Below are 144,179 nucleotides of genomic sequence, written 5' to 3'. Positions count from 1 at the left end.
TAGTTGTGTGACAAGATGGATAAAACAGAAAGCATACTTTCTTACGTAAAAGTTATTGCTATTATAGTACTTCTAATATTTTGACGGGAATTGCAAAAGTAACTCGTAACACAAGTCTGAGTGGCAATACATTAAACGCTGGGAAACAAAAAACAAATGAGGCTGAAACACAAGAATGATCCTTTTGAAGGGTCCAATAGAAGTGTTTGGATAACTGTGGGTAATGTTTCAGAGGTAGCAGAAGTCAAGATGGATTAATGTAAAGCAATATTTAGAGCATCTCCTTCCTCATAAATTAAGTTTGAATTACAAAGAAAGATAAACTTGTACATTATGAATTCTAACCTTAGAATGATCTAGTTCTGGTACAGAATATCTTCCACCAAGACAGTATAGTACAATATTCTTCAGCAAGTAACAAGTACCACTGGAGAGCTCTGACTACACCTTGTTATGTAAATACTATACTCTGATTCTGGTAGGCCATCAAAGCAAGGATGGCGAACAGCTGGGCCTAGCTTTGGAGTAATGAGCAAAGAACAAATCCACACAACCGTACCTCAATTGTAGGTCTTGATGGAATAAGCAGCCTGCTGACCTTCAGTGGTGAATTAAATTCATGGCATAAGAAAGGCAGTCTTGAGGGTAGGATGCCCACTAAAGGGTTCATTCATATTCTCAAAACCTTTGTAAAATTAGGTTATCCATAATGTTTTCTTGAAGTTCTAAAATAGAGTGGTTATTAGTGCCTTGTCTTCTTTGTCTGGTTAAATCCAGAAGTCCAAACAAGGTCTCTTACTCCCCTAACACCTTACCACCCTTACAGGCTCCCTTTGAGCAAAGGGTCATGGTGGAGCAAGGCCAGATTAATCTAAACCAACCACAACCCATTCATCTTGATGGCAAACAAGATGAGTTGAGAAATCCCACCTATTACAGTACAGTATGTGACCCGCTTTCCTGGCAGATTTCTATAATACTAAACTTATCAAAGGCTTGCAATAGCATGTCCCCATACTTTTATCGTGAACTGTACAGACTCTTTGAGGTTTGTAATTGTGTGGACTCACATTCATAGTGTCAAACAGATATGTTTAAAGCAGACAACTTACCTTCACATGCAATACCCTTACTTTCCTGGTGTCTTTTCCAGCATCATATTGCATCTGTCTTCAGTTTCTTCATTACAACTCTTAATGCTCTGAAAAAGAAATACAAAGTTCTTAGTGGCTAATATTTCATCAAGGACGTGTCTGGACTGACTTGTTAATCATTTTATGTCAAGTAATCAGCCCTGATTTAAGTAACTCTGAACACATTCATTTACCAAAAATTTAATTTAAATATCTGAAAGTTGCTACGAGATTTAATGAACCCATTTAGCTGAAAATGGTTAAGCTTGTTGTTTAGTATACTACAAGCACTTGAAAACAAACAGTTAAAACTGATTTAAAAGCTATTACCCCAGTGTAAAAGCAAATGCTCATTAGATACTGATAAAAAAACTACAAACTTTATTCTTATATCAATGAATTGACAATGCAATTTGACTCAACTTCCTAGTGCATACCAATTCCGGATATGTACCTGAAGGAGATTCAACATAGATTGAACTGCAACTCAAAACAGCAACTGATGTTCCCATAAGGTATCACTAACAAGAGCTAAAGGTAAACTGACAGAGGAGGAAGACCATATTGTGGTGAGAGAACTGACCTCGGAGGAGGTTAAATTACTGTTATGTTAGCAATGCACAGGACTGAGCAACTGCAATGAGAGGACAGTAATTAAATATTAGCATCCCGGATGAAGTAGTAAGAATCTGCAAAGAAAATGGAGGAGATTTGAAAAGGTATTTTAGACCCTAAAATAAGAACTTCTAATGACCATGCCTTGCAAAAAATTATACCACTGATAAGCAGAGATAGGGTTCCTAAGTTCCTGGTGTTTCGGAAAGCAAGTATTGAGTTGATCTTCAAAAGGCATATATGTGACAAATAAAAGAAACACGAGGAAGACTGATGGAAATATAGCGGCTACTCTTCTCGGGAAAATTTTTTAAAAGGTGTCCATATACGAAGGAATACATACCAGAGTTTAAGATATAGTACAGAAGTAAACAGAAAAATTTAGATATAAGTTTGTCAGACTGGAATGGGTTATGCTAGCTCATCAAAAGCCTTGTCCATTTTCAGAAAAAAAAAAAAATGTGAACTTGCACACACAAATGGACAATGGACTAAAACAGTATGAGAAGGCATAGGGTTAATAAGAGGCTTACCGATGGGGTGGAAAACAACAGGACATTAGGAAAGGTGAGTTACATCACAATTCTACAATTTTCATGTTTCCCGTTTTTATCTCTCTCTCTCTCTCTCTCTCTCTCTCTCTCTCTCTCTCTCTCACTCTCTCTCTCTCTCTCTCTCTCTCTCTCTCTCTCTCTCTCTCTCTCACATACATACTCTCTCTCTCTCTCTCTCTCTCTCTCTCATACTCACTCTCTCTCTCTCTCTCTCTCTCTCTCTCTCTCTCTCTCTCTCTCTCTCTCTCTCACACACACACACAATATTTTATTATTCCTACTGATCTACATTTCTCGAACATATGAGCTTTCCGTACCCAAGGTCTAACCGTTAGATCTTGCCCGTACCCACAACTTGACCCATACATTTCGTCGTCAAAACGAGCATTATGGGGCCTTAATACCGTAAGCTTTTCCTAATGAAAATCACTATTCATTCAGTCACATAAACAAGACCTTTCAAGAAAAAAAGCAAAACGATCGAGAAAACGCAATGTATGTGAGCAGCCACGGCACGAAGATCCCCGTTTGCGCATGCGCTAGGCGGCTCGACAAAGCCAGGGGAACAATCTGCAACCCGACCCAGAAGCAGACTTTTCGAAGCAGTCAGCAGACGCGTTTCGACGGAGTGCTCAAGATTAATCGAACGGCGATTTCTGTTAATTAGGAAGACAAGTTCGTCGCCGTGACGGGATGCTGTTTAACGTCGTTAGACTGGTAAGGTGAAAAACATACAAGTGATCCTTAAAATAACAAATATCACGTCGGTATCATTTTGTGTTTAACACTACGTGCATTAGACCAGATGCTCTCTCTCTCTCTCTCTCTCTCTCTCTCTCTCTCTCTCTCTCTCTCTCAACTATTTAAGTGAAATGAAAAATTCCTGGGAGTAATTCAATGTAAATTTTGCCCAACGAACCAATGCTATTTTAAAATGCTATTGAATGTAACGGAGGATTTCATAGTGACTTCATAAATGAACAAGGACTACGGCAAATGTGTACTGTGCATATATACACGCGTACACATATATATGTATAATATATATATATATATATATATATATATATATATATATATATATATATATATATATATATATATATATATATATGTATATATATATAATATATATATATATACATATATATATATATATATATATATATATATATATATATATATATATATATATATATATATATATAATATATATATATATACAAATAAATATACATATATATTATATATATATATCATATAAATATATATAAATTGCAATATATATTTTTATAAAGATATATATATATATATATATATATATATATATATATATATATATTTTTATATACAGTTGTTTTTATATAATATATATATATATATATAATATATATAGAATATATAATAATATAAGATAGATAATATATAATATATAGGTATAAAGTATAATATAGATGAGAAAATGATATATATATATATATATATATATATATATATATATATACGGTATATATATGCACACACACACATTCAGCAAATAAAGACATACAGTTCGAAAAGGTCAGCAACGTGATCAAATTTTTTTAGAGATCCCACCAGCAAAGATTTTTGGACAGTTTTTTTTTTATACAACGAGAACATAAGTCCAAGAAAAGAAATAAGACGAAGGTGCAAAGTTATGAGATGAGAAAATGAGTCGAGAATGTAACGTGAAACGGTTGATGCTTGCAAGTGATACAGTTCTGAGAAAGAAAAGAAACAGAAGGAGGTGGAGAGAGAGAGAGAGAGAGAGAGAAGTGTTTGCAGAAATCAGAGAGATGGAGAGAGTTTGAAAATGTTTGCAGAAACAGAGAATGGAGCAGTGAGTGTCAATATGCGTGATGCAAAGGAGTACGCATAAAATCATGCGCATCTGTGCACTTTAAAATATTTTCATATATTTTCATGCGCATTTTGCAACGTCTATAAAATTAAACTAAAATCTAATCCTTGGTTGATTTACTCATATTATAAATTGAAGTCTTTCTCTTCTACTTTAATAATGAACAGATTAAAAATTATCTAAACAATACCAACTTACGTTTTTCATTTGAAGTTCTCGTTTTTCACCAACAGAAAAATTAACACACGGCTATTTTAAATTAATTTACAGTCAAAAAATTACAGGTTCCTATGCGCAAGGACTGCCAAGTCGTTAATAAAATGATCCTCCCCTAAGTGTTTTAAAATTATGATGGTTGTGAAAAAAAAAAAGAATATATCTTGCAGAAATTTCTCTTCAGACTATTTTCACGAGATAAACATGCTCAGCTGAAAAAAAAGGGATACTTTAATTTCCATTTTAAGAAATGGGATATTTATGTCAAAATACATCAAACCTTAGTTTATAATAAAAACAAAGATACTAAAATCGAATTATAAACAATTCTCTCAACTGATACCAACCGTGTCTTTGCAGGTCCTAATACTAGTTGCAAAAGAGGCCTCGACAGAACCAGCAAATGGCTATCCCGGATATGACTACTCTGCATACAACCCGTATTATCCATCTTACTCCTGGCCTGCCACACAGACTCCTGCTTATAATCCGTACGGCTACCAAACGTATTATCCTTCTACTTATCCCTCTCAGGCAACGCAAACTGGGCAGCCCGCTTACACGTACAGTTCAGCATATCCCTCTTACCCTTCTTATCCTACCTATGGTTCTTATCCTTTCTATTATCCTTATCCTACCTATCCATACTATCCGTTCTATCCTACCCAGCAACCATCAGTAGAGCCCCAGACCTCTCCTCCCCCAGCGGGCCCTGTCGTCTGGCCCACAGGCAAGCCTAAAACGACGCCCAGGCCCGCTGTTTGGCCGACTGGAAGCCCTACTCGACCCCCATCTATTCCCGTGTGGCCCACGAAGAAGGCACCACAGACGACAACAACAACGGCGCCCTCATGGCCTACTGTCAAGGCAGAAACCACGAGTTCACCGAAGAAACTCACATGGCCGACTGAAAAATCGGCTTCGCCACCGACAACCCCGAGCACAGAAACACCAGAAAAAATGCCGAATTTGCCGGAAGGGCCACCAAAGACGGGAGTCACTTCTGTCACTTTGAAATGGCCAACGGAATCCCCTAGACTTAGAGGAACCACTACGCCCACCGGGGCAACCCAAACCCCAGCAGCGCAAACGACGAGAACCCTAGTTTGGCCCACGAGGTCTCCGAAATTGCCTCAACCGTCGCGAAGAATTTCGGGTGTTACACCCTCTCCTGGGTCACAGGTTCCAGTTTCCAGAACGGGTGCGACAAAGAGACCGAAGGTGCCTCGAGGAAAGGACCGGGGAGAAAAGCCCCAAAGACCGACGACCTCCTCCAGGCGAAAGCAGAAGCCCAAAGGGCGGAAACCACCAACAAAGCCAACGAGGATTCCGACAATCAGTCCAGTCACAACTCCAATACCCTTCTTGCCGGATGAGGACGCGGAAATAATACTGGGCATTCCGACGTACGTGCCCTTGGTAAAAGTCCCTGGGCTCCCCTCGAACTCAACTGACCTCGAGCCAAAACTGCCACCAGTGGATCAAGATGGACCTTTGGCGTCTCACAACTCTAGCGAAACGTCAAATGCAGCTGGAGGGACGATGACAAACATTTCATTTGTCAATTCAACGGAACCAGCCATTACTTCCGTTACTTCCGCAACACACGCCAGTACTCAGTAAGTACAGTACTTCAATCCTTGCCTACAGAAATTTAATGAAATACGATTACAATGACATTAAGCTTCGTGTTAATTACAGCAATAAACTAAGTCCCTCTCTCTCTCTCTTTTTATTTTGTTCAGCTGTAAGAGGCTGTGCCTGGATGCAAGGGGGAAGCGATTCTGCTGTGAACACGGTAAGTACACTGAGTTAAGTGACACTGAAATAATAATAATAATAATAAATTATTAATAATAATAATTATTAAATTATTATTATTATTATTATTATTATTATTATTCAGAAGATGAACCTTATTCATACGGGACAAGCCCGCAGGGACCACTGAAAAGGAATGAAAGGGGTTGCAGCTAGGGGCCGAAAACGCTTCAAAGAACCGAATGAGATGCACGGACAGCACTACCGCACCCCCTACGGGGTTCACGGAGGAATGAATCCTCATTATCACAAAATATCACATTTACTCCAAGCAAACACACTGCTCAACCGCAGCTTCATGAAGCATAATTTTCCCTTTTCCAGGAACCGGGAGATGTCCACCCAAACCGGAGTCGTGCTATGTTCCTCTGTCAGACCCGATCCCAAGACACAGGTCGAAGGTAAATCGATTGCAGTCACACGATTGTTTTCTGAACCCGAATTTTTTTATAGCATCCGATCTGACATACTTGAAAAGTCAGTTTTAATGAATCTTTTACGGAGGTCATATCCTGGAAAAAGTATGGCATTAATATCTTTATCTCGGTTGCTTTGAAGGTAAATGTATTGACAATATTCAGGGTTGCTACGAAAAAAGTTTTCTTCAATGAAATGTCAAGTTTACAAAACAATCACTATTATCATTGTCTTTTAACAATCTTTAGTAAATCAGATATATCCAAATATAGCCTGATAAAATTCCACAACATAAATAATAAATTACCAAAAAATAATAAATACATAAATAATAATCAAACGAATGACGAAACAACCCAATCATAAATCTGCTAAAATTCCCACATTATAAAAGATAAAATCACACATTACAAACATAAGAAACCGATTAAAGTGTAAACATATTCTCCCCCTCAGGGCCAGTGCCTCGTAGACACCCAGTGCGCTGAGAACTTCAAATGTTGTTTAGATTACTGCGAAGAGGAGTACTACTGCACCAGAGTCCAGTACGAACTTTAGAGAGGATTTCAGTGACACCTTTTGTACAGATCTGAAGCAAGAGAGTGTCGAGAATCAAAGGAGAATGTTGTAGTTGTTGGGAGTAACTGAAAGTGGAAAGTTGTTTCCCGTAGAGTTGTACATTCACGTTCATGTATTTTATGCAATAAACGTTGAAGATCTCTGGTGGTTAAGTTACTTTAAACCTGTTTAGTAACAAACTCCATTACGATTTAATAATAATAATAATAATAATAATAATAATAATAATAATAATAATAATAATAATAAGACGAATGCTCACAAAACTGAGGATCACAGAAAAACGTAAAATTCCCTGTTATGAAAAACTGGGTTTGGTTCCTTTGTATTCAATATAGCATTCATCTTGATCAATGTGCAACACAAGCATTGCCAAGCTATCTTGCACTGAAGGTCTATAAGATAAAATACACTGAAATAAAGTTAGTGACAGCAAGCATTCACTGGGAGCTGATAATACATTGAAAATGCCTACCTCTTGTCTTGCAATAGTCTTACCAGTGTCTCGTTTCTAAAGTATTTTGTGAAAATAAAAATGGTAGCAATTGGTACTTCTAAACAATCCCCTCAAGATCAGTATATATACTGATTTCAGCCAACACGTACAAAATCCATATTGGATCGACAGGCAATGTCAAACTTGCTTACATTCTAACTTAGAAAATCCATGTGATGTCCCTGTTTTTCTTGAATGATATTCCACACAAAATCTTTAAAAAAATGTATACCTAGGTGTCATTATATGACGCCCGTGCGTATTCAAAGAGGTTACGCCAACGGTTGATGATTGAAGAACAAGCAAAGCGTAATTCCCATCCATTTCAGTAATAAAAAATCTTACGTTGCTGTCAGAGAACTGAAGAAAAATCACTAGAATCCTACGGACAGTTCCAAATCAATGGATGAGTCCCATATCAAAATATTGACAAATTATTTGTGTTCCCATTCAACAATGAGCAGCTAAAAGCAGGAAGAAAATAATACATACGACCTAGTTCCCACAGAAAGTGTCATATCTAAGAAGGGAAGCCTTGATTATTGTCCAAACTGTGTATAGTTCTTTGTATTTCTTTCTCTAGGTGTTTATCACATCACCGCCCACACCATAGCTGTGCTCCTTCGTAACATGAAATGGGAAGTTTATGCAACATCACGGAACTCAATCGCGAGTTCTTAATTTTTTTTTATTGCAATGTAGAGTACTATACCTGGTTCTTTGGGAACTCGTTCAAACTACTACCATCCCACAACACTGGTAATTAGTTTACTTTCTCTCTCTCTCTCTCTCTCTGGCATACAATCATCTTTTAGTAAGCATAGCTGACCAGTATATGTATGCATATGTATGATATAGTATGTATATGTGTATCTATCTATCTATCTATATAATATATATGCATATATATACAGTATGTATGCATATATATATGTATGCATGCATGTGTTAACCATCACCAATTCCATTAATATTCCGGCATACGCTCCCCAGGAAAACATGGCTAAAGCCACGCAGTACCATTTACCACAAAAAACATAATTGAGGCCTCAAATTTTCAAGAAGCTCAAAGACTTCGAGAGACAGTAAATAATCCACAATAGGAGTTTAGTCTGCGATCGACCATGATGACAAGGACAACGGGAGAGTCGAAGGATTTGCTTATCATCTCTTCTAAACATTACCAGCTGCCTAAGACAGTCCAGGACAGCCATAATACACAACTGGTTATTATATTACATGGCGAAAGCTCTGAGAAACTCTCTCTCTCTCTCTCTCTCTCTCTCTCTCTCTCTCTCTCTCTCTCTCTCTCTCTCTCTCTCTCTCTCTCTCTCTCTCTCGATGCAACGATTATTACTGAAAATATACATATACATCCTACTGGGTTTTGTGTTCCCTCGTTCGTGTGAATTTAAGATGAAGGAAATTGGACATTAATCCTATCTCCCCTTTCGTTTTCCCAGCCGTTACCATCCGTACAAGTAGTATGAGGTACCATGCATTGCCTAGGTTACTATTATAAATAGTCTGGTACTCTGTAATGACAGGCAAATTCATATATGAGCTTAACTGCATTGTTGTGTAGGTATCTAAATCTACCAGCGAAGGTTATGTTTTTAATGGTTTGTGTGTGTGTGTGTGTGTGTGTGTGTGTGTGTGTGTGTGTGTGTGTGTGTGTGTGTGTAGTACAGTACAAGTGTGGGTGTGTTTCAGGATATATAAAATACGAAGGACGATTCTACATGAAACTTGGCATTCAAATTAGGGGACCTTTTCAAAACGACTGATTCTGGGAAAAATCAGTTCGGAGATAATGAACTGTTACCATGGCAACCACCTCCCCCATTGTAAAAGATCGGGATTTTCCGTGATTTAAAATATGACCCATACCTGGATAAGTATCTGTAGGGATATCTATTACTGCAAGCTTATTGCTCATGCAATAACAGTGCTGAGTAGTGTAATTCTGAAATACTTTTGAATACTTTGTCTCAATGGAGAACATGACTGATGTTAAAGTAAAATTCAAGCGTATACAAAACTATTTTGGATTAAAAAATTTAATTTGAATAACATCAACTTCCTATTGTGCCTCAGTCTTACTCACGTATACAGAAATTGTCAGTTAAAAATGCTCAACATCACAAAGTATGAAAACAATCCTTGAAATCATACTGAACGCTTTTACTTTTATAAACTAAGTAAGACGAAATTATAAAACTGACTTTGGAAAACTCATAGCTCTGACAAGCAGACACCGTACAAATATTCACAATTTTCTCGCCCACTTAAAGGGCTATAAAATGGAACACTGAAACTACCCACATCAAATATATACACGTTCTATATATCAGTAACTGTCTTATCCCTCAGTACGAAAAAGGTTTACAGTATTTCGAAACTTATGACAATATCAATTCTGAATTGGACTGACTTGAATACAGAATTTAGGCCAAAGGCCAAGCACTTGGACCTATGAGGTCATTCAGCGATGAAACGGAAGCTGACAGCAAAAGTCTGAAAGGTTTAACAGGAGGAAAACATCAAAGCAGTTGCACTATGAATCAATTGTTAGAAGGTGGAAAGCAGGATGGAAGGGAATATGAACGGAGGCACAGTAAAAGGAACGAAAGGGGTTGCAGCTAAGGGCCGAAGGCACGCTGCAAAGAACCTTAAGTAATGCTTACAGAGCACCGCATGAGGTGCACTGACGGCACTAGCCATCTACGGGAAATATATCAATTCTGATTCCGTGAAGGAGAGCATCTCAAACTGATACTAAAGCGTCTTATTGGATACATAGATTAATAATAATAATAATAATAATAATAATAATAATAATATTATTATTATTATTATTATTATTATTATTATTATTATTCTTATTATTATTATTCAGAAAATGAACCCTATTCGCAACGAACAAGCCCACAGGGGACACTGACTTGAAATTCAAGCTTCCAAAGAATTTGGTGTTCAGTACAATTAACAAAAGAACCACTCGACAACAAATTCAGCAACGACGGTTTTATATCTCGGCAAAATGAATCGGTAAACCGGACATCGTTTGAAAATGCAGCCACGCTAACGGGGCTTACGCATGCGCGGTGGATAGGAGAGCCACGCATGCTCAATATGCACGCCGCATCAATGCCAAACAAGAAGAGCGCACTGGCACGGTAACTTCGACCCCCATCTGGAGTGACTGCCATGGAGCTTCTAGTGAGTACCTTAAGTTATTTATTTATTCATTCATTTTTGTGCTTTTGTGATGCGATCCACGAGGGAAAACGTAACCTATCAGTTGGTCATGTGGACAGACCAGCTGAAGGATTTTTTTTTTCTCAAACACTTAGGCTATGACAATTTACTGCAAGTATCGTACTGTGATTTAATCATAATTTTAAAAGGTTAAGGATGCCAGTATGATTAATGTATTACGTAGTGTAAGTGAATTCAAAAGAAAGAAAGCAAATGTTTAATATATCTCACGAAATATGATGACAGTCCCTTGCGCGATAAAAATTATATTTTCTGTACCATCGCGATATCACACGAGAGGAAAATGAATGAACAAATACACAAGTTATTGCGTCACTTCGTACCGAAGGCGAGAACGATATGAAAATGTGCTCTGCCTTTCACTTTTATCTGCGTTTTCTGAATTCAGGTTTACTCTCATTTTTCTTGGAGGGACGAAGAGCACACGCAGTTGCGTTCGACTCTTAAAAACAGTTTATTTTAGGTAAAGTTTTTTAAGTTACCGAGACATTATCGTGAGTCTTATCCAACCATATTCACGATATTTCTCTCGCATTTTGTTTCCCTCTCGACAGGCGTAACCAAAAGCAATTTTCAAGGGGGCCTCGTAACGATGATCAAATTATTGGCTAAACTGACCCTGAGTCTGATAAAACACAAGCTACGTGGCTTGGCACTTTCTTTCATTTACTCTAGCTCTGAAATTCTATTAAGCTTCCTTGTGGCCTAAGCCTGACTGTTTTCCCGCTACCTTTCATTTTTTCACTGACCTGGGCTAGATTAGGGCCAAAGGAGGCCTGGGATTTTGAGGGTGAAATTCCGTTGTGCCATTTAATCGTGACGTAAGGTGAATGATAGGTTTTTAAAAATCTAGATACAGTAATTGCACTGCTTTGTACATCAATGTCCAAGCTTTCCATTTTTCCTTTATACTAAATTTCTGTTCCTTTTCAGAAAACGATCATCCCTCCTGGTGCTTCCTCAGTTCATTCTTTCGTCCGCAAGCTTTGACCCTGTCATCGGTGACGTCTTAGAAGAAACTCCACTGACCAGAAGCAAGAGGTGCTACCCAGTAGACTGGGCCAGTCAGGGTTCTTACCAAAGTTACAGGAATTGGTGTCAACCATACTATCCTTGTTACCCCTATCCTTACAACCCGTGCTGGGGTTATTATTCCTACGGCTCAACATCACAACCTCCCAATGTCACAACCCAACAGCCTCGACCTACACACGCCCCAACCTCTCCATGGCCTACGTATATAGTGCCCCCTGCTACCACAAGGCCACCGTATATACCTGTAGGGCCAACGACTAGGCCGCCATATATACCAGTAGGACCAACAACCAGGCCACCATACATTCCAGTAGGACCAACGACTAGGCCACCATATATACCTGTAGGGCCAACAACCAGGCCACCATACATTCCAGTAGGACCAACAACCAGGCCACCATACATACCAGTAGGGCCAACAACCAGGCCACCATACATACCAGTAGGGCCAACAACCAGGCCACCATACATTCCAGTAGGACCAACGACTAGGCCACCATACATACCAGTAGGGCCAACAACCAGGCCACCATACATTCCAGTAGGACCAACGACTAGGCCACCATACATACCAGTAGGACCAATCACTAGGCCACCATTCATACCAGTAGGGCCAACAACCAGGCCACCATACATACCAGTAGGACCAATCACTAGGCTACCATTCATACCCATTACCAGACCACCATACATACCAGTGGGACCAACTACAAGGGCCCCATTTAAGCCAATAACTAGACCACCATACATTCCAGTGGGACCCACGAGAGTTCCTTACGTTCTGGATCCTACTGACAAAACAGGAGAGGACGAAATCGAGGACACGACTGAAGAGTTGGGGCTGGTCACTGAATCACCGTCGTCAGCGGACAACGAGACAGACACGGTGGCAGTGATTTTCCCGACCGATTTACCGATTATTGTCGATACCATTCCGATACCCGAAAACGATATCGTGCCCGATGTCTTCCCGACGCTACCAACTCGACCTCTTCCACCGACGAAGCCGCCTAAAGATAAGAGAGTGAGGTACAATGCGACTTGGATCATCAGTGACGACCCAGATTCGGGTTCTGGTTCGTCTCATCGAGGGTAAGGTCAGAATAGGTTAAAGCTTGTTAATGGAGAAATACGTAATACTATTCCACGCAATTAACTACTGATTACAGATAACTGTTCACCTTAACATGATCCCTTGAATTACGTTGCTACACAAATTCACTTGTAAGTCGACTTACTTTTAAGTAGTGACTGAATAATGAATTAATGGAAGGTCCATTTTCCCTCATTAGGTGTAAGACGATCTGCGTCGACGGGGAAACACAGGCTACCTACTGCTGTGACAACAGTAAGACATGATTTTGTTTTTATCTATGCGCTGTGAGTGTGTGTGTGCTGTTATTTTTAAGTTTAATTCCAAACTAGCATTTCCCTCGTATAAACACAGGTCACTCATTATCAAGAGCTATTGCATATAGTGGAGAAATCTTTTCTGAGCAACATTTACCTATCTCAATCCATTGGCGTTCCTCGCTGGGTGAGCGGGTTCCGTTCTCAGCTACCACTCTGATGGTCGCGAGTTCGAATCTCCGACCGGCCAGCGAAGAACAAGAGGAATTTGTTTCTGTTTATTGTGGTTCGGATACCACAATAAGCTGTAGGTCCCGTTGCTAGGTAACCAATTGCTTCTTAGCCACGTAAAAATATATCTAATCCTTCGGGCCAGCCCTTTCTAGAGAGCTGTTAATCAGCTCAGTGGTCTGGTTAAACTAAGATATACTTAACTTCAATCCATTGGCTGACCTTAACGCCGCGAGCATTAACACAGCGAGCGCTTACAACGCGCGATTGCTAGCGTTGAAGCAGCTCTGGAAAATAGCTCACTTGAAGGCGGCTAGTATTCCTGCCAAAAGCGCTTACATTCTGCAACCACCATTTGCAACGAATATTGTTTTGAGTCTCAACAGAAGTCTCCTATTAGCTCCAAGTACTCTGATGGTAGAATTGCTTTCTTATGACCTTAAATTGCTTTAACCCAAGGAGGAGCTTCATGTATAATATCTGAAAATTCTGAATTATCTTCCAGAAAAGAGAGAATGTCCTGTCTACGAATTATCCACATGCAGTAAACACCTGTCAAGCGGTTACCACTTGGCGGTAAGTACTATACGGTATACAAGAATATATAAGCAAGATATAATATGTACTGAATGAATAACAGTATGCATATATTTATATGCTAAATAATACAGCATAAACACCTACAGGGAATTTTATATTATTTTGCACACATCTACGTATGCCTAAAAATGCAAATTTTAAATACTCCAGATACGCGCCTTTTAATATTTTGCTGAATGTATTTACAAGCTTCATTAACCAGTATCGACTTGCTGTGCAACTGTCATTCCATTAATACACACGTACATACACAATATATATACATACATAATATATACATAATTATATACATACATATATATTCATGCTTACATACACACATATACAATAGGGCCGTAATATACTGTACATAAATTTCGGCAACACGATTACCATGTACTCAAATACGTGTGCAAGCACACACGCACATACATAACATATGCTGCTTTTAAACATGGACATACCAAAGCACCCATTTGTCCCTGACAAGCTTAAACGCCATACAAGGTGTAAATCTGGAATTACAGCGCATGGAGCAGCACCCCTTTGCATGAAGTAGCATTCAAAATCTCAGGTACTTTCTCTCTCCCAGAAATGGTGCATATTTGACAGCCAGTGTCCCGAGGATTCCAAGTGCTGTTACAACGACTGCAGAGGAGACTACCAGTGCGAGACCGTGGGCAAGGAGAACGACAAAGTACTCCTCGATGCCTCTGATATATATCACAACGATCGGCCACACAGACACACACAGGAACAGCAGACGGCAAAGGTAAAAGGAAAATAAGTGTAGGTACGAGAGATGGAAGCACAGGGTGAAATACTGAAAGGTAAAATGATGTTGCTTAACAGTGCACGGGGCCGAGAAGAGGTGGGACTATTCATGGGTGAATTTGGAGTAAAACTAAATCAGTCAGACAAAATTAACGAGCTAATTGGTCTTGGAGTAAAATTAAAGAGTGGAGATGTGCTGTCTGAAGAGGATACAATCCTGTTTCAATGGATATAGTATTTTAAGATAAGGGGATTTAAGACGATCGAAGCGAGGCAGAGATCTGACTGATACTGAAGAAGAGTCAGTAATGGTAAAATGCACAGGTTTTAATCTATGACCACCATTACTACTCTTAATAATAACAAAAGCACAAGTAATATTCATTGGCTGAAACTTGCATTTTAACTAAATACTAAAAAAAAATTTAAATTACCACCACATATTTATCAAATAACGAATGTACGAATTTTCCCATTTATCCCAAGCACATCTGAGTGGTAAAAAAGGCAAATACAATGTTCCACAAAATCAACTTTATTTCTGAATACTGGCAATAAGTCAACACTGACAATCTGACCACTAGATAATGAACACAAAAACAGTTTAGTATTAAGACAAATGTTTCAGATAAGGCCACCCACTCTCTCACACATTAGCCACATAATTATAATTATCTTCAACAAAGAAGCCTAGTACTGACTTTCCAATAAAAAAATGAAACGTTATCTCTCTCTCTCTCTCTCTCTTGCAAGGAGCACCTGGGGTTGACGGCAGTGTTTCCCGTCCGGGGCAACAGATCGAGAACTGTTCTAGACCAATACATCGAACCTGTCGCCGGGGCCTTCGAGAACTATCTCAGAGTCACCCTTCTTCCCATTGTAGCACAGGTGAGGTCAGCTTTCCTCTTAAAACTTTTATTAAATTTGCTTTTGTTCATACATGCGTACTCAAAATGAAAGACTAAAGCTTTATTACATTTGTTTTTGTTAATGTGTGCAGACTTGAAAGACAATATTTATTCAATTTGATTTCGTTAATATATGCGCACAAGAAATGTAATGCTAAATTTTTATCAAATTTGCTTTTTGTTAATATATGCGTGCTCAAGATGAAAGACTAAATTTCTATTAAATCTGCTTTTGCTAATATACACGTACTCAAAATGTAATAATCAAATCATGTAAGAGCATAAAATGTAATGTCAACGTAAGCTCATTATTCATGATCGGGAAAAAAAATTAATATTTCGAACGGTTATTGGTTATTCTAAACTCTCACACAAGTTATTCGCCATCCTACTATCCTCTAGACAGGCGACGCCGAAGAACAGGTCATCGCCGATGCCCTGGGTCAGGTCATTCAGTGCGCGTCGAAATATTATTCGGACCAGAGAGCCATCGTGACCTTGGCAACCTGTCTCATGAAATCGCCGTTTACGGAGCTCAGAGTTAAACCAACGGACGCCATTGGAGCTACGAGGAAGGTGAATCAATAGTTTAAAAAAATGGAAAACTTATACTGTACTGTAGAATTGCCGTAAAGAACGTAGCCAAATGTCCCAGTGGCATTTACTGCCTCAAAGCCGGTTTAATACAAACCAGTCAGTCAATCATTTCATTAATTTACAAGCATTAATACCTCTGAAAATGTCTCGAATAAATGCAGGTAGTATGATACCATTAATCACTGTATGTGCTTGCTATTCAACTTAAAAAAAAAAAAAGCTGGCTATCTTCGACTATTTCACAGACATGCAAAAGGCTCATGCACTATCTGGCTTTATATGTTTAGATCAAACAAAACTAGCTGGTAAATCACGAGTAGGTTTTTGATTCTCTAGAGAAGAAATTCATTGTGGAAAAAGACAGAAATCAATTTGGATCACTTAGACAAACAATGCAAACGAAGTGAATCCCATGCATGAACACCCTGTAAGCATAAAAGGAGTGCGTAAAACTGCAACTGAACGCAAGAATAAATTTGTGTGCAAGCATGCATGTAGCCTATGGTGTACACTTAATAATTCTTGTACGTGTATGCTTCCTTATTCAAAATCATGGACTCACAATATTTGAAGAAACAACTAAATGCTTTTGCCTAGGGCACCTTTAGCAATTATCTGAGGATCTGGTAAAACTGGGTTAGATAAAAATAAGCAAAGTTGGATTAGGTTGGCATTAACCCCGAATAAGCAGTGTCCCCTTGTCTCTAATCTGCATTTCATTCCTGCATACATTAACGCATTTACGGCTAATAATCTCAAAATTCCCCTTAGTCTTATAAAGTATTGCTCAACGTTCGATATTTTCAAAATATGACGGATTACAGCAGAGATTTTACACTTAAACTGACTCAACCCCATAAGAATCTCTGCTTTACACGAAGAAATATAACCATTTGTACTAATGTCTCTCTTTCTATTTCTTTTTCCACAGTGTGATCGAATGGCAGGCCAACGATGGAAACTGGTATTTAAATGTATTACGGAGGGCGAAGGACAGCATCTCTTTGCTACAGCAAGGGCGAGCCACCGGCAAACATTAGATAGCCTGCAGCACGCTCTCTCGTCGACCGCTGTTTTAGACGTGCCAATTTTAGTTCTCAATGAGGTGAGTCGTTAGAATGAAGAGGCGATTATCGTGTAAAGTACGCAAGCATTTGCTACAATGTACTATAGTGTAACTCGTAATATTAGGCCTACGCTAAATAAGCCTTTCTGATAACGCCATTCATTAATGTTGCAGAACTGACCAAGTGTAAATACTTATATATCCAGAACGTTTACAGTACGTTAAATTCATGCACTTTAAATGATCTCACATATATAAGAAAATAACCACATTTTAAAACTTGTTCATTGACTATTATTTGAAGCAAATCTGATGAAAAATTTGGTGATTTCAGACTGTTCTAGACACCTACTGGGTCATATCTTCCCAAGACTGGCTACCACGAAAGATCTGCCAGCAGCTCCTGAACAAGAACGAGGAACATCCAGTGTGTGATAAACTAACTGGATAGAAAAGCTAAATTAACTATAACTGGGTTTCAGAATGTGAGGCATTTTCGACAAGCTGATTCATAGCCCCAGGAAAAGAAGAGGAAATTCGCCTTCGTAAGGAGAGAGAGAGAGAGAGAGAGAGAGAGAGAGAGAGAGAGAGAGAGAGAGAGAGAGAGAGAGAGAGAGAGAATGTGTTTTATGACAAAAATGTGGCTGCAATTTGGTTTAATTTAAGGAACCCAGAAATCCTGTCCTATTTTGTGTTAAAACTCACTGTTGTAAGCTTATTCGAAATGTACTGTTAAAAAATAACAGGGAATTAAACTTCAAAACCGTATTTTTATTTGGATACCCAACAGAAAGTTTTCCATCTTATTTATGATAAATCATCTCCTTTTTTTTAGAATAAATAAAAAAAATTAATGGCATTTAAAACCAAGAGACTGGCAATAAAATATTTTAAAAATATTAAAAAAAGGAACGATATTTCCTTAAAGTTTAAATTACGCCAGCCTTAAGTGAGAAAAGCAAGGTGAGGAAGTGGGGAAGGGAAAAAGGCCTGGTGAGGACCTTTGGATTCTACCAAACCAACAGGGGCGGCCATCAAGCTAAAATACTCACAAGGAACGATTTGATCAAACTGAAAATCAAAAGTAGGGCTAACCCAACTGCAAGGGTACAAGTTCTCTCGAGGAGTAAGCCAAACTAATTAAATCTGAAAGGCCTTTCATATTTCCTGACTCCGTTGGCAAGAAGTGACGGGTGCAATATCCTTCCCCCCACCCCCCTACCTCCCACCAAAGCACAGACAAACACACGCACACATCCCACACGCAATATATTGCTTTTTCACACGCTTGGCTTCTCTGCAAAACGTATATTTTCAGTTTACTTCCCAATCACATTATTACTACAGGCTTTTCAACTGACTACCGGAAATTTTTACGAGTTCGGGACGATTAGACCGTATTATTTACGGCCGCGAACCTGTTAGGCCGTCACAACTTTAGGCCATATGAAGTTTGGGCTCTAAGACATGGCGGAAGCTACTAGCCCCTCGAGGATCAAAAACTAGTAAGGACAGATCGGTCTAACTGAACGGGAAAACGGACGTTTTATGCCAATTGAACACCATCTCATGTCAGTATAAAAAGAACAATTTGTCAACATTATAAAATACTTGAAATATGGTTTGTCATCACTTCTTGGTGGCAAGGGCTCATATAGTACATGAGAACTACCGTGGTGATATGTTTAAATGGGGTGAGGAGGTAGACTAAATGGTTGTCCGGTACATTAAAAGCTAGAGCAACACAATCACGCGTAATTTCACAATTGTAAACAATTTAAAATACTCAAAAAAGGAACTATATTTCCTTAAGTTTCACTGAAAAACAAAAATCTACTCGGCATAGGTTACTGAATAAAAAAAATCCACTAGGCTCAGGTAACTTTTTTATACTGAAATACTTTATGTAAAATGCAGAGCCCCTTACGGGTATACGAAAAGCTTATGGAACAAAATACTACACTTACAAAGAGTATGAAGACAAGCTTCTCTCAGCTAAAATATACTGCAACGTCTTGACATACGAACAACTGATTTCGATCACAAACCGGTTACGCAGGCTGAGACTCCATCGTAAAACTTACGACTTTTGACTTAAATGTTATAATGAACAAATGTTTTTACTCAAGTATGTTAATTATGGATTTTGTTTACAGTTATTTGCCTAAATTAAAAACGAAATACTGCGGAACAAGGATTCTGTCACGAAAACCTATGCTGCCACGATAACATGAATCTAAATAAGGATTTTGTCCTCTCCAACAACAATGGCTAATAGACTTCGTCCTACAGAACTAGGCCTAGTGTCACGAATAGTTAAATTTACAATACATTAGTGCAGAAAGTTCACTAATTGAGACATTGCAATATACTAGACCCACGACTAACTAAAAAGCAGCATCAAATCGCCATTTTAGGTCCTAACCTTACCAGCAATGATGGTATATGGGTGTCCATGAAACAAGTTAGCCTATCATGCGGGATAAGCTACAAAGTTTATTTAGGAATTAAATTGAGTAAACAAGAGCCTAGACCATTGGTTATTTCATGAAATTCCATAGAATTACATACGAATTTATTCAAAATGCTAATAAATCTCTCGTGTGGGTACATTTACAGATTGGTTTTGATGACCCAGAGGGCAGCCATCTTGGACAGTCATAGTCGGCCCTGCTTATTCATACATTTGTTACAATATATTTCGGTATTTCTATATATTTCAAAAAGAAGACTCACGTAACGTTCTTACCTTTAAAATCAAGGTGAACTTACACAATTTTTCGTAACAAATCACTATTCACTCACTAAGATATCAGTAACTCTTCATTCTAGTAGATCACTGTAAAGAAAACGTTTGACAGATGACTCACCTCAGGTGATGGGTTGCAAACGTTAGCTATCATAAGTGTCAAAACATATTTTTGTATTGTTTCCCATATGACACGACGACACTAATGCAATTTTCAAGTAATTTTCCGGCATATATTTCTTGTTTATGAAATAGATTTTATAATTTTGAAGCACAATGCATTTTATTAATATTGTACTTCATTAATACTTCAATTATAGGATCGACATAAAATTTTATACACTGTTTTAATAAGACTCATGACATAATTCACTTAGGCATGAATCAAATCTATTTATCTCTCGATCTATCCATCTATAATATACATCAATATATGTATGCACACACACACACACACACACACACACACACACACACACATATATATATATATATATATATATATATATATATATATATATATATATATATATATATATATATATATATATATATATATATATATGCCTATACAAATGAGCATACGTTCCACTTTTTACTCTCGGCATGTATGATAAAAAAAAATAGTATATAAGAATAACGTTCGCATTTATTGAATGAGAGGACAACTCAGTGATTCCAACCTCCAGGAAATTAAAAGCAACTATCAGTATGCACATCTTTATTCGCATTTATGGAATAAACCTCACAAAAGAAATTCAAATTAAAAGAGAGGGAGTAAATTTCGAATTAAGTCAAATCAACTGCTATCGTCTAAACGCACACGCCATAACCATAGGCCTAAGAAGATCGCAGATTACCGTCAGACAAATAATCTATCCTTGGCTACGGGAGGAGATTACCCTCTGGCACAAGGAACTGGCTTCGGAATTACCTTTGAGCCTCTCACAGAGCAACGATGGGAAGTAGGCTAGGTCAGACACTCGCTGGATCACGACGACCTGTCAATAAAACGGTGGGATTTCAAGTCTAAAGGATTCGTGAGATAATTCAGTAGCATAAAAACTGTCATGTGATTACTGATATTTCAAAATAAAATCCTCCTATTACATTCAGCGTAAGTGAAGAGGATGAATTATTCAATTGATAAAATTATTTTTTTCGACAGAAATCGAAGACATCTATTTCATTCAGATATAAAACAATGGAGCAGAAAATAATTATTAAAACAACACCAGACAACTCTACGCACCCATTTAGACTAGCGACATTTTATTTATAAACCACAGCTCTTAGTTTTAACTTACGCCGTCGAATGCCACGGTGGGCACTTGAGTTAGGGTTCTGGTCAGCTGATACTGCCTGGCGCCTGCCCTGAGGAACAAGTCGCGCCCTTCCGTGCCGACTCCGCAGGTGTGCATCCGGCGGTAACTACGAGGGTAGTTCCTGACGCACTGTGGAAAAAAAATGAAAGGAAATGTAATTTAAGCATTTAAAAACGTTCCCCTCATATGGTACGGCTAAATATAATCAGCATTTGATGAAATATTGGCATGTTTGACATAGATGTTGATGAAGTGGCTCCCTCATGCTTACTTGCAAACCTAAGTTGCTGATGCTGGAAAAGTTGCCGTGAAGGATGACCCAAGGGTTGCTCATCAAGCACATGGAGAAAGAAAGCGCTGCTTCTTGGCTGGGAAGGTGTTGAGAGGCACAAGCGATTTGCCAGTTGCCCAGACAGTCTCCGTAGCCATGTTGACATTCGCCATTCTGTGGAAATGACGGCTTGTTTATAAACCAGAGCGAGCGGTTAGTTGGGTATTAAAAGGACGCCTTGAACTTCCCTTTGTCGCTCAAGATAAATATTTGTATTTTCCAAGTTGTATCAACGTGGCATTTTAATAATCTCCGCATATCAGTAGAAATTTTTTTAGGAAACAGATTATGAACGTATAATCACGATGAAAAAAAAGCTAATATTTTTACCTGGCTTAGTGTAATTTCTTTATCAAACATACTATTTACTTAATACATCTTATATTATTTCTTACCACTTTCACAAGACCGTAGGGAACTAATTCAACATTCATATACTGTTTCAGATAGTGAAACAGTGGGTAGAGATGATTCTTGAAGAATGTCAGGGCATCTTCACAGCCAGATGTAAATATGACAGTGATGTTGACCTGTGAATATTAAAATAAATTATCATAATTCACTAATAGATGAACAAGGAAGCGCAATACTTTACATTCTGGTCCATCAAATCATTCAGTCTGAATTAACACAAAGCTATCAAAAGTTATTTAAAGCTGTCAAACAATGTCGAACTAAAATATCGGTCTAAGGCTTCAAACGTGATGCGTGAGGAAGCATACCTTCGGAGGCTGATAAGTGACTGTTGCATTGGGATAGGCTGTCCTTTTGCAGACTTTGTTCGTGGCGCAGCCGTCGTAGCAACACGAAGAGTCAGAAGGGCAGTGCCCGTCAATATGGCAAGGACGCTGGAGAAACAAATGGTACGTTTTACCTGCTAAACACTCGAGCCAAATAGACTTACAGATTTTTAAGCATCGGGTTTTTTTTACATTTTTCCCCTTATTGTACATAATTCTTGGTTCATCTACATAACAATAATAATAATAATAATAATAATAATAATAATAATAATAATAATAATAATAATAATAATAATAATAATAATAATAATAATAATACTGTTATTTTCTCATAAAGAAAATTTCTGAGGATTTTTTTTTTTTTCAAAATGGAATCGACTCAGTTTCTTACCTCTGCACGTCTGATAGACCTTCTGCCTCTGGCAGCAGCGGCTGCTGCTGCAGCTGCTGCTGCGGCATAAGGACAGACAGTAGGCTGTGGAGGACACATGTAGTTGTAGTTGCAACACCTGCAGAAGTCACAGAAGAACGTTTATTAAGGAGAGATACGCCAAGTGGCAAGTATATACATTATATATTTGAGACAGATGAAGACAATTTAGTCACTTTCGATCTCCTTCTCTTAAGAGACATTATGTCCATAGACGCAGCACTTACGGCTGAGGCTGAGGCTGGGGAGGAGGTACGGGAATGTACGTCGGCATGGGAGCTGGAGGTAGTGTTGGGGGGGCCAGTGTTGGAGGTTCTGTTGGCTGAGTCGGTGGTGGTGTGGGCTGGGTTGGTGGGGGCGTTGGTGGTGATGTGGGAGCTTGAGTTGGAGGTGCAGTCGGCTGAGGGGTTGGTGGCTGTGTTGGAGAAGGTGTAGGGGCAGGCTGATAGCAGCAAGGGTTATAATGGTAGTAGGGTGAGGCACAGTTCGGCTGCACAGGGCATGGGCCAGGCATAGGAGCTGGGGGTAACGTTGGAGCAGGTGGTGGAGGAGGAACAGGGGGCATAGGCTGCGGCTGGACGCAGCAAGGGGACTGGTTATACGGATACGGACAGTTGATCTGACGGGGACACTTGACCGTCCTCCGAAGGGAATCATATCCGATGTAACGGGCCAAGTTGCCGTATCCTCCAATGGCGAAAGTCCTGTCACTGGCAGAAACCATAGCTGTGGCCAAATAGAAGGCCCACACCAGCTGCGTTATCTGCTGAAATAAAAAAAAAAATAAAAAAAGACAAGGGAGAACTGCATTATCTGCTAAAGTAAAAAAAAAAGGGGGGGGGAATTAGCAGTTTCGTCTGAAACTTAGAAACTGAAGTTTACTGAATGATAATATCTTTTTCGTGAGAATTATTATTGAAGGATGTAAACTGAAGAAAGATTTAAGAAGAAAATGGAATTTATTTTATCACAATGTTCAAAACTCACTAGGAAAACTTGACGCACAGTTAACATGAAGCAAAATGCATCTATGGTTTTCGTAAATTTTGCTGTATTTCGTAAATTTTGTAGTTATATTAAATCGAGAAATCACTGTATATGCAAACAACTACAGTACTGCATTATAACTACGGTACACCATCTATTAACAAACTACGGTACATGACGGAAGGTAAATAAACTACAGGTTTAATTACAGTAGACGCCACTTTAGATGCCCGTACATAGGCCTAATGTAAACTGTTATGCACTGTTATGTCGTAAAAAATAACGAAGAAAGAGAGAGAGAGAGAGAGAGAGAGAGAGAGAGAGAGATTACTCACGCGAAACATCTTTGTAGTTCTGGTGTTGTCAACAGCGATTCGAAACACACGACCAACCATCAAACTGATTCTCCCTAGGTTGTTCCTCTGCACATGGCGACAGCAGCTCATCGAATGCACGGTTGCAAGATCCCCTCCTTTATATCACTTGCATATATGACTACCGAGGGGTCCTTTGCTGCCCCCTATTTTATTGACGCGCATGCGTGACTATAAGTCTCCCCACCCCCCCAACCACAATTTGCATGTTCCCAAAAATGGTCATCCCGGTTTTTCGTGTTGTTTCGTGTTCATAGCAGATATCGAATTCAGTGCTCTGTGTATATATAAGACATAGTTGTTTGTGTTGGATAACCGTCTAGACACTCAGACATAAATCTTCCGTTGCAAGACTTATAGGCAAGGACAATAAACGCTAAGCCAAACATCTGTACAGCCAGCATGGTACATGATTCTCTTTTTAAGGCTACCAAAGACGGTTGCATAACGATAGTCAATTTTACAGAATTTTCACATATGATTTGCTTAATCAAAATTCGCTCTAGTATTGTTTCTCAGGATAATTACTTTAGATTCGTTGAATTCAACTGGTCTAGTTAGGCATATACGTTCTGTTTCAAGTTAGTCCTTTTTCTCAGTGGTCTGTTACAAAACTTTGTACTATTTAAAAAAAATTGATCCCTATAGTATTTCTGCCATGCTAAAAAGATACTGAACATCGTAATCTTAAGTGTTCCATATTTCGGTGAATTTTTTTTTTTCAGAGATTAAAAAACATATAATGCGTCCTCGGGTAACTTACATAGTGCTTCTTTTCTAAGTATAGAAAGTGGAACTGAGTTAGTTCAACATTATTTCCCAATCTCCTTCGAATACAATGTACGATTTCCTTCAAGTTATTCGCGGTTTGGCCCGTAAAGCTTCAGTCAACCATCACTCGGGAGATAATCATTTCAAGGCGGCGTTTACAAATGTAAACAGGCGACCGACGCAGACATATCCGTCATCCTGTCTCGAGGTAAACGCTTTTCTTGCCCTCTCTTAGTTGTCTTTGTGTGTGCGTGTGTGTGTTTTATTTTCACATGTTCCATTAATCTCTCTCTCTCTCCCTCTCTTAGCTGTCCAACTTCTCCCCAGAGCGAATTATGTGACAGTCCATATATGTAACTTACTAATAAGACAGTAATTATAGAAAAGAATCAGTATAACTATATATTATTATTATTATTATTATTATTATTATTATTATTATTATTATTATTATTATTATTATTATTATTATGAACACACCTGCTGTTGTGGAAAAACTTTTCAACTCAAACGGAAGAAATAGCGCTTGCAAAGTGGGACACAATGCCTCTCACATAAAAAAAATCGGAAAAAAAAGTCACTGTTGAATTAGGCTTATGTCAACTGACAAGTGTTATGCCAGGGTCCAAATATTGGTAAACATTCAAAGTGAAGGATAAACAGGCGGTTCACTTTTCCTCATTTTATGGGACCACGATGTGCGAGACGTTTATTAGAGTCTCCTCTCCTGCTATGTGGGAAATGTCTTTTTTGCTTCTACTGTACAGAGTTGTTGTATGAAGCACCGAACAAATTGATAAGTATATTTAGCATAAGATATATACTGTGTATATATGTATATGTATATATATATATATATATATATATATATATATATATATATATATATATATACACACAGTATATGTATGCGTGTTGATCTATATGTGCATATGTATGTTTGTATCCTATATTCAGTATCAAAAAATTCTGGATGCCTCTGAACTTTATAAAACAATTTACATTAAGTGATTAATATATATAGTATATATATATACACACACATATTATATATATACTGTACATGTGTGTGTATACACTGTATACTGGATATAAAATTCAATAATTGAGAAACAATATTTTCTCGTCTCATAAGCATCAGCCACTAATTGCCAGAACTGTGAAATTGTGTACAGTAGTTAACTAAAACCTCTTCCACAGCAAGATCCCACAGAACTGTGAAATCGTGTACGTCTCACCATCGCAAATGTCAACTAACGTCACTTCCATTACAGGGATCGTTCTTCAGGCGAGCCTTACCTTGTCGTTTGTTGAGTGTGCTTGTGCATGTGATGTTGGTGAAGTATATTCGTTTGAATTTGGAAGTTTAAAGACAAACAGTTAAAATATTATAGGACGAGGAATATTAGAACTAGAGACATTAATGAAGACTGATTGCTTGTTACGTCGGCTCTTCAAGGGGTGTCGTCCAGGTAAGATTTAATTTTGTAATTTTGGACATAAATTCCTTTTACAGGCATGGGCTAGGCAGGGCTTGAAGGATTTAAAGCCAAGGTTAGTGTATGTCTTGAGTAAACCATTAATACTGGCCTGACAGCGAGGAGCTTCTGTTAAATTTACTTTTCTTTGGCATAGGCTACAGGGGGTCCATTTAAAGGATACCTCCCAATTGGTTACCACCTGTACCATTCATTGTGGACAGTACTAAAGGTTCTTTGCATCGTTTTAAAATGTCGCTTCTCATTTAACAAAATTCTGTTGAACTTCATGAAAGTTGGATAGTGACCTTCATGAAGGTCATCAGAATTTTGTTAAACGACTTTGATAATGACAGTACAGTACAGGAAATAATCTGGGTAAAACTGCAGACTACTACTTTGACCCGATTCCCATCAGCCACCGAGTGGAATATTTACCAACCACAGTCTGTTTATGCTGGTGTCTTATATATGGTTGTGATATTTGCTGTCTTTTGTATATGTTTTTACATTCATCCCCAAGGGGGTAGTACTTGAAAAAAAAGTGTCCATTTTACGTGTAAGCTGGTACAGCAGTTACTGAACTAGAGGGACGCAGGCATAGTCTACAGTTTTACCGCATCCTGATAAAGTCGAGCATCTCAGTTTTGCAAGTGAATTTTTGGTTTGCAGGAACTGATGTGCCACATATTAGAGTAGCCTAGCATGGTGGATTAGCCCATATGGAATAGAGTAGAAATGAAAAACCCTTGATTATAGTTTGATATATTTATTATTATTATTTCAAGCATACAACCCAGTTTCATTAAGAATAGGATTCACATAAGTAAATCTGCTTCAAAACTTAACAAACAACTTAAATATAACCGTTAGCTTCCATCCTGTAATAGAAATCACAAAAATTATAAAAATATTAAATTCTTAAAATGGACAACTGAAAAGTTAATGCTAATAAGTTTGTAAAATATGTTAATTATCTATACATGAAACGTGAAGAACTTGCAGAAAGTGCCACAACCTTCTTTTCACTTACGTGTGACTCTGAAGATGGAATATTGTAGCATGGCTGTGCTGTTGTTGCTGCTCCTTTGAGTTATTGAATAAAGTATTGGTCATCAATTACAAATGCACAAATTCCAGTGCAAAGTAATGTACATTTGGTATAATAATCCTAATCTAATGGAATGTAGAAGCAAAAGCTACTTCGATTAAACAACAAAGATGTAAACTACACAAATCTCATCTTTGGTGACAAACAAGATTTTATAACCAGTAAGTTTAAAGAGTCTTAAAATTTATTATTCTAAATCTTTTTAATTTTGCATTAATGATAGCACAGTACAAAAAATAATTCGTTTGTTATAGAAATATGATGATAATAGCACATAAGTCTAAGGTAAAAGACTGAAAACTGCAGTAGTATTTAAGGTAATCTACATAATAATTGCAATATAAAAATGTAATTTTAAAGTACTTTAGCAGTTGAATACAGCATGAATCACAAAAAAGTATCTAGTGAACCCAAACCTAAGCAATTCCAAATTACCTATTGCATTTATGTGATTTTAATTTGACTAGTAAACACCTCCTTTCGAACCAAATTAGAGATAAGTATTTTGTGAAAGCAATACTGTATTGTGATGTAGATTGCATTAAGTAGTTGTGTATTTAGAAAGCAGTCTAAATCTATGGCACTATTCACACTGTCTGTGAAAGATCAATTCAGTATGAAACATTATGTATGACGAGTGATAGGTATAAGTGGAATGTATTTTCTATAATGATCATTCATTGCAGTGATTTCAGCCCTTTTTCATGGCGTGGGCATATTAATGCTACTGAATTCACCTGTAGACAGATTCAAAGGAAATGTAAAATAAATGGAGGATCACCTCAGCATTTGAGAAGTGGAAAAAATACCACTTCACTGGTTTGCATTGAAATCAGCACCAAATCTTTACATACTGGTACTTTCATCACAGCAGAAAGAGAAACATGCTGAATGTTCTGTCAGAGAAACGGAAAATTAAGTACTGTAAAGCTGACTCCAAATAGTATTTAAGTAGTATATAGCCTAAATATCCTGACATTAGCCTGCACCATCAGTATGTTCGATATACAAAAAGTCAAAGATCATTTCCTCGTGTAAACAGCACATGAAATAGTTTCTCAAGTCATCTGTGCTACTAAGTTGGTCCAGTCATATTCTGCTTTAAGCGTTTTTCTGGTAAAGTTGTGTTACAAAGTGTGGACTTGATGTCCAGCAGTCTGTGCTGAAAGCAAGAGCAGTCCATTGTATTGCAAAACTAGGAAACTTTAGCTTTTTTTTTTTTCCCTAGATTACCAAAAAATACTAAAAATAATATATGTATTATTTTCCTTTGTAAAAATAGTCAGATAAATCTGTGATATCATTGTGATCATAAAAGTATTGAAGTGTAAGCTACTGTGCCAGAATAAGCTGTAGTCTATTTTTAACAAATACATGTACAGTACATTTCTATACTGTACTGTACGTAAACACAACCTTTAATTTAAAAAAAAAAACTGATCATTCTCATTCATTCTCACTAAACACATAATATATTGGTACAAAAGTGATCTTGACCCAGTTTTTTTTACTCTCTACAAAAAGAAAAAATTCCTCAATTCTCATTTTCTAACCAACTTAGTCATCATAGATATTACCCAGTTACAGCAGCATTACCACATAAATTAATACACAGTACATATATGTTATATACATGTTTATCACTTCAAAACCCATTCATTCTGACATAGTCATTAGTAAAAAAAAAAATATGAACAGGGGTTCTTTTTAAATTTGAAGTATCTATACATTAACCTCTTGCGGTGTCTCTTCATTTGAGATCCCAACGTATCCAATCTTCCTGGTAATGAAATCCCAGTAAGGCATAATTATACCTTTCATCTTTTTCCTCTGGAAGTATGCTACAGCTAATAGCATTGATGTTGTAAACACTAAGAAAAATGCCAGAACCCCAATAGTGACTGATGAGTGTCGAGCAATGTGCTCGCTGCTCTCCTTGCTGTATTGGTACGAACTGCCCAGGTCTGGAACGTGTTTCTTGACACTGTTCGGAGTCTTGCTTTCTGGGCAGCGAAGATCATGGACCTTTGGGTAGAAATTTACAAGGTTGAGTGGTTTTGTATAAAAGTTATGCATTTGAATTGAAGTGATTATGAAATTTGACTTGTTTAACTTGTTACTTAGCAGTTAAAAGCATGTATAGAAATAAAAAGTGTTAATCTGCTTATCTATAATAGAATTATCAAAATCAAAATTAGCTTCAAGTGTTATGGTTTAATTGCAATGAAGTCCATAGAAATTGTTCATCATGGCCAATATTTTGCTGTATTTTTCTGTAATATGAGAATCAAACATGAATCAGCCTAAAGCTACTTCCTTGCAGGCTACAGGACTGGCTGGTTCAGGAAATGCATTCATATACAGTAATAATAGGACTCACCTAAGTAAAAGCTTGGTGATGCATGCAACTATTCGAACTAGTTTAGTTTGAGGAAGCTAATATAAAACAGCTGTGACTTCTTCTTACACTTCAACAGCTAACAGCATATCTATGTTTTGCATAACCACAAAGGCAGAAGGTCATCTGTCATTCCCAACCTTTTTAGGACAAATCATTTTACTTTGATACTATCTGTTTTTGAGAGAATCCCACTTATTGGATAGCTGTGCAACTTCTGTCACAACTCAGCTTCCCATTATACTACAGTACGCATTAGAAATAAGCAAACTTTGTTACATAGCCCTTTGTCCGTTTTATTCCTGCCACTGTTAAATGCTGGAATTCTTTCTGCATCGATTTTTCCTTTACACTTGTAGTCCTCTGGCCTTTAGGAGATGGATCTCTTATTTTCTATAGGGTTAAGCACTCTTGCTTGTTTCTGCTGGGCCTGGACAATGCTTTTGGCTATCTAATCCAAGTACCATGCATGTGTCATATTGTCATGAATAGTTTTAGTGTCTAGAGGGTGTACACAAAATACCTTTCTACCAAAGGGACTTTTCCAAGGTTCATCAGTGACTTACCTGGCCATTTTCAAGTTTCCTCACATAAAACGCAAACTGCAAATGGCGAAATTTAGATATAACCATAATTCTTAGTTTAGTTCAGTCAATAATGGGGAATTATCAAAGAAATTATGACAATACAAACTAAGTAACCGTGAGAAACAAACTATGTTAAGATAATTATTTGGTACCTTTTTAGGTTTTGCTGTGCCCTGTTAAGAAAATTATAAATAGGTTAAAATTATTTTTGGAAAGCAAAAGCTCCGAATAATGAAACACATTTATAATGACTGGTATGGTTTAAGACCAATCCTAAGTATGTAATTTTTGAAGAGATTTTTTAAAAGGTAGCAGTACCATCATATCTGTTACAGTTAATAGCTGGTACTTGAATATACTGTACTGTATATTTAACCTACACAACTAAATGTTACGTAGTTCTTACTAATTGGACAATTGTGACAATTTCATAAGTGTTGAAAGATTTTACTAAAGAAATTTTGTAACTGAAAAAGGTAATTAAAAAACCACACCCCAAGTTCATACATGGAAAATGGAATTTGATTTTTTAAGTCTTTTAATCTGTGGTTGCACAATTTGTGACTGACACCATGGACTTTACTGTGTCAAATATACAGTATACTGTACTTAGAATTACTGTAGATATTTTATAGTACTGTAGTTACACTACTGAAGAAATAGCTCTGATTCTTTTTTCATTAATAATAGAGCTGAAAGTATACCATTTCAAAAGTTTAGAGTTTTAAGGTTAGATCGAAACATTCATTTGATAAATTTGATGAAAAAATATCACAGATGTAAGGTTTATGCCGAGCAAGAAACAAAAGAAAATCAGGTACTGTAAGAAACTTACCTCCGTGAATGTAAGGCCCACATTCTCCTGCGGATATCCGTCAATACAGTCAAAATCTTCCCACTGCATAACATCCACTTTGGTTGATTTGAGCCAGTGATAGAAGTCGTATGCTCGACAGTCACAGTTGAAAGGATTGTCACTCAATTTCACCTGGAGTTTTGGATTGCTCTTGGTGAAGTTGTCCAACTTTGACATAGCTGGTTTGGACAACCTTTTTTCATTTGCAATGAAAACAGATGAATAACTAGGTTAGCTTTATGAAGTGAAAGAATTTGCAAATGATAGCTCATCTTCGTAAAGGCTATATGGCATAAAACTTCATTTTTAATTTCAGTTATTCTTTAATGTGATTTTCAGTTCTGGTAAGAAAATTCTTTTAAAGAACAGCTAGGGAAGTAAATAGGATTGGTTGTCTAATCTATAGCGTATATGACCATGTATCTCTTGTCATTCATTATCTTTATACATTTTTAAAGGCATTATCTCAGAACAGTAATTTAATCAGAATATACTACTAAGATAGCAAGTATCCTAAAGTAAAACACTAAGAAAACTATTAAAATTGACAATGAAAGGTAAATTTTTTAGGAAAATGGATGTGATTTTCTGATTAGTTACAAGTTGGGAGTGAACCCAGATTTAATAAACATAAAAGCTCTTATCTAATTGGGGCCTGAGGAGAGTTGTGTACCACCTCCTGAGCCCAAGATTCAAAACTGTTTTTCAGCGTTTGTCATTTGTATTCAACTTTTGATTTGAAGATTCCCATTACATATGAATTCTCCATTAACCGAATGTGCTTAAGCTTGCAATTTTATCTGCTAAGATTTGGTAATGACAGCACTTGAGTATACTTGAAGTATTTCATTGTGGCAAATGTTTCTTTTGGGTTGGTAAATAATTATCTCAGAAGTATATTGAAGCAGGGCTATAGGAAGGGTAAGAATTTAAAGGAAGTGATGTGTAGATAGAGCAAAGGGTTATGCATACATACATGTGCAGTTGTGATAGAGGGGAGTACTCGCTAACATGGCTCCCCAACTTGAATACAGGTAATCAGAGAGTAAACAATAAAAAAAGCAAATATTTTGTGGGTAGTAGTTGGAAAAAAAGCTTTTAATCACAGAAAGAGATGACTGAGGAAAAAACATTGCGACCAAATCGAATGGAAAGAGACTAGTTGGATTTTCTCCCATGAAAATCAAGAACAAATATGAGTAGTTTCTAGTTAGACAGTGGTTCATACTTGGTACGAATATTGGACATGTCTGTGTTGTTATTTTACCTTGAAATCATATTCCTTTCAAGATCAATGTAACGTAGGTTGGGAAGGCAGTCAATACGAAAATCAAGGTCTTTCAGCCTGTTGTCACCCAGAAGTAGCTGTTCTAGGTCTGGCAGCTGACAGAAAACCTTCTCATTATTGCCGATGGACCAAATCTCATTCTGTTCAAGATGTAGAACTTTCAGACACCTAAAGAAATAAAAAAGTAATTTAGCAGAGTGAGTAGTGGACAGAAATATTAAAGAAAACAAACACTTTCTTGATTTTAGCTACTTTATCAGAATGAGAAGAGCATATGCAGATACTATATTAGATTTTAATCAGCTTTTTAATGAGGAATGAAGATTAATTTTAGAAAATATAAACAAATACAAGTTCAGATAGGTTTTAGGAATTTAATTAGGCCTACCGTAAACATAAATGTGGGTATACTTTAAAAAGAACAACTGCCGATTAATACATCACTGTTAGGGCTCCACTCTTAACTACTGATGTTGTATGATAATTTAATAGGAAAAATAGTAGAAACGCATAGACTTAATTACATTGAAATTCAACTTCATGAAAGTAGAGCAGAAACATTGACTTAATTACATTGAAATTCAGCTTCATGAAATTAGAGCAGAAACATTTGTGAGTTAAAATGCAAACTTTTCAACTTAAACGTTCAACGTAAAAGCCTCTGCAGCCATATTTCAGCAAAACAGTACTGATTCACGCCGCATGATACTGTAAAGAAGGGACAATTTGTGCCACTTACTCCAAGTCACTTTCATAAAAAATGTCTTCAAGGTTCAGCAGGTATTCAGAAGCATTGACTTTTTCGGTAAAGGCATTCGTCAGATGTAGTCGCTCAAGGTTTTCAAAATTGCTGAAGATCCTGGGCCTTGCCTTTTCTTCGGTTATGTCCATGTCGTTGTGGTTTAGAATTAATGTCCTCACATTGTACACCTGGAAATATAGTATTGTATCACAAGATATTAGTTAACAGTCTATACAATGTAGTAACAACAGGGAACTGGCTTATCGAAAGAATATAGAGTACAGGGGACAAGAATGAAGAGAGATTTTTCTCTGAACAAACCTCTCATATTTGATTTGGTTGGTACACTATACAGTACACTGTATTGTTGCCCAACAGACTTACCATGTACTATGCATTGTTATTTGCCAAAGTACAGTGTATATTTTGTGTGCCATATTGTAGAGGAAGCCATGACAGTAGAATGCTTATCTGAAAAGGCTTCCAATACATAATTTTTTTATTCTGTAAGTTGACACTGTAATTCACTTACACATGATATATATTATTTTTAATGTAAACTTCATCTCTTTAGCAGGTTTGAAACAGCACTGCAGGTTGCACTGCGAAAGGAAACATCTCTCCAAATGGAGGTTAGTGTCATATGCAGTATTTTCTTAACCATAGTCAGTCCTAAACATACTTTCATTGAAAGTTTTCTCATATGTAGATGACATTGTGCATCACGTTTTGAAGTGTTATGAATTCATTTCTGATTTTGCAAGTTCAGCGTTTATTTTGTCACTCTACATGCCAACTTTTTCTAATTTCTTAAACAGTGCTGTTTATAGTGTGTTTGTAAACTTTTCCGTTTTATTAGGACATAAGATTATTGTCACATCCCAGTATGATACTGTTAACAAGTGTCATTAGTGGACGAAATATTTGAAAAGACTAGTAGTACAGCACTCTACACTATAATACTGGGGTTTTACAACACTTAAGAGTAGTTTATTTACTGCATTGATGTTACTCTGTCTGTATCATGTACAGTTTATTAAGTTAATATGTAATGAAATTGATTGTTACTTGCCACATTAGGGCCTCACCATTTTATGTTGGTGACCTATAGTAATCACTGCACGTAGGGGTTACCTCTAACAGTGGGTCGTTTATGGTACATTGCAGATAGCATTAAAGGTAATTTGCAGTTCCTTTGGCCCCAGCTGCATTACTTTTCACCTTTGTTTTTCAGCCATTCTTCTTGGTCTCATGCTACATAGCTGTTTCACTTCTTTATCTCTATGTGGCTCCAGTTTTCATGTGTTGTAATCACTCTGTCCAACTATTTGTCAGCCCATCATCTATCCACAAATTTGTTAATTCTCCTAAAACTTTGCTAGGAATGTAGTATACAGTACATTGTCCCACCTTGAATCCAGACTACTTTTGACCTTGATCTGAAATCATTTGGTCAAATCAGGGTCACACACTGAGGTGTTAAAGATTTCTTACCCAGGCATAACTATGCAAGGATGCTACAAGCTGAGCTTTTTGCTATCTGGACGTTTTCTGTTTTGTATAAATAATAACAGATGCCTTTATCATTTATGGCATGTGCTTATGTTTTGTCCTCATTGTAATTTTTTGTTTTCAAGTTCTTTGTCGCTCTTTGGTGTCCCAAGTACCTTTTCTTATCATTCACCAGTAACTTTGTTATTCTAGTCAAAGTCTGGGTAAGAATGAAGCCAGGTGGTGGTACCTACTGTTTGAAACATAGCAGTACCCCCAAAGGCAACATGATGATGTTGGTTTAATTTAACAAAGGATATTAGATGTATTGCGTGGTGGAACGGGGAGATATCTACGATGTAATGGAAAACATCGATAATGTGACAGAAACCAGAGACCCAAAATCCTTCCGGACGAAACAGAAGTACGCATTCATTGAATTCATCAAGATGGAATTCCAGAGGAGGAACGGACTTCACTAAAGTGTATTAACTGTATAGTTCTTGGGGAAACTGAGACTTTACTTTGGTACTATATTGATCCTGGAAGATTCTGGCAGAAGGAAAAAAGCTCATGTGTTGTTATTTAGTATACATTTCAGTATCCTAAACATTCCATTTTAACATGACCAAGAAAGACCTTTTTGGGGCCTCTGCCTAGTTTGATGTGTAAAATTAGAGCAAGCACAAGGTTCCAAATACATAGTTTTGTCATGAGCTGTTGCTTCTTTCTGTCTGAAAAATCTGGATATTGACAACAAAGTGGAACCTTTTTTTGCAATATGTTGAATTTGCAATCCTCAAAACTGTCATTTAATTTTTCATGTAAAAGCAAAAAAAAGTATGATCAAGTGTATGTTTTGTTCTCATTAAATTTTCATGTCATCAATTTTTTATGAAAAAAAATGCTACACTCACCTTATGAAATGTCTTTCCTTGAACAAAACGAATATGGTTGTTGGACATATCTATTGTCTCCAGATTCTCATACTCCTTGAAGTTATCCAAAATATTAGCTGGCAGTGTTTCAATTGTATTTCCAGTGAAGATTAGCACTTCAGTACTGAAAAAAGATAATATAGGAGTTATTGGTTTATATGTATCCCAGCTAGCTATTGTTGTACACTGATATGGTTTATCATTATTATTATTATTATTATTATTATTATTATTATTATTATTATTCAGAAGATGAACACTATTCATAATGAACGAGCCCACAGAGGCCATCGACTTGAAATTCAAGCTTCCAAAGAATACTGTATTTTTATAGTACAGGTACTGTATTTCATAGGCACATATTAGAATATGTTTTCAAATTACCCACTATATGTTGGTCTCATAATTACTTGTCAGGAACTATTTTATACTACAATATATATATGATGAAAATGCCTAACAAGAGTGAATTAATTCACAAGCATTAATACATCTTCATGCCACTTACTGCTCGGGCAAAAACGTCAGCATCTCAGCCGAAGTGAACCCTGTGTTAGTGCAGTTGACGGTAAACTTCTTTTCCTTGAAACTGTCGTAGATCGAGAAGGCCATCCCGCAGTGGCATCGCTTTTTGAAGGCGTCAGGGCAGCCTGTCTCATCAAGTAGGGCTTCACAGGCGGCAAGAAGCAGTGCCACTGAGATTACCAAGAATTTTATCATCTGGAATGAACAAGAAGCTATACCAAGGGCCGGTAACAACAGCAGGTGTGAAAAGAAAATCAGCCTAACATGGTGAATACTAGCATTTTTATGTAATCCTTCAAGTGAGGGTGGGGTATCTACGTCCCGTAGAAGTTAGCCCTAGAAATCACTGTGAGCATTCAAAAGAAAATGCTCTTATCATTTGGAAAGACAGCTTCTACACAGAAGGATCATCAGCAACACATCAAGTCCCTTACACACCCGTGGCATATTATAGATATACATGTAGATATAGTATATATATACAGTATATGTACAATATATATATACATAATGTATGTATGTATACACGTAATATATATATGTGTATGTATATGTACATTTATGCACTGTACATATAAAATATGCTAGTTGATAATAAGAAGGAAAGAGGCAAAATAATTCCAAAGCACAGCAGTGAAGGGAAAGAAACTACTTTTAAAAATTGGAATTTGTGTTCGTATTGACGTTGAAGAACATTACCTACTTAACTTATGTTTACATGTTTTTTTTTATTTTAAATTACCAGCCAAGTATTTTTTTACTATATCCTTTATATCAAGATAGGAAGGTGTTAGTGCATATTTAAGCCATATTTGTAAGTTTACACTATATTTATTGGGGAGAACATTTAGGTGACACTCGGTGGTATGCTTGCTTAATTTTTACGGTTAGGTCTAGTTCAGCGAGAACTCTCTCTCTCTCTCTCTCTCTCTCTCTCTCTCTCTCTCTCTCTCTCTCTCTCTCTCTCTCTCTCTCTACAAAGAAAATTTTCTTTTACGCAAGGTTTGCTTCGGGGAAAACACTGCCAGTCGCGGGTATATTTTTTTAAATCAATCAATATGCATACATGAAAACGCCACATTTTCAGTTTCAATCTTGAAATGACAGAAGAAATTTTGAATAGTTTGAAGTTTCGTAAAGCAAATCTAGACTAAAATAATGGCGATTCTCTCAACTCAAAATACAAACGTAACTTCACAAAGCGGATGTGGTTGTCGACTAAATGCGTATCGAGTGACGAGAGACAAGTAGAAATAGGATGGAGGAATTCCGCTCACGGATCGACGATTTGCCCCCTCTCTCTCTCTCTCTCTCTCTCTCTCTCTCTCTCTCTCTCTCTCTCTCTCTCTCTCTCTCTCTCTCTCAAGAATAGTTAAGAAGGAAAAAGTTGAAGACGTCAGTTTTAAATGTTCGATCATTTGTTTTACCATTTGTATGTACAGTAAACTTAGCGTTTCCGGTTAGGCGCACTGCCTATTTTTAGATACAAAGAATATTTTGAAGAATATGCCTTAATAAACAGTCAGCTGTACCTAACAACTCCTGTAATCGCAAAGCCAAAAATATGAGTGAGTTCTTGTAATGCAATATCACAATTTCTGTTTGGGCACGTAATTAATATTCGTTGTAGTCTCACTAGAATTAGGCCGATGCTTCGTGTAATTTGTGCGTCATTAGACAAATCAGTTTTTTTCTTGCGCTCATTGTACGTTTTCCAACATGGGGCTGACATTTCTCACTGACATTTCTCGGTTCAGTAAATCACCTTTGTGTTTACTATCACTTTGATTCAAAACAAGCTTGTACACATCATTGAACTAATGTAATTCCTCCCGTTCCCTCACATAGACTTGCAAATTTTCATATGTGACAGCTCCGCGTGGACTTGGTAACTTGTTTAGGTGTGAAGCAAGGTTTTGCCATGTCTAGTTTATTGGTTAACGTGCTTAGAAGTCATTTTAACTGGAAGACAAACTTTTTGTAAACTCCTCTGGTCTATTTGCGACTTTTAGACCGACCCTTTATTATGTTTTATTTTACGGGCGTCACACTGATTATGAACTGACACGAAAGATAAACAAAACTCTTTATCGTGATTCGAAATACTTACGACATAATGATTTCAGTTACTCAAGGAAAGATTGATATTCTTTGGTTTTAAATGACTGCAAAGGTATTCTGAGATTTGTCCTTGAATTGAAGACGGAAATTAGACCAATACAAAGTTACAGTGGGAAGTAACCTGTTGCAAGGAAATTATTATTATTTTAAAATTAAAAGACAGTGTAGCTGGAGCCTATAAAGGGACATTTAATGCTACCTGCAGTTGCCCTCTGTGTGTGTGAACCGCTATTCAATATCTATTTCGAAACTTCCAAAGGTTATTTTGAGAACTTTGTTACGTGAGACTGAGAATCATTTACATAGTGTGATTGTGAGTTGTTCCTAAGAATTAGTCTAATCGGTCTTTGACGAGTTTCATGTCTAATACTCGAATCTTTCCATGGCAAATTTTAATGATTTTGGCAGGTTGTGGAAAGTTAATTTTAATGTATTTATAACTCCAGTAGACTGTGTTAGTGTTTTCGTTAAAATTAAAAGCTGTATTTTTTCTCAATAAGTCCAGTGGTGGATTACTGGGAAGATTGCTGCCATCAAACAACTTTCAATTTCCCCCTCAGAAGGTCTTTAAAGTTAGTGTCTGTTACATACGCCTTAAAATTAAAATCTTATTTATGAAAACTTAATGTGTGAAAAGTTTGTAACTTCATAGACCATCATGCGGAAGGCTTTCTGAACTGACCGTTCAGCGAGTGTAGGTTGAGACTGAAGCCTTTCTTGGTATTCATTCCAGATTGCAGTTTCCTGGACCTAGAGGCAAAATAATCATTTCCCCAAAAAAGGACAGGAACGCACTGATATCCTACTCGGCACGTCTGCGCTCCTGTTGTAATGGTTGACGAGACTGCCAAGCTGTTCTACACTGGAAACCAATGTGAGTCTATTTTCGTAGTTTCTGCGCACCAGAGCTTTCATATTTTAACCCCAGGACAAACGGACCCATTTGTCAAGGTCAGCGTTTATTTATTTTGTGATTTAAGTCGTCTTTATCGAACATACGAGACTGTGGTAGATTTGGTCACTTATTGAAGTGATTGAACGCCGTTTTAAATTTTTGGAATGGTTTTGGTTTTAGTATGAATAAATGCTCCCTCACATTCTTCTTCTTCTTCTTCTTCTTCTTCTTCTTCTTCTTCTTCTTCTTCTTCTTCTTCTTATTATTATTATTATTATTATTATTATTATTATTATTATTATTATTATTATTATTATGAAGAGGAGTAGACTCTCTTTTAAACAGGTCTTATTAAAAAGGATGGCTGTATTATGCGAATTTATCTTATAAGTGTCTTTTCTATTTTCCTTATGATTCGCTTTTCGGGCTCAGCGATGTTAGTCAGCAACTGGCCGATATTCATATTGAAAAAAGGATAGTGTGTGGAAAGCGGGAGGTCATTTATTGAAATATTCAATCAGAAATCCTTCGTCGGCTGGATTCAGGTTCTATTTCAGGTATATACCGTCGACATGTTTCGACCAGCTCGTTGGTCATCCTCCGGACGTGTTTCTCCAGATCATCTTCAACCAGTATAAGAAAATTCGCATAATACAGCCATCCTTTTTAATAATAATAATAATAATAATAATAATAATAATAATAATAATAATAATATTAATAATAATATTATTATTATTATTATATATTCAAAATTCAAAGGTACACATACATGTGTGTTCTTTGTTTACATGTGTTTATAATTCTCTCTCTCTCTCTCTGTGTGTGTGTGTGTGTGTGTGTGTGTGTGTGTGTGTGTGTGCGTGTGTGTATGTGTGAGATCAGCTAAATAACTGAAGGCAGTTGCATCATTATAATTCACTCACTGATGTTTTGAAATACAACTTGCGTTTGCAACGTGAAAACAGAGAGAGAGAGAGAGAGAGAGAGAGAGAGAGAGAGAGAGAGAGAGAGATGAATATCGAATGATGGAGTCGTTAAAAGATAACCTTATTGTTAGTCTTCGCCAACAAACTATTATTATTAGTAGTAGTAATAGTAGTAGTAGTAGTAGTACTAGTAGAAGTACCGAATGAAAACGCTGATGATCTTTAAAGGGTTGAGCGACCTTTCGCTCCTTATCTCTGCAACCTTTATGAGAGGAAGCGAAGAAACGGATAGAGACGCTAGACCATCACCATGGTCTAAGAAAGACCTTGCGCTAGAGCTAGACCCTAAATCCCTATCGTCAGCTTAATGCCGGGTGGGAGAAGACTGGCCACCTAGACACTTTCTCTCTCGTTAACGTTATTGAAAGCAGATTTACTGTTCCGAGTTACTGTAATCGTTATTTTCATGTTGTTGCTTGTAACGATGCTTTTGAAAGCTATAAGCAATCATGGGAATGTTTTATTTTACTGAGTGTTCAATGTCAGCTTGTGCTTCTAGTCTCTTAAAGGCGTTTGCTAAAAAAAAATATTGGAGTTATTTTTTATAATTTACGCGCTGACCGTTCATTTTTTATAAGGAAATGTTATGTGCAATCATTTGTAATTCCTAGGAAACATTGCATCTAACTTCATTTCAGTTTTACACGAATGAAATACCAGTATTGGTTTGACCGAGCCGTTCTCGTCAGTGAGTACCCCGAGGTGGGTCCTTGAATACTTTAAAGGTTAAGTGTATGATCATTTCATAATGTGAGCGAGCATAGACTTCCACTCATTCGTTTGTCACCATGAAGTGGCCTTTAAATGCGAGCATTAATAATGTTAGGATGATGAAAGCCAGGCCAGACCAGGCCATGAGATAGTGATGCTTCATTGTATCACGAGACCGTCACGATTTAGAGAAACCAGTTAATATCTGTAATTAAAAGAAGGGCGGGTTGATAAATTTGCACTAAAATGCGAACGTAACAATGTGGTGACCATTACAGCCAGTCCAGGCCATGATGCCCTCACAGTGTAACACAAACAAGACCGTCAGGTTTAGAGAAACCAGTGTACGAAAGGACTAGGTAATAAACTTGCACTAGGCCTATAATCACTTTAAAAATTCGCAATGAAACTGCACCTTTTAACCGAAAAATAAAAACGCAACTTCGTTTCCAAAGGATGTGGGCTTCAACTCCCTGAGAACTCATCTCCCCCAGAGGAAGTCTGGAATATATTTTGGGCTAAGTCTTTCTCCCTCCTAACGGGAGTGACTTCATGCCATCAGACGGACAGGTGTTGCCGTCCAGAGACCGTCCCTTAACAATGATTATCCGCATTCAGACATTGCGCCTGCTGAAGAATAGTCAAAATTGATTAATCAAGTTCCCAGATTAAAAGTATAAGTATATAGAATGATTATTAAGGAAAGAGTACGAGATATCTTAGATAATATCTTGGAAGAAGTGGAAAAAGGTTAATTGGCAACTCATTCTATGTTACAAATATTTCGTCTGGATTTCAAACGTTAAAGTCCTTCAGAAGATGCTCTTATTAGGCTCACCTGGATAGCCAGGTAAGCTTTAGCTTGTTGCAGGTACTTTCACTCGAAGACTATAATATATGACTTAAATATTACGATACTGGCTCATGATGAAACGACTTTTGTTAAAGTCTTAACTTGTGGTTATTGTTTCGTTGTCCCACAAAGTTTCGCCAACAGGTGAGACGTATGAAGTAAAACAATTCTTCCACAAACACCGAGGGAGATTCTCTTGATATAAATTCTGTTCTGCGTTGGATTTCGAAACATTCACTGTATTAGATAACAACTGAAATCTCTCTCTGCATCCAGGATTCTAGTCACTGTTGTTTAGAGGTCTTTTACTTCATTTTCCAGAACTGTAATCCTTAGAATTTTTTTTTTGTTAGACCCTGTATGGGCTTCGATGCTTGTCACACACGCCCTTCATCTCTTCGGGGTGATTTAGGCACGATTTTTCTTTTCGAACAGGAAAAACATCAGTTAAGTCTTTAGATCGTTGGGGGTTCTGATTGCCAAGGGAAGGTCCCTCCCACTGCGAATTTAGGAGCGGATGGCAAAACACCTGACTTTTCGTGATGAGTCAGGCTGGAACCGTGGTTCACCTGTAAAAATTAACTCTTCCAAGTCGAGACTTCAGTGTACATCTGTAATACAACACTCTCTCGTTTTCAGAGACGTTTGCACTCAAACTCTCATCTTATAAGATGCAATGAATTCTATAAAATGTAATGAATTCTTACCATTGCGTCCCATGTACGGCAGCTGTCTAGAAATCCGTGTGTATTGTCCACCCCACGCACTTAACTCTCAATGGGATACTGAAGCCCGTTCTGTTTGGTAGTGGTACCTGATACTGTATGGGGTCACCCGTTTTCTATAAGGTTGTAGAAAATGGAGTGCCACCGTGAAAGATGAAAGTTGAATCGCAGAAATGTGTAACATTACGAAGCTATGAGAATTGCCTGGAAAAGATCGTATTCCACTTACTATTGTGGTGACGCGTGAAGCACGTGTTAATATCGACTTTGAATATGTTTAAATAGAGTTTGAATAGGTTTAAATATATTATTTTAAAGAAGCGCACCGAGTTTGAGTAGGTTTAAATATATTATGTAGATCTAAAGAAGCGCACCGAATTTAATCATCGTGAGGACGACTGTAAAACCAGATTATTGTAATATTAGACCCTTAGGTTTTCAACCAACTTTCTAATATTACAGGTGTGATCGAGTGTCGTTCTTACAGTTGTATAATAATAATAATAATAATAATAATAATAATAATAACGAAACAATTTAGCAATTAGGATACCTTTTGCTTTACTACTGCTTGTCACTTATTGTTCACTCGAAGAATTCATATTTTGTTGTAGGGAGAATTGTTTGATGTTCTTCTACCCTTCAACTGACCTGTGCCCTGTCTCCTGTATTTCCTTCCACTCTTTTTCTTTCCTATCGTATCGTAGATTTCCTTGTTGATTCCATTATTCCATTTCATCTGTACCAGTAGACTTGATAAAAATGTTTTGACATTATAATAGTACCGTCAGGACTAAGTAGTAGATCCCATTGTAATTTTGAAGAAATGGGGCAGCTTGCAGAAATGATTAAATAATCATTTTTATATTAGTCATTAAATGTTGGGGATAGGAGAGGCCGTTCTGCAGTACAGTGGTGAAAGTGTGATTGAATGGCTGACAAGAGCGTGTAAGGTGTATTTGGATGAGGGAAAGATTCCAAAATAATGGATGGGAAGAGCGATTGTTCTGTTTTTGATAAGTGTAAAGGTGGTAGTGGAGATTGTAAGAATTATTGAAAAAATGTATGGTAAAGTTTTTATAAAGAAAGAAAGACAATTACTGAAGGATTGTTGGGGGAAGAGCATTGCTTATTTATACAAGGACGAGGGTGCTTAGATCAAGTGTTCATTTTTGAAATGTTAAATGAACAATTTGAATAAAGAGAAATGGTTTTATGTAGCGTTCATGGACTCACGGACCTATAAAAATCTTACAGTTGTATTTACAGGGATGATTTTCACAGGTGCTGAACATTGTGACTCCTATATTTCATTTAAACTTGGTTCAGAGGTAGACCATCATGTGTAGATATACGCGATGATTTCAGTTAATCTTAGTACAAGAGTAGACGTTTGTAAATAGCTATGTGTGAAGAAGGATCATCCTTTCTGTCTGTCTGTCAGTTTTGAAGACTTATCTCGTTACTACAACTCTTCCACTCTAACCCAAGGTTGCTTGTCAGTCTGTACAGGTCCACATATAGGGACCCAGGTCTTGGTATTCTCCAGGACATAATACAGTACCTCTGCTGTCTTGTCAGAGGCAGAGGAAGGAGCCTGGTAAACAAAACAACTGGTGCCAAGTAGCCCTGGTTTTTCGTGAGACCATTGTATTGATAAGTAAGTCGAGTGACCTTGCGTACATGCTCCCCTAACTTGGTCAGTATGGGTCTCCTACTTGAGTATGTGGAAACAAAGGAGCCTGACTGTTTCCCCTCAGGGGTGTCATGACAAGTGCCCCAATAGCCAGGTCACAGTCCAAGGTAGTGAAAAGTGATTAAGCATGATCCCCTCTACAGATTACCTGCCCTGAAAGGAAAGGGACTTGGTCATGCCGGCAGTGCTGCACAAGGAGGTAAGCAGAAGCGCACACCTCCTGTCCTGAGCAGGTTGGCACCAACAGAGCAGCGCACAGGCTTTGGTAGCCCCAAGCCATGCACACTTTGACTTGGTCAGACCAAGGTCAAACAGTCACTGAGTGGAGCAGCAAAGGCCAGGCCAACCCTGGGCCACCCACGCTTCGACTCAGTCAAACAGTCACAGGCTAAGTTGGGGGCACCACCGAGGGGTTTATGGGCCACAGGACCAAGCAGAGCAGCGCCAACCAAGCAGTGTAGGAGCCAGGCAACCCTTGACCATGCATCAATGACCAGACAGTTTTGCCCAAGGTAGTCCAAATAAAAGATCATTGTTTGTGTACCTGTGAAAAAGGCTAATTATGTTAAAAATTTTCAGTACTTTAATACTATCATGCCACATATTCCGGGCTTCTGTAAAATGTGTATGGTTGGTTTTTGTATACAATTATTTACTCATTTTTTAATTCTTTCCATTTTCCCCTTTTCATATATGGGCATTCTATTCTGCTTTGCAGTTTACAGCGAGTTACTTATGAAAATCATTGTAATTTTGATATTTGAGTAGTCTTAAAGATTTGGTTTACTTCCCTATATTTTCTATTGACTGTGGTTGGTGTTATCTTGTCATTTTTTGTTTTTTTTTGTTTTTGGTAACTGAATGCTATCAGGCTATATTTTGTTCGATTCTATATTTAGTTTCTTTTATTTCAGGTTGGTTAGGGTTCGTGGTCTTTCCTAGAAACTTATACACATATTGCATTAAGTTTATTTTTCAGAATTTTAGTTAGATTTAGTTTTGTATTGCTAAGATGGTCAAGGGCTTATTCTTGAAAGCCTCAATATACTTAAGGTTCGTCAGTTTCTAATTTTGTCTCTGAATTGTTTGTACCCATCAAGTTTTGAACAGTTTTCACATTTTCTATTAACAGTGTATTTCATGGGAAGTCTTTTTCCCCATTATTTTTATGGTCTATTTCATGGAAGTTTTTTTTCCCCAAGATGTAAGTTTTGTCTGGCAATAATTTAGTATGTCTGTTTATCATATATTATTGCTTACAATGTTTTCCCAACTGTTTATCCTTGTTCACAGTCCATAGTGTGAACATACAACTTTTATGTTCAGCACCAATTTGTCATTATTATAGTCACATTCATTATTATAAGGCAGTGTGTTTTGGCAGTCCTCTAAAAATATCTTAAGCTCTCACAGGGCTGACAAGAGGAGTTGTCTTTGAGATTTTAAAATCTTATATTTTAAATTAAATTTAGATTGGGAGTCATCGTATGCGACTACAATTCAATTAACCATTTTCATGATTAATTGGGCTATTTTCCTACTCCCCGAAATGGGATCCAAATCGATGAGGGTCATATTAAACCTGTATTAATGTTTTTGCGTTTTCACAGGTTCGAGTTGTGCGTGGAAGTTACCAGCAACTTTTTCAAGGAAGTGGTCAGAAGTTACCACCTTAATCATCATCACTTGGTAGGAGGAGGATTACTAATCGTGGACACGCGTTTCCAATGTCACATGCCTACCTCAAAGTTTCTGTAGGAGGACAGATGAGGTTGCCTCATACTTGGATATGCATAAAGCTTTTAGTGCCCTTAATGGTTGTCGATCAATAATTCGACAAACATTTACCTTGACATAAAAATTCACCACAACTGATGTCAGCTACTCAAAACCAGTGGACAGTTCACCACATGCCAGAGAAGTTCTAAACCACCCTCAGGCCATCAGAGTTCATCACTGGAAGAATCATGACAAGAAAATAGGAAACCAGAGGCTATAATACAGCTAGATCATTAATCAGACATGAGATCAAGTATTTGTAGCTATTGTTTGTGGAACTTCAACCACCATTGAGGAGCAAATAAAGAATTGTTGGATAGAAAGGTTCATAAATACACTTTTGGACAAAATATAGTGACAAAACTTTATTACATATATTCACAGTTCGAAGCATAATATTTTTATCCGTTTACATTACTTATATATACCAGATGAAATTAATTACATAATTTACAGCACAGCGCTTTACAATCTAACAGAATTACATTAACATGACTGGAAGATCTAGTGCTATTAAAATTCTAACCTGTCTGGTAGCTTTAAAAAAATATATAGTAGCTATAAAAGCTGCGGTCTTACTGACACTGAAATGTTTCGTCTATTAAAATGGAAAAGCTGCTTGACAACAATGTACCAGTTTGTGCTGGACAGACTCATTCAGTACATCATAAGGTTTCTTTCATCACAGTTTCATGGGCTATGCATCCGTATGAAGCTCACGCTATTCCTTATAGCTTTGTAACTGACAGAATTTATTTGGTTATTAGTTGAGAAACAGGCTAAGTGCACCACCTGTCTATATACACAGCAAAATCAATCTCCAAAACCATTCATACTTAGACAGGGTTTCAAAACTTTTGTATCTTTAATATGAATTGAAAGCATTCTCAGACTATTTGTAACTGATAAAATTGCGAGAAATTGCATAAGTAACACCCTCGCTTGCAGTAAAACTGTATGCAGCAAGATCCTTCAATTGTAAGTTATAAATTCCCTAAATTGAAAACAAATCAAAAGGCATACTGGTGCTCAAGGGAATTTAAAACAAATCAAAAGGCATACTGGTGCTTATGTTTAGTTTCAATTAACAACCTGCATCACAACAATTAAAAAGTTAATATATTACAATATAACACTTGAAAATATATTTTCCTTACTGTACCACAAGTTATGAGCAAAGTGTTTGTCAATCAAAATAAAGATTTAAAACAGCTTCATGATATTCACTGAATTCAAATTTTATTGGAGTAGTTAGCTGCACAAGTGTAAAGAGCTCCTCTCCTTGGCTCACCAAATATTGAGACCAATGACATTTAATCTCATCTAAGAATAGTTCTACTTATGACATATGAAAGTTTTAAGTTTTCTAGTTAGCTACTTGCACTGAAATATATTAACTAAATGAAATGAACAATGAATTTTGTGAAAACTTAATCTGATTTTGCAAATTGTCCAAAATCCTGCTAGTGCTTAGGAACAAACCCCCAAATGCATTATAAACTCAAATTAGCAAACCTAATTGGTACAAATGGCCTGCAGTAATAATCACTGAATTCTTGGGAGAAAAATAAAAACATATGAAGGGGTTAGGGAGGCAATTCTGTAAGACCTAGCCAAAGTAATTTAATACTAAAATGTGTATATAGATCTTTATTATGTACAGAACCTAAAATTTAAATAACTGAAAAAAATTCAGCTTTACTTTCTTAGAACTACAAAGCATTGTTGATTTCTTAAGTCATACTGGCACATTTAACAAAATATTCAAAGCCAACTCTCACATTTATATGTACTGTACTATGGAGTACTGTCAATTTAGAAAAATGCTTTTAAATTTTTCAAAAATAATGTCCAATGTTGCAATCATTATCAACCATATTTAACTTGCCTAGGACCAGTACAGAGTAGCCTCTAAGGACTAGCCCACTGCTTCTAACAGTGGATTTGTACTACAATGTTTTGGTCTCTCCACTAACAAAAATCTCAATGCAGGAACAGTTTGTTCCGACTTCATATGAAAGCATCAGAAATGTGTCATTCCAGCTTCAGTAAAAACAATACTGCTCTGCCCAAGGATAATGAAAATATAAATGTGAGAGCCACGATAGCCCAATGTATTGACTTTTTAAACTTCACACTATATGGGAAGTTCTCCCTTAAGATATTTAAAATATATATATATTCCATAATACTAATTTCAATACACTGTTTTGATAAGTGTACAGGAACAAAAAAAAAAAAAATAAAAAAAAAAAATAGGTAACTAAATTGCCATCTTGATTGCCAAGTTTCACTAATGAAAAATCCTCCTATGGGTGTATCAGATCAAGAAAAAACTTCAAAATCATTTTAAACCCAACACATTGTTGCAAGTAATGACGATTTAAATAATTATAAACCCAACACATTCTTGCAAGTAATGATGACCAAGAATAATGATGAGTCATGTTACTGTACCAAGAAGTTAAGCCAATTTAGCAAAGCCGTAAAAAAAAAAAAAAAAAAATTAACTACAACCTAGCTTTTGATTGAAAATATTACTTATTAATAATGTATACAGTAATCACGATAGCTGACATAACATTAATTCACAATACACATTTCATAGCACCAAGACTTCCCAAACTGATCAAATCATGGGAGTATTGCTCAGATATACATTTTTTTCTGCAAACAAAAAAATAAGACTTCAGCAAACAAGATTTTTCCTTCTCTTGTACCAAATTGGAACCACATCAGTTTTTGCTTTAATTAGTTTAAGATAATTCTGATAAAAGTTCTCTTCACAACAGGTGAAGAGGAATATTCTAAAAATTAATGTTTCTGGGGATAGGAACTTATAAATTTCATACAGACCTGACAAAAGGATCAAGGACCAGAAATGCTCAATCACAACACACATGACCAGTCGAGAGTGGAATATCCAGCCTGACCCCCCAGCAATTACAGACCATTCACTGATGCCAATTCCATAACTATTACAAAATAATTCAGAGCACTGTTGTACTGAGGTAAGGGAACATACGGGTTAACTAAATCAACCTTAAACTCATTATTAAAACTTGGCCCCTTAAATATCCATTGATACACTTTATAGCACTAAATATAATATACAATATGAAAGAATGAAACATATTACTAAATGATAAAATATGAAGTGAATATAAAATAGTGCAAAGCAAAAATCACAAAGGCAATATTGTCCAGCTTATAAACACTGGTGAAACTTCATAAAACACCTTTAATGACATTAGGAATAACGCAGAAGATTAAGAAAACCCTATCCACTGCAACAGTCATTAAAGTCAAATAAATACACCTACATTAAGTTGCATCTCTTTCTCCAGTAAATCTTTCACCACCATTAAGATTAAGAGTGAAAAAGTTAAAAACAAATTAAGATCCTGCAATTAAAAGCAAAGATATAGATTGCACAGATTTAGATTAACATAAAATACTGATAAATATGAGCCTCACTAGATCTTCACAAGCATAGGATATTTCTGGAAAGTTTAATGACTGTATAAAAAAGCTAAGTATATAAATATTAAGGCACTTGACTAAAATCAACATTTCACAAGACATACAATACAGCATGAAGGTGTATAAGGAAGTGTTTCTACAACTACACGTAGAAATCAGTACTGTCAGCAAAATTAATTCAAACATTCATAAATAACATAACAGAATAGAGAGTATGGGTGATTTCAGACCAATTAACAAATCTTCAAATTAGAAGTGGGAGTCCAGCAACATACAATCATGAAATGAAGATTTGCAATTCTCCTTCCCAATGTAAAGTCCTGGTCCATTATTTTATGTTAGAAAAATCAATTTTTAATTTAATCACATGATTTTTAGAATGTTATCACACACATCTTTGGTTCAAATACCTACCCTCTTAACTTAACATTGTTATTCAGCTTTTCCTAGTTGTGTCTAGCAGATTGTACAAATTCATGTTAACGCTTTTCACAGAGTTCCTGTCAAATAACTTTTATCTAAAAATCTTTTGTGAAGGAGCACTTTTGCATGAAGTGAATGCGACAATCTACTTTAGCAGCAGGCAAAATTCAATACTATATAGGGTTGTTGCTTGACAACTAATATTTTATACAAAATAGTTTGTATGATGCTGAATACCATGAACAATTTAGTAGTATTTTACATAAATTCCTGTGAATGTCCAATTCTATATCTGGGTATACCACTGAATGACAAAATTCAATGAGGTGTTATAATGGCTTAATATACAATAACTCCTATCATTAATACAAGTCTAAAGGCTTTGTGGAAAACAGAAGATCAGTGATTTATTTTCTGGCACTGTCAATTAACAGGACCTGCATAAATCACTGTTTTAAAAACTCTATTACAGCTGAACATCGAAGAGTAAACCAATTATCATATCTTCCATACAATTCAGTACTGTATATGTGAACATTTTTGCCTTAATTTTTACAATGCATTTGCTTTCACCCAAGAAGTAGCCATTACCACTCGATGGGTTGGGTACTAGCCTGATAAATGATTGAAGCTAAAATTATTAGCTATTCTACACTGAGAGTGCTAAATACTAAACCAAAATAGTGGAAATGCTCCAGTCCACCGTACACACCTCTAACTTATATGAAATGACTGGGTAGGAGACCATTCCTCCTCAACAAAATATTTTTATATAACGTATAGGGAATCAGAGTATTTTTTGTTTTCCATTTACAGTGTCTTAAATTAGGTTCTAGAGACACACAAGGTTCTAATTTGTTGCATGCTGCACATAAACTAACCCATCTCCAGACTAGATATACCAAGGGATAAAGAAAGAGGAGCAAGACATTCACTGAGCATGTCAATGGAGGAATTTTGGGAAATATTCACCGTTGTCACACATTTAACATAGCACGTCTGTAAGCCTTAGTGTTTCTCTTTATGTGGGAGACAAAATATACTGCCACCAAATACACAACAAACTCGATGTCAAAGTTGGATGGGATTCAGTAGTTATAGGTTATTCTAAACCTTGGCAGTAGCTTCTGAAATTCATCACACTGCAACTGCTATGGTTCATTTCCTTCCACCGACGTGTTAAAAGTATAAGCTTATTCCTTACTCAAAAATTCTCCAGATCTTATGATAAATTCATTGGAATCTAAATCCTTACCCCTCGTTCTGTGCAAGTGTAAATTCTCAAATACTGTAAAAAGTATGCTTGGTATGGTTATAAAAGTCTTAAAAATTTGTACGGCTAAAAATTTAGATGTGGTAAAAATACACAATGGCCCTCTGCATTAAGTCTCAACCAAAAAGGTTATAATTGATGTTTGGACTTGAAACTTAAGTTACACTATTACTGTATCCTTCAGGAAACCTTGCTAAAGAACTAAATTTTCTATTCTCATCTTCATTCTGAAAACGTAAGGCTGAGCAATCGCTCACATTCAGCATAACAGGATAAATTTTCTAAAATGTTAAACCTGATTCACAGCAATCCTACAGTAACTTTCATTCCATCTTCTCAAGTAATGTAGGAGTTTTCTATGAACAGCACCATTCTCTGGTTTTAAGCCACTTTTCCAAGAAGATCTAGTCACAAACAAATCACTCCTATGAAGCTCAATCATCAAAATTATAAATATTGAGCATATGCAGCCATGAAAATGTCCTCCACACAGCAGAACTTCAATAAAAAAAAAAAAAATCAGATAAAAACTAACTCAGATTCAATGGCCTTGATCCATCCCTGCTTTTTAAGTCAAGAAAAGCTCCAATAAGCAAATAAAAATTTTAAGTACATAATTTCCTAGTCATGAAAATTAATAAAAAACTTACCTGGCCAATTCTGAATCAAGAGTAAACTTTGAATGACTTAAATACACACTATCTGATCTCCAGTAAACCATATTAATTTTCTGCTATGTGAAGTATCCAGTCTCATTTACTGTTTAAATTAACAACAATCGAAACAAATCATCTTAAAAACAACAAAGGAATTCTTGGTACTGTGTAACAGTAGAGGCTCAACACCTCCTCCTCAAATTGTCAAAATTCTAAATATGACGATTGATTATACATTATTGAAGGCTTCCAGGCTTTCTCGTAGTCGGTCAGTAATCTGAAAAAATTATGAATGGGGCTTTCTGAGTTGGACTAATTCAAAAACTGCTATACAGCTTTTCCTCATGTATTATAACAACACTATTTTGAATTATGTTAAGAAGCTGATGAATGCAATTATTTTCATGACTGGAAAACCTAATGGAAATAGCCCTACGAGTATTTTATACGTCTTAGTAGTAACTGCCAGTTCAGAGTAAAACAGTATGAAAACTTACCTTCTGATAAAAATTGATTTGTTCAGTCAAGAAAGATACCATTGCTTTCTTGAAATCCCTGGTTCGTTCTTGATGGAAATGAGCTACTTCTGCATGTAAAGCGTAAGCAATTGTATCAGAACGCTTGATCATTGGCGGAACCTGGTCGTGATCTAGCCTACCTTCATTAGCTTCCTTTTCAACTTGTCTCTTTTGCAATGGCTCCCTATTTAATATAAAAATGGATGATTAACTTTCCACTTAATTACATTAGATGTAAATTATTACCATTTTAACTTCTCTATAGTGATCCTCATAAATGGCACCACTGGTCCACATGATCTAAAACCTAACCTCAAATGGGACCATCACATATGTCATACAAGCACTTATGTAAAAATAATATATGAATACATTTAAACACCTTATAAATTATATCAAGTCAAATTTGGAAAGATCAACAGACCTAATGGTAGCTTGACATTTAGTTCTTCCCTTTTAAAACACAGCTTAAAAGATTCCAAATCACACCCCAACATAAAGGTTTACTTTTGACTTCATGGTCTGGTTAAATAAGATTCTGAAGGGTGACAAAAGTATCACTAACGCATGATAACACAAATGATTTCCAATGACTTTGCAATATACTATGGGTATAGTACAAAAAAAAAAAACAATGAATTAACACCCAAGAAACGAACACAAACCTTTGTAGCAGAAATGACATTGGGAAATCCCTCAATCAGTCCTCGGTATTCAAACAAAAGGTGACAAAAAGGGTCCCAATCATGCTTAGGCTCCTCATCATACACAGTCCCTATGTCAGAGTATGCTTCACTGACACGATGTATAGCTTCTGTCAATTCAGGTGCACCTAAAAAATAAATTTGTAATAACTATTACCAACAGTAAAACAATTGCTTAAGAGCAGTCTTTTCTCTTCATAAACTTGTCAAATTGTAACAAACTTTAATACAGATACTGTACTATAAGAAAACAGCACCATACTCAAGGGATCATCTTTAAAATTGTCCATGACCCTAAGGGTAGAAGGTTAATAATGTATACAGTACTCACAATTAGATGGATCTGTATCAAATGCTCGACTCAACTTCGAAAAGGAATGACTAATTTTGTTGAATTCTCGTTTGTAGGCTGTTTGATGTTTCTTTCCTTGGTCAATGCAAGTGTTCTGAAGCAACTTGACAGCTTCATCCAGATTATTAAAGAAGCGGTTATAGCCTTCAAGTTTATTTTCCCTGCAAAACAGATAAGACTTTAGCTTCATAACCTATGCCGAAATGATGAAGAACTGCTGGGGAAGACAGAAAAACCTTACATAACTAGGTGTGATTTCATGTTGTCAAAGAACCTTACTCTGCACAGGAGTGGCACCACTTACATTACACCTTGCCTGGGAAACTGCAGACAGTGTTGTATATTCTTTGCAAACCCTTGCTTGCAGTGCTTTCTGCTTATTCTTTTCATATGATCCCTTTAGCCTCTTCCCACCTAACTCAAGCTCTCATTTACTCAGACAAGTCCAAAATATGTATCAAAACTTAAATTACTTTATATTACATAGAAAAACAAATGTCCCACCTCGAAAAATTAAAGATCAGAAACTTAAGAAAGTACAACACTTTTTATTGTTCTAAAAAACTGAAAACAGACCACAATACTGTACTAAAGAACTAAATTACAACTAACAATTACTGAAACACTAAAAGTTATAAGATGTTTTCTGAACAATGTGTGACTACTAACAAATTCAGCAAAACCCCTTAAAGACTTCAAGTCATGCTACCAGTTGCACCACATGGTTTGGCAACCAAACCCTAAATAATGTGTACATGTGACTCATTTCTATTCAGAGTAGTCCTCTCTGGGGATTCAATGTGCATTACAATAATTGGTGTAATTAACCCAACACCTTTGTCTTTTCCCAGCCCTTTAAAATTTACTCCAACTTCCACTATTAAACTTAACTATATTAGTGGTGAAATTAACTCTTTAACTATATTAGTAGTAAAATTAACTCCCAATTAAGAAATAAACTTCTCAACATGTAATAATTGGCTTTACTGAAAAAATTAATTAATAAAATTTCTTTAACAGATTTGTTTCACAAACTTCATATCTGCAGCTGGTTAGAAACTGGACCGTCACATTAAACAAGTTTAATAGTGTTGTTTTGTAATCTGGAACTGGTTCATGAGAATTATTTGCCTAACAATCATGGGACTTACATCATGAGGCATTATTTTTGGAATGACCACCACAACTGGACATATGGGTTTAATTCATTTTCATTTCTTATCAGATTCTTCATTCATGTTTCAATTTGCTGCAATATACTTTACTCCACATATGTTTGCCATTAAACAAGGATGAGGTTATATAGCCGGTGCATGGCAAGAACTATACTACTATCGCTGCACATATACAAGACAGAACGACCAATTACATAAATAAACAATCTTAGCACAACACTTACGTCTGCAGTACATCCAGTGACTGGTCTGGTCGTTCAATAGCCAAGTAGAAGTTTGCGCCAACAAGCTTGTCACTCTCTGCCTTTCTTTTACCCGCTTTCCATTTCTTTTCATCATTTGGACAGGTGACAAAGTGATGGAAGACTTCACTTTGCGATATCACAGGATGGCGACATATTCTATCTATCCATGACTGCAGCATTGTCATTCGGTACTCGATTAGATCTTCTTCAAAACGGCCTACACAAAGAGGATATGGTGATTAAGTACACTGACTAAAATTAGGGTTATTAACAAAGAAATTACTAGTTTAATTAATATTCCTAGTTCTCTTCAGGCATACATCAATATGGACTAAATTTACTTCAATTTCTAAGACAGTTATGCCTGCTCTGGTGACTGCTCGCCAATGTAATGTCACACATTACTCAAAGAGAGAGAGAGAGAGAGAGAGAGAGAGAGAGAGAGAGAGAGAGAGAGAGAGAGAGAGAGAGAGAGAGAGAGAGAGAGAGAGAGAGAGAGAGAGAATTTCATGAAATTCAATAACTCACCTGATATTTGCTTTTCTGGTAATGGAGGTATGGGAATCAGAGGAAATTTATCACTGAGTCGAGCTTGTATCCAGTCAAAATGCTTGTACCTCCTTGACACTGGATTTGTTGAAAACTGTAAATAGAAAACATCTACTTACTACAAACAGGATATTTACTTGGTATGAATGGACATTATTGCATAGTTCCCATTAAGAAAGGCATGAACTTTATATTGAAAGCTTGGTGTTTTAAATGTAAATACTGCTTAACCCAAGTTCATGTAACTTATCACTAAAGACGAAATAATACTTTCAAATTTTCACAGGCCTTGCATTCCAGATAGGTTACCAGAATATTAAACTTAACCCTATTAGTGTTTTTATCCTTACAAAACAAAGTAATGTTATTTCCTCATATCCTTATATTTCATGGCATGCATGACAAAAAGAATTATTTTAATATACTGTACTGTAAATTTTTACTCATACTAGATGCATAAAAATTCAGATTAAACCTCATGAACATTTAGGTGAGTAGTAATGTGGAAACTATCTAGTATTCTGAGCAATAAGTATTTTTCAAACATTTGCAATTAATACTTATAAGTTTAAAAAAGATCTACAGTACCTATAGAGTTTCCAAAATACATGGACGTTACTGAAGCAGTAAACAACAAAATGTACTGTACTCCCAAGTGGGTCTATTATTGGTTATCAATGTGTAAATTATGAGGCAAGGTATTTAATGAGTAACTCTTTAACTACAAAACTAGTAACCTTATCAGCACTGCAAATTTATGAGCCCTACTACTAGTTAAGAACATCAAGTATTTCATATGATTTTCCTAATGGACTCTATCCATACATCTTTGTAGTCAAATGTATTCTGTATCCATTTTAAGTGCTTTTATTTTATTTCTGTTAATGTCTATAAGAAGAAGAAGAATGCTCCTCTCTTGGCATGCCAGATACCACTAGTAGATAAGCCATTCTTTTGCTTTCCAGAAAGGTAAAGGAGGATCCAGGATTAATATGTGAAATGAGAAAGAAAAATCATGACACTCACCGAAGGCATAATTGTGTATGCAATGAAACTTTTCATCCCATGGAACTTTGATTCTTTCTTGGGAGATGAAATGGCGCAAGTAAATTCATGTGGATTGCCCCGCCAGCAGGGGCCACTGCCAAAATCTTCAATAAACACCTTCTCTTTCTCATCCACTGAAACCTCCTTCCACCTGGAAAAATTGGTGTTAACATGTACTTTCCAGAAAATCAACACTGATGCTGGGAGAGAATGTACTACAGTATAAGCTAGCACATGCTCTCTAGATATCAAACAGTATTGCTTACTGAACTAGACAAATTCCATATGTAACATTCAATAAGTAGTCAATTCATAGTCACACAGCATAGCTTCTATCTGACTTAAGTTGTTTAAATCATGACCTGACCTTGTTTAAGTCTGTACCCATGTAACTCTCCAAAGCTTGCTAATGTACTACACAGACATTGATTAATGAGTTAATGATCACCCCCCCAATTCTGGCTCAGGCCACATGAAATTTATAACAAAAATGCAATCTTCCAAAGGACGACCATAGATAAACCCTATTCTGATGTAGAGGGATTATTACAAAATTTATTCCTGCAAGATAATGTGTTTACTAACATAAATGGGTGTAAGTCTTCATAGTATTTTGAGAAGTGAAAACCTGTAAAAATTGCTATTACAGGAAAATACAATAAAACGCAAGTTTGTCATTTCCAAAGGCAAAAGTATTGTTCTTCGTGCATTAGCCAAGATATTTTAACTGTCTTGGCTCTCTCGTTCTCATTATCATGATAATTTATAACTGACAGGTCAAAATTTTGCTTTACTGGCCTATATGAACAATAAGTATTTTCCACTTTCATTTGCCTTAGCCAAGACTGCCAGAGAGATATTATTAGAATGAAAAATGTTTATAAACTGGACTAGAACATTATGTATTGCTTCATATAAAACACACACAGTGAGTATACTTAAATGAGATTCACATTCATGTGCAATACTTTCCTATTTATATAACCTGCTTTAAATGGAAAATGTACTGAAAAATATAATTAATACACCAAATATTCCATTCCTTCCTTACAAACATTTTGTGTACTGATAAAACTGGCAATAATAAAATATCATGATGAAATTTTTCCTTTTTCTAATTTTTTTTTACAGTTCTACTTATCCTTGCACATTAACCTACCCTTCCTGTTATTGGGAGTACTGTAATGGCACTTTTTAGCATGTAATAACCATTACATAATGAATGATTAGCAAAAGAACACTATCAATTACAACTGACTTAAGCTAACCAAATATGAACACAATGTATTAGGACTGTCTGCTCATAATTAGTCCGGATAAGCTGCCTTCCAATAGTTTACCCACTGACTTATTATGTCAAAGAAGGAACTGCCACTCAACCCAGAGAGAGGTCAATCTGTCCCTAATCTGCTTTAACTTTCTGATATCATAACCAAATGCCAACAAGTATTGGGACTTCTCCACATAATGACATGGCAGTCCACTGGGCATATTTGACACTGTTAAAAACATGAATGCAGCTTTATAGAGGCAGTACTTCCATGCCACAATACCTTGTATGGAGACGAAGTTGATTTGTTGACGATTCTGATCCTGGTTAAGTGTAAACCAATGATAATGCTATTCTTTCATACAATTTAAGCTTCAGTGTACCATGCTATTCTATTATTATGGCTAGTAGGGTTACTCGGCAGCGGTGGCTCGTATCGTTAATGATTTTAAATGGAAAAGTGGCACAGTGCACCGGTTCATGCAGGAGCAGCAAGTTATAAAAAAACATATATAAAAAATTTTTGTTACAGTGAGAAAGGAGGTGGAGAAAAATTACCAACAATTAAAAAAGAGAAAGAGAAATGGGGAAAGATTGATACAGCAGTGGTTCCCACTATCTCTGGCAATGGTTTGCGACAAAGGTACATAATGCTTTATCCTGTCACAAGTAACTCGAAAGATCAATGGCTACAAGATTGTCACTGATGCCACCAGGGAGGAGGCCAACTGCATTTTCACCACAGAGTAAGTGATAATTCATAAGTAAATGAGATTTTGGTTTGGTTAATTTACGATCTGTATAGAGTAAGTCTCACAAAACTTACCCCAGTTTCTCTCTAAAATCTGAAAAGCACTACCTAATGTAAATGACATTTTTCTTTTGTCATCTTTCCTGAGTAATCTGATATGATTTCTTTTCATACGAAAACAGCAATGGCTAACAACCCTCATCTGACTCGCCCACTAAATATTTATACTACTGCATGAAGAGAGAATCTTATTTGGTGATGACAAACTTGCCTCAGACTTTTGAAGACATTTAACATCTTGAGTATATAAAACACCTTATGGGCAGAAGACATTAGAGAATGCGAAACATTTAAAACTGATATCTAATAGGATTTCTTTGATATTAAAATTCACCATCACTATACTATGAATACAAGCAATGTAAACATATGAATGAAACTTGCAAAACCCAAACGAGGAATACAAGAGATTAATTCTTAACTGTAGAGGACATATACTTAAAATGTGGCATAATACTAAAACGGGTACACGTGCAGTAGCGAAGGGTGATGCCGATTAAAAAGGTTCATGTACCAACTGACCCAGGAGAATTTTTACCTTGGCAAATTCCTTACTGAAGCAATCCCAAAAAGCAGAAAAAAATGGAAGGGATGAGTCAAATGCAAGCATAAGCAAGGTGTCAAAAGTGAGGTATATATAAAGACAATGTACAAATATTAATTTTCTTAACACTATACAATGGATTTTGCCACCACACAAAATTTCACTAATTTTATTATATTCTAGGTGTTCTGCTGCCCAAATGTTAACCTGTTATCAGCAAAGGCTGGGGTATAAAACTAATGGAAATATTTTTCTGTACAGCTTTGTAAATTTACATGAAATAACAGCCTGTCTTTGGTTCATAAGAACCTATATTTATGTGCTACAATAATGCATGTAATAGGTTTTAATTGCCTCTGATAAGCACTTGTGGTAGTATGCAAGACAAAGATACAGACTTAAACATAAGAAATTGCAAATTCAAGATGATGCTCTACAATAAGTGTAAGAAAATACACTAAGAGTATACACAACAGTACCGAACAAGTACATAGCAATAATATAGGAGACCAAACGCAACACTATAGCATGCAAAATATAATCAGAAGTTAGAAAATAAATAAGAAAATAAATAATTACATTACTCACCCACAAGGAAGTCTTCCACACCACTTTTAGCAAGATTGGAGAAGCGATTGAGGCTCTTCTTGACGGTCCCGCGACCATCTCGACCTGTTACCACCCCATCACCAAGCAAGATATCATTTAGAGAGAAACTATAAATATCCCACGTACAACATCACTAACCAAAGGTTGTCAGCAGTAGCGAATGCAATAAAATAATGAATCATCTCGCCCCCTACCCCAAGAAATGAACATCAATTTTCCTCTTAAAAGTATGTGCTACTAATTTCTAAATTAAATTTCCTAACTAGAAAAAAGAAGACTTTTTTCTAATTTAAGAAATTTTCCAACTGGAAAAAAAGACTATTTTCTTTAAAGTGTCCCTAAAGTGCAGATTGTGTTGGGTAATTTTTTTCGACTGTCTGCGTCTATTTTTACTGTTAAGTCCATCAAACTAACTTTAGTAATGTCAAGATTCTAGCTCTCTCTGTGACTACTTCAATCCCTTATCCCTAAACCAAACCTAATTACTCATTTATTAAAAAAAATGATCACACAACTTTCAAAATAGATCTAGCCCAATAATCAAAACAACAGCGTGAAACCATTATCAATGCCACCGGAAAAATCAGCAACTGCTTGAAGCACCCAATGTTGTCCTTTCACAAGATGCCATCCACAACACAAAATATACAACTGCAATGAAGTGCTAGCTCGCAAATTGTGTCAACTGAAGTCTCCCACCGAATGTCTGTTACCTGCACGTGAAGGATGTTCCTAGTTTCTACTTCTTGTTACTACTATCAGTGCAAAGCAGAGCACCCTACAGCAGGAGCAGTGATTTTTATTTTACAACAAAGCTTCATTTGAGGCTTAAGACTTAGTAACATAGTTTAAAGTGTGCAATTACCTCGACTATCTGTGCTGCAAGAAAGGCAGAGAGAACTTTACATGGTTTTTTTTTCAGGCATCATTCACCTGTGTATGAAACATCCATTTTCATTAGTAGTTCTGCCAGGATTAAAGTAAAACTCTAACCACTGCACAGCAGGAGAGCAGTCTCATGATACACTGTTAACGCACAAAAATCTAACCAAAACAAACAAACATAAGGAAAAAAACAGGCAATACTGACAGAACCGCAAGTACAGCAGTGAAAAAATTCAATTAGCAAACAGGTAATAATACATCCTTCAAGAGGCTAAAAAAAATTCTTTTTATGCTTCTTAACAACTGTATACTTTTTTAAAAATCTATAGTATTTTAGTTTATATTATCTTGACAATCTACACATTATCAGAATGAACAGGTATTAATTTCTATAGACTATTGATGTTTCATAATGATCAAGTACATTCCCATATTCTTTCCTAACTCTGGCAAACATTCAGTTCTACATCACCACTATTCAAACCTTGGTAAAAAATAAATTATCAAGAAAATGCATTCTAATTTACTATTTATGGCCTTATTCCAGTTCTGTACAGGTCAAGTGAAAACCAACTAAGGCGTTCTGTTTGCATAAACCTTAAAAAGTAAGACAGCCTTTGAACCTTTCAATTTAAACTGTCATGACTTGGGAATTGCCATTCATTCAAGTACCCGACAGCAAATACTTTATTAAAAACAATGAAAAATTTACACTTCAACTGTATGTATATGAAATAATTTCAAAACAGATTTCCCCTTGCACAAAAGAGATTGCTTATTAAAATTCTCTTTGGAATATTGGAAATACAAGTTAATACTATGACATACACATGTTTGCTTTACTATGTCAGCTGTTCTTAAGAGTTACTTTCAAACTAAAAATAAAACAATTTAATTACTTTACTACAGGAAATTTAGGTTCTGGTGCAGAGGTTAAGATGTACCCTAGAGTGAGGTACAACACACTCTTCCTATTTCTTACAAAATTCATTGCTCACCAGATTTCTAAAGTACACAATACAATACTAAGTCATGAACAAAAATAAGTGCATGTTTCAACTATTTTTAAAATATCTTGGCAGAATAAATCAGTGTCATTCCAACGTTCTGAATTAACCATTCAAAAAATTATCCCCATTTCAAGATAAAACTCAGACAACTGGAATACAGGAATGTACTTTTAATCTTATGAATGAAACTACAGTATATACATATACTTACATATTATAGCTACACCAATCTTTTTACACCAGTGCACCTTGGCTTTTGAACACTGGTGACAAATTGATAGTTGCATTCAAAGCTTACAGAGTGGAGATTACATCAGAATGTGTCGTTTTATAAATAAAGGTAAACCTAACGTAAGACAATTCTCTCTTTAAACTGGCATTCTTGTACTTAGCCTAAAGTTCAAAGAACCACTTTCATGAAAAGTACAAAGAGAAGAAACACAAGTTTTACTACTGGATTGAAATTTTTAAATTGAAACTACTGAAAGTGGGAAGACATCACTATGGTACTTGACATATTCCATAAAAGCACTCAAAATTGTCAATTAAAATTCTGCAACAATCTTATGCAAATTCCTAAGTTGCCAGCCGTTTTCCCAAACAGTAATCACTAGATGTAGTTTTTAAACTTTGACAACATTACTATAGGGCTTATCAAGCAAATTCACTTCCTGTTCACTAAAGAACGAAAACTTTCCGGTGTGGTTATCAAAGTATTAAAAATATTTTAATGCATTTAACTGGAAGGAGAATACCAGATTGAAAATGAATTAATGACAAGTAAATAGGCAAGATTCTGTATGATACAGGACATGTGATATGGTCCAGAGAAAAATTTGGGAATGAAATTAAATTTGTTCTGTGACCAAGAAGTAAATGAAATTCAACACACTTGTAATTAATTTTAACAATCAAAAGTTCCACAAATGTTGGAATAAATAAAATGAAATTGCTTTAAAAAAATGTCTAGCTATAAATAAAGCTTGAGAAATAAAGGATCTCTTAAGTTAAATTTACAACAATCTTGCATTATCAAACCATCTTTCTCCTTATGGGATGTCTGACAAAAAATTTAAATATGCCAAAAACTTTGATTATCTACATTTCTCTAACACTTAATTACCATTTCTTTTATCAAATTTCTACTTTTGGCTAATATATTTGAAAAGTAAAATTTTCCATTATGTAAAAAAAATACATACTGCAAATACCTCTAAGTGCTTCAATGACTTTTATATAGATGAAAACTTTTCCAGCAACAGAAAATTTATCATTAAAACTTAAAACACCCCAATACCCATATAGGCTACAGTAAACTCCAATCAACAAGCTCAATGCAATATTCAAAGATGTCATTTTATAAATCAACTTCTGATGCACTTTGTTATTCTAAAAGTTATTATCTTGGGAAATTATTTACTCTCATTGAAATGCAATGAAACAAGACAGCATTCTAGCATTCCATAGATATGACGGATTAGGCTTTAACACTGTATAACTAAGAATTTAACTAATGTATTTTACAAACATGTAACAGGCACTAAAATGCAACCTCACACACACACCCATACAACAAAAGATGAAGACACCAACAAACCTGCTGTACTTATGTCTCCAACACTACTTGCTGGTCTGGCGGCCCTATTAGGAGCATGCAGGCCAAAGTTCCCGGCTCCATTCATACCACCTGCCCCAGTCTCCGAATCGTCGTCGTCCCAATCATCATCCCAATCGTCGTCCTGGCTCATCTGGGTACAAAACAAAAACAGAATCATGGGACACATCAATCTGACCTGCCTAATGACGTGATGTACAACTTGCCTAGTTATTATGTTAGCTTCGCACTCAAACTGTGGTTCCTTTTCTCACTTTCATTCAAGTACAGTTCTGACTATATAGGGAAGAATAATTAATTTTGTAACAAATACCAATATTCCATAACAACAATTACTTTAGGTTAAAGGGTTAAGAAAATAATTTCTGAAAGTGTATTCATACCTTCTAAGTGTATCTTATAACTTTACAAGAAAAATTTAATCCTAATGTCAGAAGTTAGGGATGACAAACTTGAAAACAAGGTATAAAAATGGAGAATATAAACCATGAAAACCTTTTACTTCTACATGGGAAATAGGGGAAATTCCTCATTAGTTCTTCGAGGGATGACAAACTTAAAAACAAGGCATTACAATGGAGAATATAAGCCATGAAATCCCTTTAACTTCTACGTAGGAAATAGGGGAAATTCCTCATTAGTTCTTCAAGAATAAAAGTCAAGACAACAGATTAGATGTCAGAACACACTGGATGATCCACTACAAATCCAGCAACGAGAAAATTAACTTAAAATACTAACCTGTTGTGATACAGGTCTTTTTGTTTCCGTTTCAGCAGGCTGCGCAGTTGTATTCCAAGTATTGTTACCACCACCGTTACCACCACCACCACCACCACCACCACCGAAATTGGACCAGCCGTCATTCCATTCAGAGCCTGTGTTGGCATACTCAGCTGGCAGAGGTGGAGGGGGCATTGGCGGTGGCGTTGATGATACATCCTGCAAAACGACAAAAGTATTTGAGATTGGAAATAATAAGAGTATCTGAGATTTAAAATTAGTTCCATTCCTGATTTTGGCTGATGTCAGGCAAAAACTAAATAAATCTGATATGTAACTTTAAAAAAAACTAGAATTAAGTCTTTGGTGTAGTGTCAAATACATGAAAATATGAAAATTCAATACTGGAATGCAAATTTATTAGCAGTCAATATCACTACAGCTAGGACATGGTGGAAACAGGACTTGAGTTTTGTAATTAAAATTCTGACATTTTATATGTTTAGCACATAAAGAGATACCATAATCAACTAAAATAAAAATATACATCCCATCAGGGCAGGAAGTTTGTCTGCAGAGAACACAGGAAAAAAATGGCAAATTATACAGAGGTACTATCCTCGGTTAGACAAACTGCTATGGGTTAAAATCAGAGAGAGAGAGAGATGACCACCTTTAGATTAAGAGGTAAAAAATTATGGCAAATATTCATGAACTTATCTCATATCTGTAGTATATGACAACTGCTAAATTCCAAAACCATCTGTGTATAGGCTAGCTTTTGCAACAACAGGTATCTTATGAAATACTGGTTATGTAGAGATGATGTTACTATTACAAATGCTGTTTTACTTACTGTATCCTTAGAAATTCAAAATAAATGAAATGAAGCAGATTCTATATCATGTTTCTCCTACACACGTCGCCTAAATGGGAAACCATTGCTTTGTTTACGTTTTATCATCAATCACATACAACCCCTACCAACAAACAATACTATACGATAATTATCGTACATAATTGTTGTTTGTATGAATGAACTGTTCTAAACAGTTACAAAGAGCCTGATGTATTAATGGCCATTTACCTATATACTTTATCAACAATCACAAACTAGTCTAGTTAAAATTTCTGATTAACTTACTGTGTACCCATATCAATCATGGAACCACCAGCGAAAAGACGACAGTCTGAGGCTAGTTTTAAATTGAAATCTATATCAAGCAGCCAAGAATTCGTGCAACTGTGCCGCTGCTAGAACATTCAACGTGACCGAATGTCCTAAGTTTTAAATGCAACTACTGTAAAATGCATTTTATTGGAAAATCACGGTCGTACCACCAAAAGATAACGAATTCTTAAAGAAAATTAATATAATGTTATCCTAAATGTTATTACTACCATACTAGTTATATTACCATTAAAATTTCTGAAGATTACTGAAAGATAAAGGTTGCTGTGAGCGCAACCATAAATCAATGTTTACATTTTCTCAGCTGGGCTCACTTAGATAAAAGTTGATTTCATTGATATGGAATTATTCCTCCAAAAGGCTATTTACGATGAAGATATGCCAATAGTATATAAGGTAAAAGTGGTTTTATTACCTTTATATCAGTTTATTTCATAAAGTGAATCTTTTCACGTACGTCGGTGGTTATCGCACCGAGGCCGTGGCTAGCCTACCAAAATATCACTTAGAATTCAAGGTTTGATTTTTAGAATGGTGGCATAAGATGAAGTCAGTTTTTGGGGGTGAATTTTATAAGATTTAAAGGTTGTCTTATACGCGGAAATATATGTTAACTAAATTTTAACTAATGACGTCAATTTTTGGGGGTGAAGTTAAGGATTTAAAGGTCGTCTTATACACGGATATGTACGGTAACTAAATTTTAACTATATACACCACCTACCTCCACATATGCTGCAGGGAAGAGCCCAGCCTCCCCCTGTGAATTGGTCCCCTCCCACCAACCTTCCCCGACATCTCTTCTTAGTACTGTCAACAGTTCTCCTTCTTTGATGCTTAGCTCGCCTGTGCCTGGCTGAGCATCAAAGTTGTACAATGCCCGCACCTGGAAAAGCGACATTTGTGAATTTTATTTCATGTTTATTCTTAATTATCTGAAAAGTTGACACACACACAGAGACAGACACACACACACACACACACACACACACACACACACACACACACACACACACACACACAGACAGAGAGAGAGAGAGAGGTGAGTGTGTGTGTGTGTGTGTGTGTGTCCTACACCTGTACAAATTCACTGGTACATTTTAATAGCTATAATGACCTTTCTCACTTTTTACAAGACCTACACTTATACACTACAAGCCTTCATTCTAAGTGGATAACATGTGATAAATCCCTACATTTGTAGTGGGATTCAAAACCATACACCCTGTAGTGAGGCTGCTGTAACTATACATGGTTGCGTGGTTTACAGCAACATAATTAAGCTAATGATCATGTGAAAGGGTTCAAATCCCACAGATTAAAGGCAGAGCATTTTTTTTTTAATCCCTTCTTTGGCTCAAGTTTTGTACTGACAAGCACCAAAAGAGAGCAGGAAAATTGAAAAGAAGTCACTGACGCTGTTATAAATAAAATCAACATATGGGGAATATTAACACAGAGGACAGGGAAGCATTAATCATTAAAACGGAGAACCCAGCATCAATCAAGCAACAAAACTGGAGAGTGACCTTAAAAGAAAAAAAAAAAAAAAAAAATGCTGACTATTTTCAATACCATGGGTACATAATGGTGGCAGCCGAGTACTGTATTACATAACACATGTGGTCTTTCTCAAGTTAAGTTTAGAATTGCCAAGTCATTAGTATCACCCATAAGGATTCTTTCTCAAGTTATGTTACAAAGTACTGAGTCTTGTAAAGCCATCTTCCACAACTTAACCATTTGAATACAAGATAATGGTAGTAATACCAGTCCTTACAAACATTAACATCAAAGATAGTTGAGGAAATTTATACTAATGTGTTTTCCATTACATGAAGAATAGCCATTTGCTAACCACACAATTAGTGATAGTACCTATCAACCTACCCTCAGAGATAACAAATGAGTGACATTGTTTTTTTACTTTTGTATGCAATAATGCTGACATAGCTAAAATATGTAGCTTCTAACAATTTACAAGGGACTCTTACCAATCCATTAATCGATAATGAGCCAGATCGCAACCATATTTTCAAGAATTATGTCGAATTACATTACATCCATAATACCTCTGGCTAAAATAACACTCTTGTCTTAGTTAAAGATTATATATTAAAATGTATACATTTGTGCGCACTAACATATTTTAAAAGTGAGAAACATCACCATAATTAATAAAAGCTAATGCACATCTCATATTTTAACCCATGCACGTCATGAGCAGCGCATGAGAAGGGATACGCCAGGGACATGAATAAAGACATGGACTGGTTGACAAGATTCATGTGCATAATACAATAGATGTTGATGAAAACATGAAAAATTTCAGCTTCCCCAAATAAAATGAGAAGATTATCACGCAGACCATATGCTTTGTTTTTGCAATGCCTTTGCATTTCAAAATGGAATAATTTTGCATAACATCCCCTTTCACAATGTTAAAATGGATATTAGGTACTGAATTTGCGATATGCTTCTAAACCTCACATGTAGTTACATCCAGGAAAAATTTTTTACAGCACTGATATAAAACCAGACTTGCTCAAAAAGTTTTTAGTAATATTTTAATTACAAGGATTCTATGTATAATTTTTATCCCATGTGATGGAGGCTACACAACTGATCTCATTCAGTGAGGACATGGAGGTAGTGTGTGGAAAAGGTACAATCAATTTCAGTAGGGTCCTGTAACATCATTGAATGTAGCCTCTATACTTAATTTGTCAAACAATGGTAATATTCATTCACTACAATTGCACAATTGTCATTTCACACATTAGATTTGCTCAGACTAGCTGACCTACAGTGCCACAGGACAATGAAATAAATGATTTCCTGCCAAACAATCCTTATTCACCACATACTAATTGGCAAGGTGGCAAACATATCCTTCCCTTAATACGACATTTTGTTCAATTGACAGTAATTACCTTCAGTTAGCAAACCATGTTGAGTGGACACAATGCATTCAAAAGGCAACGCCACTAAGAATTAGTTGAACTAAATAGTTCTGGAAAGGAAAATTGGGAGTCAGAAGACATTAGGAAACTTCATGTACTATGACAATCAAAAACAGTTATGCCAAAGTAACATGTAACACAAAACCTAAAGACTGATGAAGTACTTTGTGCATGAACTACACGCAATGAACACTTTCCAAACAATGCCCCTGAAGTTAAGGAACACGTTCTCACCACCAACAATGGACTATGAATGTGAAACAAGCCTTCAATTTATTGAAACTTGTAACTTTTATTATTCACCTGACCATGATATTCCCTAAAGAAAATTCATCAAAATGACAATCATTCTACTTGGCTAGGTTACATCTAGGAGGGTCTTCTGACTCACATAGGGAAAAATAGATAAAATACCTTAGTCAAGGTAAGTTCTGCCAAAGAAATATAAAGTACTCAAAAAACTAAACTGTCACTGATAAATCAGCTTTGCCAAATGGACCAAAAGGATTCTACAGAATGACCTCTAAATAGCCTGGTCTAAATCACGGCTAGCCTTACTAATATGAAAATACAGATCTCATTCCCAGCATCTCTCATCCAAACATTTTACAATTAGGCCTGAAATGAGTATATAAAATATTAATGGCACTTTAAGCTACTGGACAAACTAACCTAAATTACCCTGTCCTACTGTAGATGCTGCAGCACTTCTTTAGGTCACGTCAGGCCCAGCCTAATGGCCTAATAAACAAAATAGGATAGAATACTCACCAAAGATTGCTCTGGATCATACTTTACCTCCCAAAATTTAAGGAGGGCTACCCTAGGCTACGTACAACAAACTAGGATAGCTTGAGGGTATCCTACCACAACCAGACAGGTTTAATTAACAACTGAATCAGAAAAGCAATATAAAAATTAACATTTTATTGTGAACACTCAGTTCAATCCGAGTCGACACCGAATTAGGATAAGTTAAAGCCTACAGTAGGATGGTAAGGCAGCCTTGACTAGTGTTGGCACCCTCGATAAATCTTAAAATATGGGGAAATTTAGCCAAACTGGCCAAGCAAAGGCTTAAATCAGATCCAAACCGAATCAAAATTCAAAACAAGGTCAGACCAATCGGACCAATGACACCAGTCAAGTCCTTTTACCCGAAAGCCCACTTCACTCAAAACACATCAAATCGGGAACGTCCGAAATCACTTTCGAATTTACGCGAACACTGCTTCCAATTTTCAGTCGCCGCACTTAATCGCACTGGGTAATGGTAGTTCCGTCATTCACGTACCCCACCATTCAGAAATTACCTCCATAATGTGACAAACACCCATCACTTCGAGGCAAGATAAAAGATCAACCCACCTGAACGGCAGCCATGTTTACTGTTTTGTCACATACGTGACGTTATATCCGCTCTCCCCTCGCCATGGACGATGGAGAGGAGGGCCGAGTTTCCAGGTCTGGAATTTAATTATGTTTGTTTTGCCAGGAAAACCCGTCTAATATTCCGGCAAAAGTTACGTGGGTTATTCTAGGATATGTTCTTTATCTGATGGTTATATTATATCCTGTTATAACGACTTATGTTCGTGATGATTTGTGGTCTACCGGGATGACGGAAAGTCTTACAATGAAAGAGGTAACCGGGCTGTCTTTACCTCGGAATTAGCGCATCCTTGTGGGCGAAGAGCTCGCGAGGCAAGACAAATAAACATTAAAACTCGCAGTTTAGTCAAATCTTGACAGGTGGGTTCGTTTATGGCAGAAAGTTAATGCGAACGAGATTAACCTGAGGTAAATGGCAAGATCTGACTGACTTATCGGCAGCTACAGTCGTTTAATTGTATTTTGTTTCACAGCAAGTGCCATGACTGACTGAAGGTTATGCTGTATGAGTCACGGCAATTTTCTCCCGTGAGTATGAATGTCATCAGGCGGAGAAACCCTCGTCGTTTGAATTTCTCTAGAAATGCATTATTTTCTAGGCGTTTCACTTTCGTTTTAGGAACTTGGTGCCTCTAGGACTCTAGGTAAATAAGTGGAGATTCAGTTAACGGAAAGCGACGACGGGAAATCCTGGTCACTTATTTGTATATCTCAATTGTCTCGCTCGTACTGGGAAATTCGACGAATCAATGGGACGTCACTTCTTAGGAACTTCTGATGGGTGCAGCTTGAAATAAGGAAAAGAAACTAGTCGTATCTCGACTGCAGTCTGGAATTCTGAACGCTGTTTTACCCAGTCTGGACGTCGTGACGTCATTGTAATAGTCATCGTCATCATTCTCTCTCTCTTTCTCTCTCTCTTTTTTCTGCAATAATTACGCAAGATAGTACTCCAGAAAATTACCGAGATTTCCCACTACATTTATGACGTAGTATGATGTATGTAGGTAATGCCGATGGGGTTGGAACTCCTCCCCTTGTTCCGGATATATCTTCCTAGTTTATTCTTGCGGACACATGTCTGTCCTAATTTTCTGTGTGGGTATTTTTTAGTTTATAGTTTTCGTGGACAGGCTTTCAGTTGTGTTTAACATTTAAAAAAGTGTCCTATAAATTTTTTTTAAATAAAATTACTTTTTTCATATATCTCATATAGGTCTATTTGCAAATATTACTAATATATTACATATAAGATTTTAGTTCCCTTTAGAGATCAAGTTTATGTAAGATAAATAATCTTCATTAGGCAAGTCTTTAATTTGTATAAATAAAAGTTTCGGTACTCTTTCAAATCAATTACAGATAACTGTACATTCGTGGATTTTCTTATAAGCAAAGCGAGTTAGTTTATTTTTGGGCTGAAATGGATAGGTACCTGTTTTTGAATAAGGAAAGTATATTCAGAGCTCTGATATCCCAATTTAAGACCAGTCAAACAGGTAAGGTGCGTTAAGATTGAACAAGGGAGACCCCAAAACTTCATGCACTCATTCAAGTAACATCAATAAGCCAGAGAAAGGAAACAAATAATTAAGGAAAAAGTGCTCTGGCGTACTTGCAAGCAAGGACTTTGAAACCACAGGACTGCTTGTAGCCATTTGTAGCCATGACACAGTCCGAGGTTTTAGAAGAAGGAAATAAAGTTGGTTCTAATTCGTGGTGCACAGAACGATCTGTGAATCATCAGACCTATGATTGTTTCAACCCTCGGAAATAAATTCCTGAGCCTTCTGGTCGCTGTCTTAAGTATAACACAGACGTGACTTCGTGTCATCAAAGCCAGAGTGCTATTTGCACCGATGGCAAGCAAAGCGGAGGTCAACTTTAACCGTAATCCACCCCGCATGAAGTAATCTAAGAAACCTATTGATCCTTTGCAATTAGCCGCACAACATCACCGGAGGTCACCTTTTAGCTCATAAGCCCAGCCGAAAATAATCAGGGCAAGTTTTAGGTTTGGTGTAAACAAAGTATTACCAGCTGGAGAGTTCCGTGGTTCCGTGTCCCCACAGGGCATGCGCGGTCAAGTTAGTTATAGTCCTGTCATGATAAAAGTTACCGTTTGCCGTTAAAGGGGTGTTTGGCTTAACAGGACAGGAGAAATGGCCTGGTATTTGAACTATAGGTGGCAGAAATCAAAGGTCATCAAAGACCTTTTGATGTTTCATAATATATAGGTTACCTGGGCTTCGACAAAGTACCCGGAAGGCATAGGACCTCTCTCACACACACACAACACACTTTTTAAGGATTATCTAAGCATGCCCTTCTCTACGTAGGATTTGACTGGTTGTCGAACAGACTAACCGGATTTAAGTGATAAAAACGGAAACGTGTTTCTTCATTTTTCGATGGTGCAAATGTGGACTTTCTTGTACGAAAAAGGGGTACGTTAAAAATAAAACAATGATGGGCAGGAACTATAGGAATAATGTGATAGATAAGGCCTTTGACAGGAAGGAAAGCATGACACATATTTAAGACGGAAAGAACAAAAAGGACTACTGTATTTGTTTGCGGACAGGAAGGCAGGCGCCTTAAAACGTATAGACAGATAGACCGATATGAAGATAAGCATGCTAGATAGCTCAATATAAAGACACTGACGCTAGATGGGTCAGTATGAAGATAAGTAGTCAAGTAAAAGTTAAAAAATGAAAGAGGAAAACTTTACTTAAGATAATGTAACCTTGAACGCTGTCCAGAAATGTAGATGGACTTAAAGGCAGACTGAAGATACTTTCTCGGATGCGCCGAGTTGAAAAATATTATGTCGTCTGAGAGAGTAATTATAGTTTTTGTTCTCGCCGAGTAATTTCTCGTTCTGCTTGTTTAGTAGCCCTAACCATCTTGCGACGCGCAAGTATCTCTCTCTCTCTCTCTCTTTGTGTGTGTGTGTGTTACACGTTGCTGCTTGAAAAAAAAGTTGTAACGTCGACGCTAGGATGAGTTTTCAGAAATTCTTCATTAACGCTTCCTTGGGTTCGTGACTTTTTTAATACTTTATAGTCCACCCCCACTCTTCCCCCTGTCCTTACTCTCCCACACCATAACCCTCCCCTCCCCCAAAAAAACATGTCTACACAAAAAGGTCACTTTTCGGGGAGACTGGTCGCCATGTTATTACTGTAGTCGCAAGAAGTGGCGTCACCAGACATGACAAAGTTTTAATGCAATGCAACCGTCGTGAGAGAGAGAGAGAGAGAGTTTGCATTGAGTGTTGTCTGCAACGAGCTGTGCAATCTCCCGGTTTTGCTTTCATAAACGGGTGGTCTGTTAAACCAACCCTGCCACGTAAGTGAATAAGGTGAAAGAGTACCTTTCTCTAGGAGTCGTATCCTGTTGAGAGAGAGAGTCAGAGAGGCTCCCTCAGTTTGGCGGGGCCGAGGTAAGGTGAGATTTATCTCTCTCTCTCTCCATCTCTCTCTCTCTCAATCGCGAGAATTGCACGTCTCATACGGGCGAGATCTTTTATTTCGGGGTTTGGGACGTGATGCTGGTAGCAGGAATAGTTTGATAGCCCAGGTTGGGCACCAGTTTTAGCCGAATAAGGCAATTTGAAAACGACCTCAAGGTCGTTTCACTTTCCTCGGAGTCGGGGTTTGATAATATGGCAAGACTTGGATTGTTTGGCGAATGATGTTACCTGATGGTTTGTTTACATAATATTTCTGGTGTATGGGGATTCTTCTTCTTTTTCGATGTATGGGGGGACCCTTGCCTCTTCTCTTCCTTCTTCTCTCTCTATATATATATGAGGTCTCTCTCTCTCTCTCTCTCTCTCTCTCTCTCTCTCTCTCTCTCTCTCTCTCTCTCTCTCTCTCTCTCGTTCCCTGCAAATCGCGGAATATCTTGCACAAGAAAATGGCCCAGGGGAGATTCGTGGGATGACGCAAGAAGGAGGACGAATATATATTGGTCAAGACTGTGAAGTCCGTCATTTCGACTTCAATGACGAGTGTTTTCGTCATTCGCAATTTCCCCCTCCCATCTTCCTTCCTTCCCTTCCCCCTTCCTCCTCCCCTTCCCCCCTCCGTATAATGTACCGGTTGCTACCTGCGAAACGTGTCGCCAGCCTTTAAAATGTTTATCGCCAAGTGATAATCCGTGTTGTATTAAATATTAGGTTATCAGCGCTTTTATAAATGCAAGTCTGGCATTGTCCTCTTGATACAGTTTTCATGATGGCGCAGTGTGTAGGCGAATTTTGGTTGCTGAATCGGTTTTGAATCACTTTTCAGGGTTTTATTTCATTACAAGAATTGGTGACATAGCTTTCCTTTTTTTCCTGAGGTTTTGGTTGGGAGTCTGGAAGGACACTGGTCCGTACACACACACACACACACACACACACACACACACACACACACACACACACACACACACACACACACACACACACACACACACACACACATATATATATATATATATATATATATATATATATATATATATATATATATATATATGTATATGTATGTGTATATATATATATATATAAAATATGTATGTGTATGTCTGGAATTTATCTCACTATTTCATTTCCGGTCTATGGTGCTCTCCGTTTATTTTGAAGTAGTTGCGGGCACTTCTTTTTATTTTTCTGACCGGCAACGGAAGCCTTGTGTTGAATGAGCCTTTAATTCGCAATGAGGTTGCGGTAATTAGGGGCAATCAGGTGCGGGGCCGTTTAATTAGCACTTAATTAGAGACTTTAAATCCTCGTCAGTAAGAGGGGGTTACTTATCATCGCGATTCAGTATTTTACTGACGCTCCATAATATTTGTATTTGTACACACGTTTTGTCACCGGATTTCGATCGAGGTACTTTGTTAGTGCCGGACAGACAGGGTGAATCACTTCTCCACCTCTTACACGTTTTCGGGCATAATAACGAATAAATGCATTCATGTCACGTATTTTGTTTTGTGAGTTTACAAATGAATGAAGAATGCCTCTTCATTTCGACAAAGTTGCAGTGGACAAGCTACGCTTCATTGTTCACGTAGCGAATGTAGGCTGACTGACTACCGTTAGATGTTTGCTAGTTCAAAACTACGATGTGGTCATCTATTATCTATTCTGCAATTCTCAGAGACAAATATTTGAAATATTAGTTTCTTTTAAAGCTTTGCTCCTTGAGGTATTTTAGGTGGGAAATGAAAAGTTTAAATGGCAAAATGGATATCTGCTCGTGGTTTGTCTTAGATTACATTCCGTGTCACGCCGGTTGTTAGATATGGGATTATCTGTTCAGTCCTGTATATTTCAAACGGCTTCTCTCAAGGGCGTACTCAGTACGCACAGACTCGGCAGATGTACAAAGCACACATATTCATTCTCTTTGGGGCGTACTCGGTACGCACACACTCTGCAGGCGTTCAAACACACACACACACAGACTCATATTCGGGGAAGAGCTAATGAATTTGATCCCATTCGTGTCTCAGACTGTTTAAATGATCTCTCTCTCTCTCTCTCTCTCTCTCTCTCTCTCTCTCAATGTTTGCAGCAAGTCAGTCTTCAAATAGGACACGGAAGACTGATATTTCTGCGTAATCGATATGACCATGCAATTGTCGACTACTGTAGTGGGACGAGGGTCGGATTCAATGTTACGGTATTAAGTCTCTCTCTCTCTCTCTCTCTCTCTCTCTCTCTCTCTCTCTCTCTCTCTCTCTCTCTCTCTCTCTCTCTCTCTCTCTCTCGTAACTATAGATTTACCTGCTCGTCTGTTTGATAAAAGTATTTTAGTTTCTGATACTTCGTGGTGAGTCAAAAGGAGCGTTAACAGTAGAATCCTGTTATCCATTGATAAGTATTATGAAAAGTGTGAGATAAGTTTAGGCTTATATGTGGGTTTCGTGCGCATTCGCTGTTAATGCCCTGCTGCTATAATTATAAGCCTACTGATTTTCTAGGTACTTTTTTTTTGGGGGGGGGAAACAGAGTGACTTAGTTTTTATTGAAGATAAAGCAAATTACAGGTAGCGAAATCTACCGTGAAATTACACTTAATTACATCTTTTCTCTTCTGCCACTCGCTAATTATTAACGTTATGGTTCGTGCTACGTACTATTCGCGGGCAGTGTCTCGAATTAATTTTGCTTTTTATCGTGTTGGTTAGAACTGGTTTTGACTTCACGGTGTGTTTCGTTATGACAATATTATGATAATTCTATTTTAAGGCTCGGGAGGTTACAGGATTTAGTCATGTCTTTCAGTTCTGTTGTCCCCGTAGACAGTAGCGCATTGTGAGGTGCACTGTAGACATTACTTGAGATTTTTTGCAGCGTCCCTTCGGCCCCCTAGTTGCAACCCCTTTCATTCCTTTTACTGTACGTCCATTTATACTGTCTTTCTTCCATCTCGCCATCCACCCTCTCTTAACAATTATTTCATAGTGCAACTGCGAGGTTTTCCTCCTGTTACACCTTTCAGACTCACCTACTCTCAATTTCCTTTCCAGCGCTGAATGACCTCATAGGAGGTCCCAGTGCTTGGCCTTTAGCCTAAACTTTCTATTCATTTCAACTCAGTTCAGTTCTGTTGTTTATAGGCCTAATAAATTGTCAGAGTTTAACGCCACCTATCACATTAAGAATTTATTGGTTAGGCAAATGAGTCTAGAGGTTCATACCAGGGTTCTCATACCCTTGAAAATACTTCGCCACATTTATAGGCCACTCTAATGTAAGGGCGTTTGGTGTCACGAGGCCAGTTAATTTAAAACCAACCAACCGTCAAAGATATTATTTGCTGGACAGTTTATCATCAGTTCTATCACACAATAGAGATAAGCCTGCCTAGTGCCTACCTGTATCCATTCAGTGTCATCTATATCTGTTAGTCATGCGGTTCTGTATCTGATCCCACACACTTATTTTAAACGTGCCCGCATTTTCAACAACACTTGACCACTCTCAATGTATATTCCTTATTACGTAACATATCCTCTATATCATGATGCTCCACGAAAAAGAATCCTGATTCGATATGAATGCCATTATCTTTCCTCAAAGAGGACATATTCACTTTTATTCACCTAGTTTTAACATCCATCAGGATTTGGTTCTAAGTTATATCTGCAAGGAATATTATTTTAAAAAGATATTACATTCATTAATTCTCATCTGATGCGTTTTACTTCCAAAACTATTCAAAACATTAACATCTGGAGCTCATTCATTAACTCCGATTGCATTGTTTTATTTCAGACTGACACATATCAAAGACATTAGCATAAGTATCTATAGTCAGTATTTGTGTACATCCAAAACTTTGCAGTTCCTTGAATTCATCTGATAATCAGTATGTTGTCATTTCTGTCCTACTATGTTTATAAGTTCCTTGAATTCCTCTAATAATGAGTATGTTGTCATTTCTGTCATACTGTTTATAAGCTTGACAAAATTGGAGTATTTTAATATCAAACTTGTTTGTTCACATAGGGGATTGATTGTAGATAGGTTTTAGCCAACCAATGAATCCTCTTCACCATGAGCATATTGGAAGTTTTTTAACTTGTTTCTCCAAGCTTTTCTGTTACAGCATCATCTATCATGTGGATCCTAGTTACTACATTATCTCTGCTGCTTCCAGTCACAAAAACTTAACAACACTGCCATTAGAAGTGGGCCTCTCTTAAAGGTCACTCATGAGAAGCAGGGGCAAGTGACAGGTCATTGCTTAGAGACCACATACACACGAAATCACAAAGACCCCTTTCAGCCCAAGAGACTGAAATGACAGGACATCCTGACCAGCGAGAAGATCCTGCAGAAGTTTACAGTGAAAGGGTATGGATGAAGACTTTAACCAAGTGGAAAGCCACCAATATCTCAAGTGGCGTCCACCTAATCAGAAATCTAGGAATTCGTATGGGTAAACGTGAACGATGCTTATTTGGGTAGGTTCACGTTCAGTGACAGAAATCTGGGAATTCGTACGTGTAAACATGAATGATGATGATCGTTTGGGTAATTCATGTTTAGTGACTAAAATTTACTTCATCTTTTGACTTTCCTTGTATGCATTTTGACTAAATTGTATGCTTGATATTCTTTTCAAATTTTGTATGCTATTATCAGCATCATGTCACAAACATTTGGCTGCAACCAAAGGCTATTTGGTTTGGTTTAGCGTTAAACAAACGAAAACAGATTTCTTGCCAAGGCACAATTTGCTTTATGCACATATTAAATAGTGCCTTTGCTGATAGATCAGTTTGTATCCTCCTGTTAAGTAAATTACAATTTTTAAACTACAATACAAAACTTGAGCCATGCTCAGTACATACTGTTTTACATGAATTGCAAACACTAAGGACATCACATTTACAAGAAACTTAGCAGATTAAAAATACAAAATAGGAGATACAGTAGTTATTTTTATTTCTCATGAAATAATGCACAGGAGACAATCACAGTACACAAACGTTTCAATAATCTGGCTACTCTACTGGAATAAAAAATTAAATTTCTAATTTTCCAAAATTCTGCTTTTGTCTTCTTATTACCCAAAGCTTATAGCTTTCCTGACATTCAAACCATAAATTCCAATACTCCTTAAGTTATTTAACAAGATTTTAATAAGTTTATAGACTGGCGGAACAAATCCCTGTCCAGGAGAGGATTATCTCCAATGTAGTCTTGCTCTGGAAGATTGCAAAGCTGTCGCCTGAAATAAGAGGTGAATTAACAACTCGAGAAGTCATCAATAAAAGATGTCTCTTCAAGCATCTAGAAAGTGTAACAGCAATCTTGTTTTTATAGACAACTTAGGCAAATTTTCAAAATTATGTACATGATAATAGTTGCTGTGATGCTAATTCACAGTATTAATTCTATCAATCCTATTCTGTAACAGAAGCATACGGACACAAAAGGTGCAAAATAGTTTATACCTTAATGCTATGTCCTGTCTGGCACAAAGTGCTCTTCGATTTGGACCAATACTTTGCAGAACTCTTTGACGACCTTCAGCCCGGGCCTTCAGCAAACGCAATACTCCACCTTTCTCGGTCACAGCAGGCACTTTAAGCTTGGCAGCATCTGATACAATTATGAAAAACTTTAATTAATTAAAGTTTTTCTGCAGTATATATTTCAAATTTCAAAAACAATTAGAAAATAAATTTTTATATGCAAAACCAGATTGCTGAAGGTACCCTTAGTATGATAAAAAGGTTTTGTCAACACTCCAATATCTTGTTTGTACAGTTATGAGTAGTATAATTTATGGCAGAATTAATTCTCACGTTCACGTACTTCGTAAAAGCAGAACAACTGCACCTACCTTCGTCCTCATCTGTGACGTTCGCTGCACAAGCTTCTTTAATACTCTGCACCACCTCTGGTCGAGCATACCTGGTAGATACTCCCAACCGAGCTAAAAGATGTGCAGGACTGAAGCGCTTGAGAGCAGTACCGGCCGCCACTTCATTAACTGGTGGCCGAGAGTCACGTACGAGAGATGCCCAATTAATATCTAGGGCATCTGCAACACCTGTAATTCAGATAATTCACATGAAAAACAGTGGCAACAGAATCACGACTACGATCAGGAGGTTTCCTTGTAACAATACACTTTAGAAGTTTTAGCAGCTATCCCCTGAAAGCTACAGTGAACATACAATTAGCTCTGAGTCTGCTTCCTCTTGTCGTACATAATTTCTTTACAAGTAGATATTCATAGCACATCACTAATGTCTAACAAGTATGCTCTACCCTAGGTACAGTTTCCAGTGATAAATTATTGCCCACGTGGTACAGTATATCTATACTGTACATATTTCCTGAGGTATTCTCTCCCTTCAACAATACAAAGAACACATGTCAAACATTTTCTAAATACCATGTATATTTGTTCTTTCATTACAGGACAAGTAACTACAGCACTCTAAAGGAAGTCTTTTACACTGAAATTTCTCTTAAATACATCAATTTCCTATCATCAACATTAGACTGGATACTCCTACAACCTAGCAAACACACAATATCTTATCTGTAATTTTAAAGAAACTATAGTATGACCACAATTATGGTAAAGATACTAGGCCAATAATAATTCAGATGGACGAAAGAAAATGTAGGGATTATAAATAGCAGATAAATTTCATAAAAAATAAATTATCCATTTTAGGTGTCTATTTCATACCTAATGCTATATGGTGCCAATGGGATTTAAACATTTTTCATAGGTACCCTGTGAAAACTAATTGGATAATTTTACTTGTCAAAAAGTATAACTAGCATTATTTTTGTGATATACTTACTAAACTTGGCCTGTCGATCTTCTTCTAGTTCATCATCACTGATCTCTTCCAAGTGTATAGTTTCCTCTTCATCCATTAGTTCTGAAGATGACAAATTGTATATTATCCTCATTGCTGATGGTAAAGTAGTTATAAGATCTAAGGCAAGTACAGTGCTTGGATGAAAGTTCATGCAGAAAATGGAGGCAATAAAAGGTTAAGAACTAAGACTTCAACTGAGCTTATATTACTTCAATCATCAACAAAAGCCATCGGAAGATCAACCAAAATTAAAGATAACACAAAACTCACCATCATATGAGGGTCCATTCTCACGGCTGAGGTTCCTCGAATCCTGAAAGCCAAAATAAACATTTCATTAATTCATAGACATTACTCCTCTGTCTTCAAAAGGTTCATCTGATGATCATATTCATCTTGAATGTACCTAAATAAAGCAGTTTTGGAACATGCTGTTACATAATGATACCTGCATATGGTTCCCTCCACATTCTTACTGACTTATAAGGTTAACTTCATTACATTAAAAATCCAGTTATACTGTTTACTTTTCACAAACATACTTTGCACACTTCTTGTTTTGTCATAACCATCAAGAGCGATATTAAAAAGTTAAGTATTTAGTTTTACCAGACCACTGAGCTGATTAACAGCTCTTACTGACTTATTAGACTTATTTGGTTAAGAACCAATTGGTTACTTCAGCAACATTAAAAATCCAACCACATTATAGCTGAAATGAATTTTATCACAGAAATATACTTTCATCAGCCGCCATGGGAATTGAACTTGGCCCATGAAAGCGACAGTTTGTCAACTGGCTCAGCCAACAAAGGGCTGATGAATATTAAAATGTACAGCAAAAATAGAGAACAGCCTCCCTTTTGTTTACATAATTCTTTGTGGTGCTAAAATCCCCTGCCACCCTATTCCTGATTTGTCCTTGGAAAGCTTAATTGTAATCATCATCAAAAAGTCAAGCCAGAATAATACTCATAGTCATATTTTTGTAATCTCATTCAGAGTATGCAAATGACGACCTGTTATAATATAAATTCACAGTGACCAAGGCAGCTGTTACATGATTAAATTAATGAAAATATATAATATTAACTATAGATACTCAAGTCTCGTCAATAATACCTCAGACAGTACTGCCTATTATATTCCAATGCAAACATACGTTCTCAACAACAAATATATTTCACAAGCCACTTACTAATAAACATTACAACAGGTATAAGTCTATAATTAAATCACATTAATATCCAAGCTTCACATGAAAACAAAATTTTGAAAGGTAGGCATTGATATGAAATCATTCTCTCATACTTATAATCTTTCTTTTGCAATTCATCTGATGAGACCATAAAAATTTCCACTTGACTTACATATAACCTTCACCAATAAACACTTGGCCAAAACTTGGTTTTAAAACAAAGCCTACCTCCATCTGACTAGAGCTCAAATTGCGGCTGTCTTCGTCATTAAATCCACCAACCTGTATGGGAGAACGTGAGTGAGTTTCCAGCAACCTGAACCCATAACCTACACAAACAATAAAAGACTGTACAAAGAATATATTCATAAACAAATACACTTTATCCCCACAAAGTAATGGATATAAACAAAGAAAATAGGTAAAACAAAAACTACTGAAAATTCCACGAAAGAATCATGATTACTATTCTTGCAATCATTTTTTTATTAGTAATATTATCATGTCTGCATTAACATGGAACAACCCAACATGTATTAAAAATTTATTAGCTCTCACAAAAATGCCTCTACATCAGACAATTTTACCAATACTTAAGGAGTATACTTCCTAAAACACTAAACCGTAGAAGAAGATGACAACACAAAACCAAAAGTTTAATGTAATTTCATCCACAGGGTTTAGTTCTACAGTGAGCATGATCATCTCTCGAAAATATTGGCAAGTTTATTAAGATAAACTCCCCTTTTTTTCAAATACGTAGTTGTAACAGCTTCTACTTTCCTGTCAACTCTCCTGTCAAATCAAGTTCGAACAACAACAAATAGCAATTGATACCCTATGTATTCTGAAGTGTTAACAATGACAGTGATTAAAAACCTAATATGACAATAAAAGTTATGAGACTAGCCCCAATGAAATATAAATAAAAAGAATGACTACACTAGAACTATGAATATTTAAAAATGAAGCTAAAAACAAAAAATGTCTTGACAAAATTATCAAATACCTCTTGGTTTAGAATATCATCTGCATCATCACTAATGTCACTAAAAGTGTCCTTTTCTTGTAGAGAAGCATCGGCTTCTCCTGGGGTCGCTGCTGGAGTTTCCGTCTGCTGTCGCTTGGGAGGAGAAGCATCCATGCTGTTTTCTTCAGATTGGCTTCTTTTCTTATCATCCCCGCTGACAGGTTCTGGCTCAGATGGCTGCTTGGCTGATGTGATTGAAATGTACAGTATTATGGTAAATGGATTTGCTAAGAACAAGTCATTTAATATCAACCTGGGTATTAAAAGAAAAATTCTTATTGCACACACGCAAGCTGACTTTGGCATTAAAAAAAATCTGTGAAGCAACACACACTTTAGAAAATTACCCTTTTGAAATCTATTTCTTATTCTATAAACGAAAATAGCAAAGACAAAAACATGTACAGTATGTATATCTAAAGTGCATTAAAATGCAATTTCACTATAATTCTTTTGTCAAGCACTAAACTATCGTTACCTTCAGGTGTTGGCTCAGGTGGCGCTGTGGCAGGCGGAGTCGGCTTCTCTTTCTTGGCAGGCGATTCTGCTTCTGAGGACGGTGCTGCATCCGCTGCCCGACGTACCCACGATCCCTTGCCAGGATCATACTCCCAAAGCTCACCTAGTGGATATTATTAACTGATTAATTTCCACCCCGAAACAGGCTGTATTCAACGAAGACACAGTGGATTTTACACCTAAAGGATAACCCATTTCATAACAAATTATCTTCCAGCTAAAGGATAACCCACTTCATAACAAATTGTCTTCAAAGTAAAACTAAAGATATAATATATTTAAACAATTATAATTAAGTAATGACTATAACACCAGTTAACTTATTTTCACTTACAAGGGTTACAGACAGTGATTGACTTTCCACATCTTTTTAAGGGATTTTCCCCATCTAATAAGGAATACTGTATATCCTCTACCCCCCAAAATTGCCCCCAACTTATCAAAATCTTTCTTATATGAACTTTGCCGTTAACTACATATGGTCGTACAAGAATTTTGGTCTTGAGTAAGATTTCCCAATGCAACTTAGGATTCCTCCTCATACAGATGCAATGCAATGATATCTGAGCACCTGATATAGTAGTATGCCTGAGTTTTGACTAAAAGGTGATTTTATTTAAATACAAAATGTGATTCTCTTCTCTCTTTCAAGGAAAATAGAAAAACTTTTCATTAACCTTTGAAAAGATTAATAAAAACCCCTCAGCCTAAAAAATGTGTAAAAAAGTAATAACTCTTAAATTCCTTTACTGAACAGAAATTAACTTTAAAGTCTGAAAGAGAACCCACATAAACTTTAGGTTAATAACGAGCCACTCCAATAATAATTAACAACTTACAGCTACAACCAAAATAAAGACACTGAATAAAAAATAATCAACATTTGACAAGTGGTTTGAAAAACATCAAAAATCTATTTAGGGGATTCTCAGATAATGTGTTCGACTGTCATCCATTTAAAACACATCTAAAATTATCCTTGTTTCATCTAACAAACCATTTCTTCACAAATGCTTTCCTTTAGTTGATTTTGGCAGGTGGACTACTACTAATTTAAAATGGCCTGCTAATAATACCTTGTAATGGTGCTATTGGGTAAACCCAACCAATAAATGGAAACTCACTCCCTCACCTGCCAGCTTAGAGCACCATTTTGTTCACTGAGTAATACACAATTGCTGCAATCAATCAGGTGTCCTCCGAGGCAGAAGCATGTATCTTTGGCCCATAAAAACTGTTTGAAGAATACTTCAAGTTCCCTTGTACAGCACTACAAAAATTGCTCCACACTAATGTTAATGATATGACACGCAACTGCAAGCCTCTTAGCCATAATATGTTAATCCTCTCCAACTAGCTGAAGTATGGGTATGAAGTTTGGACTTGTGTAAAGTTGACATATAAACAGGTAAACTGAATTACACTAGGTTCTTTAATGTATGTGGCTAGTAGTATGCCTTAATTTAGGTGTGTTCCATGATGCTAGAAATGAAGTTAACTAAACTTACAATAAAATCCGACTACTTGGATCAAAGACCATTTTCTTAATTTTTTGTAAGAATTCCATCATTAAAGGGATGAAGGCAAGTCCAATCATGCAAGTCCTAAAACCCTGATAGCTGCAAGGCTTTGTATCAGTCCAGTGATCAAAGACCTAAAGGTCCACCCTTCAATTTTCGATCTGTGGTACTTGCAAAGGAATACATGAAGTTTAATCTTTCTCATGAGTACTGAGAAAATAACTATGAATGGTCTCCAGGGAGGGATCCTTGTAGAAGGGGCTTCTTATAAGGATCCCTAAGGAGTCCTGAGATAGCTAAAAAGGGCTACCGAGAGGTACCTTGTCAGAAGTGGAATCTGAAAAAGTTCCCTTCAGAGTCCTTATGGTACACATGTACCTCCTGAGATGGATGACAATGAGAGCTTTTCTTCCCCTATGAAAACACAGAACTGACTCTGAAGACACTGGTAGATTTTATTTCCATGATACCAACTGTGGAAAGCTTCACACAAGCACAAGCATCAGTTCAATGTTGAATTTTTCCTTGGCCTGGAAACTCCACCAAGGTCACATTCTACTTCTATAAACCATTGAACATATCTTCACTTGACAAGTCACGTGTGAGGAAACATGAGCTTACTACAAGACTTCCTCTCTAACTTGGACGAATCTCATAATGCCAACTAACTTACCTTAGCAAAGAACCATAAATTCACAAATAAGTGCAATAAATCTCTACCTCACATCAACATCAAACACAGGACATAGACAAGAAAGGAAAGGGCACCACTAACTGAGTCTCAAACTCAAACTCTTGGTTCGTTCCCAATGTGATACAAAAATTTATTTCTATTGCAAGTGACTGGCTGGTGATTTCTATCAATACGCACAATGGCAACAGAGAATATCACACAAATGTACATATAAAAAATACAAGCTAACTTTACATGATTTAATAAAAAAAAAGCATGTAGATGAAAGAAAGAGTTAAAGATCTCACACATATGAGCACAAAGACAAACAACAGCATCTCTTAACTCACACAAACATATGAACACAAAAATAATTCTTACAATCACACACAATCAAAATAAAAACATGAAAAAAATGTCAGTACAGACAACAAAGACTGGTGAGAACACATGGAATGAGGATGTTAAACAGCAAAAACTAAGACTAGGGTGAACTAAGCTGGCAGGAAAATGGGAGAATTGCCATCTCTTGATGATCTCATGTCTTTTCCAATTAAGATCGACACAAGGCAATTGTTAAGTAATGGTTTGCATCTTCCATTACGAAGACACGGTTACTACTGGACTAAATGGTGAACGAGAAAACACTAACCTGAATCTAGAAGGTGAGAAGTCTGTTTCATATGTGGATAAATGCAAATTGCTTGGATGTAGGCAAATCAAGGAATATTAGAAAATAAAAAGCTTGGATGTTGGTACTTTTAAACCCTTTTTTGAAGATATTACTTGAGGCTATTTGGAAAGACTTGCGAAAGATACTGAATTTCAGATAATACTTTGTGGATACTAACAACCAAAGGGGGCTAAACTCTTTCAAGGTACAAGCAACTGGCTAGAGCTGTTACGTACAGAAGGTTAACTAGAACATATCATCAAGAAATTCAGCGCATTTTACATTGTTCTATGTTCATGGGTAACTTTCACGTGAATACAGTATATCAAGACTCTCGAACAGAAATTCTTTAATTATATATGAAACCAAAGCATTGGTAATTACTCGAGTTTTTTTTATTTCACTCACAAATATAAACACCAAAATTTTATTGAACAAAATGAAAGGCAGCGACATATATTATTGCTCAATCACTACCACAGCCACTTGAAGTACGTTCCCACAAATTTTGTTAAATATGGTGTGCCTGAGAGAAAAAGGGAAGGGGGATTACATTAACCCACAATGATAGAACAACATAGCCAAATCTTTTAAATTCCCTAGTAATAACCACAGCATAAAAACAGACTACATGCAAGCTAATGTAGCCAACACTGACTTGAAGAATCTGGACACACTGGGGGATCATCTTACCATCATTACCTGGCATAAGTGCCTGGTCTTGCTCCTGGGGAGGGGGAGTTCCCACATCCCCACTTCTCGGAGGAACCAAGGCACTTTCAATACTCTCCTCTTCTACACTAGGGGGACTGAAATGAAGAGTAAAACATTAATACTGAAATGTACAGTACATCAAATTTAAAAGTATTGGTATTATCAACATTTCATATAGTGTTCGTGTATGTTTTTGTTAATAAAATCTACACTGCCAAATGATGTCTGGAGGACTTTAAAAATAAAAAATATGGAGGGCTTTAAAAATAAAAAATGTAAATCCTACTGTTCTTTTTGCAAAGATTATCACGGGCAATTTACCAAAAAACCACAGAACAGTTTTCGCATAGAAGTATTTAACCAACACAATAGACTGCAATTGTTTGGATATGTGCTGTGAAAAGATGAGGACAGCGATGGCTATGAAAGAGCATAGAAAAGGGGGCAGATGAAGGCTCTCATGAGATAGGAGTTCAAGCAGTTACATCACAGACCAAAGGACAGTGGAGAGAGCTCATTTCCTGTCTAAGCTATTCATACAGGCAGTCCCCGGTTTACGACGGGTCCGGCTTACGACGTTCCCAGGTTACGACGCTTTTCAAATATATTCATCAGAAATTATTTCCTGGTTTACAACACGTTCCGGGGTTACGACACGTCGTATGCCAATCCAACGGAAGGAATATGGCTCCAAAACAGCAGAATAATCAAAATTTGGATTTTTTTTATGAAAAACTCAATTAAAATGCAGTTGACATTGTTTTCAATAAACCCAAAGCATTAAAAGTAAGGTATTCTTAGGATTTTTGACGATTTCCGACGATTTTTCGGTTTACAACGATTTTCGGCTTACGACGCAGCGGAAAAGCGGAACCCCCGTCATAAACCGGGGACTGCCTGTAATAGCATAGGCAACACCAGCACAAGAGAAAGCCTATACCAACATTCATTATTACTTCTAAACATAACACTGACGAAAGATTAACTTACGGATGGTGTCGTGGAGGTATGTTTGATGGAGGAGGTGGTTCCAATGGCTGCTCTATAGGTTCTCTTCTGGATCTGCGATTCATTGGTGGTGGCTGGCTGTGATCGCCACGTACGAGAAGAGACCCCTGAGGAGCTGGGGGACCCAAATCTCTGCTCGGTGGATACGGAAGTCCGTGGTCAACCCAATCGCTGGCACGGGCACCCCACTCATCTCTGTAGCCTCTCCTAAATTCAGCACAATAATTGTTAAAATATTGAAGTACTATATTTAAATATTCAAATTCTTACCCTTAACTCTCACACACATTAAAACTTAAAAGATACTACAATATACTGTATACATACGAGTAAAAGAGGCAAAGCAGCCTGAATTATTAGAAAAAAGCCATTATTGTATGTAAAAGTAATGTGAAACTAGGCAGTATGAAACACAAACTTGGAGCATATCAGCTTTCAAGACTAAACTAGGGTACCCACACTGACCATCTAGTTTCTATGAAAAATCTATACTATGAACACACTTCAAAATTTCATGGAAACTTAAAAGAAGTCCAATCACCAGCTGGTATAAGAATTCTTATAAGTAAATGAAACCAAACATTAAAACAAAACAACAGTATCACTTGAATGCCTTCACTTCTGCCACTCAGTTTTAAATTATGCTACAAAAGATATCAAGCAGGGCTAGGGTAAAAATGCTTACGGTAAGTTTATCCTAATTTTACTTACCAATCTTGTTTCATGAGATTCTCTTATCATAAAACTTAAATAGTGTAAAACTCTCAAGGAAAAGTATTACTGCATGACAAAATATACAATTGCCCACAATGCAGTTATTTAAAATACAATAAGAAACAAAATTAATTACTTTGTCATTAGAGGTATACTGTATATTTACAATGTGCAGTTCTCAATGTAATTTCAGTCCACGAAAAGGACAATTCAGTCCGTCCCGTTAATACAAGTGTTGTCCTTAAATATGCTACATCTCACAATACCTTGAAACTCCTTTAATATGGCTACCACCACAATCAACTTCGCATGAAACGCCCTGTATACCTTGAGAAATATCTAAGTACAACAATGCATGTGTACTGATTTACAAGAAGAAACCCTCCACTATAATGAGCTGTGCATCTTCAAACATCATTATTGTTCAAATCGATGTAGGCATATCTATTAAACACAGTAAGTTATTTTAGAAGGAAAGAAGGAAAGTTCATTAAGATAAATATACCAAAGAAAAAGCAAGAAAAAACAATATTACATTTCTTATTCAAGTAATCGAATGTCCCACATTAGATACGCAAAAATAGATCCAGGAGCAAATATTTATTATGTGCATAGTCAGACCTGAACTTGGACAGATATGGGTATTCAGTTAAAAGCCTTTTCTGAACATTTAACATGGGTGAACAATACTATCTGCAATATTCTTACATCACAAAGACAATCTTATTACCCATTTGGGCAAATATAGATAAAGAGTACAAACAGCAACCTAAAGTCTGTTCAAATCCAAATGAAACTGCCAAAATGGTTTTTCTACTTACAGCCTATGTAAGACGCTTAATTCTAAGAGAGAGAAAGGATTCTATTTTCTTACGACCATGGAAACCGACAGTTTGTATTTCTTGAAATGCAAATCTTACACCCAATTCTTAACGATAAACTTCATAAAACTTCTGTTCATTGAGTTAATATACCACTTGCTGTTTTCCTTACCTGCGGGATGGTGGAAACTCTCTATTCCATCTTTTCTCATCTCATACCCAGTACAACCATTCCTTGGCACAGTATTTGGATTAACTGCTTTAGGTTAGTCTCAAAAATCTTCATAGATAAGGAAATTATGATCATAGAAGAATTATGCACCTACGAAGGCTTGAGTAAGTAATATTACCTAAAGTATAAAAGGTGTATTTCCAAATAATTAAGAAGGTTAGACACCTTGGTGTGAACTGAAATGAAATTGGCATCAACTACGAAAACTAGTTTAAAGACAATATGAGCCATTAAATTTGTAACTTGCTTTTTTTTTCTCTGTATAACTTTTATTTCATGTAAACATGAAAGCTGCTGTTTCAAATTATGCTTCTGTAATAAAACAATATTCAATCACTTTTGCATTATTAGGAACCCAATTTTGACTCAAAACATTCCTATTTAGAAAGCAGAACAAAAGTTGCTTGACTGAAGGTGCAATTTTGATAAGGATACTTATCTGAATCAATTGAATGAATGTTGTACTACAGATATAACACAAATTCACATACTTAAAAGGGCATCTCCAAAATGTTTTCCAGCATCAGCATTTTTAATAATTTTCTAATGGCCCTACTTGATGAAACAATGAAAACTGTTTTAAATCTTTTAAACTTAGTTCACTCATAAAAAACCCTCAGCACTAAGATTTTCACACTTCCAATACTAGTTTCGCCTTAATCATTTTCCAAACAATACAACAAACCTTGGATGTTGACTCCACTGATCTTGGTGTGTTGGTGCTGGACCACCAAGATCTGGACCCCAGTCATGGGGGTCTTCCACCCAATCTCGACCCCCAAGTCCACCGCCCCCTCCTCGAACATAATCCTCGGCCCAATCTTCATGTCTGTGAACCAAAAGGCTTTTAGATTTAAATAAGCAGTATATTTCAACATCAACAGTTTTAATGTCAAAATATAGATTATGGCAATGAATTTCAGTCACAAAAACAGAATGCTGAGAGACGAGCTCCAGATTTCTGAACAGTACAGTATGCCTGTACCTGGGATGCTTGTGCCTGTCCCATGCAGTAGCCTGGCGCCCTCCAGTCCACTCGGGTTGGTGACGATGACGCGCAGGTGGGCCGTGAGGTGGGAAATGTTCTGGTCGATCTAACCGGTCCAGTGCTCTGTGTTCCTCTAACCACGGCTCATGAACCCTCGGATCTAACGTTCCTCCACTTCTAGAACAATTGCAAATGGTCAGAGCAACAGAAAAAAATAAAAAATTTCTAAAATTAGTTAACAATCATAGAGATGTTTAAATTCTCAAGGAGTGTAAGATTCGAGTAATTACCTTCTTCTGTCATCCTGGAAACGGGCATCCAGTGGCTGGCCTCTACGATCAGCACGTCGATCGTCCAAGGGTGGCAGTCCTCGTCGGTCATGCAAAGCCAATTCGTCGTATCTGCTTCGTCCGCTGTCATAACGGCTACGCTCTCTTTCACCTATAAAAATGGTGACTTATATTCAATGATGTTACACTAAATTTATCTGTGAGCAAAATTTCAGGGAGTTACAAAAGAACACATTAAACTATTCCATCAACTACTGTATCCACTCTTATGGTATAGCACTCAGCCAGAAGATTTTATCTTTTGAGAGACTTGAAAAACCAAGCAAGTGAAAGTTGCAGAAGTTGGAAAGTACATGGGAAAAAAAAGAAAGGAGATTGTTGTAAAGAGCCAGAGGACTAACTGATAACTGGATGAACTGTCTCAGGTATCATTAAATTTGGCTTTTTCTAACTGTCCTTGTAAGATCTGGATGGGTAACCCTACATTCTAATTCAACTAAGGACACAAACAACTGAAAAAGAACTACACTCTGCATGGATTCACACCCAACACCAAAAACCTGATTCGAAGTGAATACTGTAACCAATATTTTTCAGCCCTTCCCATAACAAGAGAAATACTCCTTTGATCTTGAAGCAAGAGGCAAAAAATCATGAGGTCATGTGACCCTCCCAAGTTTAAAGCATGAATATCTGACTTTTATAATCTTAACAACAAAAAATATTTTATATATCAAGATTGACTATAAATATTAAATCTTGCACCTAAATATGCAAAGTATGAAAATTTAGGACTAATTCTACTGTTTCTAGAAATGTTCTCACTTACCGTAAATGGGAATATCTGAGAAATATAAATGGATAATAAAATCAACTGTAATTGCTGACGACATGAAAACCAACTCACCCTGGAATCTGTCATATGCTGGATCATCATAAGCTCTACGATCATCTACTGCTAAGACTCTGGCATCCAGCTCTGGACGACCTCTTGGAGAATAGAAGTCTCTTTCCCCTTCAAAATCTCTGCTTCCTCCACGTACGACAACCTCCCTCTCCCGAGCAAATTCGTGTTCCCGACCGTATCGCCCTGTGGGCAAATCAATTTACTTTAATATCTCATTAAAACACACATTACAATATTATCCTTTTCTGCAGAAAAGTATCGTCACACTATATTATATAAAAATACAAAGCTTTTACTCCCACTGATGACGAACCTAAACGTTAATATAAGACGTCACACAATTACGTGATAAGCATCTATGGATCATAATTTTTCTTACAAACTATTTACATCTTCATATGAATTATAAGCTCCCTTACTTTTCCTTGTTTTCAATAACTACTTGCAAGGAACACTACTATGACCTGAGCTCTTCCACCTTGTTTTATCTAACTCTTCCACCTTGTTTTATCTAACTAGAGATTAGAATCAAGGGGGTACCTAGTAAAAGCAATTCAACCCTGTTTACTACTGCCTAAGGTGTTTCTGAGTTGTTACATAACTACTTACAGGAATATTATGTGTGCTCTTGTCATAGTAGTTGCAACTTTAGATACCTTTTTGGGCAGAAATCCAATGTATTTCTAGGCTTTTATCATTTTCATATAATTTCAATTTGTTGTGCACAGGTATTTTTTGGATTATCAGTTCCAAGTAGTGCCTGCAAGTCATTAATTTGAAGTAAAGATAAAGTAACTTTACTGGGCCAAAAGGTTTATCTTTCTCCTTTTTTACAAGTCCCTAGACATGGAGTTGCAAATGGAGCTGTCATTTCACCATCTATTGTCTTGGTCCTTGCTACAAATTCATTGGTAAAACAAAATTTTACCAACAAACATCTAAATTGGATCAAGGATAGAATTTCAAAGCAAAGAAGAGAAATATATTACAAATATTTTTGCAACAAATTTTAACTAACCTCTCCTCTCTTCTTCTCTGAGCCTTTCCCTCTCTCTTTCTTGTTGCTCAAGCAATTCTCGTTCCCTCTCTTTCATGATTTCTCTTTCCCTCAATTCACGTAGTTCCCTTTCCCTCTGTTCTCTCTCTCTTTCCTCTCTCCTTGGATCTTCCCTTCGTCTCTCATCATAGTGATCCCGTTCATGCCTGGACAAATAAAATACAATTAAGTCATTAACTAAGAAAATAATAAATGAGGTATTGCTCATGCTTACACATAAACAATTTGAAGCCTACAGCACAGATACACAGTAGTAGGGGATATAGACTAACAACCACTATTTTCACATTACCTACTTGACAAAATCAGGAAGTTTTGTTCGCTCTATACAGACTACTCTTTTGACATTTAAAAAGCACTATCATAAAAATTAAAATACAAAAGTTGCAGGCCAACTTGAAGAGTATGGCTTCATCAAAATGGCAGAAACCCAGTAACAGATTCAGTTTAACAAATCAACATGACAGGAATAACATTTTGGTTTCATATCAATATAAGTTCCAAGATCAACCATGAAGAATTTTTCTGGTGGCTTTTTCTATACCTCAGTTATGAGCACTGAATATTTATTATTTTTAGTGATTGCACATACAATTCCCTATACAGTAATTCATACAGACCTTATTGTAAAACCACAGGTAAAAATTATACATAAAACTACTATACAAGGTTAGGCTTTTTCCTGTCAATAAGGACTTTTAAAATCTTGGTACTTGAATTACAGTATGAATAGTTTACTTGGTCTTTTAAAACTGAGTAAACTGAGTATTCTTTTTCCACAAGATAAATAACAACATTGAATCATGAAAAGGGACTGAAACTTAATTACTTATAGTACTTTTGAACCTATCAAAATACACAGTGCAAAATTTACAAAAAAAACTGAAGTCCCTGAACTCCAGTTTCATCACACACACACTTGAATGCATTTATTTTTGAAGGCATGACTAACCCTCGTTCCACCTTGACATTCATATTAAAGATGACCCAATAAAAATCTTTCCTTATTTCCTGTAACACCACGGCTCCAATAACCTACGCTCAGAGCATACATCATAATGTGTGCCATTTAACCTTCGTTACCTTTCGTACTCCCTGTGTCTGTGTGGATCTTTCCTTTCAACTTCACGTGACCTTGGAATGGGCGACCTTCTATCACGTCGGGCTTCTATGAATTCATCGATTCTTTCTTTGTCATACCTTCTGGTTGGTGAATCAGCCCTGAAAAATATGAAAAACATTAATAATTAACTATATATGAATTGACTTTGTGTATAAGTTGTTTTGAACTACATGAATGATAATATCTCATAAAATCTTTTTCATCCCTCATGGAAAGTTGAGGCTGACAGTCCATCGCTTCTTAAAAGAATTTTTACAAGGTGAAATTTTCACAAGTTTCACCTCTAATGAAGAGCATGAATATTTGCTGCATAGCCAAAAAACTCCACTTTAAATATCCACTATCATGCTACAGCCCTCTCTTGTGCATAAAAAGACAATTGAAGAAGGATTTTATTTCCTTCAAATTTTAACTTTTGAAGTTCAAAAGGGTGTTCACCACAGAATTCTGCTCACAAAAAAATAAATGGCAAATTTTGATCCAACTACAGGTTATATCTACTTCTGCTATTACAACTACTACTTTTTCAATCTTTACATAATTTTCCACTTTTTCATAAAACAACCTGCTACATTTCTAAACAACTCACCTATATCTTTCTCGAGCAATTTGTTCTGGTGATATTCTCCTCATACGTTCATCTATTCGTGGGTCACGGTTACGAGACGAGGACCCAGCTCGAGAGCCCATATTTGGATCCCTCCCGTGGCTGAGGGACCTTTCTGGGTGACCAATGCGATCGCCGCGGTAGTCTAAACGTTCCCTTGGTGACCCAGACCTCTTCCTGCCTGAAAACATAACCGTATCTTCGTCAGCATTCTCACATAACCAATACTGAAGTGCAAATTTTATAATAAACTTCAAGCTTCTTTCTGTATGGGTTTTACTCTTTACCTTTGCCTTGTTCCAGGTGTCACCCCCCTCATATAACAAACAATCCTTTGGGACAGCCCCATTTAATGCCTAGAATATGACTCAGTGCTCTTGTTAAACTGCCTAATTATATTACTGATCAGCAACTTGTATCAAACACTCAGAATCCTGAGTGAGTATATGTTGCATGTGGAAACATTACCATTGGTTACTAAGTACTTTCTTCTGAGCAGCTTCATGAGATGAGGCCATATCCAATTGCATTTATTTTATTTTTAAGCCTTAGTCACAGTTTTAAAAGTAATGGAGTGCTGACACATACTTCTTTAAAAAATAATTAAAATGTAGCTACTTCGCCAAACTTCAAACCTATTTGCAATGTACATAATGCTGAGGACCAAGTCAAAATGTGTTATAAACTCATAACTTACAAAGGAAATGGATACACTGTATTCCAAACAATTATGCTTGGTTTCTTTCTCTGATCCCCTAAGAGTTTTGAAACTGTGAGCATAACAGAGCACTCACTCTTCTAAACAGCAGAGAAGAACAGAGTACAGTATTACAAATTTAACGTTCCAAGGTGCTTACTTTTGCTATGCTTAGAAAGGCCTGGCGATATTTTGTGAGATTTCCGAGATCCTGGCGAAGGCGAACGTTTCCTTCCAGGAGACATTAGCCTTTTGGACAGTGAGCTCTTTCGACGGGAGGGAGAATGACTACTTTTGTGACTTCTGAGCTTTTCATGATCTTTCTTACTTTGGTGTCCTTTCTTGACAATTTTACTGCTCCCATGTTTTCTCCTGTAATAAAAACATACTTTGAATAAAAACTCCTAATTATGTACATATAACTCTAAACTGTAATATACTGTATAAATAAATATTTGCCATTAAAAGAAGAATAACTTTGTAAATACAGACAAACAAATCGATAGTATTTAATTATGAGGCTCTGCAACATTCATCACCTGAAATTTATAGCTTCTACAACTTTGGGTTCGACATTATATAAATAAAACTGATACTTACAATTCTAGTCAGGAATAATACAAAAGAATAATAGGCCTTTATTACTCACGAAGAAGAGGAGGATTTCATCTTCTTCATCTTGCTCCTATCACTCGTCGAGGACATTCTTTTGCCAGCTCCACGAGACTTCCTCTTCGCATCACGTTTGTGCCCTGAACGGTGCGGTGAAGAGTCCGTCGAAGACGAACTTGACGACGACGATGTGGAAGATGATGTTGATGAAGACGAACTGCTACTAGATGATGTTAAGCTTCTGCGATAGGCATGCTGGCCATGAGCCTGAACAAACCAAAAATTACATAAGTTAGTAAAATACAGAGCCATTTCCTGCAGATATCACACTTCTAAATTTACTAACATAAAAACTATGGGAATAATGACTACTGGACAAATTATTACCTTAAAGCTCATACTTGTATTACTATCATACACCCTGAGAGTATTACACCCATATTCAATTTGAACTATCAATTATACTTGTTTAAATTCTTATGAAAAATTAAAGCTTATCAGATTCTGTACACAATATTATGACACAATGTCAGATTTACTCCAAAACACCAACCCGTCTCTCCTCCCTTTTTCTCTTGCGTGTTCCTAACTGACTGTCCTTTCTCTGTGGTTCTAGAATTTCTCGCAAGTCTCTGCCATAGTCATCCCAGTTTGAAGAACTCTGTAAATTAAGAGGATTATCAGACCTATCTGTCCTTCCTCGTAGTATGAAATTCAGTGTTTATCATTCTTCTAAATGTCTAGGATTGTCTTGACTTAGCAATGTTCACAGGCTAGAAAGACTTCAATTTATAGCAGCTAATACAGGATTAAAAAACATCCTAATAAGAGTTATTAAAAAACAATACAGTACCTCGCCCCATTAAACAGCCAAATTCTCCTCTGACAAACGATATACAGAAATAACACTTGCCTTCTTGTCCATATTTGAATGATGATGGTGATGAGTGTCCGCAGCTATTTCTCGCATCAACTCCTGGGTCAGCTGCTGGCGACGACGCTCAAGTGCTATCTCACTCTCTTCCTCAAGTCTTTGCGAGTCCCAAACCTCTGCTCCACTTTTATTCGCACCGGCTCGATTGCCGATTCCTGGATGTGTAAAGCCCCCAAGGATATTCTCACAAGCGCTCCTCACTCCCAGCCCTGTAATGAATCCCTGGTCAAACTTTAGTAACCATAATCAAATCATGCAGTTCAGTGGCAATCAAAGTTCTGACAAACAAAAGCAAGCCTAACTTTGCTAAACATTGTTTTGTCAATTAAAAGAGCATTTGGTTATCCATTTTTTATAAAGTGTTGAGGCATAAATAAAAAATTAAGTCTGCAATTATTAAGGACAAATTAAGAGTATGGACCTCTTAGTTTCAGAATGTGATCACCGCACGCTTAAAATGACGAATTTCAATATAACATCAGAAACAACCAAAGCACTCTTTATTAAGAATACTGCACAGTAACAAAAGCATTTACTTAAAATGCTTTACAGCAAACTCCCCCTGAATATTCACAAAATCCTTTTTAAAAATATAAACTAAAAACATTCCTCAGTCAGGTTCAGAATCTGTATTCATTCAAACCCTTTTGCTGGTCATAACTATCAGCACAGGCAAGACGAATGAGCTGAAATTACCTTTATTGGGATGGTCCTCCTTAACCTCTTCCTTAGATGTCCTTGTTTCTTCAGAATGATTCAACTGAAAAAGACAAAATAATTATAGAAGGTACATTTCACTTTTCATCTTGTACCTCAGTAGTAAATGCTTACATCTGGATAAAATATACTGACATGTGCTAAACAAGAACCAAACAAAACATACAACCATAAAAATAAACAGAGAAGTCAAACATGATCCTTTTGTTTCAACACAATAACCTACAGGAGGGTATGACCCATCAGGAACACTAGTCATATTTTCTGCAGACAAATGAATTAAGCAATAAAGATGCTCCCCTTTTCTTCTAGTACGTGAAGCTACCAGCCACATTTCTCGTATCACTGAATGCCGAAGAGTTTATTTCAGGTAAGAAATTTCAGGGGAAACCTGGAGGTGCAATTTTTTCTTCCACCTATAAAATTATCACCATTTTCACCTACTCCAAAAGAGATCTCTAAATCCCATATGCAACCAACCGTAACAAATCAACAACATTTTACGTTCTAGTTGGATTTTTCTGCAGTTCCATTAATAATCTAACTCATTATTAGGTACTTATTTCTGTCTCTTGCTCATATACCTTCACTAAAAACACCAATCCGTCGCAGGTTTAATTTTCGTGTCTACTTTTGAGACTCCCTTACATATACAATAAAAGAAAATTAAAAATTCCTTGAGTCTACAGTGCTTATAGTTAAACATGAACATGCATACACAGAGCCATAGTGCCATGCATCATCACAGACCCTATGAAAAGCAAATGGAAAATAAAAAGCAATGGCAGATTATATAAGCTATCTCAATGCTATCTAATGCTAAAAAATGCAAGTGGTACGCTGTACAGCATAATATAATTTAAAGTTATGATAAAGCATTCCGATCAACGTTACATTAGTAAAATGTAAAATACCATATGAATTTACATTCATAATTGTATACTGTACATATAATTGTTTAATGTACAATGTGTATATATAATATTATGCAGTACCCCTAAAATATTTCAGGTTATGCAAGTCTGGAGTACAGTGCTGAACATCTACTGAAACTATCATACAACAAGAATCCTCCTTTTCCATGTATCAATGACTAGCCTTTAACATGGGTCTTTTTGGTAGCCTATAGATAAGTTGTTTGCTCTCCTATAAAACAGAGGGCTACCAATAAAACGATCTTATTGAGAATGACCCCTGCAGAAGGCTTGTCCTCAACATTCTTAGGGTCCCCTCAGAAGGATCTGCTAAACTGTTACAGGATTACACTGACGACACAAACTGCAGAAAATCGCCTGCTTGGTTTCAAGGCCCCTGTGGTTCTTTGTAGTTTTTGAAATAACCATAACCTCCATCCCATTTGGAAATTTCTTGATGGATGCTACTGTCACATCAGCTCATTTCTAAAGCATCCCGACTGCCTTTTCATGGGGACAGTACTCACATGTGCAGCAAACAAGAAAATTTGTAGCCTCATGGGCTAGCCCCTCTTGCAGGCACTATCTTTTCATCCCAGTCTACAGCATTCTGGCTGCACACTAGATTCAAGTTCTCTCATACACAGATACAATCAGTTGTAGTTTTCTTCAATGGGCCGTAAGTATTTTTGTTACTCCTTATATAACAAAAGCATTTTTTTGTCTGTGTAAGCAGCATTAGCCATTTTGTCAAGTCTGAAGTCATGGTCACAAGTTAAAAAACAAAGTTTTAACAGAATACCAAGCTAAAACTAATAATTCACAAGGTTTCTGGCCAGCCTAAATCTCTAAAACGACAGTCTTCCCAAGGATGTAATGTCAATTCTACTTACTGGTCGAAAGGCACCCGGGCTGGTTAATAGATGAAATGTCACTCCCGTGAGCCAAACAAGGAAGGCTTAGCCTGAACTCAACACACAAAAGCAAGTCCTTCATGCCTACATTGAGAATGTCCTGGCTCCATACTTAAATGCAACAGCGTTTTCTATGATTAGATACCAAATAAAAACAAAGTTCTCTCATTATATTTAGAAGCTTCATAAGTGCTAAGTCAATGCAATATCCAACAGCAGGCCTGGAGACTGAAAGAAATTCGTAAACGAATCTAACATAAAAATTATACATAGAGTACTTATTTTCTTCACACACTGGCAATCAGGACAAAACATGAACAAACATCATTTTCATGAATTAAGGATGAAAAAAGGGTGAGGAATATAACTGAAGAGAACCCAATACAGAAGTCCACCTTAACCTCAAAAGTGTGATGGGTAGAAGTCTTATCCATCAATAGTAACCACTGTGCTAACTTAAAAAAAAGTTCAGCACTTGGTCGATCCATGCCTACTGGATGTTCAGAGTGCATAAAATAAGGGGTTTGCTTGTTGTCGGAAAACATCGATTTCATATCTCTGCAATTCTTATTTCGTTCAAGTCTTTAGCATATTAAACAAATCTTTTAGATGTATTTACAGTGAATATGAATACAATCAATATGTTAGAAACTCTTCAAGACATAAAATAAAAACTAACTTTGTTTACGTGCTGAGAAAATGAAAAAATGAAAATTCTCATGTAAATTCAACAGTATTTTCTCTCAATAAATTAAAGTAAAGGGCTCAAGAAGAGAAACATAATCAAGTGACATAAAATAAAAAAAACTACTACTTTACACTGGCATCCAAAATCCTTGGTTGTGAATAGAAAAGAGCCCCGTCCACTTTGCATTTAAAGGCTAGGAAAATGGCACAATGTGTGCAATGATGACACCTTGTAATCAATTTTAAGACGATATTATGGTAGAACACCAGAAGAAATTCTGATGAAGTAATCTTCTAATATTATTCTGGCAGACTTTTGGCTTCATTTTTTCTGGAGAAACAAAACCACAATTTAATTATTGGGTCCCTCACAAAAACAATGTCCCTGCAAAATCAAAATACAGAAATATCAACAAGTAACCTACCATACAATCATAAACACAGCCATATTTAATGAATGAAAAATATAAACATTCACTCTTGCCAACATAATCACAAATACTTCATAAAACCAAGCAACTACAGTAACCATATGACTATACAATACTGTATGTACATGACATATGTACAGAGAAGTAAAAGTCTACTAAAATCAGGCTTAATGGCTTCTGCATGCAAGCTTTAGAAATTAAAAGTTGACTTTCACATATCCAGACACAAGCCAACGAATGGCAAGGGTATAATGGTGCATGGAGGAAATCTGAACATACAAAGAATTGGGTTTCTAGCTGCGTCTGAATGTACTTGTCACTACCCAACCTTTGAGGCCAGAGGTTTCTCAACCTGCTGCTGCTGTTGCTGCTGCTGTGGCTGCTGTTGTTGTTTCTGCTGTTGTTGTTTCTGCTGTTGCTGTATATCCTTGACTAGTTTTTCCGGCTTCTTCAGATGACTTCTAACAGTCACCAAATGCAGCAGTTTGGGAAGAGATTGCATTGAGCTTTGTGATAACCTAACCTTGAAACTATTCCTCACATCTGATGTCCAACTAATACAAAACCCCATCTTATTATGCTGACAGTTATTCAAATGACTAAAACTTTCATCCCGGCAAACCAAAGATTATCATAAACGGTGACAAAGGTGAGCGTCCACTTTGTGTGAAGTATATTCTACCATTTCCCACATCAAGGACTTAATATCATAGCCTACACAGCTTTGTCGTTGGGCATTCTATGAGTTTTGGATGGTATGACATATGGGAATCAAAACTGACGAAAGAAAAAAATTGAATGTGAAAAAGTTAGACAGCAAAAATGGTAATGTATAATATGAGTGTAGCTAAGTACAGTATAAATAACAATGAAAAATGAAAAACTGCTTTTAAATTATTGGATGAAAGACAACCAAGAGAGTTTGAACAAAAACCAAGTTTAATAAGTTGAAGCAAAGGGAGGAATGCTCAAGAATTAACATAAGTCAAATATGAAAAAGTGAAGCATACTAGGACATCCCCAATGGCAAAACTGAAGATATGGACCTATCTACAAAAAGTATGCAAATCCCACTGTTAAATGAAATGTACTGAAGGCTGACTATGGGTGCATAGAGAGATTTAAAAAGACACATTAAGTGAAATTTTATCTGAATAACCAATGGTCTAATAAGATGAAGAGAAACTTTCCCATAATGAAAGAAACATGTTAAGTACCTACATGCTTTGCTGGGCTATCTTTATTTATTTGAACTACCTTTGGTCTAATTAGATGAATACAGAGACAAAAGTTTCCACAATGGCTGAGCCTCTCCCCAAAAAGATTTCCAAGGCATTTATATACCTTAATTATAAAATCACAGCTTTCAATACTGTATTTTGTAAAGCATATGAACAACAGTACACTTGCAGGCCCATAATATTATGAACTGCTGCCTCAACCCTTCTCAATTTACTTCCTGAGTATTCAAGTACTACAGAACAGAACAAACATTTTAATTACAGATTCAGTGGACGAAAACCTTATATCCTAAGCAGCTTCATCATAATTGCAAACCAAGAGTTAATAAATTTAATGATAAACTTCTAACAGTAATGTATTTTCTCAGGGAGAACTTTGTTTTGTTGGTTAAACTGTATGTAGAGAATTCACATTAAATTTAACTCAATTCATCCAAATTTTTTGGTGACTGCTTTTCTTAATCATTTTACGTAAATGATTAACCCCAAGAGAAGATAAATTGAGAGACCTAAGTGCAAAATAGTCATATGACCTCATATCTACATCCCTTAATACTGTCAGTGCATAATTCACCACTTAATTTTAACCCTGATGGACAATGCAAGTTCAGTTCTTGTACATTTTTTTCTTTCTTACTTATTTCTTTGTTTATAAATTTAACTGAGGTCACAATGTTCCTCTAACAGGTCGTGTTCTTGCACAATGGTTCATCAAAATTACCTTCTTAGCTGCTGCCTATTCACTACAATTTTATATTTTTTTTTTTTAAATCCTATATATTCTTGCAGTTTTTCCACAATGGGTTTTAAATGCTATGAAGTTTACTAGCTCAACGTAAAAATCTTGTTTGTTCCAGGCAATTATATGCACATTAAAATACACACATACTTGAGTACATCTTAAATAGTCATTTAATTATGACATGAAAGCTGTTGTTAAAAAAATTAAAAGGTTTGTTTGGCATGGCATATATAAATACTGATCTGAACCTTTGCATCTTGAAGCAAATGACTGTATAACTGCAACACTAGACATCTATCCACGGAACCTGTGACAAATGACATTAATCTGATTTTGCCCAAGTTAGAGCAAAACTGGACCTATCACTCATGCTTGGTCAAGATCAGGAATCCAAGAAGACCCAAACATACTAGTTCCTGAAAGGTTCATCCTCTTCCTTTGGATTCAAGTTTCTGCTGGAGCAATCCTTCCTGAACAGGTGATCTCACTGTAAAATATATCAGACAACCTTAAAGACTACCTGTCTTATCAGCATGCACAGTTTCTCAACAAACAGCCTGAAAAATTTTCCACTCTATCTTGCTACATTCCCAAACTCTCTCTCTTACCTTTCTGCTACCCATACGACGACATAACAAAATCTTGTGAACCACCAATCACTACAGTATTATGACAAATTTTTACATGGCAAGCAAATGTGAAGCAAAATTCTGAACCATTCTAGTTTAAAATCTAGCTGTAGGACATCACCAGCCTCTCCTCAAAATCTTAATTACCTCCTAAACTAACGGAAGTCTTTCCCTGCAGCTTTATAGCCTTCACAATTACTCAAGTATGACAGCATGTGCCCAATCTTCTGGATCCTATTCAACACTTCATGGTATCACTGGGGTCAGCTACTTTTACCAAACTTCCCCACAATCACTTGCTGTTGTTCAAGTGTTAATTATTCTGTTTTTCTACTTGAAGGCTTCTTTCCCAAATATTTAAGCATTTTAATGAAGTGCTTTACACAAAGAAAGGAAAAAAAGAAACTAGGCACTACATTATATACATTACATGTACTGTACTGGAAAGCCCATGCAAAAGATACAAGTGCACTGATGATTGAATACAAACTGATGCTATCTCATGCTTATGCAGACAGCTCTTACTGAGATTCCAGTCTAGGATTAACAGGTCACTCTGTGATTAAACTGTTGACTAGTGAGTTTGCAACTGGTGCCTCTTCTAAAGAAATGAGTTTGATTTAGTTTAAACGTGCCCCTTTTAAAGAAATTAGTTTGAGTTCGTTTAAACATAAGTGGCTTCTACCAGGAAAATACTTCAGTACAGCTTCAGCGCAAAAACAACTTCAAACAAATGCTGTTAGTTCTTACAATGTATCATCACTCCAAATAATAATTGGGACAATACAATCCACCAAAACCCTTATGCTACATTTTAGAGGTAAGCTCATTCATGATATTGTGCTACAATGGTATTCTTACAAATAAAAAGTTGTACAACATAGTATAAAAGTATTTCATACATCACTAGTTGGAGGTTAACTTTCCCAACTAAATCACTCAAGTTTCTGACCTATACATCTCAATACGATGGTTAGATAATAAGCTGTGTTAAAATTAGTTTGCCTAAACTGCTGTACAGAAAACCAAAGCAAAACCTGTAGTATGGTAAGAATGAGCTTGTACACCGAACATTTGCCTGTTCTGAGTATGCTGATGGTGTTAGGTTTATACTTATCCTACGCAGTCCATCAATAGCAAAAAGAAAAACATTTAAAAGGTTCCATAATTTCAATATTTCTAACTCAACCTAATCCTCAAATGCCTCATTTTTGCATTACTCATGAAAATACTCTGCCAAACTGAAATTTTCCCATTACTTTAGGAATCAGGCCAATAAGCCTGACCCCTCATTTACTTGCTGGCTGCTTTATGTTTTGACCACTGCAAAACAGGGGCTGAGATCACTACTGGGCAAGTGGCTGAATCTTAATCAGACCTACTATTTGCTTCATTATAAAGTATTTTAACAAAACCACTAAGTCTCGTTTCTTCACTCTCATAAGGCTTGCCAAAGGATTTGTTCTTCCATGAAAGGTAATAATTGGAACCAAGGGCAATTACAGAGATTGAACTGTTGGGTATTAAGAGACCAATGAAAACATGAAAAACAAAAGGTTGAATTCAATGTAGCTCAACCTACAGTATCTGTATATCTAAAACTACAGAATCTGTATGTCTGTGCATTCTTTGAAACCCATCTCACATATAACCAAAATACAAAAATACAACATATCAATGGAACTGTCACAAGGTTCTCGTGTATTTATATATATATACATAGCCACACAAAAACATTCAATGTTCCCTGGTTGGAGATGATTAGCAAGCTGAAAGTGAAAAAGTGGATATACTGTAGGAAATAAAAGGGGTCCCTCTAAGTAGTTTCACCACAAAGCTTCCACTGCTAGTTAAAACGGTAACAGAACTTTAAATCTGGCAACAGCCTACTCCCACAGCAGGGTGAATGAAATACGATTTTTGTGACTCACTACATTCAAAAGTTTGCACCATGAATCAACAATAAATGTAATAAAAAACATGATACCCTAGAATTTTTATGCTTTTAGAGCACTCCTGGGTTTTACGGTATTCAGACATGCTGCATAATTTACAGACTACATGCTATGCTGACCAGTGATATTTTAGCCTTTTCAAATTTTAATTATGACCTTATATTACAAACAATTTGACCACTTCTAATCAAAGTCCCCTTAACCTGATGAAAAAGGGTTTCATTTAGAATTGTAAAACACTCATAAACCAAAGACATCTTTAGAGATCTCCAAACAATCATGAACTCCAATCTTACATCAAAAGACTTGGTTGTTCACACAGTGCATCAAATCTAGGATTAACTTACTTGGTAATTTCAACAGTCTTAGCTCTGGAAATATCACAGTGAGTGATTTTCCCAAGACGATGAGTTAAAAGAGTCCGTGATGCCTCGGGTTCAACGTGGCTTGACGGCCTGCGAGGGTCCACTAAAGGCATCATGCAGTGACATCTGCTGAAAAAATATTTGCAATCAAATTCTGTATGAAAATGGAAACAGCTATATTACAGCCATTCCTAACAACTTCATTAAACGAACCCATGGAAGATTCATGCACTAAGCCAAAATGACAGGATTTCCTCTCATCTAGTCTTTTAAAAGTTAGCACTTGATAATGCATTATCCTACATGCCAACTTTACATTAACTTATATCATTTTGATATCTTGTAGCAATGAATCAAATGTCTTACAAGACTTAAGCTACCTTACTTTCCAACACAACACAACCAATCAATAAATACAGTGCAGTTATAAAGATTCAATAAATGAAGAAAATAAATAACATAGTACAGTACAGTAAATAGACGATAATGTATGATTTCCGTGCTTGGTGCAAAATTATCAGTTTAGCTTATTACCTGTACCTGCCATCTTTGACTATGATAGCTTATTACCAATTCAAGGTTCATCAGAATTACCAAGTTACTCAGCCTAACTTGTTCTATGCCTGAGCCTAACTTTCCATCCTCCCTACAGTAGGCCAGATACCAGTGGGTAAAACTAGGCAAAAGCAAGGCTAGTACTTAAATTAAGCTCAAGGATAGGTTTGTGCTGGGCAGCGCATCAAAATTTGCCTAGCCTACAAACAAGGGTAAAACTGAAGACTACTACCATACCCCTCTAGTTCGGTAGGTACAAGTTTCTGTGCAAAATGGGTGATGTATTTAGTACCAGCTCCTTGGGAATGAGCATAAAAACATAAACAAAAGACAGTAAATATCATAAACATAAAAATAAGACAAGCACAAAAAAAGACTTAAACATAAACAAAAGCTGGTTAAATAACCTAATCTGGTCAGCAACTGGTAGGTATCAGGTCACAGTAGTAATCTGCAGATTTCTCAAGCTCCAAAATAGCTTAGGTTTGGGTAGACGGTATTTCTAAGTAAGAGCTTCACACGACTATTACCTTGGAAAATGATTTTTCCTATACTTTTGGTGTTGTTTATTGTCAGTCAATTATTATTAACCATATATCTACCCAACAAGGTTGGGAACCCTTTGGGAACGCAGGGTTTTGGAAACACTGGGAGAAAGAACAGACAGCCATGTTGTTGTTATCTAACGGTTCCGCAGATGCACAAGTCATCAGGGAGCCATATGTCTGGGAAGGGATTGGCTAAGGAAACCTATTATAAAAGGAACTATACTAACCTAACGTATCCTAACCTGACCTAACCTAGCAGGCCATGCTACTTACTTGGGAGACCCTGGTGAAGGAAATTCCACGGTATTTCTAAGTAATAGATACACCGTGGGTATTTAGCGAGTAATGGCAGTTTCTTATAGTATTTTGGTTGTTCATTTACAATTTTAACATTATTTTTGGGGTCACAATTAACCTATAATTAACCCCTGAAGTCCATCCAACAAGGGGTTTCACAGGCGATCTTCACTAAAACAGAGCATCGGTTACATCTGTTTAACGTCTTCATATCCTGGTCCGCAAGTGTAATAATTTTGAAACTGGTTTTTTCTACACTTTCAGGGCTTCTGACACTGGCGATGCATTTGTTTGTTATTGGCCAAATAGAATGTCCCTTTGCTGTTTAGTACTGGCTGGGGCAGTACCTATATTTAACAAGTTATTGCACTTGCCGGACGGGATATGAACCGCCTAAACAGACGAGCTGCAAGGTTTGTCTTGTGAAGACTAATGATGAAACCCTTTTGTTGGATGGACTGGACTTCAGGTTAATACAGCCGACCCTCTGCAAAATTAACGTTAAATTGTAAATAAACAACCAAAATACTATAAGTAACTGCCATTTCTCACTAAATACCCGCAGTGTATCTATAACTTTGATCTACCAATTCCACTTTTGGTAGAACTAGAAAAAGCTCCCCTATTACATTCTAGGATGGCCAGCATACAACTTCTGTGGTTAATTACAGGTTAATTACAGTCGACCGACAAAAACTATAGGTAAATTCTTAACAAGAAACCAAAATAGCCTAGGCTACTATAGGAAAACTCAATTTCCAAAGTAATACCCACTGGGGAGCTCTTGCTTAGTTCTACCGATGGTAAATTTCATTCACGATAAAAAATAGGACACAAGCATAAAAAGAGACAGAAACATAAACAAAAGGTGGTTAGATAACCTAATCTGGTCAGCAACTGGTAGGTATCAGGTTACGCTAGTAATCTACAGATTTACCAAGCCCCCAAATAGCCCAGGTTTGGATAGATTAATGCTAAACAAAGCCACGCCTAAACATGAGAGAGTAGGACAACGTAACCTAGGCACGCTCCTCTTATCAGCTTGGCCTTAGCCCATTCACAGGCTACCCCTAACCCAACCCGATCTGGATTTCCCCAATTCCTCTGCATTAGATTACTAAACATCAAGCCGAGGATACTACAGATTAAACAGATCTGGGTAGACCTATTAAACTTCATTTTACGTGACACGTTATATATATACATTATAATACGCTAGACTTGGGTCGTTACCGGCGATAGCATCGTAGCCTAAAACGGGGCTGGGGTAAACTATCGCATTTCAAAACTCGTTTGTATACTTGCCTAGCGTGAAAAGGCCTTCATGAAAGCCATCCTGGCGTTGATAGATATCTATAACTATCTATATACTCGTTGTGATGATGGTTATACGATTCCTCTTGGTTTTTCATTAAGTAATATCGAGATCGGCTTCACCAAGCACGGTAGCCATAGCCCGTAGATATACGTCAGTTGTAAACAAACCGTAGGAGTAAGATAGAGATTTTGGTGGGAATTTTGAGGGCACTGAAAGTGTCAAGTTACGGGTAAATTTAAGTTTGGGGAGTAAATATCTCTGAATTTTCATTTATTTCAAGCAAGACGTATTGTTAGACAATATGTGGCAATTTGAATTTAAAATCAGGACCCTGCAGCATCAGTTGTAAACAAACTGTATGGGCACAACAGACATAAGTTGTAAATTTTGAGGGCACTGACAGTGCCAAAGTTACAAGTTAAGGTTAATATATGGGATAAATATCTTTGAATTTTCATTTAAGACATATTTTTCGTTATTAAATAACAATTTGAATTTACTTAGACTCCAGAATCTCATGGTACCTTGGCATGAACCCCTCGAAATTCGTTACTTTTATTGAAAATATGGATGGCAGGCTGGTAGCTTACCACCTTACAGCTCGCTTGTATTCTTCTTGCTATTAAGGCAGTTGTGTTTTAATATTAATTCATATGTTTTTACATTACTGCATAAAAACGACAATTTGAATAAAGCAGAATACTAAATGCTCTTACAATGTTTTAAGATACGCTTTCTATTAATAAACATTAATTTATAAGAGATAAAGTAACATACTGTATTACAGTTTTCCAGTGAGACCAAAGATAAAAGAAGCACTTACGAAGAGGCCTTGAGAGCGGTTTTGTAAATTTTCCACATCAGCTTACACATCACCTCGCATTTTGTTGCTTTACATAATGTCATGTAATGGCTGGAATACTAAGTGCTGAAATAACAACAATGACCGGATAGCACTCTGAAGGTTTTACAAGCAGTCTTCCTGTAACATGTTTTAAATAAAAATTTATACGACGTCGTTAGAGTTAGTTTTCCGCTTCGGATTTCTTAATCTGTAAACAAACACGAAGGTTGGAACTTTAGGAAGTGTGCATTTGTAGAAAGAAGAAGAAGATGAAGAAGAAGAAGAAGAAATAGCAGCAGTAGCAGTGAATTTGTGAATAACTTCTAACCAGAATACCTCTGTACTGAAGAAATAGCAGTTAGTATTCAACCTCGGATTTCTTAATATGTAAACAAACAGGAAGGTTTTAGAAGCAGTCTTCCTGCAACATGTTTTAAATAAAAATTTATACGACGTCGTTTGAGTTAGTGTTCAACCTCGGATTTCTTAATATGTAAATAAACAGGAAGGTTGGAACTTTAGGAAGTGTGCATTTACAGAAAGAAGAAGAAGAAGAAATAGCAGCAGTAGCAGTGAATTTGTGAATAACTTCTAACCAGAATACCTCTGTACTGAATACAGGTACTTACCCAGAACAGGAGTCTGATCTTTCTCTTCTTTCCAGCCTAAATATCCAAGAACCAAATGTCCCCTTCACTTTTCCTAGCCCTCTATACGACCTTATCCTCACCATTAGGGGTGAAGAGGCCTCTATTAGCACTCTTGCGTCCTTTCCTTCAATTCTTCCTGCCTTTCCTCCAAGGAATTGCCATAAGGACTTCCTCCACCTCTTCAACACAAACAATTTCGATGTATTTTGGTTGTCTCTCCGTCTATCTGCAAAAAATGAAGGACTGAGAATGACAAGTGAACAACCTCTAAATATCGTGGTCTAGTGGTTATGATACTCTTCTCTGTTGCCAGAGGACCAGGATTCGATCCCACGGTGGGAGTAAGGGGTCTGTAAGGAATCTCTTGACCTAATTATGTATCTGGTAGTTACCTGATTGCTGGTAGGTCACAGCTAGGGGGGAGAACAGCACGGGCTAGCATCCTCATCCCAAAATCCTTGCTGAGGAAAGGACAGAGCCATGCCATTAATATACATATATATGCATATATGTGTATACACTTCTGACTCCTACGCACACACACACGTGTGTGTGTGTGTGTGTGTGTGTATAGTGCTCTCCCTTTGTAACCATATGACTTACGTGTCTGAACTAATGTATTCAGCATTGTCCGCATACAAATCATAGGACAGTACGAGTCTTTGTGAGTAAGGTGTGGCAAGATTTGCAATGCAGACATTGTGCTTAATGGAGCAGCATATTTTTCTTGCAACACGAACAGATTGTCAGCATCCTGAATAAGCAATTTAACGAGAGAGAGAGAGAGAGAGAGAGAGAGAGAGAGAGAGAGAGAGAGAGAGAGAGAGAGAGAGAGAGAGAGAGAGAGAGAGAGAGAGATTGTTTTTTTCCAGCAAATATGGAGAGAGAGAGAGAGAGAGAGAGAGAGAGAGAGAGAGAGAGAGAGAGAGAGAGAGAGAGAGGGATGTTTTTCCACAAATATATTGTTTTGTGAGAGAGAGAGAGAGAGAGAGAGAGAGAGAGAGAGAGAGAGAGAGAGAGAGAGAGAGAGAGAGAGAGATTGTTTTTTCCACAAATATATTGTTTGTGTGGAGAGAGAGAGAGAGAGAGAGAGAGAGAGAGAGAGAGAGAGAGAGAGAGAGAGAGAGAGATTGTTTTCTCCACAAATATATTGTTTCTGTGAATATTCCGGATTTAAACGAGATGAAATCAAAATGCCTTACCTGATTATACTCTTTAAATCTAAAATGTGAAATTAGAGAGAATATGTTTTCAATGACAAATATATAAATATTAAGAAGTTGCTGGATTTTGAAAAAAACTAATCACTACAAAAAACTGTCCAGTCACATGACATCTACACGACGTAAAAATTACAATACTGAATCTGCTCCAGACCACACCCACTTTTAGTGCGGGGCAGGGGGGTGGGGGTGGGGGCGGTTTGGAGGTGGGGCGGGGTGAGATCTAGTCTCCTCAGGAGAATTCCTCAAGGTATATCAAGATGAACATAAACAGGTAAGTGGCCACATATTACTTATTCTAGCCAAAAATATAATTCAGTTTTACGGAATATTCATGAATATTGTACACTTGCGGCCATGTGTCAGATCTATCTATTTATCTACATGCATTTATGTGTGTATGAAATAGATATGCGTGCGCATTGAGAATACATAAAACATAATAAATAAGTTTTTTATAAACTGAACATCCACACAATGGAACCAAAACTGAGCCTCTTGAATGAAAACGGAATGGAATATAGAATTTAGGTCAAACACAGAATTTAGGTCAAAGGGCGAGACCTGGGACATATGAGGTCATTCAGCACTGAGAAATCGAGAGTAGAGAGTTTTTCAAGGCGTAACATGAGGAAAACACCGCACTATGAAACAATTCCTAGGAGTGGGTGGAAAGTCAGATGGAAGAAAGAGAATATGAACAGAGGTACAGCAAAAGGAACGAAGCGGGTTGCAGCTAGGGGGCCGACGGGAGGTTGCAAACTATGCAAAGAACGCGCGAAATGTACTGACAGCGCTAATTTACCCTTACGGGAAGAAAGAAAATGTTACGACAAAATTAATGAAAGGAAAGCTTTTTCAAGCTCCATAGCACACTGGAAGTTTACACAACGTGGCTTTAATGGCCCACCTGCTCTATCAATATTTGGGAAAGATCAGCCCGGAATGTTAGCTTTTCACCTTCACTGAACGTTAGTCCCAGGCCCTGCCGGAAATCGGGACTGAAAAATGCATTTTCATTTCACCTGCAATTACCTGAGCGTATCTCTCAAGTTACCTTGAAAGTTGCTGAATAAGGTGAGTCTAGTTTTATTTTTGGGAGGAAAGGCGACCTAATGACCTTTTCTAGCCCACACTCGAAGGAGACAAGGAACAGAAAAAAAGGGGGGAGAAAGGGTTTAGTTTTACTACGTAGGGAGCGATAGACCTTTCCGCCTCATGAAAAGGGGAAGGTTATTTCACGTTAGGAAAAACAGCAGCAGGAAGAGAATTCCAAAGATCGTCGGTAGAAAAAAAAAAAAGTAATCGGTGAACCGTGTAACCTTTACAGAATTAATGCTTTTCACAATAAATGTTAGGAAAAGGTGGCTTGGCGGGTATATATATGGTATTACCAGAGAGTAGGAAGGAATTCTCTCCCTCGGCTCTACGGATGCTGGGTAAGGAATGACTGCCCTTTCAAGAAGAAAGTAAAGAAGAAGAAGAAGACAAGAATCCCAATCCCGACTGTCTTGGGAGCCCACACCACCACCAGCCACGCGAAGGCAGGCACGGGTGACTTGGGGATAAACAAGGCCTCAGTTTAGGCCAGGCAGCCGGAGTGAAAGGATCTACCTACCACAGGCCCCCTTGACGGCCCACCTTCCTCTCTTTCATTTAAACACAAAAAAATAAGAGTAAAAGCCACGCTGCTTCTCCCAAAATTCTAAGCAGTATGTAACCGGTTTTCAGACTAATAATGCGAATGTTTCATGTGTGTGTGTGTGTGTGTTCACCCATCACGCTGCTTTAGAAATTTATTAGTATTGCATGGCGTTTTGTTCATTTTGTTCATGTTGTCCGAGTGCTAAGTTTGATTTGAGAGACGTTTTTGCATCCTAGCTCTCAAAGCTGCTGCACGTTTCTAAACAATATAATAATAATAATTCGTTTTCTTTGCTCTAGAGAGAGAGAAGGGGAAAAAAAAGATCATGAGTGTACATACAGTGTTACTGAGGGCTCTTTCCCTTCCGGGAAACGACCAGTGCTCTTTCCTGCCCCCTGGAATCAAAGAAGAAGATGATGAGGACGACGAAGGTAAATAACTTTTCAATTGTCTTGAAGTTCGTACCTGGTGGCCGAGGAATGTCGGACAACGTTTGACCAAACGTTTGGGAAGTGTAACTGCATGAACGTTTGACCTAAATCAGTTCGCCATGAGGTATAGCCTGCCTGCAGCTGTGGGCGCACGGTTTTTGGCAGCATACAGAACACGACTGTTTACACAAGGCTGATGGGTACCAGTACTCTGACTGACGTGTGCTGAAGCCATGCTAATCACGCTTACGGGAGATAACATGATTTCTGCAGAATACGTAAATGAATAAGTGCATGTGGACCCATGTATAGGCGTATATAATACATAATATATATATATATATATATATATATATATATATATATATATATATATATATATATATGTATATATATATGAATGATACACATGTGTGCATACTTATATTATATATATATGTACGCCTATTCATATATGTTTGATACATATATGCATATTTATATGTATACATGTATGTATGCATGTATGTATATATTATACCTACATACGGTATATGTATACATATTATACATATGTGAGAGAGAGAGAGAGAGAGAGAGAGAGAGAGAGAGAGAGAGAGATTAACAAGTCATGCTCGGTCAATATAATACACGCAAGAAGTAAGAGAGAGAGAGAGAGAGAGAGAGAGAGAGAGAGAGAGAGAGAGAGAGAGAGAGAGAGAGAGAAGTCATGTTCGGGCAATTTAACAACAAGTCATGTTCGGGCAATTAAACAACAAGTCATGTTCGGGCAATCTAAAACCAACAAGAAAGCAATTATCCAACATGAACCTTGTAATTAACCCCCCGCATCGCTGACGCCAAAAGAAAAACACTGCATCGACAATCTCTCGGAATATCTAACTGATCTTACTTCCCTTTAAAATTCAGTGTACGTACGATCCTGAATTTCCTATGAAGTCGACACAATCTTCCGGGAGATGAATTAACCAAAGCTATCACCTCCCGGGGTCATCATTAAATCAGATCTGCTCTGAGGTGTTTTGAATAGAGAAGGATGATGTGACCTCAGGTACTGTATATGTTGACAGGCACACCTACTTTACACGCCTCACAGGGAGGAGTTGTTTACTAATCGGGAAGGCGACGTAGGTGTAACATACTTTTTTTTTTACCTGTTACATAATGCTATGGACATTTTATTACTCCTTTTTTTCGTGAGAAAGAGGCAGTTTAAGGCTTGCTGGCATGTCTTAACCGCTTTTACGATCTCGCATGTCTTTTCTCGCAATCACGAACCATACATTGCTGTCTTTTGTTCACAGGCAACACGTGTTTGCTTCTGCCTGGGGGACTCAACGTCCACCCCCAAAACCCCCAAGTATGTATTGGTATATGACGTCGTTACCGACTTGTTTTTACCTCCGTGTTTTTTTTCTTTGCTTCTTCTTCTTCTTCTTTTTTTTTCAACCTTCGCCCTCCCCAAGGTGGATTGGTGTGTATTGTGCTCACTTCTGGTTCACACAGTAAATTCCTGTTTTCGTTCGTCTTTAATGGCGGTTACGGCTACGGGTTCTGAATCTTCAATCTTTGTTTTTAATTTTCTCTTCTTAAATTTCCAAAGAAAATAACAGTACAGAGGTATGGATTTATGAGTAAAAGTCCCCGAGTCTTTTCGTATTTCTTATTGCGAAATGAAAGCAACAGGGATGCGGGTTTTTAATCTTAGATATTAACTTTTTCTTCTTAATTAAAAAAAAAAAACAGTACAAAGGTACTGATTTACAAGAAAAACTCCCCGAGTCTTTTCGTGTTTGTTATTGCGAAATGAAAGCAACAGGGTTACGGGTTTTTAATCTTTGATATTAATTTTTTTCTTCTCAAATTTTAAAAGAAAGAAAAAAAAAAAGTACAGAGGTATGGATTTATAAGAAAAAGTCCCCGAGCCTTTTCGTATTTCTTACTGCGAAATGAGAGCAACAGGGATGCGGGTTCTTAATCTTTGAAATTAACTTTTTTCTTCTCAAATAAAAAAAAACAGTACAAAGGTATGGATTTATAAGACAAATTCCCCAAGTCTTTTCGTATTTCTGACTGCGAAATGAAAGCAACAGGGATACGGGTTTTGAATCTTTGATATTAACTTTTTCGTCTTAAATTTCCAAAGAAAAAAAAAAGTACAAAGGTGTGGATTTATAAGAAAAAGCCACCGAGTATTTTCATAGTTCTTGGTGCAAAAGAAAAGCAATAAGGATAAAGGTTTTGAGCTTTCTGAAAAGAAAACCATTATGCCGGCTTTGTCTGTCCGTCCGCACTTTTTCTGTCTGCCCCCAGATCTTAAAAAACACTGAGGCTAGAGGGCTGCAAATTGATATTTTGATCATCCACCCTCCAATCATTACACATACTAAATTGCAGCCCTCTAGCCTCAATAGTTTTTATTTTATTTAAGGTTATAGTTAACCATAATCGTGCTTCTGGCAACGCAACAACACAGGCCACAACTGCCGGCTGTGAGTTTCATGGGCCGCGGCTCATACACCATTATACCGAGACCACCTAAAGATAGATCTGTTTTCGGGGGCCCTGATATCCGATGTACAGAAAACTCGGCGCATTTTTTTTCACTTGTTTAATCTTTGAAATTAACTTTTTTTTCTTCTTAATTTCCGAGAGAAAAAACAAATAGGAATCAGTATAAATACGAGAAGCCTCTTAGTCTTGTTATGATTCTTAGCAAGAGAACATAGCAACTGCCTCGAGGAGGAAAAACTGGAGAGGGAAAACATAAATATTTGGGAGTCTGGTCCCGCAAGACCACTAATGGGGTGTCCTGGCTCATAATTTTTTCTTTGGGGTGGAGGGGCAGGGGTCGGTTTTCAGGGGCTGTTAGGAAATTAAGCTCAAGAAGAAAATGAAAATGAGGAAACATATTTAATATATACATAAATGTTTGAAAAATTAAATGAGGAAAAATATTTTAATATACATAATCTGTTTGAAAAATGAAAATAAGGAGGAAAAATGTTCTAATATACAAAATCTGTTTGAAAAATGAAAATAAGGGGGAAAAATATTTTAATATACAAAATCTGTTTGAAAGTTCCTTAAAAAAAATATGCATAAAATTGTCTGCTTTCATTTTGCAGATATTTTGTTTTTATTCAAATACAAACGTAACAATTCTGTCTTACCTTATTCCTTAATTTCTCAGTAAATCTATAATGAAAATTTTAAAAAGAAATTATACAAAAAAAGACCCTTTTCTCTTATTTTCCGAAAAAAACGCTGAGTCACCAAAATATCCCCGAGAAGGGTAAAAAAAAAAAATCAAGAAAATATTTCAGGTTCTTTCTTAAAGTTACAAAAAGATCCGCTCTGTAGATAACCCGTCGCTCAGGTGCTCATCTTAACCGACACCGTAATTTACACGGGGGATAATTACTGGGGTTTTTGCCTCCATTTGTTACAAGTTCATGTTTCTGAAAACCGGTGGTTGGGATGGATAACAGTAATCTTCAAGAAGGAATGCAAGATATGTAATTATTTTGTGTATGTACATAGTATACACACACACACATATATATACACTTATATATACATATATATTATATATACGTATATATAATATACATAGGTCAAACATATATATATATATATATATATATATATATATATATATATATATATATATATATATATATAGAGTGCCTATATATATATATTATAAATACACACACATATATAATTATATATACAGTACATATATATATTATACATGCATTCATACATACATACATATATACATACATACAATAATAGTTTTAGTATGACTCATACATCGTTTTTCCCCAATTCCCGCCAAGTCTCAGAATTCTCTCTCGACTTCCGTATCCCCTTGGGTATGCACAACGCGTCTTCTTTGAAGAGGCAGTTCTTTCACTTCCCTCCCACTCGCTCCTCTCCATTTTTTTCAATGCCGGGCACGATAAGGGCATCGAGTTACCAATTCCACTGGACTCGGCACTAAAAAAAATACGCTCAGGTTTGTATGCGACTGGTATCGTACGCTGAGACAAGAAGTGTCTTTGATGTTGGGCTGTTTAGACTGGTGCAGAAGTGTTTGATCTAGGACGAATCCGTGTTGCCTGAATGCACTGACTGGAAAAAAATAATAAGAAGGTAAACGCTGGCTTCGTCGAATTGCCGGAGATTTTTATGCAACCTGATCTCTTCTTAACAACCAGATGGAAAAAGAAATAGGATTATAAAGGAGCGTCTGAGTGCCTGAATGATACACTGGCCTTCATTTGTTTCCTAGGCAACACAGATATTGGCTGTGATATTTTTTATCACATGTATGCAAGCATTTCTTTATCCCTACTACTACTACTACTACTACTACTACTACTAATAATAATAATAATAATAATTATAATAATAATATGGAAATCTAGGTTAGCATCGGTCGACCAAAACAGCGATTTTGATAAAACCGAAAAACTTGGTCGTAAAAAGGACACCACAAATCAATCAATCGTATTGACATCGAGAGAGAGAGAGAGAGAGAGAGAGAGAGAGAGAGAGAGAGAGAGAGAGAGAGAGAATGAATCTACATCCTAATGGCAAGAGCATACCACGAGTTCTTGCATTCCCTATGCAGTCCTCGCGGGCACTGTGCAACGCAAGACTCGTGCCTCGAATCTAGGCTGACAATGTCTCCAGCATACACGTTCAGCGAATAAGGAGCCAACTGTGTCCTCCCCCACAACTAATCTGCTGATGACAGTCACGTCAGGCTTAGATTTACGTCAATGGGCGCTGCTAATCACTTCTATTTCTCGTTGTTTCTCATTTGTCTTCCTCCCTGGGAAGTTAGGAGTTTTGTTACGCGTCGATTAGGGTCAGCAAATGTCCGTGTGTGTGTTGTTCGACATGCGAATGGTTTTTGCGTACGTTTAATCGGCAAACAAAGGAAGATAAATTGTCGCTAATCTTACTCAGATATGTTTTCGTGCCCTGAAAGGCCAAACAGAATGATATATTGTCGTAAAACTTACTCATTTATGTTTTTTGTACGTTTAATGACCAAGTAGTGAAGGATAAATTGTTGTAAGTCATACTTATTCAGTGCTGTGGCCCGTTCTTGGAAGAACCGCTCCTGTGTTGCCTAGTCAGAAGACAAAAAATGACAGTCAGAGAACTACCCGGTGTTCATTTTCCTGGCACGGAACTGTGTAATAATAATAATAATAATAATAATAATAATAATACAATAATAATAATAATAATAATAATAATATTTAGATAGCCTAAAAGCACAGAGAACAAGTAAAAATATATATCGTAAGTAAAACTAGTGAAACGTAAGGGATTGAATCGATAAAAGCCACTGGAAGAAGGGAATTGAAAGCCATTTTGTGGAATCAAATCTTCTTCCTTGCGGTCAAAACAACAATTTTATTTATTATTATTATTATTATTATTATTATTATTATTATTATTATTATTATTATTACAGTAATTGCCGTATCTGCTGCCATCGCTAAATGTACTAATAATATCATATGTATTAAGAACGGTTATTATTATTATTATTATTATTATTATTATTATTATTATTATTATTATTATTATTATTATTATTACACTCTCTTTACTATATACCTACAACTGCTAATACTACTACTGTTCCTATTTCTACTCCACAATCATTATTCCCCACATCTATATGAAAGATACTAATATTATTTTTTGATCCTAATATTATTTTCTATCTTTAAAAACATTTTCATCTCCCATTGCGAGGTTTCACTGCTGGATATGACTTGGCTTTCCAAAAAGTCAGTGACCTATGCGTGTGTCAAACATATGAGTTCTCATGAGTCACGTGGTATGAGCGTTTTGACATTTAAAGTTCACGGGCAAAAATAAGTATTGTCTGGTCGACCTACGGGTTTTTAATATGTATACACACACATATATATATATTATATGTATATATTATATATATTTATATATATGTGTGTGTGTTTGTATAAGCTGTATATATATGTATATATATATATATATATATATATATATATATATATATATATATATATATATATATATATATATATATATATATATATATATATATATATATATGTGTGTGTGTGTGTGTGTGTGTGTGTGTCCTTCTATATGGTTTGAATGTAAAGTCTTTATCCAAACTGCCTCGACAAATGCTAGCAAACACGGGAATTTCTCCATTTTCTACCTCCGTAATTACACGAGGTATAGTATAACAGCATTACTAAGCTCACAACATGAAAAGGCTCCTTGTTGCGTCAGGGAGGAATGCACTGAGAGAGAGAGAGAGAGAGAGAGAGAGAGAGAGAGAGAGAGAGAGAGAGAGAGAGAGAGAGAGAGTTATAGTAGGGCAGAGTGGGAAAACTCCCAAGGGAATATTCCGGTATAACTCGGCAAATGGGAATATTTGACCGGACGAATGGGAACGCATACATTTGCTTACTTTCATTATTTATTTGTTTTTCTATTTATTTGAAAAAGTATTTCATAGTTTCATCTATTTGCGTATTTATTCGGTAATCATTTTGCATTTTTCGATGCCTTGCTAAGAGTAAATTCAATCAACACCTATTCACACTCTCTCGATGTAATCTCATGTGTCCTTACAAAATCTATATTATTATTATTATTATTATTATTATTATTATTATTATTATTAACGAACGGACCCATAGGGGCCACTGACTTGAAATTCGAGCTTCCAAAGAATATTATGGTCATTTACAAGAAATTACATACGACTTGAAACACAGAAAGCAAAGATAAATGAACAAATCACTGATGAAACAGATAGAAATGTTAATAAATTACTAAAAACAATAAGTTTTGAGGTAAGTGACACAGCTATGATCTTTACAACATGATGGAATGGAATGGAATACAAAAATTTAGGCCAAACGCCAAGCGCTGGGACTTACGAGGTCACTCAGGTCTGAGAGGGAAATTGAGAGTAGAAGGTTTGAAAGGCGTAACGGGATGAAAACCTCAAAGCAGTTGCACCACGAAACAATTGTTAGGAGAGGGTGGAAAGTGAAATGGAAAGGAATATGAACGGAGGTACAGTAAAAAGGAATGAAATTGGTTACACCTAGGGGCAGAAGGGACGTTGCAGAGAACCTAAAGCAATGCCTACAACATACCGCGTGAGGTGCACTGACGGCGCTACCCCCCTACGGGGAGCAGAGTGATGGCACATAAAAATTGCTCGTACAATTGTCACTGAAGCGGCGACGAAGTGGCGTCAGGTCCAAAAACGGGACCTGAAATTGGGGAGTTTAATGAAATAAGAATAGCAAAGATGTACTGTACGTGTTTGAAGAACATCAACCGTTCAAAGAAAGAACGATTCAGTGTCTGGGTAATTACCCGTGAAGAAGTAAGCCACGACTTACTGTACTCTGCAATAATGTTCAATGACATTTTCGTCTTCTAAAGCTAAATCAAGCGAGGGATTTACAATAGGGATTTATGAACACGAATTTGGGATTACCTAATGTTCGGGGTCATCGTGACTGCGCTTTGCTAGACTTCTTTGTTTTTCGGATTATGTCAGATGCAATTATCCACCTGGTGATTATACACACATACACACACACACACACATATATATATATATATATATATATATATATATATATATATAAATTATATATATTAAATATAATATAAAATATATATATATATATAATTTATATATACATATATATATATATATATATATATATATATATATATATATATATATATATATATATATATTCACAAACTCTCTCCAAGGGAGGACACCGCACAAACACTCACTGATTAATAACTGAGGAACTGGGGAAACGACAGCTGGTCGAGGTTACAGATGGCACTGAGAGCGTTTCTCGTGACACTGACATCTGAAAAAAGAAAATAAAAAAGATTAAGAAAAAATATAAAATTACAAGATAATAATTACTAGTTGCTCTCTCTCTCTCTCTCTCTCTCTCGGGACCTTGGGCTTGTAAGAATTAATTTTGCTATCTAGAGTCACTGATAATAATAATAATAATAATAATAATAATAATAATAATAATAATAATAATAATAATAATAATAATATCCAGTGAATTAATCTTATATTGAGTGTTCTCAATTTCTTATGAGAGGTTATACTTTCTTCCAATAATAATAATAATAATAATAATAATAATAATAATAATAATAATAATAATAATAATAATAATAATATCCAGCGAATTAATCTTATATTGAGTTTTCTTAATTTCCTTATGAGAGGCTATATTTTCTTCCAATAATAATAATAATAATAATAATAATAATAATAATAATAATAATAATAATAATAATAATAATAATAATAATAATAATGACTTGTAAGTCTAAAATGGCGTATTTATTAAACAAAATTTTTTACGAAGTTCTGACGAATTCCAAAGCGTCGACGAGACTTCAAAGCCATTTTAGCTTAATGCATTGCTTTCATAATCATGCAAAATAACACATTGTCGAATAGCTACGAAACCACCAAAGGGGTAGACTCGCCTGCGCGTACGATTACGCTCACGCACGCGCACGCACGGAAGTGATACATAGCCTATATACAGTATATATATAAATATATATACATATATATAATTATATATATACATATATATATATATATATATATATATATTATATATATATATATATATATATATATATATATATATATATATATATATATATATATATATATATATATATATATATATATACACAGAGAGAGAGAGAGAGAGAGAGAGAGAGAGAGAGAGAGAGAGAGAGAGAGAGAGAGAGAGAGAGGCAGGCGCTATGCAGACCACACATCCTTCGTCTGGAGACATGTCGGAAAACCGCGAGGCAAAATCGGAACGTGAGGAGATGAGAGAGAGAGAGAGAGAGAGAGAGAGAGAGAGAGAGAGAGAGAGAGAGAGAGAGAGAGAGGTCGGAGAACCGCGAGGTAAAATCGGAACGTGAGGGGATGAGAGAGAGAGAGAGAGAAAGAGAGAGAGAGATGATGGTCCGAGATATCAACATGAAGGAACTTTTGAGGACATATCAGATAATGTAATTTTTTTTTTTGCGGTCAGGCTGATGAAAGGGTTAACAAATGGAAATAATGCTCCTATTGTATTCTTTAACTGAAGATTAGACATTTTTAGAGAGAGAGAGAGAGAGAGAGAGAGAGAGAGAGAGAGAGAGAGAGAGAGAGAGAGAGAGAGACTTTCGGACCAAAAGAGAGAAGCGATATATCATATTCAACTACGACTTCCTGATTATATCTGATCAAGTACTATTAGAGTAATTTGGCCTTATGCCAGCACTGGCTCTTGCTCCTAATGGCACACCGTAGTATGTTGGTGATTGCTGATAACAATTAATTAACTCAATTTTTTTTTGTGACCTCATAAAGGCTCAGTTTTGGTTCAACCACTAACCCTAAAAAGGGCCAAGCTTTTAAATGAAACTCGCAACAACCCTTAGCAATCTGGTGCACGCGGAGTAACATATATAAACATAAAGGTCCTGTGGCCCTGGGGCTATCAACTTCGTCTCACCAACGACAGATCCCGAGATCGATCGGGGGGTGGGGTGGGGTTGGGGACGAAGCAATCCAATTTCCCATTGTACTTTTGTCGAAGCAAGTAATAAATTAGGCACCTGGTAATTAGTCGACCTTGGCGTTTTTGAATGGCGACCTCAGACCAAGAAACCTCATTCAGAAATAATTGCTGAAGGAAGGTATGCAGAAATTAGGCCAAAGGCCAAGCGCTGGGACCTATGTGGTCATTCAGCGCTGAAAGGGAAACTGACAGTAAGAAGGTTTGAAAGGTGTAACAGGAGGAAAACCTCTCAGTTACACTATGAAGCAATTAGTTAGAGAGGTGGAAAGTCAGATGGAAGAAAGAGAATACGAACGGAGGTACAGTAAAAGGAATGAAAGAGACTGCAGCTAGGGGCCATGAAAGCGACGCTGCAAAGAACCTTAGAAGTAATGCCTACAGTGTACCGCGTGAGGTGCACTGACGGCGCTAATCGCTACTGGGGAAATAATTGCCGATAGACTGGACAGTCACCACACACCAACACCGTCTCTTGAGCGAAGGACACAAGGACACAGACTAATGGAAATCGGGGTCGAGTGTGACGCGGACAGTCTCAGATCAGGAGGTCTGTGAAATCGATTTGGAGACTTGGTGGTTTTTGTCAACGCCAACGCCAACTAATCTTAATGACACTGACTTACGTAATAGCATGCAAAGTATCTGAGCATACCAAAGGAAGTTCGAAATGTCACGTTGGAAAATAAAAAGCTTCCTCACATCCAGATTGCTTGTTTTTAGTTTTCTGTAAAAGAAAACTATTGTGCCGGCTTTGTCTGTCCGTCCGCACTTTATCCGAGCTTTTTCTGTCCGCCCTCAGATCTTAAAAACTACTGGAGCTAGTCTGCTGCAAATTGGTATGTTGATCATCCACCCTCCAATCATCGAACATATTAAATTGCAACCCTCTAGCCTCAGTAGTTTTCATTTTATTCAAGGTTAAAGTTCGTCATAATCGTGCTTCTGGCAACGATATAGGGTAGGCACCACCGGGCGTGGTTAAAGTTTCATGGGCGCGGCTCATCCAGCATTATACCGAGACCACCGAAAGATAGATCTATTGATTAGACGCTATACAGAAAACTCAACTGCGCCGAAAAAACTTCGGCTCATTTTTTACTTATCAACTAATCTTGATAACACCAACTTACGCAAGGTCATGCAAAGTATCTGGACATACGAACGTAAGTTCGAAAATGTCACGAAGGTAAAAAAAAATTAATAAATAAATATATATATATATATATATATATATATATATATATATATATATATATATATATATATATATATATAATATATATATATATATATATATAAAACTTCCTTGTGTCATTTAATGGCACAGAACTACCTTCTACAACTCCACCTCATGACTAGCCTACGTCACAGAGGGGAAAAAAGGAAAAAAAGAAAACTTCATGGCATTTAACCTGCCACAGAACTTCCTTCTGCAACTCCACATCACGACTTGCTCGATTTCATACCGATGACGCAACGAATTCTTCTCAGTTCGAGCAAGTCATCAATGAACAGAAAAAGAAAAAAAAAAAAAAAATGTAGCCACTAGCAAAAACGATGACGGTAGCAGCAGACTAGGTCTAGGCAGTGTCCTTCACTTGAAGAATCTGAATGGAATATCGTACGTACCTGACACGCCATTATCTTCATTCGATACTTCTTCACACCATTCCGAGCTTTTACTGACGGCGTAGTAGGGAGGACATTTCCTTCTTTGGGAGTTGGGGGCGTGGGCGAAGGCGTGTGGCGTCAGGAGGTATGGTAAATATCCGCGTGGTGCATCAACAAATGCATTCATTGGTACACACTAACTTCATTTGTTTCGTGGAAGTGTTTGGTCAGACTTCCAGGGGCTGTTTCGACCATAGTCAGAAGGGGGATTCTGTCGATTGTTTCTGGTTAATCGGGGCGGCGGGGTGAGGGGGCGAAGAAAAATGTCTTCAGGAAGATTCAGGACGAAGCTTCAGGGATTTCCTGTTCCAATGGGATTTTTTACCTTTTCCCTAGTCATTGAGGCCAATTTCTAAAAAGGAGAGAGATAACGCACATGCACACACACGAACGTATACATATATTATATATATATATATATATATATATATATATATATATATATATATATATATGATCATAATTACTCTAACACGACTTATATATCTAACAACTGCAGAAAAAGGAAAATGGCTGTAAATCCTGACCGGTGTCGGCTCTTTGCTAAGTTTCATCTTCATACACACACGCGCACACACACACACACACACACACACACACACACACACACACACACACACACATATATATATATATATACATATATATATATATATATATATATATATATATATATATATATATATATATATATATATATATAAACTATACACATATATACATATACATATTATATATATATATTATATATACATATAATTCTCCGATAATAAGAATAAAATACTGAGGTCCCACACGTGGCTTAACCTAGGTCCTAAAACTAATTTTTCTTCTTTTTCCTGCGGCGCAAATCCGTAGACAATTCATCCACTCAAGATGTAAAATAAACAGTCACATTCCCAGTAGGGCGATTAAAACCAGACTGTTTATAACTTTCCACTGTTTATATCTTTCCTAAAAGTAAATATTTTCTTGTTTGTTAATTTTCCTTTTATTTATTTGCTAATTTTTTTCTCTTTTATATGTGTGTGTGTATGAGTATTCACTTCCGTCTTTTAATAATAATAATAATAATAATAATAAATAATAATAATAATAATAATAATAATAATAATAATAATAATAATAATAATAATAATTTAAAACAGGCTTCAAGTATAGGTACTGAATGCCTGTTATATGTTTCTTCAAATATAATTTATATCTTTTTTCTTCTGGCGACACGCATGACCACACACTCACGCACATATATATATACAGTGTATATGTATGAATGTAAATATATATATGTATATACATATATATATATATATATATATATATATATATATAGCCTATACATATATGTATATGTGGTGTTGTTTCTTGTTCACAATTACAAAAGAAACACCATTACGCAACTGGGAAGCAGAACTTCCTTATAAGAGAAACAACAGGAACAATGGCGTTAAATTACAAATTAAGTAACCTTCGGGGACCGGAGGTCGCTGGCAATGGAATTCTTATGTTCTTCTTTATTACACCTATAAGACCTCGGACCCTCTCTCTCTCTCTCCATAAATACATTATGCGTCTGTGAGTGTGTTTGTTACGCTCAGGCGTAGAAACAAGCTCGCTCGCTCTCTCTCTCTCTCTACATATATACACTGCGTGTATGTTTGTAACGGTCAGGCGTAGCAACAAAGCTTTCTCTCTCTCTCTCTCTCTCTCTCTCTCTCTCTCTCTCTTCTCTCTCTCTCACTCACACACACACACACACAAGCAAACATACACACACACACACACACACAAACACACACACAGTACCAGTAATCAGCCTAGAGTTGATAAACCGGAATCAGGCACCAAAATTCTCGTCACTGGTGTTGCCCACGACGCCTCTCGACCCGTGAAAGTTCCAACTGGCGTCACACTCTTGTAATGCCGAAAAGCCGGTTTATAACCTGTAGGTCCTGACAGGTCCCTGACTTTTCACTATGGCACAGGAACGCGAAGAATCCAGCCTGTCGATAGGGTACGGCTGAGACCTGTCTCCTTGCAAAATTTCTCTTTTTCCGAGACTAGGTCTATTAAAACCGGCAATAGCCAATGTCCTTCACTAACCCAGGTCTGTAGAAGGCTATACATCTGACTTGCCAGGGAAAAATGGTTTTAGAATGGAATGAAATATAGAATTTAGGCCAAAGGCTAAACGCTGGGACCTTTGATGTGGTCATTCAACGCTGACAGGGGAAATAGAAAGTAAAAAAAGTTTTAAAGGCGTAACAGGAGGAATAATTCGCAGTTACACTACGAAACAATTGTCAGGAGAAGGTTGAGGAAAGGAAGATGGATGAAAGAGAATGTGAATAGAGGTACAGTAAAAGGAATGAAAGGGGTTGCACCTAGGGGCCACAGGGACGCTGCAAGAACCTTCAAGTAATGCCTACAGTGCACCGGGTAAGGAAAAAAATGGTTTAAGGAGTCAGGAAAATCAGGAAAATGGACTAGAATTCCATAGCTGATTTGAACAGAGCACAAATGGCGTCGGAAGATCTCCCAGTTAACTCTTGACAGTAAAGGCAAGGATGCACTTTTAGATGTAATCTATTGGAGACAAAATAATCGGTGCTACTTTGGCTTGTTATCTATGCGCCACTCCGAAAGGCTAGTACTAAACATGGCGGAAGCTCAATAGGACGTCTTGTTTAGTATTAGTCCGCCCCCTCGGGGATCAAAGCATTATATACACCTATTTCTATATTGTGTGATGGACAAGTTATATTAATAAACGATATCTTTGATCGCCGCGGGGCTTGTACTAAGCACGGCGTCCCATTGAGCTCCCGCCATGTTTAGTACGAGCACCTGGGAAGTGAGGCGTAAAGAACAAGCCAAAGTAGCACCAAATAATCTTGAAGGACTCCGTCAGGACATTAAAGGACTCCGTTAGGATAAATTGCTCACAATGATATCTGGTTTGACCGCCAAGAGATTTTCAGGGTTATATAACGAGTAGACCGACGTCTGCTGTCTTGGTTGGGCGCGGACCAGTACAGCCAAGACAGTCATATTTGTAATATTGTTGTTGCTCGTTGCTTTCTAAAAACCAACCTGCATTCAGGGTGTCCTTGTTAATATTTTATTTACCCTTGTGAGTGTTATATGTATTTCACATATATGTTGTATTCATACAGGTAAACAACCTAGGCCTATTTATGTACATATACATGTGTATATATATAGTATGCATAAAAACTTAAATATCTGTTTCTGTTTGGCACATTCACATACGTGCGCACGCTTGTGTGTTATATATTTACTCACACAACACAACACAGGTAAGCAAGTTTACGTATACTGTACATACGCTTATGTACATACATCTGCACACATGTCTGTTCATCTACTAATCTACTGGTTTATATTCATGCATGTAGATATAATATAGGCCTACTAACATAAGATTCAAGAAACTAAATAAAAAATAGTGCTAGGTAACTTTATACATACATATGTGCGTCTCTCCATCTGCTCACTATGCATATGTATGTATACATCTGCATATATGGAGGTTTATCTGTTTATCTATGTTTATATTTATGCATGCATACATAATATATTAACGTAAGATAAAAATAAAATTTTTTAGGTAACTTTATACATGGACAAGTGCATCTCTCCATCTACCCATTCTCCTCGTATGTATGTATGTATGTATGTATGTATGTATGTATGTATGTAATGTATGTATGTAACAGTCTCCCGGCGCTCCTTCTCTCAAGATTAAGTTGAGCCAAACGGTCACAAAGCTCTTGAGTTTTATTAAAAGAAACCTCTCACTGAGACTAGGGATGTTTATAATAGTCGGCTCCCATAAAGGAATGGAAGAGTGTCCATTGCTTTTTTTTTATGATATCTCATATCAACTTCTTTATATTCTCTATATGAATTAACCCCCGTCGGAAGGTAGTGCCGCCATTGCAATTCATGCGGTGCACTGTAGACATTGCTTCAAGGTTCTTTGCAGCGCGCCTCCGGCGCCTAGCTGCAACCCCTTTCGTTCCTTTGAAGAAACTTTTCAATTCCCTCCCGTTCGATGGTTACCTCGTCAGGGCCCTCCCGTTCAAAGATTACCTCACCGTAGACCCAAACTTCGAGGATTACCTCGTCGAGGCCCTTCCCTTCGAGGATTACCTCGTGTCTTGAATGATTACCTCGTCGAGAACATCCCGTTCTTGATTACGATGCGATGTTTTACATTTGGGCGGGAACAATAATCACCAGCGCCTGTTATTTCCTCTCTCTCTTCTCTCTCTCTCTCTCTCTCTTCTCTCTCTCTCTCTCACACACACACACACACACACACACACATACACACACACTCACAACAGTCGACTGATACCTAGGTATATAATTCATTGCTTAGGTTGACAAAGGCGTGCTGGATTTCGTCCCAGAGAGAGAGAGAGAGAGAGAGAGAGAGAGAGAGAGAGAGAGAGAGAGAGAGAGAACAGATTGAAGGACACCCCACAAAAAAATAAAATAAAAAATAACTGATCGAATTGCCACTGAGTTACGGAAGCCGATCGTAATTAGCCGCGACTGACAATTCCAGTCCAGTGGAATTGATCGGTTTCGCCAATTTCAGCAATTACCGAGACGTCACGACCGAGGAAGCTGAGAACTACAGCTGATTGACAGGTGTAATTTCATATAATCTGTTGCGAATTTGCCCAGGAAATTGAGTACTGTCGATAACTTTCGGTAATCACCTAACTGTCTTGAGAAATAAAAATAACAAGTAAAAAAATGCAATCGAGTTTTTTGTATACAGCCGTTACAGAATATAATCAAGGCCACCGAAAATAGATCTATCTTTCGGTGGTCTCAGTATAATGTCGTATGAGCCGCGGCCCATGAAACTTTAACACGGCCAGATGGTGGCCTACCCTATATCGTTGCCAGAAGCACGATTATGGCTAACTTTAACTTTAAATATAATAAAAACTACTGAGGCTAAAGGGCTGCAATTTGGTAAATTTGATGATTGGAGGGTGGATGATTAACATGGCAATTTGCAACCCTCTAGCCTCAGTAGTTTTTAAGATCTGAGGGCGGACAGAAAAAGTGCGGACAGAAAAAAAGTGCGGACGGACAGACAAAGCCAGCACAATAGTTTTCGTTTACAGAAAACTAAAAATCAGGAATTATAAGTTGAAATATAAAAAGTATCGTAGTTTTGGTAACTAATTATCTGAAATAACTTGCTATATAAGTTAATTATTAAGGATTTTTCAACTGAAAGTACAAATGAACAATACTTATCAGCACACTTGTTGTAAAAAGTTACATAAATTATCCTGAGAAAAAAATTTTAAATTTAAGAAAACATTGGATACCTTTCGATTATCAATTATGTCAATTATCTTGATGACGAAAGCAAAATAGGTAAGCAACAAAATAAATAAAATAAATAAATAAAAGAAATAAACGAAGTTCATATACAAAAACAAATCAAAAAAATTGATGGACTTTGCTAGCTAAGTGAAGGTATCTAATTACTTCTGTAGGTTCTTATTCTAAAAAAAAAATTCTAAAAAAAAATAAATACTGTATGATCAAATTGAAAACATGTTTTAAGTCAAGAGAACATTGCGCAAATGAACGGTAACTTGAAAAACATTAAACTCCTTTTATCTTTAGAATCTCACTATGAATCATTTTCGCTTACACTTGATCACTAGGATTTGTTGTAAGCTTCAATGATTGGGTTTCTACAAGGCTGAAGCATTAGCACGTCACATCGCAAAAAGACTTGATAAATTTTGTTACGAGAAACTTGACAAAAATAAAGGAAATGAATTACATAAATTTTACATGAACTGTCTTCTTTATTACCGAGCACTTTCCATTATTAAGTACGTGCTGCTATCTAGTAGTACCACTGTCTTAATTACGGCAATTGAAAAAAACTACCGTAGTTTGTGCCTGAGTTCATGGACAGCATTACATTAAGGTTGCTCCGAACTGCTTTTCAACATAAGGAATTTAGGAATTTATTACATATTATAATCAGCAGTGCCCTTCAAAGCGAGACTTCCAAACCTAACCTAACCTAACTTGACCTAGCCTAGGATACTGTCGTACTGGCATACGAGGCCTAGAGAATCTACCTTACCCTAAGCATTCGTTCATGGTAGAGTCGTAATTACGAAAAATATGTACGGAAAATACAGGAAATAGGCTTGACATACCCTGATACAAACTCCATAATATATGATGTGATATAAACGCACAAAATCGGTTATTTATGCAACATATCAATAATTAGGAGACAATCCATTTGTGACAAAGGCATATGAAGGAAAACTCACTTATGTTTACATGTAATACTCGCAAAAACAGTCCATGATTTACTTTTGCCTTTCTGGTTGAAACTAAAATAATAACCTAGCTTAAATTTCTTCGTAAAGCCGCATGGTGTCAGCTGAATAGCCTACAACGACATGAACATTGTTCACAATGCCGAGGTTTTACACTTACCAAAGTCATAAAACGGAGTGTCAGCGTCAGTCGTCAGCCTTATGACAGTGGGTTGTCTAATCCTAGTATCAATTCTCATAATATAAAGAAATTTAGGCGAACTGAGGTCCCAGAACATCAAGTCTGATCGTTTGAGAAGTCCTCAGAGACGCAGTCTGTGCTTGGCCGTCACCAGCTGCCAGCACTCGTTTGTAAACACATATTTTCTTCTACTTTTTTTTTTTTAACTTCATAGCTTGATTAAACTTTGCATTAATTCGTGTTCAACAGCTTTATCGTCAGCTGTCACTCGAAAGGACAGTAAGACAACCGAGTTTCTTTTTCGCTTAGACACACGCACACTAAAAATATGTAAACACTAGGTTCAGCCAGCGTAGGTGGCATTGTTATGCCTGAATAATAAGAAAATCTTTCAGAAAGGTTTAGAAAAAAATTGCCAGTTTTTTGCAAAAATAAATTTCTGAGTATAAATGCGCCTGAAGGGCAGAACTTTAATGTTGTTGATCTCAGATTTCTTACGTTTTTGACACTTGGCCACCACCCACGGAGCATAGTAACTCATGCATAAAACTGTAGAGAATTCTTGCTGCTTGTTGCTCCTAGAATGCTTCTTTTTATTTTTATTTTTTTATCTTTAAGGCACTTTATAAGTTTATCCTATAAACGCACTTATACACTCGACTAGACTCACGTTGCATCTAAATTTAAGTAGCCCAAAAGTATAATGATAAGTCGTATCCTACAAACGCCTCCATTTACTCGTTTTCCAAGCACATGAAGATAAGTATGAACTCCTCTGCGGTTAGGTTTGTTTGTATATATACAGTGTCTAGCACGACACTTGCATATAAAAACAAACGTGGAGGATTTTCTCGGGATAGTTTTACGTAATCCAGGGAACTCGTTTGTTACTTCAAGATAAACTTGATGGTGAACTCTGGTAAAAAATGGTGCAGAGTGAAAATACCCAATTGTCTCTGCAGATAGAATGTTTTTACAATGTGTCTTAGTACCCTATCTCTCTCTCTCTCCCAGGGAATCCTCCCTGCAAAACACACACACACACCCACACACATACGTACACACACGTACACATACCCTCTCTCAAGCAGAACCAATCGATCATAAATTTCCATTCGTCTATAAAAGGTGTTAAAGAATATAAATAATTCAACAGATTTTCTAGAGAGACATTGAAAATAAAGTCCCAGACACGCTTCCATTTACATATACATTTCTAGCATTAGTATTGAGGTATTCGTGGACAGGAAACGATTTGAAATGGCTTATGCAAACTCGAAAGGTGCTTTTAGGCCTACCTTATATTAAGAAATCCTAACCAGTACACTTTAAAAAGACAATTTATTTCCGCTTTCGTAATTCCGATCTTTGTGACAGCTGTTTAATTATTGTTGAGATAATGAGATTCAACTCTGAATGTCAAACTGTCAGTCTACGATATCTTATACTTGATAAAACAAGAACTGATAAAAAACATGAAAAACGTTTTGTTTGCCGTCTTAAACAGTTAGGGTGTGACAGAAAACGCCCAAGAAGAAATTATGCTCTCTCTCTCTCTCTCTCTCTCTCTCTCACAAATATCTGTTTACGTGAAGATTCTAACAGCCTATAATTTGCATTTTTTGTATATATCTATGTATATATATACATACATATATATATATATATATATATATATATATATATATATATATATATATATATATATATATATGTAAAACCACCTGATACAAGGAACACGTTGGATTTTTTTTAGAAAGAACCATAAACCTTTCTCTCGTGTCTCGACGGTTAGGCTTGGAATTTGAAAGTATATGCACAGTGGGTTATCTTGCCAAAATCTAAAAGCAATAGGACTTAAAGCAAAAGTTCATTCAAGGTTACATAAATAGTCGAGTATACAAATAGCCCCAATGACAGTTCTCATCGCTGTGATATATCACCAAAACATCGGGGTATAATCAGCTACCTTGTAGGGGTTTTGTTGCTCAAATTCTTCTGCCTTCAAATGTCCTTCGGAGTGTCTCTGTTTTGGCCTACCTATTGTATATTGTTCTTTGGTAATCTTACTGAATTTTTGTTAGCCTTGCTTTTGCTGACTGCCACGCATGCGCAGTCTTGACCCGACCTAAAAAAATAGTTCGTCGTATCTAGAGGGCGCAGTATTGATAGTTTGAGAGCTTTGGAGTGGCCAAGTTGATAATCCTATGCCAAGGTCGACACCTGTCACTGCTGATAGTCCATCAGTGAACCCAAGTGGAAGAAGAAGAAGCAGAAAGAATGAAAAATATAAAAGAGAAATTTATGCGTGATTCTCGTATGACTTAGAAATGCGAGCGTGGGGTTTTTTCCCAAAGGGGGAGCAAACGAGCTGGTATCTACGACTGAGCTTCTTGCCGCAAAGATAGGCTCATTTAGACTCATTTGAATAAGAGTATCATTATAACTGTTATCTCTTAACGCGAAGACACATGCGCATTGCAGCGGGTGATATTATAATCAGCGGGAAAGAAAACAAGAAAGGGTAATGAATAAATAACACAGAGAAACGACCGAGAACAGTGGACCAGATGCGTTAGACATTTAACACTGGCGGTTAACCTCATGAGCGGTAAGGCGAGAATGATAGATTGTTCTTTTGCGAGCTAGCGAGACGAAGACAAAGATAATTAAATAAATAAATGATGAGATGAACAAAGAAAGAAAGATTCCAATATTAAACATTTTGTCTTCCATATATAGTTGTGATTTAAGACGTATCAATGTTTAATCAGTAAATAGGCCTGCGATTTTTAATCAGCAATTAGGCCTACTGCTCATCGGTCTAATTTTTCATATTCCCTTTTGATATTCAGTACGATTCTTCATTAGGTTTTAACTAATAAAAAGACACAATAAACAAATGCAAAATGTAACAAACGTGAGTTTGCGTAGTATCAATTACCTTTCGTTAGTCCATTTTTCATATTTTTTACGTGTGATACGAGTTTAAATTATGAACGAAGATTATAAGCTTTGTCATATTACGTGTTGATGTAATTAAGTTTAATTTTACAGCGATGGTGGCGTACTGTCTTACAGCACATGCTAGATGTTACACGGATTATAATTAGTAGGTAAAAAACTTATGTAAATCAGGGGAAATGATAAACAAAAGGGGGTGGCGGGGTGGGGGAGAAGAGAGAGATTTTAGACACAACAATCGTTCACACGTGTATCATGTTTTTGTAGATTCTCAGATGTGAACGTTTGCATATGTGTGGGATACGAATTTTTCTTCGTAGAACTCGGTGTAGGTTACTTTGTGAAATGTTAATTTACTGCTCTCTCTCTCTCTCTCTCTCTCAACATATCTGCTCTCATAACAGATGAATAAGGTAGGGCTTCGACGAGGTAACCCGTACCTCACCATTGCGATAACACAGGAGACTGAATTCTGAAGTATATATTATCTTAATGAACAAATATCTCTCTCTCTCTCTCTCTACTCTCTACCTCTCGATGTGGAAACGGATTAGGTAATCTTAATGAAAAATATTTTAGGGATGGCCTCGACGAGGTAATTTTACCACCATTGTATAAATACAAATTAGAATCTCTCTCTCTCTCTCTCTTAAATTATATTGTCTAAATGAACAGATAAGGAGGGTCTCAAGGAGGTAATTCTAACCTCATCGCTGTGGAAACAGGGATCTCACCCTCTCTCTCTCTCTCTCTCTCTCTCTCTCTCTCTCTCTCTCTCCGGTGAAATATATTTTCGGGAGGGCCTCGACGAGGTAATTCTTACCTCACAGTTGTATAAATACAGATTAGATTCTCTCTCTCTCTCTCTCTCTCTCTCTCTCTCTCTCTCTCTCTCTCCGTTAAATATATACTATCACAATAAATGAATTCTTACCTCACCGTTGCGTAAATCACAGATTAGATTCTCTCTCTCTCTCTCTCTCTCTCTCTCTCTCTCTCTCTCTCTCTCTCTCTCCCTTGGCCTTCCTTAATGCGGACAACAAAGATAACATACGGTTCAGTTTGTCACTGTCAGAAGCCACTAATGATTGCGTCATTTTCTTGTCTCCCATATGCAAATCATTCTAAATGTTTAATAATTACGTGCATTGCATTTAATAGATATAATTCATCATAAAATACTTTTTCTTTTTGATTACGGAAATTTTTCAGAACTGTTTATTTGCATGAAGATGCAAAAACTCTAATGGGGGTAATTCGCATAATTTTTCTGGGCAGGTCAGACTTGTCAAGGACATATTTTGTAAAATTTGCTTGTTTATTCGTACCTGAATAAAGTTTCTTCGTGGGAATTTCGGGTAAGTTGGCTATGCTAAAATTCATTTATCAGTACTAATACGAAATAAAGAGAATGAAAGGAAAGGAAATGATAAAAGCTGTAAAGAGAGACAGCTTAGATTATTGGCAAAGTCAAGATTTTTCAGAGTTTCGAAAATTAATGCGACGGGAACAAATAAACACCAAAAATGGTGGTAGTAGTAGTAGTAGTAGTAGTAGTAGTAGTAGTAGTAATAATAGCTTTCATGGATCTAAAACATAATTTATACATAACAAAATAGTTCTTATTACAACCTCAATCTCTGGTCCCTAAACATGTTATTCTGTGGATCTAGATTAAATTTATCGATGGAACTAGTTAAAAACATAAGAATATGACTCAAAGAAGCTTAATATTACGATTTCTTAAGGAAATCAAGTGATATCAGTCGCTACAAACTCCTGGTCTCCCGTCATGCTTGTATAATCTCGCTTCGAGGTCGTAAGAGGTCATAAACGATGTCATTTTGGCAATTTTCTCATTTCCGGCAGATCCTCAAAAGGTCGCAACTGCTGCCTTCGTCATACCACTGCTATGAAGTGCTTCCTGGTTGGCAGTGGAGAGAGAGAGAGAGAGAGAGAGAGAGAGAGAGAGAGAGAGAGAGAGAGAGAGAGAGGTGTTAGAAAACATTACCAGAGAAGGAGAAAAATATACTAGAAAACGACTCTGAAGAGAGAGAGAGAGAGAGAGAGAGAGAGAGAGAGAGAGAGAGAGAGAGAAAGTGCTAGAATACATCACCAGAGAGAGAGAGGGGAGAAAAATATACTAGAAAACGACTCTCAAAAGAGAGAGAGAGAGAGAGAGAGAGAGAGAGAGAGAGAGAGAGAAAGAGAGAAGGCGACCTTCTGCATCAACGAAATTCACCAAAAACCACTCTGAGGCCCTGTAGCATCACCGTGATGAAAGATTTATTGAATATAAGTCAAATGATTCCTTATTTTTGGCCGCAACGAGTCTGCCGTTACCTGAGCATAGGGAGATATAATTAGACTCCTTTCCTCGCTCGCAAAACGCAGCGGACAACATCGTCCTTCTTTCACAGACATTTCGAGACTGAAAGAAACTTCTCTGACAGCCAGAATCGAGGTCAAGTTCGCTTTCCTACCTGGGCAGTATATGGTGATGTTTCCTCATTTTCACTCGTTTTGTTACTCTCTCTCTTTCTCTCGTATGAACGTCTTCTCTTTCCTTTGCCTGTTGGTCACCCAGCCAACATTTGACCATGCTCAGAACCGTTTATCTACGCTGAAAATGTCTGAAAATGTCAACTAGAGATGTTGGAATTTTATGGTATTCTTTCTGAATTGTTTCCTCAGTTTTACTCAGTTCTTAAAAATAAATATTTTTCTTTCATATAAAAGCCTTCTCCGTCCTTTGCCTGTTGGTCACCTTCCCAAGCAATGACCAGACTCAGAACTGTTTATTTACGCTGAAAAAGTCCATAAATGTTAATGAAAGCTTCGCGAATTTTTGGATATTCGTACCGACCTGTTGGTAGATATGCTTAAATTTACCTAAAATCAACTGTCCTAATTCTTCTCACGTACTTCTTATCACTTCTCGTCTCTTTCTCTCATTTAAATGTTATTATCTCCTTCCTTTGCTAGTTGGTCACCCACCCAAGTATTGACCACGCTCAGATGTATAAAAAATTAACCAAATCTGCGCCAATCTTAGGGCAGTCCTAATTTTCATCAAACACTTTTCGTCTATCTCTTCTTCCCCCGCTTTTATTGCTCCCCTTCATCTATCCTTCCTTTTCCTCAGTATCCTCTTTCACCCACTTCTTCCTCCTCATCCGCTTCATCATATAAAGGTCAAAGGACCTTACCAGGCAATCCGTTAAAGTGAAAAATGTCCTGTAAAGATGGAAAATGATTGAGACGGATGGGTTCCTGAGACGAATGCGTCTCTTGTGTAAGGGCCCAGTCATGCAGGTGATTAGGGAATCAAGCGAGTGGCTGTGATGTCTACTAGTCGAGTCTGAGTGGAGAGAGAGAGAGAGAGAGAGAGATACCAAGTAAACAGTTTCATCATGATAAGAATATATATATATATATATATATATATATATATATATATATATATATATATATATATATATATATATATATATATATATATATATATAAATTTCTGACTATCAGGATCGAACCCAGGTCTTTCAATTGAAAGGCAAAGGGCGCTGCCACTAGGCCATACAATTGAAAGACCTGGGCCGATCCTGATGAGAGTCAGAAATTTATTTGTTCCAAAAGTGATTGTGTTGATTATTTCTATATGTATATATATATATATGTATATATATATATATATATATATATATATATATATACACACACATACATATATACTGTAGTCTTTCTTTCTTTCCACCCCATACATGACCCACAACAATCTACTGACTACAACGTACATGATTCACAATTTTAATCAACAGGGGCGCAATGGTTTTGAGTGGAACGCTCCGAAGTCATATTTTGTCTCCTACAGCCGGACTCAGATCCGGGACTCATTTCGTTGTGGCGAGAGAGAGAGAGAGAGAGAGAGAGAGAGAGAGAGAGAGAGAGAGAGAGAGAGAGACAGAGAATGCTCTTACAACACTTTGTGATCGTAAATGGAAGCGGTTCTTATGTCTGTTTCCTAATAAATCATGACTGATTTACGAGACGCCGATCTCATTCAGACAGCAGAAAGGGACATTGGGAGATAAGAAAACGCATTCCTTCGTGTACCGAGAGGAGAGAGAGAGAGAGAGAGAGAGAGAGAGAGAGAGAGAGAGAGAGAGAGAGAGAGAGAGACTGTACGGGAAAGGGAGAGGGAGAGACCGCACTGAAAAATAAAGGAGAGTGGGAGAAAGAGAGAGACAGAGAAAAGGAGATAAAGAGATAGGGAAAGACTGTACGGAAGAGAGAGAGAGAGAGAGAGAGAGAGAGAGAGAGAGAGAGAGAGAGAGAGAGAGACTCATGGAAAGGAGAGGAGAGACCTTGAAAATAAAGGAGAGTTAGAAAGAGAGAGACAGAGAAAGGAGATAAAGAGATAGGGAAAGACTGTGGAAGAGAGAGAGAGAGAGAGAGAGAGAGAGAGAGAGAGAGAGAGAGAGAGAGAATTCGAAAAGATACCTTGATATCCGCCTAATTTATAGATCGTAGCAAACGGAAATAAGAATATTATGATAACGAGAGAATTATCATGACGCAATTTGGGGAGGAACCTCAAAGGAAGGCAGATCTTCCATTTTTTTTTTAATTTTTGTTAATTACGAATCTTTTCAAAGGTTACAGTTGGTTGAGAAATTACGGTAAAAAGTTAATTATTGATCTCACCTGTGCTGGTGACTCAGCAGTTTTCTCTCTCTCTCTCTCTCTCCTAAGGATATGTATAGAGTGTGTATACCTAGCCTCTTGTATGAACTGAACCTGTGCCCACTGGTATGTATGAGAGAGAGAGAGAGAGAGAGAGAGAGAGAGAGAGAGAGAGAGATGGACGCAGTCACACAAATCATATCTCCAAGTGCGTCGTACTTATATATGTACGTACTGTTACAGTATGTATGTTCAAACACACGAGAGAGAGAGAGAGAGAGAGAGAGAGAGAGAGAGAGAGAGAGAGAGATGCAGTTATTGGTCATTACCCTCAAGTACGCCGCCCTTATGTATGTCAGCTGTCACAAGTGGTAAGTGAATTTAAAGTCATCATTGACTTATTGCCATAATGAGCTTCAATGGACTTTGCATCCTCGACCTCTGAACTTGAGGTCGCTTCTGCTACAGCTGTTTTCTCTCTCTCTCTCTCTCTCTCTCTCTCTCTCTCTCTCTCTTGATCTCGTTCTAGCTCGTTTTGCTCGCTCGCTGTCCTGTAAATAGCTTGAGTCCTTCTGCTACTGATATTTTACATTTTAATAATTTTTTAAAATTTTTCTTGCCACTGACGAGATGTAAGTATTGTAAACAAAATATATATATATATATATATATATATATATATATATATATATATATATATATATAATATTTTAGATATGCTTATATCTGACTGGTAGAATTCTGCTCTGCTATTTAAAACATGTTTATATGTATACCTATTATTATTATTATTATTATTATTATTATTATTATTATTATTATTATTATTATTATTATTATTATTATTATTATTATTTCTTGTTGTATTTTCACAGTGACCCAGGCCACAGACTGCAACAGCCCTTCGGAAACACCGTCAGGCAACGCCTCTGTCTCTCCGAGGTACCTCGCAGAGGCCCTGAGAGTCGACAAGGGCCAGGACGCGAAGCTGGTATCCTGGACGACGAAGGACTTCACGTCCAAGGGCGACAACTTCGTCAGCGTCATCACCAGCGTCATCGTCCAGTACGCCCTGGGCTCAGAGGACCTGAAGGAGGAGACCTACGTTGTGAAAATCAAGCAGACGACCGAGAACGGCTCCGTCAGCGACTTCGACAACATGGTCTTCAACAAGGAGGGGAAATTTCTCTCCGAACTCCTGCCCCTGCTCAATTTGGAACTGGCGGGCATCGGGCACGAGTGCCTGAAGGTACCCCGTTTCCTCCACGCCAGGTGGCTGGAGAATCAAAACCAGCTCTTTCTGAACGACCTACGAGCTCTCAAATTCAAGCTCTACGACCGGAAGATGGGTCTAGACCCACCGCACACGAGGCTCGTTCTGAGCGAGCTGGGTAGACTGCACGCCATCTCCCACGTCCTACAGAGCAAAAGACCGAAAAGAACACTAAACCAGGACTTTAATTTCCTGGACTGGGAGTGGTTCACTTACTCGAAGAAGCTGAAGTTCTCTTTCGAAGTCCTCGTGTCCGGGGGACTTATAACAGCCTCGCTGATGGCGAAGGAGGTCGGGAAAGACAGAGCGGAACAGTGGTTCGAGGAGAATTCCTCGAAGGGGGTAGCCCTGTTGGCCGAACAACTAGTCTGCGATTCGCCGAATTTTAACGTGATTGGTCACGGGGATTGCTGGATTAACAACCTGTTGTTCAAGTGAGTTTCCTAAATGTCAGTTACAGTGAGAGTTAATTTCAGAATCTCCTGATTTTAATTTTTAGTTTATTTATGAATTGCCGTGGAAAACCTATTTATTTCTCTTTTAGATTTTTGCTTAGTCATCATATTTTAGTCGTAATGTATTAATGTTAATGTTTATGTAGAGGTATGAGAAAAAAATGTCACAACAAATGGATAATAAAGAGATAAATATCAAGGTAGGAATTTACTATATTCAGACGCTTAGGCCTATGTTTTTAGCCCTCAGTTTTAAACGACTTATTATTATTTCTCTCTCTCTCTCTCTCTCTCTCTCTCTCTCTCTCTCTCTCTCTCTCTTTTCCCGACAGGTACGACGACAGAGGCCTTCCAAAGGAAGTCTACCTCCTCGACCTGCAGTTCGTTCGGCAATCCTCTTTGGCCACCGACCTCAGCTACTTCTTCTTCACCAGCCTCGAGAGAACGGACAGAAGGGAGCGACTAGAGGAAATGCTGACGACTTACTACGACTCCTTCAAGTCCATCGTGGATGCTGCATTGATCCCCATGCCCTTCACGCCGGAGGAACTCCTGGAGGAGTACCAGCGTAGGACCCTCTTCGGGTTAATCATGAGCTCCCTGTTACTCCCGAACATCCTCTGCGACCCGGAGGAGGTACAGCACTTCGACGCCGGTGTCGACGGGTGTGCAGGGGGTTACATCGAGCGGAAGAGGCTGAGGAGTTTGAAAATGCTGCAGAATAACGGCGTCTTCAGGAAGAGAATGATCGACTTGTTCGACGACGTCGAGCAAATGACGGACCTCACTTAATGAACAAACAAGAAAAGCGAATGAAGCGCAGACTGAACCGGTGACTCAGTGGATGTTTATGCGCATAGGTCTAGCGCCATCAAGTAGCCGAAGAAGTGGGTCTGTGTGTTTATTTTCCTCTTGAGGTCCTTAAATAAACAAAGACCACATGTCCCGCACGCCTCTTGTCACTGGGGCGGTTCTTGAAGGCCCTCAAGGGGCACCTAGTCAGTCTTATGGCATAAATATGATTTGATTCTTTGGCTAAAATAATGATGGCCGTTGAAAACTAGCGTTCGTGTTTGTCTGTGCGGATGTATGTGTTTGTGTGTGTTCTAACTGGAAGATAAACTAGTCATGAATATTTTAGCGTTTCCATACTGTTATTCAAATATGCTGTCAGCATCTCATTTACATTTGTGTATATACACAACACTAATTAAGCACAATTGTACAGAAATGTACTTTACTTATATGTCCACATTCATCTACGCCGTATATAATGAATATCTTGTGTAAGAGTAAACTGTATTCACTGTTTATGTAATCACATCATAATATATTCACCTTGCAGTCTAGTTTTTGTTGGTATGTCCTATGCAACGAGTGGAAGTAGGAAATCATTAAGACTATATTCTACAATTATGGCTGACATTTCTGATTCTTTTATTCATCTCTACTTCAGTATTGGTTGAACTTCAGTAATCTCAGGCAAACTGGTGAGTCATCATATATCAACTGACCAGTGACTAAAGAAACTTCAAGCAAGCCAATAGTGGTTAATTAATTCATCTTTAAAATGAATAAAATGTAGATCAAATCACTCTTGAGTAAATGTGAACGAACCTTTACGGTTCTTCTTCTATAATCTCTGTAGACGAAGTCTAGAGAAACTTAAGTTTTCATCCGTGTCTGGGTATATTCAATAGAAAATGTTTCAGGATCGGAAAACGGAACTGGATGACTGTGGGTGACGACAGTGTCTAAAATTGACGGGTATTACTTTACTTTACGCTGCGTTCCAGCTGTTGCAGACAGATGCCAATGAACGCAACACTTAATGTATCATTGACCAATGGAGCGTTCAGTGAGTTTTTACAGCATTACAGCTGTCTGTCCATGTTACAGTTAATGACAGCTAATGATCAGCTTCATCTTTTGTATGTTATTTAATGGCTTTCGGGTATCTCTTAGCAAAAAGTGGCACAAGTTGGTGGCCAAAACAACATGAAATAGCCCCATAACGTCAATTTTACGAGAAAAAAAACTATAAAAAATTGTCAAATCTTTATCGATATACAATCAAGTCGCCCCCTAGGGAGTTAGTGCCGTCAGTGCACCTCATGCGGTGCACTGTAGGCATTACTTAAGGTTCTTCGCAGCGTGCCTTAGGCCCCTAGCTGCAGCCCCCTTTCATTCCTTTTACTGTACCTCCTTTCATATTGTCTTTCTTCCATCTTACTTCCCACCCTTCCCTAGCAATTGATTCATAGTGCAACTGCGAGGTCTTCCTCTTGTTACACCTTTCAAACCTTTTACTGCCAATTTCCGTTTCAGCGCTGAATTACCTCAGAGGTCCCAGCGCTTGGCCTTTGGCCTAAATTCTATATCTATATTCAGTTCCAGTCAAGTCAAAGATCTACAAGAGACCACCCATTGAATATTATCACCTACTGTGGTCCAGTTCAGTTCAACCGTCCTTGGTGCATCTTTTAAAACATACAAGGACACGGTTGAAAACATAAGTATCCCAGCTTCTTCTTCTTCTTCTTCTGCGGCTGTATTGAGATGTAAAGCAATCAAGAGGTGGATGGTCCTCGTCTTCTCATAACCTTCCTACTCGAGAAGACCCATTTTTCATCTCTCGACGCAGAAGTGGCTGAAGCACGGTCTAGGGTTTGAGCTGTTGATACCAAGAAGAGGAACAGCCCCTTCAGAGGCGTGACGTGGACGGGAGACGAAGAAGGAAATGTGCAATTTGATCTCGTGCTTTTTGTTTCATTTCCTTCCTGCACTGAGACAGCATCGAGGTTAAAAGCGTTGTTTGCGTGACGGTTCGAGCCATTTATGTAAGTTTCCGGGTCACTAGGAAAACCGTTTCTCCTTGCTTTGCTTTTTTCGTTTTTCGTTTGATGGTTCTTTCGTGCTTGATTTATTTTTTAGTATTCTCTGGTTTATCTCCATTTCATACCTGCTGTATTTCAGTGTCACTTTGTTTTGATTTTCATTTTATAATTTCTACATGTATTTTGTTCTAGTTTTTGTTATTGTTTTAGTCTCTCTGTCTCTCTCTCTGTCTGTCTGTCTGTCTGTCTGTCTGTCTCTCTCTCTCTCTCTCTCTCTCTCTCTCTTCTCTCTCTCTCTATATATATATATATATATATATATATATATATATGTATGTAAAATCAAACAATAATTTTTTTTTGTCTCTCTCTATGTATATATACTGTATATATAATATGTGTGAGTATGTATCCATATTTATACATTCTCATATACAGTATATACATATGTATATATATATATATATATATATATATATATATATATATATATATATATATATATATATATATAGAGAGAGAGAGAGAGAGAGAGAGAGAGAGAGAGAGAGAGAGAGAGAGAGAGAGAGAGAGAGATATGATATCTGTTATTTTATCTACTTTTTGGTCTTTCCTAACTTTTCATTTTGTAACAGATCTCGCTGATTGGTCGGTGCGAACTAGCTTTAAAGCTGGAATAATGTTGGTAGCGTCATTTGAAAAAATGCTTGAATATTTTTGTAGTGTCTTTAAACAAGCGAAGTAACTGAAATAAATGCGTAACAATGGAAGATAAACTTACTTGGAAAAACGGTCTGAAGTTTTCTGCAAAACAATAGACCTATGTGTATTTTTCTTGCTCTAAACAAAGCGACGACAAATTGTCTTTCCATTGGTATATAGAGTTGTTATTATTTACAAAAACAAGACCAAAGATCACATTACCCGCCATTTTTTAGGTATTTACATAAGTACAAAGTACGCTACCAGGAGCAATTTTATTACTCATGATCATGGTTAGTACGTAGTGGGGCCGTTAACCAAAACACCTGCGACGCCAGTAGACTCAAAGAAATTAACAGATATTCAATGGATTAAACCTTTCCAAAGAATTCAAATTCACCTGAGATCCTCGGTGAGCATGAAATCGGCGCCGAACAGCTCGAATCCGTGTTTGAAAGTGTCCATGTCGACCTGAGCGGCCAACATGGGTAATGACTTCGTCCCACTGTGCTCTTTCTTGAGGCCTCTGGGAAAGAAGATATTATATGACGATTGTATTCATGGAGGAATTATTTACAACGAAAACATGAACAATGATAGTAGTAACAGGAATAATACTTGCAAGATCACTGACAACTGCTCTGTCTTTAATCATTAATGATTAAAGACAATGTAGCCTATGCTTATCAACAACAAAATATTTCAGTCAT

The 144,179-nt window shown here is 36.9% G+C and overlaps 7 protein-coding genes and 3 long non-coding RNA genes across 27 annotated transcripts in view; 4 read left to right on the top strand and 6 right to left on the bottom strand.

The window, feature by feature from the left end:
- The window catches only part of LOC136834207 (uncharacterized), a 23,747-nt gene extending 3,344 nt beyond the window's left edge, over nucleotides 1–20,403 (bottom strand). The window contains exons 1-2 of the long non-coding RNA XR_010851684.1: nucleotides 20,285–20,403; nucleotides 1,113–1,201 (exon numbers count right to left, since the gene is read on the bottom strand). This is a non-coding gene — a long non-coding RNA (uncharacterized lncRNA). The remainder of the gene's footprint in view (nucleotides 1–1,112; nucleotides 1,202–20,284) is intronic.
- Nucleotides 2,885–7,360, top strand: LOC136834069 (uncharacterized). Its single transcript, XM_067096328.1, has 5 exons — nucleotides 2,885–3,019; nucleotides 4,761–6,019; nucleotides 6,146–6,198; nucleotides 6,546–6,622; nucleotides 7,095–7,360. The coding sequence occupies exons 1-5, from the start codon at nucleotides 2,996–2,998 to the stop codon at nucleotides 7,194–7,196; spliced, it is 1,515 nt and encodes a 504-aa protein (XP_066952429.1). The 5' UTR covers nucleotides 2,885–2,995; the 3' UTR covers nucleotides 7,197–7,360.
- Nucleotides 10,840–18,298, top strand: LOC136834191 (uncharacterized). Its single transcript, XM_067096456.1, has 9 exons — nucleotides 10,840–10,892; nucleotides 11,929–13,122; nucleotides 13,323–13,378; nucleotides 14,117–14,187; nucleotides 14,783–14,962; nucleotides 15,718–15,852; nucleotides 16,275–16,448; nucleotides 17,401–17,574; nucleotides 17,870–18,298. The coding sequence occupies exons 1-9, from the start codon at nucleotides 10,840–10,842 to the stop codon at nucleotides 17,984–17,986; spliced, it is 2,154 nt and encodes a 717-aa protein (XP_066952557.1). The 3' UTR covers nucleotides 17,987–18,298.
- Nucleotides 20,404–20,990: 587 nt separating the features above from the next.
- LOC136834068 (uncharacterized) lies at nucleotides 20,991–24,688 on the bottom strand. Of its 2 annotated transcripts, none has more exons than XM_067096327.1 (8): nucleotides 24,436–24,688; nucleotides 23,341–23,876; nucleotides 23,075–23,192; nucleotides 22,663–22,788; nucleotides 22,336–22,470; nucleotides 21,881–22,054; nucleotides 21,592–21,738; nucleotides 20,991–21,285 (listed from the first exon to the last, which is right to left on the bottom strand). In XM_067096327.1, the coding sequence occupies exons 1-8, from the start codon at nucleotides 24,544–24,546 to the stop codon at nucleotides 21,160–21,162; spliced, it is 1,473 nt and encodes a 490-aa protein (XP_066952428.1). In that variant the 5' UTR covers nucleotides 24,547–24,688; the 3' UTR covers nucleotides 20,991–21,159. The 2 variants fall into 2 exon arrangements, with proteins under 2 accessions (XP_066952428.1, XP_066952427.1); XM_067096326.1 differs by having other exon boundaries at nucleotides 23,341–23,879; nucleotides 24,436–24,584.
- A 1,750-nt stretch (nucleotides 24,689–26,438) lies between these two features.
- Nucleotides 26,439–48,652, top strand: LOC136834205 (uncharacterized). 6 transcript variants are annotated; one of them, XR_010851679.1, is made up of 4 exons: nucleotides 26,445–26,717; nucleotides 34,283–34,337; nucleotides 39,514–39,654; nucleotides 46,260–48,652. It is a non-coding gene; the product is annotated as an uncharacterized lncRNA (long non-coding RNA). The 6 variants fall into 6 exon arrangements; XR_010851678.1 differs by having other exon boundaries at nucleotides 26,446–26,717; nucleotides 34,280–34,337; XR_010851682.1 differs by lacking the exon at nucleotides 39,514–39,654 and having other exon boundaries at nucleotides 26,439–26,717.
- LOC136834203 (phospholipase A2 inhibitor) lies at nucleotides 27,477–43,207 on the bottom strand. The gene is made up of 7 exons (XM_067096494.1): nucleotides 42,936–43,207; nucleotides 36,643–36,854; nucleotides 36,114–36,258; nucleotides 33,703–33,893; nucleotides 32,943–33,131; nucleotides 31,655–31,868; nucleotides 27,477–29,859 (listed from the first exon to the last, which is right to left on the bottom strand). Exons 1-7 carry the CDS (start codon nucleotides 42,936–42,938, stop codon nucleotides 29,557–29,559), a joined length of 1,257 nt encoding a protein of 418 aa, XP_066952595.1. The 5' UTR covers nucleotides 42,939–43,207; the 3' UTR covers nucleotides 27,477–29,556.
- SH3PX1 (sorting nexin 33-like protein SH3PX1) lies at nucleotides 46,767–69,827 on the bottom strand. The gene is made up of 12 exons (XM_067096495.1): nucleotides 69,789–69,827; nucleotides 66,237–66,398; nucleotides 64,339–64,539; nucleotides 63,580–63,730; nucleotides 60,063–60,150; nucleotides 56,833–57,004; nucleotides 55,786–55,900; nucleotides 55,237–55,474; nucleotides 53,817–53,998; nucleotides 53,441–53,613; nucleotides 52,761–52,961; nucleotides 46,767–52,540 (listed from the first exon to the last, which is right to left on the bottom strand). Exons 1-12 carry the CDS (start codon nucleotides 69,810–69,812, stop codon nucleotides 52,493–52,495), a joined length of 1,755 nt encoding a protein of 584 aa, XP_066952596.1. The 5' UTR covers nucleotides 69,813–69,827; the 3' UTR covers nucleotides 46,767–52,492.
- Nucleotides 69,828–78,308: 8,481 nt separating this feature from the next.
- LOC136834200 (fl(2)d-associated complex component-like) lies at nucleotides 78,309–108,027 on the bottom strand. Of its 11 annotated transcripts, none has more exons than XM_067096488.1 (25): nucleotides 107,847–108,022; nucleotides 105,124–105,267; nucleotides 100,538–100,670; nucleotides 97,243–97,306; nucleotides 96,526–96,768; nucleotides 96,166–96,273; nucleotides 95,650–95,879; nucleotides 95,161–95,372; nucleotides 94,286–94,484; nucleotides 93,657–93,794; nucleotides 92,535–92,719; nucleotides 91,517–91,699; nucleotides 90,610–90,760; nucleotides 90,317–90,493; nucleotides 90,017–90,160; nucleotides 87,547–87,771; nucleotides 86,536–86,651; nucleotides 82,936–83,079; nucleotides 82,437–82,642; nucleotides 81,656–81,709; nucleotides 80,500–80,542; nucleotides 80,209–80,289; nucleotides 79,230–79,439; nucleotides 78,838–78,985; nucleotides 78,309–78,611 (listed from the first exon to the last, which is right to left on the bottom strand). In XM_067096488.1, the coding sequence occupies exons 5-25, from the start codon at nucleotides 96,580–96,582 to the stop codon at nucleotides 78,509–78,511; spliced, it is 3,114 nt and encodes a 1,037-aa protein (XP_066952589.1). In that variant the 5' UTR covers nucleotides 96,583–96,768; nucleotides 97,243–97,306; nucleotides 100,538–100,670; nucleotides 105,124–105,267; nucleotides 107,847–108,022; the 3' UTR covers nucleotides 78,309–78,508. The 11 variants fall into 11 exon arrangements, with proteins under 11 accessions (XP_066952589.1, XP_066952580.1, XP_066952582.1 ...); XM_067096479.1 differs by having other exon boundaries at nucleotides 90,317–90,496; nucleotides 96,526–96,755; nucleotides 107,847–108,018; XM_067096481.1 differs by having other exon boundaries at nucleotides 96,526–96,755; nucleotides 107,847–108,018.
- Nucleotides 108,028–112,148: 4,121 nt separating this feature from the next.
- Nucleotides 112,149–141,279, top strand: LOC136834201 (uncharacterized). Of its 2 annotated transcripts, XM_067096491.1 has the most exons (4): nucleotides 112,156–112,288; nucleotides 112,521–112,652; nucleotides 139,078–139,909; nucleotides 140,263–141,279. In XM_067096491.1, exons 2-4 carry the CDS (start codon nucleotides 112,547–112,549, stop codon nucleotides 140,720–140,722), a joined length of 1,398 nt encoding a protein of 465 aa, XP_066952592.1. In that variant the 5' UTR covers nucleotides 112,156–112,288; nucleotides 112,521–112,546; the 3' UTR covers nucleotides 140,723–141,279. The 2 variants fall into 2 exon arrangements, with proteins under 2 accessions (XP_066952593.1, XP_066952592.1); XM_067096492.1 differs by lacking the exon at nucleotides 112,521–112,652 and having other exon boundaries at nucleotides 112,149–112,288.
- On the bottom strand, nucleotides 116,677–130,845 carry LOC136834202 (uncharacterized). The gene is made up of 3 exons (XR_010851677.1): nucleotides 130,535–130,845; nucleotides 120,507–120,589; nucleotides 116,677–116,792 (listed from the first exon to the last, which is right to left on the bottom strand). It is a non-coding gene; the product is annotated as an uncharacterized lncRNA (long non-coding RNA).
- Nucleotides 141,280–144,179: the final 2,900 nt, after the last annotated feature.

The sequence above is a fragment of the Macrobrachium rosenbergii genome, chromosome 53 (assembly GCF_040412425.1).
Source record: "Macrobrachium rosenbergii isolate ZJJX-2024 chromosome 53, ASM4041242v1, whole genome shotgun sequence".
NCBI classification, from domain to species: Eukaryota; Metazoa; Arthropoda; class Malacostraca; order Decapoda; family Palaemonidae; genus Macrobrachium; species Macrobrachium rosenbergii.
The sequence above is the reverse complement of the archived record's forward strand: the minus strand, read 5'-3'. Positions and strand labels throughout refer to the sequence as shown.

Bases quoted from the DNA above. Each gene is read 5' to 3' on its own strand.
- LOC136834203 (XM_067096494.1), bottom strand. The intron at 33,132-33,702 runs GTAAGTGGCACA...TTATTTCTTTAG, and splicing joins TTTTATGAAAGTGACTTGGA to GTGTCTGAAAGTTCTACATC. The intron at 31,869-32,942 runs GTAAAATAACAA...AAATGAAAAAAG, and splicing joins GAAAGGAATATGATTTCAAG to GTTGTCCAAACCAGCTATGT.
- LOC136834069 (XM_067096328.1), top strand. From the start codon at position 2,996: ATGCTGTTTAACGTCGTTAGACTG. The intron at 3,020-4,760 runs GTAAGGTGAAAA...GTGTCTTTGCAG, and splicing joins TGTTTAACGTCGTTAGACTG to GTCCTAATACTAGTTGCAAA. The intron at 6,623-7,094 runs GTAAATCGATTG...TCTCCCCCTCAG, and splicing joins TCCCAAGACACAGGTCGAAG to GGCCAGTGCCTCGTAGACAC.
- LOC136834200 (XM_067096479.1), bottom strand. From the start codon at position 105,257: ATGATGCCTTTAGTGGACCCTCGCAGGCCGTCAAGCCACGTTGAACCC. The intron at 95,880-96,165 runs GTTGGTGTTTTG...TGGTTTGTTCAG, and splicing joins GAAAAAGGGAGGAGAGACGG to GCTCATGGCCAGCATGCCTA. The intron at 78,612-78,837 runs GTATAAACTATT...CTCTTATTTCAG, and splicing joins AGACAGGACATAGCATTAAG to GCGACAGCTTTGCAATCTTC.
- LOC136834201 (XM_067096491.1), top strand. From the start codon at position 112,547: ATGAGTGTACATACAGTGTTACTGAGGGCTCTTTCCCTTCCGGGAAAC. The intron at 112,653-139,077 runs GTAAATAACTTT...GTATTTTCACAG, and splicing joins AGATGATGAGGACGACGAAG to TGACCCAGGCCACAGACTGC. The intron at 139,910-140,262 runs GTGAGTTTCCTA...TTTTCCCGACAG, and splicing joins ATTAACAACCTGTTGTTCAA to GTACGACGACAGAGGCCTTC.
- SH3PX1 (XM_067096495.1), bottom strand. From the start codon at position 69,812: ATGGGTGTTTGTCACATTATGGAG. The intron at 57,005-60,062 runs GTAATGTAATTA...CAATTTTTCCAG, and splicing joins GAAGACTTCCTTGTGGGTGA to GTGGAAGGAGGTTTCAGTGG. The intron at 52,541-52,760 runs GTAAGTTTTCAT...TAATTTTTTCAG, and splicing joins AAATCAATTTTTATCAGAAG to ATTACTGACCGACTACGAGA.
- LOC136834068 (XM_067096326.1), bottom strand. From the start codon at position 24,546: ATGAGCTGCTGTCGCCATGTGCAGAGGAACAACCTAGGGAGAATCAGT. The intron at 23,193-23,340 runs GTAAGTGCTGCG...TGACTTCTGCAG, and splicing joins CCCCAGCCTCAGCCTCAGCC to GTGTTGCAACTACAACTACA. The intron at 21,286-21,591 runs GTAAGTTAAAAC...TTTTATTGACAG, and splicing joins CCACCGTGGCATTCGACGGC to GTCGTCGTGATCCAGCGAGT.
- LOC136834191 (XM_067096456.1), top strand. From the start codon at position 10,840: ATGCTCAATATGCACGCCGCATCAATGCCAAACAAGAAGAGCGCACTG. The intron at 14,963-15,717 runs GTAAAAGGAAAA...CTCTCTTGCAAG, and splicing joins AGGAACAGCAGACGGCAAAG to GAGCACCTGGGGTTGACGGC. The intron at 15,853-16,274 runs GTGAGGTCAGCT...ACTATCCTCTAG, and splicing joins TTCTTCCCATTGTAGCACAG to ACAGGCGACGCCGAAGAACA.